Below are 144,179 nucleotides of genomic sequence, written 5' to 3' on the forward strand. Positions count from 1 at the left end.
AACAAACAGTTAACCCTCAGGCTTTCTTTACTTCTGTTCCCGTAACAAACTGGAATCCAAGACTTCATAGATTCCATTTACTGCTGGGACGTCTTGTACCCTCGGAAACTACACATCGTTATGCGTTTGTAGTTTTCAGACCTATTTCTTATAGGTCAAGTGTGCCTGCGCCAGCCTGTCTGTGCCTGTTTAAATAGTTCTGCTGTACTGTGACACTTGATTGCCATTTTTAAGTGTGTTTGATGCTGCTGACTGCTTTGCTTCTATTTCAGCCACGTTTTAGCTCATCAGTTTTAGATTATATTTTACCTGATTTTAATCCTATTTCAATTTACAATGATTCTAGATGTGTTGTTAGCTCTGTTGTAGTACCCATATATGTGATAGATCTATGAATGAATTGTTAATGTTCCCGGGAGGATAGCACAGCGTCAACGTGCTTGCCTTAGAAGCAAGACGATACGAAGCAACACAGGTTGGATCCCCTCGGCGCTTAGAATCCTCTGGGTATTTAAGCTCGTTATGAATACGCAAATAAGACAAACAACTATGCAACTTAAAAACACACAATTCCTGTAACAGCACCTCGATGCCCGCAGGCTGTGTGAACGCTTTCAAAATGCAAATAAAAAGTAAAGCATTGGAACCTAAGACATCTTAGATTTCGTTTACTGCTACGACGTCTTGTACGCTCCAGAACTACAAATCCCAAAGCATCTGTAGTTTCCAGACCTATTTCTTATAGGTAAGGCACGTCTGCTCGAGCTGGTCTGTGCTGTTCCGTCGCGCTCCATGGTGCCTGTGACTGTCTGCCACCTCAGGTAAGTTTCATTTACGGGGAATTACACAGGTACTTGCTGCAAAGTTAGGATCACGCACTAATAGAAATAGTGGTAGCCCTCACATAATGGGTGCCCGCAGGGTGGATATCCTTCAGCGATGCTTGGCAGAAGCCTTGCTAACTGTGACAGGGAGTAGTTCCTTGACCTTTGAAGAATTAGCATGGGAAACGGATATTACCCCCAATGAATTCTAATACGATAGACCTGAATGTACCGATTAGAGGGTTGTATGTGTGTTTGAGGACTGGAGGTGATCACTTTAAGATGGTAGTAGGTTCAGGAGAGCAAAATAGAGGGTTATTATTGGATATTGTGAGTGTCCATAATGTGGAAGTGTGGATATTCTGCAGGGAGGGACGATGGGTAATGAGTGGGGGTCGGCACAGTTGGAAATGCCTGGACCCCTTCATCATGCTAGTAACAATATCGGCACTAAAGTGAACCACTTCCTAGTTTTAAAAATAGTGCTCTTCAACACTAGGACACTGCAAAAAAACACGCCTTAGAGGTAGCTACATATTTACTGAGCAGGATGTGGATATTTGTGCACTCACAGAAACTTTGTGTTATGAGGCAGCAGGGCTGACCCTGGCGTTAGCCATTCCGGCTCGGTACAATATGTTACGTTAAGATAAATTACAGGGTAGATGATGCAGGATTGCTTTTATTTTTAAATGAAATCTGGACATTTGGGAGGTAGATTCCCCAGGTATTGAGGTAAACATGTTAAGATAAACATGCATGTGGAAACCACTCTTAATATGTTTTAGGTGTACAGACCTCCCTCTTCCATGCCAGATTTTACTACACAATTCCCAATCTTTTATTACCCACCCTTAAACCTAACACTATACTTGTGCTGAGAGATTTTAAATACTGGCTGGGGTGCGATAAGGATCCCTCAGCTACTGCCCTCAAAGACTTATTGAATGACTTGGGTTTTGAACACCTTATTAGAACTCTGACTCACATCAAAGGGCATCCATTAGATTGGGCGGCGATACATAATACTAAGACTGCTGACCAAGCAGTCTTACCCTGCCCATGGTCAGATCATTCTTTTGCTCACTTTACTATAGTCCTTGAGGAACCTATAAGGATTAGAGTAAAGGAAAAAAAGAGTATTAGAGTTAGGAATTTAAAAAAGCTTAAGCCAGAAGTCTTGGAGCCATGGTTATGGCCCATGGTGCAGGAGATTGCTAAATTAGAGACAGCTGAAGACATGGATAACACGTATATGCAATCCCTGCAGGAAGCTATGAATACACTAGCGCCTCTTAAAACCAAATTGGTCAATGAGAAAAAGGGCCACAACTCGTTTACACCTGAAAATTAGAAATTACTAAAACTAAATATTTCTAGGCCTGGAGATGATCTCAAGATACTCCGAGCAGAGAAGCATATACGATGCCTGCAAATGGTGTGCGCTGTGTGTTCCATGTGACTCTGTGCTCTGGTCCTGTCTTATTGCAGCCAGTGAATTGCCAGAGTCTCACTTTCATTTCTGTTGCTAGGAGGCAGCCAGGAGGCAGTGCTTAAAACCCCCACTACTTGCGGAGCACGTGGTGTGCGCTGTGTGCTCCATGTTCCCATGGGCACCGAGGCAAGGAGGCGCTGAGGAGATGTTGATGTACAACAGTTCCGGACCTGAAACAAGTTCACCATTTTAGCTGACCTACATCATCATAAGAAGGTATGCTTTCTTTTTGCTGTTTTATCAGGCTGCTAATCTCCCCCTCAATGTGTGTGGTTTGCGCTGGGGGAAATGCTCAGGATCGACCTCTCACTTGAAGGGTTTGCCCGAGGAAGAATCTAATTTACCTCCTCCTCCTTCTAAAATTGCGGGTGCACAGGAGGCTGTGTCTGTCCCCATTAAATCGGAAAAAACCAGTGCAGCTCTTCATCCACAGACAATTCAATCTCCACCTAATGGCTGGAGACATCCATTTTTGTCTGCACCTCAAGGGAAATCTGGTGCACAGAAAGATAACAAAGGATCATGTTCCTTTAACTGTGCAGACCCGGAAGATCTGTGGGATTGTGAAGATTCAATTTTAGCACCTGTAATCTCCTATGAACTGGCAAAAAGGGTCCATCTTTCTCTAGGGGTCCCCATACAGCCTCAACAAGGACATTTTAGCTGCCCCAATCGCAATTTCCTACATGCCAACATTCTGTGACAAAAAATCAGTAGGAATCTTAAAGTTTCAAAAATAGTAATTAGCATCAGGATGACATCATAGGAAATGATGTTACATTAATGTGACCCAATGAAGTGGCAGGGCGTGACATCACAGAAAAAGTCACGTGAACTTTGACCTTATGACATCACAGGAAATGACCTCAAGTGACATATGGCCTTGTAGAGATCATAGGAAAGTTCAACATAATGGTTATGAGGAGATGACCAGCCAGCAGGGAGCTGAAACAGGAAACACCCACTGAAAATCTATAAATCCTTCTATGTCAGCAAGTGTTTGCTATGGAGGAATGGGTGTGAAAAGCGAGGTGATAACACTTTAATACCCCAAGGGAAGTGACGGCTGCAAGGGCTCCTGCAAATTACAATTCTAAGGCAATCCTTAGAACCAAAGTAATATAGAGACACATCTTTAGCTTAAGTCCATAACCCAGATGGAGTACATACTGGGTGATGCGATGTGAAGCAAAAAATTGATCATTGCCTTAACTTGCCGCAAAGTTGTTACACCGAAAACGTGAATGTTTCAAGGTGCTAAATGAGTGCTATAAATATAGGCGGGTCTCTAATGGGATGTCTCTGCCTTTCATATGTTTATGTTATGTTTATGTTTAACATTTATATAGCGCACCAGGTACCCGAGGGCTTAAGGGCGCTTCAAAATGAAACACTCACAAAACAAAAAGACGGACAGGAGAGACAAACCCAGTTAGACACAAAAAGGTTCATCAGCGGGGAGAGTAATCAGGGAGCGAACCCGACCTATGAAAAAAGCGCAGTTTTAAGCCCTTTTTTAAAGATTTCTACCGAGGTGGTATTCCTCAAAGTAACGGACAGTGAATTCCAATGAAGGGGAGCTGCTGAGAAGAAGGCTGAATCTCTGGATTTTTGGAGTGTAGGCGGGTCTCTAATGGGATGTCTATGCCTTTATTATCTCATGTAACTATCCAGAAAGCAGTTTTTCAGGCACATTTCCCCTTGGGCAGATGAGCAGGAGCATAGAACCTAGTGATTGAGTGTAGTGCCCCTAACCACAACTGGCCCTCCTGTATAACATGAGTGCCTGCACTTTGCAAGTTCATATCTAACTCAGCCGTTCGTTAACGCCACTTTATTGCTTTTGAAAACAGCTCTCACCTTCATCCCGAGAAGCAGCCCATGACGGTACCAAACAATTGATTATCACAAGTAGCTTCCTGTACCACATGGCTCAAGGTATTCAATTTGGCCTGTGGTTTAGCCTGGGGAAAGAAAGCCGGAAATGTCCCACAATTTGGAGAAGGGACCCCTATCTTAGCATTTTCCAGACCTTTTACTACCTTCATTATACAAAGATGGAGCCTCTTTAATCCGTAAATTCCTTTACTTCACAGAGCACACAACACTCTTATTGCAGGGTAAAGGCAATTACCAGAACGTATTCAGCACCAATAAAATCTCAATGGTTCCAAACCCTCAGCTGATTTTCCAAAGCGGGACCGTCGGTCCACCACAAACGTGTGTAAAATATCAAAGATAACCTCCAAACATGTGATGCGCGGTAGCAACGACGTGAATGTATTTATTTAGGTTTCTTGTATGTGTAAAGCCAGGCATCTGCCTCCATTCCAGCTATAAGCAGCAGCTCAGTAGATCCCTTCATTTGCTGCCCTTCCCTTGCATAGACAGAGTATATAATGTGACCTGCACATGGGGCTCTAAACAAAATGAAAGGTGATGGGTGGACGATTTCTAATCAATCAGAATCACGCACATTGCTCTGGGTTTGATGCAGAACAATGCCCTGCAGAATACATCAACCACTGCCAGGTCGAAGTGGGCAAGAGGTAGCTCTTCTCTCCTACTAGGTGAATGGGGGATGGGGGCTTGAGGGAAGCGCACGTGTGATGAAAGAGGAAGGGGACCCATGCTGGCTTGGTGGGGTGCCAGGAGGTGGGCGCACTTTTTCAGAGTGTTTATGGCAGAGCTTAATACTGCTGTGTCTGACTGAGGGCTGACTGTTTTTTTTTTATGGAGGGGTGAATCGTAGCCTCACAGTGGCATTTGCCAGACACATGTCAGAATAGACAGCAACCAAAGAATAATAATGTTACCTTTGAATATGGACATGAACCGGCATTACAGCAGAGGCAGAGCTCAGCTCAAATTCCGAAGAATACTACTGCTCACCCTGCGAGTGGATTCAGAAGACATCTGGCTTGGAGCTGAGAGGCGCGGTATTTCACGGGCAGTGCCGTCACCACGCTCTGACACTAAGACTGCCTGCAGCGCGCAGGGCAGAGAGTGTCTGTTTCATGCTGACCTGGCCAGGCACACGCTCACTCTCTGTCATAAATCAAAATAATGACATGATGGGCCATTAACACGCCCCCTGGAGATGCTGCAGTGCTCTGCAGCTCTCTGGGCCTCAGACAGAGACAGCCAGGCCTGTAAATATGTAGTTGTCACATGAAAATCGGTAGGCGGTAGGGCTGCTTAAAACGTGGTATCCTACCACCTAAATCCGTAGGGTTGGCAAGTATGCAATTTGGAGGAGGTTCAGCTGTTTAGATCTGCTCTTCCTTTCATGCCAATTCCTTTTCATAAGGATGCTGACTCTCCCCTGCATTCCCTTAGCTCTTTGAACCGTGCTGATGCACAGAGGTTTTTTCTCCAGCCTGGTCCTGACTTTTCAAACTGTTCTTCTCCTATGTCCCAAAACAGCTTCTTCACATCATCATGATCAGCAAACTTAATCATTATCACAAGCTCTTACCCCGCAGGTTGGGCATGAGGTACCTGCAATTTATGCTTTTTCTTTTCCGGTCTTATCTCGGATCCTGGACTCAATGGACATAGGTCATGATGTAACACAATTTGAATTGTGGGAGGTCCACTCTGTATTAAAGGGCATAGCTGAGAAAGTTAATTGTATTGACAGTTTTGTGACCATGATGGGCATGACTGATTCGATTAGATCAAAATATGATGGAGGCTCTGATCAGAAACCAGTAACCGCTATTACTTGTCAAACATCCTTTATTGAGCGTTATGCTGTGAATGTGATAGAGTGTGATTTAGGATCTTTGACCAATAAAACTGCCCCTAGGATAGTAGTGGGGGATCAACAAAGCTTCATAGATGGAGGCAATTGTCCCCTTGTACTGAACAACTGTGTTGCCCCAACCTACTGAGGTTGATGCAAGTGCTCTTTTGGCCTCAAGAACAGAAAAAGACCCAAAATGCTAAAAAGGTGAATGTATCACATCCTCAAAATAAAAAAAAGTTTCCTGAGATTCTTGCACTTCATTCAAGCACAGACAGAAGTCTTCTATGATTACTGCGATGCTTCAGGGTTATCCGGTGCTGAGACAATCGTCTCTGGTAATACACATGAACAAATCTATGTGATCAGTGCGCCGCCCATAATTCTGCCGATAAAAATGACGATGAGCATTACGGAATTACAGATAGACCACTGTTGCCTGCATCCACCCACTCCACTTATCCCCTTTTCCACTTACCTTAATGGCGGCACACACAGAAGTGTGCCGCCGACTACCCTCGATCCCTGCAGCATCAGTTCCCACCCACTTGCGTGGGTAAAGCACTGGCACAGCAGGGTCCTTTTTTTGTCTCTTTTCTTTACACTTTTGTGTCCCCTGCTTTCCATTTAATAGAAGCAGGGGATGTCCCTGCAACCCCTGCCCCCCTTGGCCTGACTAAGAGGTGTGGGGGACACCCCCCACAACCTCTGCTTCCCTTATTCGCAGTAATGGGGTCAGCATTTTTGTTATACAAAAGGTGCAGTTTTAGGACCAGACGCCCTTATCAGGTCACAGTACTGGTATGATTCCCTCATAAACCAATAAAGGGATCTATTTGCAAGTCCGGGAATGACACTCAGCAGAATGCGCTTGTTGGTCCAGTAAATAGAAGTAACCAATGAATAATATCATATTTAAAACCTAAATAGAAAGTTCCCATGACTGAACCCCTGGACTTAAACTTCATCTCTACCTATTCAGCTGGGTTGAAGGATGATGTGATTGAACCCGCTGATCAGGTAAAAACTGCCCCCTTGGATGTGAAGCTAGCTATGGGTTACGGACATGCGAGAGAGGCAAAGGTCTCCTCAACTTTAGTGCCCCCACCCTCATTCCATCCCACTTAAAATCATCAACCTTAGTGGAGGAATCCCCACATTTTGGTACATTAGAAGATAGGAGGATACTAGCACTTCACCCCCTCCCCACCCAGAGCTAGCTATGGAATTTAACCAACATCGTCCCCCTAAAGGCCTGAATAAGACTTCTATGTTTAAATTACCTCGGAAAGAAGAGCAAAGAAAATTGATCAACTACATGTTATGCCTGAGTGTGGGGTGCACTCAGGGGATGAATTATTGTATTTATGTTTGAAACACACTTTTAGTGTAAAGGACTTTTATCTTTATCCACTTAATCAACAATATGTGTTAGCCTTGTTTAGAGAAATTTCCACCCTTCATGCATTAACATCTAAAGATATTGCCAGAATCTTTTTTCTTGATTTTTGACGGAAGGATATGGTAAAAGGGGGCTTTTATTCCATGTTGACTAAAAATGTTTTGTTATCAGAATCATTGAGTTTGTTAAATTTCTGTTACCAACTGTCTGAATACTGGGTGGATTTATCACCTTTACAGACTTTACAGACTGTAGGCAGAGGTGGTGGGCCCGCGTCTAATCCTCGAGAACCACTGATTATCATTGTAAAATTGGATGCCACAAGTTTAGAGGGAACAAGTTACCCACGTTCTGAGAAACGATCAGTGGCCTATGATTGATCCCATATTATAATCTCTCTTCGGGAACAAAATTGAGTGCAAGGGGTTCAAATTGAACTATTTCCTTCAGGTTCCTATTGTGGAATAGACATGGCTTTAACCACCTCTGTATTAATGACATCATTGGAAAACAGCAGATTTGAAATGTCTGTAGGAAACCTTCATGTTAGATACTACGTTTGTGGATGGTTTTTCAATTGTCCATGAGCCTGCAAGGAAAAGCACAGAGGTAGACCCATTAGGGGTCTTATTAGTTCCTTGTCTGGTCTCCCTAGGGTCCGATGGTGAAAACTTGTTTTTAGCCGTGCTGATATGTTGGGCATTTAAATTTCATGGTGGGATCTGGGCAAAAGCTGTTGATGGTTTTTAATAGTGTTGTACATCAATTTTATAACTGCAGTGACATATTTGGAGGATTTCTTGCTTGTTATTACCAATATGTTCGACTCCCATAGCGTACTTAATTATCTTTCAGAGTAGGCAGACTTTAACTCAGAGTGCTTAGATGGTCACTGGTACGACTGGGGTTCTACCCGTCTGCACTCTATTTCTAGGGCTACAATTTTGGTCTCTCCTGGACGCATTTGATTTGAAACCCCTTAACAATAATGCAAAGGTGATATGCCTCCAAATTACACATGGACAGATGGCCTTAATAGCTCCACTCTGGACTATGGGCCTCATCACGACTTCGGCGGTAACCCCTAAATCCGGCGGTAGCACTATTACCGGAATTAAGGGTCCGCCGAATCAGGGCTTCGGCAGATTTCGCCCCAGCTCTGAGCTGGGGGGAAATCCGCTGAAAATTCACACTATTACCGCCGGCGGGAAATCCGCCGGCGGTATTAGCGCGAAGATTCCCCATTGAGCCCAATGGTGAATGGGGCATTCCCAAAGGGGCTCAGTGGGGACTTACATTACCGCCGAACTCGTGATCCGGCGCTATTAGCGCCGGGGAGTTTGGCGGTAGGGCTAATACCGCCCGCGCTAATAGCGTTACCGTTACCACCCAAGTTGTGATGAGGCCCTATGTATTTTGTTCTAGCACCTCATTTTCTAACTTCGACTTCCTTGAGGCTGTTGCTAATGAGTGTAGTGATCACTCTCAATTGTTCTTCTGTCTGAAAAAGCCTGTGTCTTTGTCTCAGGGACACATGTAGCATTCCCAATTGTGGTGAGACCTAGAGATCATGCTATTATTTGGTTACCTAATACAGCTATACGCTTTAATAATATGGCCAGCCAGGAATTGTCTCATGGTACATTCTCCTTAATGTCGCCCCAGTTCTTTCTCTCCTCTTTAGAGGTTCTCCCCCGAGGGCTCACTTCTGCAAAAAGGTGTCCCTTACTCATAAATACAATATAATGGTCAGTTCAAGTAAGAAGCAGCTAAGAAGAGAGATTAGGAAAGCAAGGTTGTTGAGTAATATTGCAATCCCTTCCATCAGAAGATTAAAACTATCTTAAAGAAATTGAGTGAGTTGTTACAGACACGTACTGTTTCAAAGAGATGCAGAACGTATGCAGTCTGTACTTGCTAATAAAGATTCCTCGTGTTTCTGGAAATCAATAAGAGGGGCCCAGGTTCAAACCTCCCTGCAGTTACAGCCCACCTCTGGCTCCCTGTGGGAGATTTACTTTAGAAATGTGTATGTGGCTCAGACTTTGTCATTCATTAGCCTGGTGCAAAGCAGGATTCAATTTTGGGAGATTCTGGAAATGAATATCGAGGGTATCTTGTTAGCTATTAAAAAGTCAAAGTCCACAAAAGCACCTGGGCCTTAAAATCTGCTCCAAAGCTTTGGCCAGCAGTTCTCTTAGCAGTTCTCTTAGTGCTATTCCAGAAAATCCTTGCTAATCACCAGTTTCCCCAGTCATGGAAGGAGGCAATAGTAGTTGTGATCTTCGAGAAGGGGGATAGGTCGGAACCTGTGAATTACCACTCAATCTCCCTCCTTGATTCCTCCTATAAGATCTTCTCATGATTCATACTGCTGGCCCTTGAACGATGTGCTGGAGAGTCTGCTAGATTTGATTCCAATCAGTCAGGCATCTGCATGGGAACAGGAACATCTTTGAACTTCTTGTTGAACAAGCTTTTGTCAAACCAGGCAGCACAGAATAAACATACTTTGTATCAGCCTTCCTGGACATTACAAAAGCCTTTGATTGTGTTGATCGCTCCAGGTTGTGACCAATGTTGAGGGATTAGGTTTGTCCTGATCCTTTGGATCCATGTCTAGTGGGGTTTATGCAGGGATGTGTGTTGGCACCTTTTTTAATTTAATCTCTATATACTTGGTATAGGGCCAGTGCTAGCACGCATTATGTCCAATCCCACTAGATTGGGTTCCTTGAAGCTGCAATAACTTTAATATGCAGATGACCTCGTCCTGATGGACTGTATCCCAATTGGTCTCTGAAGGTCTCTAAAGACGGTGACTGATTATTTTGTGGATTTGGGCTTGGATATAAACATGCCCAAGTCAAAGATCCTCGTTATGAATTGGCGTAGGACTCCTGCAGGCAGGTTTAATTTTGTATGGTAGATAAATGGTTCCAGAATGCAGGAGGTTTCTGAATTTAAATACCTTGGTTTTGGTCTAAAAGCAAATCAGGCTCTTAAGCTAGAAGCAATTGCAGCATTGTCCAATTTATGAATATTGGTTTGGAAATAGAGGTGTTTCTCCCTCCTACCAGTGGTGAAAATGTACAACCAAATGTTGGTTCCTAAATTGATCTACAGGATTGATCTACAGGACAGAGTTCTAAGAAGCTGGGCTACTCTGGCCTAAGCCTGAGTAGTTCATCTGGAAACGAGTGCTGGCACTCCCCATAGGCACGCCAATGACACCCCAAGATCACATTCTGGGGCTTGTTGCGCTGGAAGTATTTATTACCTGGCATAGAAAGAATCTTATTAGTGAGAAGCATTCTGTTCCCTCCAGTATTTTTGTGCACCTTAATGCTCTCTTTAATGCGGGTCATTGCAGCCCCTCAAATTCTTGGATGACAGTTGTCTTATCTACCCTGGAAGTAAATGGTATACTGTTAGAGGATTTGGAGTACAGACCATCCAGTGTCAAGAAGAAATTATTTGAAAATGCTTGGATTGTAAATAGACTGTGTATTGAGATGTATAAAATCTTTTCTCATTTCTCTTGGGATGTCAAACCATAGAATCAAATACAGAAATGTATGGGAAGATATCCGTCCAAACAATCAAAGGAATGTTGGCTACTTGTAAAGTGAAACTTACTGTCAACTAATGATGTCTTAGGTGCAAGGAACAGATTGCCGAAGGAATAACGGGCATGCCACCTAAGTAAGAATTGTAATTAAACTATAACTCATATAACTATTGAATGTCCTGCACTCGCTGAACAGAGGAGCAACATGTTTCACTTGTATTTTAAATCTAGACCATTGTTTACATGGGAAATGCTATGTTGGAATGTATTTTTAGAGCCAACTGTAAAAGGTATAGTGATCGACTCAGTGAGATTATTTCAACACAATGGCCCTCATTAGGACCCTGGCGGAGTGGGTTTCCGCCAGCGGTAATCGCGGCGGACCCGTCCGCCGTACTACGAGTTCCCTTAGCGCCATGGAGGTTTTCTCCGCCTGGTTTTACCGGGCGGAGAAAACCATGGCGCTAAGGGACCTCGTTGTTAATTACGCCGCCGTACTTTACGGCGGCGTAATTAACTCCTTCCCCACTCCCATTATACCCTATGGGGCAAGAATGGGAATGGTGAAGGGTAAAATGGGGATTGGGGATTTACCGCTCCGCCAAGGTCGGCATGGGGTGGTAAATCCGCCAACCCCCATGGCGCTATCGGCGGCTTTCCGCCATGCTCCGCGGTGCATTTAGCACCGCGGATTCCGCCAGGGTCGTAATGAGGGCCAATGTATTTTGAGGAAATGTATATCTTCGTCTTCTTTTTCTGCTCTATTTTTAAAGAACTATTTTATGTTTTAACTCTCTTTTTGATGTGTGCAAAGTTTCACTTGTTGAAACTATGTCACACAATACATAAATCAATAAATAAGATGGCTGCAAACATTTTTTAAACAGCAGTCATAATAGCTAAAAGAGTAAGTTTAACATAATGTTAGCTAAACCTCAATCAGAGGCTAAAAGCTTTTTAAAATATTGATGGAACTATAAACTCCATATCAGAATAATTCTGATACGCTGGTAAAAGATTCTGCTGGGGTACTCAAGATGTTATGTGGGGGAAGATGAAACAGATAAAAAAGGATATTGAGACAAAGAGGACCAACACTGATCCAGCTGTTAACACTGATGAAGTAGTGTCTCCTATACAAAAACCATTGGATATTCAATTCAACTTCAATGTTGTATCTGAAGTTGATGTGGCAAACATTGTGCATCATCTTAAACCTACTAGCTGGAAAGAGGACCCTTTTCCATGATTATAAATGCCTGTTCTACCACCTTGATTAGTGCTTTGTGTACATTTGTGAATACATCCTTCACAGAAAATCACGTCCCTGCTGGGCTCAAAAGTGTGTGGATCACACTGCTATTAAAAAAGCCTGGACCATGCCCAAGTACTGCAGTTAACTACAGCGCAATCACTAATAGCCCTCTACTTTTAAAAATGTTAGACCGTGTGGCTTACATTCAAATCTCGGCACATATCAATGAACATGTGATTTTAAATAAATGGCAGTCTGGTCACGGGACCAAAACAGCGTTGCTTGACTTGAAATCAAGACTGCTACACTCAATCAATAAAGGTCAAACCACTCTGCTTATACTGTTGGATCTTTACGCAGCTTTTGATCTGATCGACCATACGCTGCTGGTTACCAGGCTGAAAGAGATGGCTCACTTTTCTGACAACGCTGCTCTCTGGATCACCTCTTTTCTGAGAAATAGATGGTGCAGAGTCTGCAGCAAGGACACAGAAGCCCCTCCTGTGCTCCTAGTCTATGGCGTGCCGCAGGGGGCTTGTTTGTCACCTTCTTTATACATTGTTTTCACTGTTCACTTTTTTAATTTATTGGGTAAAAATGGTGTTGCTTTTTACAATTACGCGGATGACACACAATCGGACTGATTCATGGAATTATTTGCACCGAAAAACGGGGATTTGTGTGCCATTCTGCCCGCAAATCTGCATTTGTTAAACAGGGTTTTGCGGGCAGAATGGCGCACAAATCCCGTTTTTCAGCGCAAATAATTCCATGAATCAGCCCCAATGTGTCATCCTGCTATCCGGTATATATATGGAGGATGCAAGAACACTCAATAAAATATATGACCTTATACAAGCATGGATGATGGGTAATGGATTAGCGCTGAATAAAGAAAAAAACGGAGTTGATGGTGGTAGGGATCGAGAATAAAATAAGAAACCTTTGCCCAAACTACAATTGTTTTTCAGTAGCTAGGTGTGATATTGCGACAAAGAAAAAAGTGAAAACGTTAGGAATTGTTTTAGATCAGAACCGGACTATGCAAGCTCAAGTAAGCAACCTGGTTTCATCCTTATATAAAATTGCTAGCTCAACTTAGACCATATATTTTTCAAGCCCATTCTGAGACGATAGTGAGGGCCATTGTTAGGTCAGAAATATACTAGTGTAGGAGACTTTTAGTGGGAATTTCTAAATCAGAATGCAATCGTCTTCAAGCTATTCAGAACAGTTCAGTAAGAATTGTAAGGAAGGAAATGTCTTTTCAGACCCCCTGACATTCCCACATGAAATAGATATCATGTTTGGCATGGCGCCCCCACGTTTGCCACAACTCTAATAATTTAGCCTTAAAGTAAATTACACAAAAGACGATAAACAATGCCATTTGGGGAGACGTACAGACTCCATTTGGTGCTACCCGAAAACGCCATATTTTTCTAGGCCTTGTCATGATTTCGCAAAAAGCCATCTCTCACTCTGTCCAGCGGCGCGCACAGTCTGCCAAGCCAACCCTCTCCTCCTCTTCCTGGCAGCCCTGCTCAGACCCATTTCTCACGGAAGCGCTTGGCTGTGTATTGTTGCAAATACTCAGTATCCTTCTTTCTTCCTCTGAACTCATTGCCCTGTGTGTGACCGAAGCAAGCTCTGGCATGTGTGCCCATCCATCTCCTCAAACCTGTCTGTGCCACCTCAACCCCCACCTTTAGGAGTTACAGCTCACAGACTATTTGCCCACATTCCTCTCTCTCCCTCTTTGAAGTAATTGCTGGATGACCCTTCTCCTCCAGACCTCCCTCAATTTCCCACCATATACCTAATCTAGTGTGACCATATACCGGTCTGCAAAACCATCACCCATCCATCTAATGGTTTGAATCGTGAGGCACCGGGGAGAACAAATCACAAATGAAGATCATGAAGATAATACACCTGGGACAAGGGCAACTATATGTTATTGCGTCACTCTTGATGATTCTCTCTTTCATAATGTGCTGCCCGTGTATCTGTTGGCAATGTGCCCTCAGGGCAGCAGAGTTCTCTGCATGCACAACTTCATTAATATAAACTTTGTTTAACTTGCAATCTATCTCCTGGTCTCATTCCCAACAGGGTGCATCCTTTATTTGGCTTTATTTTTGTATCGTGTTGGGACCAGGTGCCTTCAGAGTCATTACCAGAATTAAGCAGAGGGATCATATCTCAGACGCAAGGCGTACTTTGCATTGGCTTCCAGCTGAGGCAAGGATTCACTATCACTTGTCACTGATCACCCATAAATTTCTCCTGGGATCAATGCACATCTTTCTGAGTGAGGTGCTGACTGGGAAATTTAGTGTAAGGACTCTTAGGTCTAATAACACTAACCAGCTAAAGGTACCGGCATGCAAATCTAGTAAGGTCATGAATTGTGCATTTGCTATAGCTGCAACAAGGGCAGGGAATGCCCTGCCACCAGATCTAAGAGAACTGAGTTCTACACAAATATTTAAAAAAGGGCAGAAAATATTTTTATTCCGAAAACGATTGTCTCCATGCTGGGGCCTTCGTTCTCCATGGTTTCAGATGCCATTTAAAGTGACTTTCAAATGTGTGTTTCAGTCCTGTTTTTGTCATGCATTTTATGTTTTCTTATGCACCCTTAAGCTCAGAGTCCAGGATGTGTGTCTTAAATGCATTAAAGTAAAGTAAAGTTGAGTCAGATTTTTTCTAGCACACCCACTTTCAGCACTGCCTTTCTACTCTCGCTGCTCCATCCATCCTCATTGGTCCACCCACACTTCTTTTTTCCCTTCAATGATGAACTATTCTTAGGTCTTTCCTCAACTCTTTGATGCTACCCTTCCTAACATCAATAATACTCCATCCTCACTGCTAATTTCTACTCCACACTACTACTCCCATCCTCCCTACTGCTCCTCCACTTCTCCACACTACTACAACCCTTTGCAAGCTCCTTCAGGCTACTACTCCTGTATTACACATTACCATTCTTCTCCACCACATAACTACTACTATTCATCACTACTACTGTCCTCATCCACACTACTACTTTCTTCCACTGCACTATGACTCACCTCCTTGCTTCTACAAACCACTCCCCCACATTACTACTTCCCTACCTGCTCCCTTCAGACTAATCAAACACTGTCATTTCACAATATAACACTCTCTTCACACCCACTCCTTAAACTAGCTTGTCTTCACACTCACCACACAAATAGCCACACTCACACTGCAGAACCACTCTATCTACTGCTGGTCTCTTGACTGTTTTCCAGCTCAGACCTCATATAAATATTGGACACTTCCTGCATCAAATTCCTCCCTTATATTTCCTCTCCTCCCTGTGGATTGGTCTCCTTTTCAGGGTCAATGTGGCCTTGTCTTCTCCACCCTGTATGTGTATGTGTATTGAAAAAGTATAAATAATGGGCTAAATCCTGCCCCCACTTTCCTTGCGCTTGGTTGACACAGAGTTGTCATGGAGTCCCAACATAGTAAATGTTCATAGTGGTATCATGGGACTTAATGTCAGGTATTGCCAAGTTAGTCTGGGTAAGGGTGGGTATTTCTCTCCTTTAGTCTCTGTGGGTTTGCTGGGGTTTGATCATGTCACATGGGAATATCATAGTCTCCTGGAGGCCTCAAGATGATTACCTATTGGACACACCTACAGGATGCTCTACCTGGATTCTCTCTCCCTTCAAGCATTATGCTGATGAAGGCAGTGCTGCACGACTGTGGGGGAGCTGCCTTTTTCTGCGTGTCTCATCCTATGGCAGTGTGACGGTTCTCCTCTACACTTCTCACATTTTGGTTCACTCATTATTGATATTGATTATGATATTTTATTTCTATCACGCTCGTACACAAGTGTTTCAGAGAGCGACAAAGCAAGGGAGGGGAACAGGGGAGAACAAAACAGCGATCTTACTAGACCCAGTGACATAGAGAACGCGCAAGTGCATTGGAGAGGGGGAAGGGAAAAGTGCATGGAAGGGGGGAGAAGTGGAAAGTGCGAAGCAGAGGAGAAACAGATAAATAACAATAAATAAATAATAAAGGCAACAAACAGTGGTATTGCAGCCAGCAATTTGCAAGTGCTAGGTCTAAGGCAGCAGACAGGGTAGGTCTGATAAGTGCAGGAAGAAAAGGGGAGCGGCTCCATGGGTACAGATACAGACCCCAGTGGAAGGGGTTGCCCGGGGGCAGTGCGGAAGGGTGGCAGGGTGAGCAGGCCCCTGGGCCCCGAGGTTAGAGGGTGGCCAGGTGCATGGTGCCAAGAGAGAACTGATCAGCAGGGACGAGGGGGAGCGAAGGCAGAAGAAAAGAGGAAGGTCTGAGGTGCTTCCGGAACCGGAGATGGTTCTCCTCAAGTTTTAGAGTGGCAGGGAGGCTGTTCCAGAGGGAAGCCCCAGACAAAGACAGAGATCTACCCCCAGCTTGTTTCTTTGAAAAATGACTGACCCTGAAAGAGTTGGAGGTAGAGGAGCGAAGAGCTCGAGAGGGGAGGTATGTGCGGAGGGATAGCTAAAGGTATTTTGGACCAAGGCCCCAGAAAGCCTTGTGGACAATGCAGAGGGTTTTGAATTTAATCCTTGCATCCACTGGGAGCCAATGGAGAGATTTCAGAGCTGAAGAGATACGATCCCAGTGCTTGAGGCCAAAGACAAGTCTTGCATGGTTTCTCTCCTGGGTTTCTCTGTTTTCCCCATGGACAAAATGTGTTGTCTCTAGAAAAAAAAAAAGAGTGACAAGTATCTGGTTGAGACAAGGCTTGAGAAGACAGTATGTCCTGGGTGTTAGTCTTAGCAGTGCACGGTGGTGGCGAGAGTTATGGTTGCTTAGCTTACCATAACTTGGGAATTTCAGGGGTTTTTCGGTTTTACTTGGAACCATAACGTCACTGAATTTCATAGGCTTTTAGTAGCGCAACTTAACCATAACGTCCCTTTAACAAAGTTTTTTTTACTGAAATTCATATGTTTTTTAATAGCACAACCAAAACCTAATGTCCCTTTAACAAACCTTTTAACTGAATTTCATAGGTTTTTAGTAGCTCAACCTATCCATGACATCCATGACACCCCTGTAACAAAGTTTTCTCACTGAATATAGATATACATAGCATGGATTTGATAGGTATTTACTAGGATTCCCTTAGTTTATATACATGTAACATAAAACATACTGAACCCCCTGCTATTGATTTTGATGTCCGCAGACTGTGTGCATGTCTGCCGACGGATATTGTTAACATCAACACTATCCAAAAACTCTGGGGGTATCTTACATTGTTGTATTAATAAATAAAAACACTGTACAAGTTTAAAAAGCAGCACATGAACACAATTAGGTATAGCACCATTAAGACCTAGATATGCTGGTATTTTTGCATGGTAGGACATTATTTGTCTCCTTAAAACATGTTTATATAATCACTAGTGCAACAAGATCCTCTACCATGAGACCTATTGCAAGTGTCTTCAGTCAAGTTGGAATCTACATGGAGGCTCTTACGAAATATCTTCCCTCTGTTAGTTTTTTTGTGCAGTTTCAATGTTTGTAATTATTGCCTTTTGAAAGAGGGATACCTCTCTTAATAGCTCTGGGCAATAGATCCCCTAGGGTGGGCAGATTTAATGATCAGGGATAATGATTAAGAGGGTGCTTTAGAGGGGGTCATGCCTGAGGATTTGCATCAGATTTTTTTTCTTGTCGTTATGTGATGCCCCACTTTATTAATGTACACAAAGTCATTTCCGAGCAAACACGTATTGAGTGTCAAGCCTGTGCAGGAAGGCCATGCATGTCGCGTGACAAAAATCCTTAGAAGCGTTCCACTGAAGAAAGACTGTACATTGCCTTAGCATATGTACAAATGGCTGAAAGAGAAGAATTCTATTTTTTTGAAAGAATTTTAAATGTGACCATTCAGTAATGACTGTTTCAATATTCCTTCTGTATATCGCATTGAATAAATACCACAGTCACAGGAAATAAGTTGTTCTCCTCTAATGTCACGCTGGCCATGCTTCTCAAAGAATGTAAATATGGACGATTAACGGGTCGATTCATGGAAATAATGTGCACTGAAATTTTCAGCGCAAGCGTGCGAAAGCGCGCGAAAGCGTGCAAATCGCAGTGCCAGTGCGAAAATCGCAGCGAAACCCGTGGCGCAGGCTGGCGCACACGTCTTCAAACCGCGTGTGATAAGCGCACAGCGAAAGCACATATAGCGCGGCACACACAACAAAAGTAGGCGTAACACAGGGTGTGACACGCAGAATGGGGAACAACGCGTGAAAATGTGGGCGTCACAGGGGAAGTACAGGAGGCAAGTGCGCGGAACGCCGACACGCTCGCCTACAACACGTATTCATGGAATCGAATAGGGCAAACCAGCGCACGGGCAAACATGCGCACAGGCCTAAACACGTCCGCCACACGAAGGCAGGTGGTAGCGTCCCTGTGCATGAAAGAAATGTGCGCCAAAATGTGCGCTAACAAAAAGGACGTATATACAGCCATGATGAATGTCCCATACTGTGGCCCTCTAGGACAAATGACGTGCAAAGGGGTACGCGACAAACACTGACACCCGCTGTGTGAAAAAAAGCGTGTGTGTGTATTTCGGGGGTGCACAGGAAGTTTCACACGCGATAGGCCTTGGGCGAGCAGGGTACATGTATTTTAGGGGTTTGCGTGAAGTTTCACAAGCGATAGGCCTTGGTCAAGTGGGGTACGTGTATTTCAGGGGTTCGCGTGAAGTTTCACACACGATTGGCCTTGGGCGAGCGGGGTACGTGTAAATCTGGGGTGCGTGGGAAGTTTCACACGCGATTGGCCTGGGTACGTGTATTTCAGGGGTGCGCGGGAAGTTTCACACGCGATTTTGCTGTCAGAGCGCGGAACGTGCATTCCGGGGGTGCATGGGGAGTCCTACACGTGAATTGGCAGTGTGGGTCCCCCCAGGTGTCCCCTCTACCCCCTCCATGACCCCTGCAGGCAGCCCACACCACAGGGGACTATCCTGCACCCCTGGTCATGTCCCGCAGGCAGCCATCCACCATGGGCATGCCCCCCAGCCAAGGCACATGTCACCTTGCAATATGATCAACAACTCATGTCCCCCTGCACCCCCACCCCCCAGCAGTGCAGGGGCAACTGCCAGCAGGCCCCCACTCATGTCCCACTCATGTCCCCCAGCACCCCACGCCCCAGCAGTCAGGGGCACCTGCCAGCAGGCCCCCACTCATGTCCACCAGCACCCCCACCCCCCAGCAGTCAGGGGCACCTGCCAGCAGGCCCCCACGCATGTCCCCTTGCACCTCCACCCCCCAGTAGTCAGGGGCCCCTGCCAGCAGGCCCCCACTCATGTCCTCTTGCACCCCCACCCCCAGCAGTCAGGGGCCCCTGCCAGCAGGTCCCCACTCATGCCCCACTCATGTCCCCCTGCACCCTACCCCCCAGCAGTCAGGGGCACCTGCCAGCATGCCCCCACTCATGTCCCACTCATGTCCCCCTACACCCCACCCCCCAGCAGTGAAATGGTGATTCCATGACACAAACCAAAAGTCAACTATGTACATCAACACATGTCCGCCACACGAAGGCAGGCAGTAGCGTCCTTGCGCATTAAAAAAAATGTGCGCTATCAAAAAGCACGTATATACAGCTCTGATGAATTTCCCATGCTGTGGCCCTCTAGGACAAAAGACGTGCAAAGGGGTACGCGACAAACACGGACACCCTCTGTGTCAACAATAGCGTGTATTTCGTGGGTGCGCGGGAAGTTTCACATGTGATTGTACCTGGGCGAGCGGGGTACGTGTACTTCAGGGGCTCGCGGGAAGTTGGGCTTGTGGGAAGTTGGACTTGCGTGATGTTTTACACGTGATTGGGCCTGTGCGAGCGGGGTACGTGTAAATCTGGGGTGGACGGGGCAGTACAGGATGCAAATGCACGGAACGCCCACACGAACGCGCCAAAAAAGATGCGCTAATCCGGAAACACGTACGCCAGCAGTAAGCAGGCGTACGTGGACCCGCGCAGCATAAAAGTGCACACAAACAACAAGCAAGCTCAGACGCCAGGATGAACATACCGTTCCTAGCAGCAGTGGTCGTGGGGTACCCAGGAGGAGGAGGAGGAGGATAGTCAGGGCCAGAATTTTCACACCCAGAACCAGCCTTTTTGGCATGCCTGATGACCACGTGTATGGGAGGTACAGGTTTGCACCTCACATAATACTCGACCTGGTCAGTGAGTGGGAGGATGACCTCACATCACCCACCCTCTGCTCCCAAGGACTCAGCCCCCTGGAGAAGGTCCTCAATGTACTGCACTTTTTGGCCACTGGATAATTTCAGCGGACAAGTGCCATAGTGGGGGGGGGGGGCGGGTCACAGGCCACGCAGTCACGCTGCCTACACCAGGTCTTGGCCATCATGACTGCACGCACATCAGTGCGCAAGAACATATACCTGCCCAGAACACCTGCAGAAAGGCAGGCTGTCGTCCAGGATTTCTATGGGGTGGGACAATTCCCCAAAGTCCTAGGTGCCATTGATTGCACCCATGTGGCCCTATGTCCCCCCAGGGCATCAAAGCACATCTATAGAAACCGCAAGCACTGGCATTCCATCAACGTGCAGGTAGTATGTGATGCCAAGGGAATCATCACCTCAGTATATGCCAACTATCCAGGGTCCACCCTCGACAGTTTCATTTACAGAATGTCAACCCTAAACCGGGACCTAGAAGCTGGGCGGCATGGCGATACATGGCTTCTTGGTGAGTATAAATGCCACAGCACATACATGCATGCCAGATACTGAGTAATGTCACAACCCCACTAATGATACCCATCACCACCTCCCCAGGGGACAGTGCCTACCCTCTGAGCACCCACATGATGACGCCAATTTGGAACCCCACCATGCCACCCGAGGTAAGATACAACACAGCCCATATTGCAACCCGGGGCATAGTGGAGCACACATTCGGAGTGCTCAAGTGACGCTTTCGCTCCCTTGACCGTTATGGTGGGCAGCTGTTATACGCTGCCCCAGTAGTGTGCAGGATCATAGTGGCAGCCTGTGTCCTGCACAACGTTGCAACACGCCGGGGCCTGCCGGCGGACATGGTGGTGCCCCCACATTCCCAACCACATGCACGCCCGCTGCGCATGGGAGGGGAAAGGGCACGGGGTGAGGCAGCCCGAACACAGCTGGTAGCTAATTACTTCACTTAGAATCACACCCCTGTGGAGTGCACACAGCCCTGCCACATACCAGCTGACAATCAATGATGATGACATGAGGGACAGTCAACTGTCACAACCATACCATCCTGAGATTGGTCACCTGGAAGTGTCACAATGTGTGCATCCCTACCCACAGAAACACCATCAATGCTGTGTCATCAAAAGACACATATGCTGGTAAATGCATGACCCCCTTGCAAAATACAACATGAGAACATTGCCATGTCACCCAACCCCTCCCCAGTACCGCCACCCAACACACCATGGTATGTCATGCTATGTGAGAGCAAACAAAGCAATCCCAAAAACCTGACACAAGTGTCACAAAGTACAGTATCCCTAATGGAAACTGGCCACACACAATATGCTCCTAGTAATGTTGAACTAACAACACACATGACCAAATACTTACCAACTAAACAATGCATCTAGACAAGTTCAAACATTTCTAAAACATGACAGTACTAAGTTAAAGTAGTCGTAGTCATACAACCTGAATATGCCACCACATCGCCCCCTTCAAACTGTAGTCTTGCAGCCTTCAAAACTGGTCTGTGTACTGCATACAACATGAACTCCATCTCCAAAGTAGACGGCCTTGTGAAGACATGAGGAATGAACCTGCAAATTCTGAGGAAGCAAAATCATACATTAATACACCATGCAGTGTACAATACAACAACAATATACACAAGGAATGTCTACACAGAATTGACTACAGACTGCCCACACAGCTCATGGGAGCCCAACGTCACTGTGTACATCACTGTCACTTGGTCACACCCTTTGCAAGCCCATGGAAATGGGAAGCAGGAGGGGTGTGTGTCTCACAAACCCAAGCATCTAACCCAAACTCAGGACAAGCCTGCATGTGCCCAGGTGGAATACAGTGGATGCCCACGGGAGCCACACAAGGCAACACACTGTCAATTGTTTTTTTAAAAAAAAATCAAAATTCAAAAATCAAAAATCAAAAATGGCCCTGTGGGGGCCGGGTTGGGGGGAGGCCACCCAGGAGGTCCAAGGACAGGGTGAGCACCAACAGCCACCTGTGTGGATGTTGGGAAAAAAAAAACACCTCCATGGGCTCATGGCCTGCACAGCTATGCCAATGTGGGAGAACTGCTGCCGTCACTCTCATGATCCTCTGCTGCTGCATCAGGAGGTGGTGGTGCTATGGGAGGCAGCCCACGCAAAGCCCTAGTATGGTCCTCCATGGCAACAAGCATACGGGTGTGGAAGGTCTCGTTCTGGAGGATTATAGTGCGGAGATCCCCATGCAACACCTGCCATGATGCCCGGATCTCCTCCTGAGTTGCCCGCATCTCAGCTGAGAGAGTACTTGTGAGGTGCTCCTGCCGCTGTTCTGCCCTAAAATTAGAGGAAGTCTCAAGCTCAAGAAGAGTTCTTCACTCAGGGCTTCCCTGTGGGCCTGGGACTCTATTGAGATGGAATGGCACAGAGTCTCCAGTGCCGCCCGTCGGTCCCTGTTGGATGCCAACATGTCTTCCCTGTGTGATTGGCAAATTGAGTCTGTTGCCTGCTGTAGTTACTCCATCTGCCTTTCAGGGGGGATAATGGAAGTGGCCACCCTCTCCATTGGCTGAGCCATCATTTCAACTGATGCTGCCTGTTGGGTTGCCATAGCGTACATGGAGTTCTCCTATAAGCTATTGCCTGGTGGCATACAGCCTCCGCATCGACGGGCACAACACCGGTTTGGGGCAAGGCGATGTGCACCTGCCGTGATGCTCGGATCTCCTCCCGAGTTGCCCGCATCTCAGCTGAGAGTGTACTTGTGAGGTGCTCCTGCCGCTGTTCTGCCCTAAAATTAGAGGAAGTCTCAAGCTCAAGAAGAGTCTGCCTGAGGTTATGGAGTTCTTCACTCAGGGCTTCCCTGTGGGCCTGGGGCTCTATTGAGATGGAATGGCGCAGAGTCTCCAGTGCCGCCCGTCGGTCCCTGTTGGATGCCACCTGTTTGGGGCAAGGCGATGTGCACCTTGCTGTGCTGGCACCGCCTGAGGCTGCAGGACTGCATTCCCCCTCTGATCTGCTGGCACAGGAACAGGATCAGATGCTATGGAGTGTGACCCTGCAACCGTAACCACCAAAGGTGCCTCTACCAACACTGACATCCCCATAGAGGGATCTACCCCTGGTGCAGGTGGCTTGGACAGAACAGAATCCCTGCCAGAAACTTTTACCTGTGACGGCACATAGGTCTCATCATCCGAATCAGCACCTGAATAGAGGTCTGGGGAGGTGTACCCAGAGACACCCCTGGAAAGTATGGTCTGCAGGAGGATTGGGTTCTCACCCACCACCACACCACGTCCCCAGCTCGTGCCTGGGATTCCTCCTGGGTCTGCACCATCTCCTCAACCTCAACAGCATCGAGTGTGTCATCCCCTGCAAAAACATGAAAGAGAAAAAATGGAAACAGGCATTAGCACCATAGCACACAAATAGGCCTGTCAAGCTACAAAACCAGTACATGATTCACACATGTCCCAAATGACTATAACCCTCCCATGGCTGCACTGTCACTGAGTAGTAAGGGGAGGCAAAAGGCAGACACTGATGACACCAATATGGGAGAGCAACACATTTGGCCTGTGAGTGGCATGTCCAATACACATACATGACACATGGCAGAACACAGATGGCATTTAGCATAGCCATGGTACATTTGACAAGTACAGCCATATGTCAGTTATTGAGTACTGTCACCCATCCATGTGAGATGGACATGATGACATGAAAAATGCTGCATACTGTGACTAAGTACACATGTGCCACTCACTGCAACACATGCAAGGTACAAGAATACAGTAATAGTTGTCTGATCTATTTTTCGTCACATTGACATCACAGGAAACATCTGTCATTTTCCACATGCAAACAGGCACTCATCTAAACATTTGTGCTGGCCAATACTCCATCAGCCTGAATGGTCTCATTGTGTACATAACCAGGTAAAGCATTGCCCCAGTTTTAGGCGGAAACCTGTGCAGTTCCCTCTGGGACCACTGCAAAAGATTTAGGACTACAGGTGTTTGGCAGTAAACCCACTTGGTAGCAGTCTGTACCACACAGATTCACTTGGTAGCTGTGGCTGAGCAGTCAGATTTCCCTCAAGAAGAGTTAGGCAGTATGTGGAGTATACACGATAGGGCAATCTACACAGTAGAACAAGCAAACACGGAACAAGGCTTTGGTGTAAAGATATAAAGGTATTTATTTATAACAAGACATCTATAGAAAACACTCTGACACCAATACAGAAAACAACTTCAATCACAATTACTATACGAAGAAATCCCCCTAACAATAGTTCGACAAGTCTAGGTTCACCGGTATCACTTATTTGCAGACAGTGGTGTATGCTTTAACCTAGATGGCACTCTAGTATTTGTTAGGACGGGAGAGAAAAAAATAAGGCAGGTTACGAAATCAACTCAGTACCAATACTTTACGGACAAATTCAAGGCAAGTAAGGCAGGGTCTACTGCAGATCACAAGGTTCAGAGGCCAGGCCCACTCGGAGAGAGGCAAGGCGATATGTCCCAAAAAATGTCTCAGTGGAAATGCGCTTCGAGTCTTTAACGCAAATTGTTATGGAAAGATTGGACCAGTTCAGAACAACACGTTAAAGAAAGTTTGGAGGCGACCCAATGGAAAGGCGAGGATTAAGACACCTCACTCTATCCGGCAGAAAGGGAAGCCAGGCGGCCACAGTACCTTGTTTGTGGAGAGACAGCTCTGGCGGAGGCAGTTGTTCCTGGTGGTGGATGCACGTCGGTTCTTTGCCAAGAGTAGAGATGATCTCGTCGTCGAAGAAAAGTGAAGTCCGGTGCACCACCAGGGAAGAGACCAGCCGCGGAGTGCTCCGTCACAATGCACCCCTTTTGGTCACGGTACAGGGGTAGTGGCTATCCGGTTGCCGAGGTGCTCTGCACGGGCAATTCGACCACTGCGTCCTGGAGCGAAAAAAAAGCAAAGGGGACTGGTTGTTCCCACCAGTCAGGGGAAGAGACTCTCCGGCAGGGAGATCTCCTCTGTCGTCGGGAAGTGGTGAGTCGTTTCTGTAGGGCTCCACCGGACGTGTCGTCGTTGCAGGTCGGCTCAGCTTTACCCTCGTCGGATTCTTAGGTCCTGTGGCGGCTTCTAAAGATCCAGTCCCAAAAGCCCTGCTTTTATGCAGAAAACCCCCATTCATTCAGGCTAGCTTGCAATCAAAACAAGCAAGTGGTGAGCGGGGTGGCTCACCACTTGGGCCAATAACACCAGAGTGCGACCGGAGTTGGCAAGGCAACTCGGTCCAGGGTGCCTAAACCCCCATCCCACACCCCTGTGGTAACCCAGACAGAATGGCACCACTTTGGAGGGTCTCTGTACAGAAGCCCGCCAAAAGTGGAACAAAGGGCTCAATCTTTGGTTTAGGAGTCACAGAGACGAACACAGACGCCATTTTACGAACCGAGTTCTGGCAGAACATACCATCTGATAGACCTATTTAAGATAAGTAAATCGGTGGTATGTTAGAGATTAACGAGAGAAAAAAAGTATCAATCTCCAACAATGGGAAGAATCCCATAGGGTTATATTCGGGGTCGAATATAACAAGTAGTTTCCACTGCCACCAGCCAAAACTCACCGAGGGGGGATGGGACAGTGCCCCCTCGAATAACAGACCCAGGGGTAATCGAATTACCCCTACTAGTACGTCCACAATAGGATGGTTTGTACTAGTTCTGTTAGTAAATTTAGGTCTAGTAAAGCCAATGGTGACTTTACATGCCCGGGGAGACAGTAGTCAGTCCCCGGGTATGGAGTCTATGATGGAGGTCCGCTAGGACGCCCCAGTGCTACGCCACGGAGGGTGTGTTGTAACACACATAGTAAAACATATGAGACCCTATGGAGTAAATGACCCCATAGCCCATAGAACACATGGACATTCAAAGGAATTACACACATTCATGTCCAAGAGTGGGAGAAAAAGAGTCTCACTCTTGGCAGGATGGAAAAAAACAAACTCCAGAAATCCAGCAAAGCTGCTGGGGGACTCACTAGGTTAGGAAATTCAGCCTAAACAGAGAATCCTCCCTAACACCCAGTGTGGCCAGTAAACAATGACCGAAGCATATCACATATGTCACAATATGGTTGATAAATGTCTAGCAAAAAAGGGGAGAGTGGAAAATATTATCCTGAAGGCACACTTAGAAATTCTGACCAATGTAGTTGCAAGATGGCAGTACAAGGTCAACTGCACAATTGTGGACCTAATAGGATACTGTGGGCAGAAGGGATGCAGTCATAGCCAAATACAAGGCACGTGATCCCATGTGAGGAAGGAAATGGGTGACCCATAACACTCTGGAGTACACACTCTCACCTGGCACTCAATCAGAACCCGTCACCCAAAATACATACACATGCACTACACACACACGCATGGGCACTCACCGGACAATGCTTCGTAATCAGGTAGTTCTCCCACACCTCGGATCTGTTCCTCTGTGATGAAGGTCCCAGCAACAGACTCATGTTCAGTGAGTTTGTTGTCCTCTTGTGGAGACCCACCGCCAGTCACCAGAGTAGCGGCATGATTTGAGGCCAGCGTCTTCTTTTCTCTGCGTTTCAGGTCGTTCCACCGCTTGTAGCAATCACCAGCTGAGCGCCTCACAAATCCAGGGCACTTATGCGGTCTGCGATGATCTGCCAATGTGCCTGACGTTGACCAGGTGTGGTCTTGCACCCTGCAGTCAACAGCATTTCGTGGCTATGTGCCGACACATAGGCCACAAGTGCATCAAGTTCCGAATCATTGAAGCAAGGCTTCCTTGAGGTACCGGAGTGTTTAGCCGTGCCTGGGGTCTCAGCCTGTTGTGCCAGAGCACCCTTCTTCCTCTTTTTAGAAGGTGGAGCGGAGCCAGAGTGGCTAACGCTGCTATGGTCAGTAGGGGCAGAAACACCGGTGGACTGGGTAGTTGGAGTGTGCAAATGCACAATGACCATAGGACTTGGTGCAGGCATTGTCTGAAGTGTGATGTTGGCAGGGGGAACATCAGTATGATGGACTAGGACCGACACTGTCCTGGCTGGGAGAGTCAGAGCTGGGGTGGATGGAGCTGCAGCTGCCCCTGCAGCCTACACACCCTGCCTACTTGGGGCAGCAGATGAATAGCTGCCCCAGATCCACGTGGCTTGGTGCCAACAACTTGCACCGCCACACGTGGCTTAGACTTGCTGACCTGGAAGTCAGCCAGGGAGTCATCCTGTGCCAGGTCAGGTGCCACAATGGATGGGGCAACAAGGGCTGAGCTGGGATGTTCTCAGCCACGTTTCCCTCAACCATGGGGGGGGCATGGGTGCCCTGATTGGTCCTCCACACATGGGGTATAGGGGCACCCTACAAATCCCGGCCATGTCCCCTATCGCGCCCACCACGTCCACCTCTTGAAGGTCGGCCACCTTTGCCTCCCTTACCGCTTGTTCGCCTCCCAACCATGGCACTGATGTTGTTGTGCATATGGGAGGAGCAGTAAACTATTGTCCTGGACAATTGGGGGTCAAAGGGGTAGGGTACTAGATGGAATGTGTACCTTAGTGCTCTAACAAGGCTGTCTGTGACCCCTGGGGGAAGATGACGGGTCACGCAACGCACAGGCAGCCCAAAAACAAAAATAAACGTGCACGCAACCCCTCGTAGACCACGTGCGTGGAAAAATGAACCCGCACTACGCTGTGGCACCCAGAAACACAAAAATAAGCGTACGCCTAATACACACAGCCTACAATGACCTCTGAAGGGGAGTGCTTAGCACAGTTGCTAAGTACGTGTGGAACTCACTGTCTGCCTGGAATAAGAACGTGAAAAATACGTGCGTGTGCGCGTTGGCAACACCCCCGCCAAAAGAAGAATTGTACGCTGTCTGAGGAGACAGGACAAACGGAGAGGTGAACACCGTTTGAGGAAACAGGCCCAAAAAAAGTAGAAAAATGAAAGCTGTCAGAGGTAACAGGGAGTACGAACTTGATACGCTGTGAAGTAATCGCGTGTGAACCGACAAGAAGTACAGAATTCACCCACTCGCTCTCCACGAAAAGCACGTACAAGAAAATGGCGTTCTACACGTACCTTTTAAACCGGCACACACTTACACGTCACGTACGCGTGTAGGCGTCCTTTCCTCCAATTACACGCGCTGACACTCGGACGTGCAGCTTTTCCACGTGTGCTCTGTCATCACGTGCTATGAGGGAAACACCCGCGCGTGTCACTTCACAGACACGCGTACGCGCTAAGGGGCTTTGGTCCAATGAAATCGCGTACGTGCGCTAACGCGCTTACGCGCTAAGGGCCTTTCTTCGAATTACACGCTGACGTGCAAGATTTTCACATGCCAAATCGCTCCGTATCAAGCTGGCCACACGTTCACACACGGAAGACCACGCTCCTGCCCAGAAGGCCGAATTACTGCCCCCCAGAGCCCCGAGCACGCTCCCACCTGCCATATGCTGCTGCCTGATTGCCTGCTGTCCGGCGCCTCTTGAAGGCAGCTGATGCTAAGGGGCGCCGGGGCCACCTGTCGGAACATCAGATGAGGGTCCTGGAATGCATATGCCCAGCGCTCCACGTCCAGGTCCTTGAGAGGCAGACCCGTCTGGAGTCGAGCGGTAAGTGTACATGCATACTGATTGGAAGCTGTGCGTGTGGTGGTGTGCCAGTAGTGTGCAGGTTGTACTTGTGGTTTTGTAGGGCCATGTATGGATGTGTATGTAGAGGGCTGTGAGGCTGACACATGCAAGTCCTTTCATGTGTGAGACACATGGATGGTGCATGTGTGGGTAAGCATGCAGGCCAAATGCAGATGTGTGAGCACACATGTTTGGATTACTGTGTATGTAAGTTGGCATGGTTGTGGTGTCACACATGGATGTTGGTTACAGCTGCATGTATCTGCACCGTGTACATATGCATGTGTGTGTATTTGACAAGGGTGCAACAGTGATGCAACATGGATGCATGTGAGACTGATATGTAGAAGACTGATTGCCAGATGTGACATGGATGCCAATCTCATCACTGCGACAGTTGGCGGAGGTGTACACATGCGTGTAAGTGTGGTGGTGTGTGTGCATGTCTAGTGCACTCCCTGTGTTTCATGTGATGTCTGGCTCACCTTTAGCTGCTCATGCTGTTGTATGTGTATGGATGGTGCTGGCTGTTGCGATATGGCTGTGGAATAGCTCATGTGTGTGTGTTGCAATGACATGTGTGTTGGGGATTGTGATGCCATGTCTGAAGTTTGACAATGCCGTCATGTACAACTGTCATGTGTGTATGAGTCCATTGTACAGTGCCCTGATGCCTGTCTCCTATCTCTCCCTGTCTGTAGCGTCAACTGATGAAGAGGGCGTAGAAGGTGCTGTGGAGCACAGCGGCAGGGATCGCACCGCCAGCCGGAGACGCAAGGCCCGGCTCCCCTCCCAGGTTGTCATCTCGTTGGGGAGTGAGGAGGCCGGTGCCGCATCCCAGTTTGCAGCTGCCGAGGGGAGGTCCAAGAGGCGGAGGTTGGAGTTGGACTCCTCGGCAGCTGAAGGGGCAGCTGAGACCCCACAGGGCCCGACGGAGGAAGATGGCACGGAGTCATCCAGGTTGGTGGGGGGTTTGGTGGAGGAGGAGGCCGTGCAAGGGACAGAGACGGGGTCTGGAGGTGGGGATTCCACTGGTGCTAGTGGTACAGTGCAGGGGCAGGGACAGGAGGCAGCACAGGCCGCCGTGGAGGTGCCTGTGTGTAATCCTGTGCCCGATCCTGTGACTGCATCATCTTGCAACAGCAGGGATACCTACGTCCAGACCCGTTCTCAGGGAGGGGATTGGCTTACACCAACTGGCCTTCCTCTCCCTGCAGATGTGGCTATCCAGCACCAGTTTGAGCCTGTCCTGGGTGGGGTGGCGTTGCGTCAACCTGCCATGTGAGCTGACCTGCAGTCTTTTCATGAGGAGACTGCATGTCTTCTCGCATGGCTCGTTGACCGCGTTGACCCACTGGGACAGCTCACCAGGGCCAGATTCCTCCGTTTTCTGGACCTTGTTCCGACCCCCTCCTCAACTGGACCCGCTATGCGCCAGTCGTCCTCTGTGCCATCTTCCCACCCATGTGTCACCTGTGTGCCCTGTGGAGCTGCCTCTGACCCTGCGGCCAGGCTGGTGTTGGACACATCCCTGCCACAGTCCGGAGTCGGATGTCCAGCAGGGGTGGCCACCTCAACAACTGCACCCCAGCTGGAGGAGGATGTGCAGGCAGCAGGAGCCAGGGCACAGGCAGCGGCACAGCAGCAGCAACAACAAGGTGGGAGCTATGATGGCTCCGGGCCTTCATCTTCGGAGGGACATGCATCGCCCGGAGGGCAGGAGGACCCTGGACGGGAAGTGTCTTCCGTGTGGCAGCGGCTGGGCCATGCGATAGATGCGAAGCGGCAGTGGGCAGAAGAGGCACGGCTCACAATGGTCAGGGCGGAGAACTCCATGCGTAGGGCCCTGAGGCGGGCTGAGTCCATTGAGGCCGTTCACAGGGACCTGGAGATCCAGATGTCATTGTCCCTGCGAACCCTCGGGCCATGGAAGAGGACCGCCTCCGGGACATCGAGCAGGAGTTCGATGATGCCCTGGCCTGGGACATCAACAAGTGAGCCGTTGGACTTGCCCGCTGCCCTTGTAAATAGTTAGTTAGTTAGTATTAGGTTTCCTTTCGTTTTTTTCTTTATTTTGGACCGCTTGGACAATGGACCACATTTTTGTATATAGTTTTTTTATTAGGTAGTAGTTTTTGGTAGGTTTCATTTCTTAAGTTGGGCTCATGGACCCTGGATTCTTCAATTGTACATAGTTCTACATTGGATTCATCTTTTTTAATGTTTTTTTTGTGTTCACCATGGAGCAATGGTTTTGACTTTTTATTTTCCCTTGGATTTGATTTTTTGAACTGTGACTTTGGACAACATTTCTTTTTGGATTTCTTTTGCTTATGTTTTCTTGATTTTCATAATTTATCGGACATGGCCCATTTCTTTTGTTATTCCCATTGTTGTGTGTTTAATTTGATTTACGTTCAGGTTATCTTTAATATATATTTTTTATACTTCCATTTGTGGTATCATCTCATTGGTTTCATGCATGTCTTGATATGGGTTTTGACATTCACTTGCACCCATTGTGTGTGTTTGACGGACATGTGTTCATTTACATACTTGCCATTGGGGTTGTATCATGTAATTGGCATTTCTATGTGGGTGGATGCAATACTTGGTTGGGTCTTTGGCATGTGGAGACTGGCCATAAGGGCCAGGGATCTAGATTGTGATGACGTGTTGGCTGGGAGACATGAGTGGGGGCCTGCTGGCAGGTGCCCCTGACTGCTGGGGGGTGGGGGTGCAGGGGGACATGAGTGGGGCCTGCTGGCAGGTGCCCCTGACTGCTGGGTGGTGGGGGTGCTGGGGGACATGAGTGGGGGCCTGCAGGCAGGTGCCCTGCACTGCCGGGGGGTGGGGGTGCTGGGGAACATGAGTGGGGGCCTGATAGCAGGTGCCTTGCACTGCTTGGGGGGTGGGGGTGCAAGGGGACATGAGTGCGGGCCTGCTGGCAGGTGCTCTGCACTGTTTGGGGGGTGCGGGTGCTGGGGGACATGCGTGGGGGCCTGCTGGCAGGTGCCCTGCACTGCTGGGGGGTGGGGGTTCAAGGGGGTAATGCATTGGTGATCACTAGTGCAAGGTGGCATGTGGCTTGGCTGGGGGGGCATGCCCATGGTGGATGGGCTGCTGCGGGACATGACCAGGGGTGCAGGGTAGTCCCCTGTGGTTTGGTATGCCTGCAGGGGCTGTGGAGGGTGTAGAGGGAACACCTGGGAGGACCCACACTGCCAAATCATGTGTAGGACTCCCCTGCACCCCCGAAATACACGTTCCCCACTCGCACAGGGCCTATCGTGTGTGGAACTTCCCGCGCACACCAGAAATACACACACCCTGCTGAAATTGCGTGTTAAACTTCCCCGCACCCCAGAAATACACGTACCCTACTGAAATCGCGTGTTAAACTTCCCCGCACCCCAGAAATACACATACCCTGCTGAAATTGCGTGTGGAACTTCCCGCGCACCCCAGTAATACATGTACCCTGATGTAATTGCGTGTGGAACTTCCCACGCACACCTGTAATACACGTACCCTGCTGTAATCGCGTGTTAAACTTCCCCGCACCCCAGAAATACACGTACCCTGTTGAAATCGCGTGTGGAACTTCCCACGCACCCCAGTAATACACGTACCCTGCTGAAATTGCGTGTTAAACTTCCCTGCACCCCAGAAATACACGTACCCTGCTGAAATCGCATGTGGACTTCCCGCGCACCCCAGTAATACACGTACCCTGCTGTAATCGCATGTTAAACTTCCCCGCACCCCAGAAATACACGTACCCTTCTGAAATTGCGTGTGGAACTTCCCGCGCACCCCTGTTATACACGTACCCTGCTGTAATCGCGTGTTAAACTTCCCCGCACTCCAGAAATACACGTACCCTGCTGAAATCGCGTGTGGCACTTCCCGCGCACCCCAGTAATACACGTTCCCCGCTCGGCGTTTGCTGTTTGGCAGCCCTGTATACTGGTCCAGGGTTAGCGCAGCCCTTTGTGCTGAATTGGGAATTTTAATGGCTTTTCCTTGCGCGAGGGCGTTCTTGGGGGGGTAACTGGCGCTGCTGCAGGGTCGCAGCGCCACTCTGCTCCACGGCTGGTTTTGGAGGCTAAAATCCATGAATACGCTGGGCACAGATATCGATTTTAGCGCACGCGGCTGGCGGTGACATTCGCCCGCGCACACTGTGCGCCAGCCGCATGTGCCACTTTTGTACGAAATTCTATGAATTACCCTGTAAATGGTTTCTCAGATATCTATTTGGAAAATCAGCTTTTTCACGTTTCAGTAAATTGCATTGTAAAAGCTGTAAAACATGGTGATAGGAGGCAAAGTGAAGTTATATTTATATCTCCCTTTATTGCGTATATTGCAATAAAGAATGGGCCAAGGAATGCAATTATTTGTTTCCTGATCACATTCTCTATGCATGCTTCGAATTGAGGAGAAACAGTACGGTCATGTATTCATGTTCAAGGGCTACTAGCAGCAGTTCTGTGTTGGGTATAAATGTGCACTTCATTGCATGAAATGCGTAGCTCCCTGGCCAAAATGCCACGTTCAATATTATTAAAATAGTGTCAGTAATATCACAATGAAACAGGATATTCATCCAATTTAAAAATATGATACGTTTTACTGGTTGCCTTTTTTATTAAAGAGACGGCGCCTATTCCTGCTATGAACAAAAAACAAGCATTGGCAAAACATACACACTTGGCTTTGGTAGAGTCAACATATTTGGTCACCCCATGGGTTTTCCAGCCATCTTTAATACTCTTAATTCAGAGCAAATGCATTATACCTTATACTCACCCAGCGCATGATGGCATCACAATGTATTCAACACAAGTACAACAGAATCACAACCACACTGCACTTACATGAGAAGTTTAGGAATATGGAATATTTTAATGAAAGTGAAAACAGTAGACACATGTTTAGACCACAAGGTCTTCTTCCAGGCTTTACTGTGTTCTTTTCTCCTACTTGTGGGAACTTAAAGTGTACCATTTTCAGTACATTATATTAGCCGCTATAGCGTAGCTCTCAACTCTGATGTCCCTGGCAGCTCGCTGTGCATCCACTCTCAAGGTAATCAATTGTAAATGAAATACATTTTATGGATTTATGTATTCGTTTTTATGATGAATTGCATTGCATATGGTAATGCATTTATATTTGTGTAAAGTTCAACACAAACTGATCACATTAATAATAAAATAAAAAAAAAAAAAAAAAAAAAATATATATATATATATATATATATTACATGGCCACGGTAGTGGCCATGTAGTTATGGTTAAGTTGCTGTTTCCATTGGAAGAGCACTTTTTGGGCGGCTTATAACTTCGCTCTCCCTGGACGGATCCTCACCAGACTTTGCAAAATAAGTAGTTAGGTCACTCTGGATTTGTCTGCAAAGTTTGGTGAGGATTCGTCCAGGGGGGGCAAAGTTATAGAGGGGGTCCCAAAACTTTTTTTTCCCCATAGACTGAATGGGAAAAAACTTTGCGCACGGCTACAGCCCGAACCGCTGGACGGATTTACACCAAATTTGCGGCAGGAGCGGCGGCCTGGTCCCAAAAGCGTGCTTTTGTAAATTTGGTGTAAATCCGTCCAGTAGTTTTTTTAAAAATGACTAAAATGTAAGGCAAAAAAATTAGTGATATCTGCGTTCGCTTCGCGGATGGACTTCCCTGTTCGCTCCGCGGACAGCACCCCGATTGGCCCGTGGGGGGCTTGCGTCATGTCCGCGGACATGCAACGGGTTCGCTGATTGGACTGCGAGGGGCGTGGAGTGTGTCAGATTTTCTGTGGCGCCCGCCATCTTGTATTCGCAGTCGACCGCGTACAGCGCAGTGAAACGTGGCTAGAAAATTGTATTTAGTGCCGTGTGTTGGAGTGTAAGAGTGTTTGGGGAGGGTGGGGGAGTATGAGATAGGTTCAATGCTTTGTTTTTTTATGTGCTAGACGTTTTTGTTGCGTTCGATTTGTCCGCGGAGAACAGGGCTGTTCTGATATTTTGTAAATAAATTAAATGGTGGGGTGTTTAGAGGACGGAGTATGTGTCATTTTTTTTCGCAAGGAAGGTAAAAATGAGCTATGAACACTCGCGGTGTACTTAATTGTTTGTAAATACACAAACTGGGGGTGTCCTCAGGACGCTGTCCGTATTGTAATTTGTCTAGTTGAATGTGTTCTAAGAACACTCGCAGTGTCCCGAAATGGTTGCAATTACACAAAATGGGGGTGTTCTGAGAACGTTGTTTGTATTGTTCGTTGTGAGGGTGAAAGTGTTTTAAGAGCACTCCTTTTGTCCGCTAATAGTACAATTTCCTAGGGGCGTCAACCGACTTTTTGTCCACTAAAGAAACAATAAATCCAGCTGCTGTGCGTCGACATTATGTGATAATCCTATGACTGGCGCTATTGACCTGGCTGACTTGCTTTTGCGACACTAAATCATATCTCCAACCACTAAGCCTGATATTATCAAAGCATTCATATTCCCCGCCTTTCTCCGTGACGTTACAGGGTGCGTAATGAAACGCGCCCAGTCGTCTCCAGTACTACGCGACTTTACACAGAACCCGGAAGACAACACACATTATGTCACAACACAGCGCGCCACAATTCGGAATATGAAACTGTGATTTAAAAGCAAAGAGCAAGATTGTAAATGTTGTAAAGTACATTTATTTGACATCAAATGTTTAGAGAATATTCAGCAATTTGTTTTTGTCTTTGTTGTCGATCCGCAAAAGTTCATGTTGAGACACGCAATGTTCCTTTGCGGTACAGAGCGTGTTAGATCAGGTTACAACTCAGTGCGTCACAATTCGGAATATGAAACTGTGGTTTAAAAGTAAACAGCAGGATTGTACACTTGGTAAAGTACATTTATTTCACATGAAATGTTTAGTGAATATTCAGCGATTTGCTATTGTCTTTGCTGTCGATCAGCAAAAATTTATTTGGAGCCGCGCGTTGTTCCTTTGCGGTAGATAGGCTGTTGGTTTATGATAAAAGCAGTAAATGGTCTCTCTGATAATCGGACGGTTGCTCCAACAACGAGCCATTAGACCACCGTATTGGTTGGTATGTTGTTTGTAGCCGCTAGTACTGCGTAAGGGCATATTGGTCCTTGGCGATTGTCCCATAAAATGGTGAGGGTCATGAAGTTGCATATTTGGACTTGCACCTGGCAGTTGAAGACCCTATCCGCTGGAGTCTGTAAATTGTGACATAGACAAAACGGGGCCACGTACCTGTTTTAAAAAACATAAATTAGTCTCACCAGCCGATCTTCATTAAAAATCATCATTTTATTTATTAGGGCGTGAAACTATTTGCTATCGAAGATAGTGCAACAGAGTATGTTAATAATAAAAAAATAAGATTTTCCCATTCATATAGCGCTAAGAAATGTGAGGTATCTAAGCGGTGCTTATTATTAACCACGGTGTGTGGTGCTCATTTATCGACCACGGAAGGATGAAAGGCTGAGTTTGGGCTTGCCTGGATTCGAACTTGCGTTAGCAAGCTGTGCACGGATGTCAAAGCGAGCGCTGTACTCGCTGTGCCACTTGACAGGCTACAGTAAAGTGGCACAGCGAGTAGAGCGTTTGACCGCCTATAGACCAGTTAAATTATTTCTATTAACCCACTTTGTGTCGTCTGCCTTTTTCAGAGCCCTCTAAACGACAGGGGATCAATTCGGCGGTGATACTACGCAGTAGAAAACATTATGCCACTTTCAACGAACAAGTTCAACTTCAGCGGTCTTTAATGCTACGCTATTGTAATTATATTTGGTATAAAGTAATGTAAAGGGTTACTTACAGTACAATTGCAATTTCCATTGTCTACGAGTGGTGCAGTCCGAAAATACGACTCCGCGTGTGCCAACGATCTTTCACATAGTGATATAATATGTAAAAGTGGTTTCGTTTCAGAAATTTCATCCTTATCTTCTCTTACGTTTTAGCAACACTCCTTCAAGAGAAGTCTTTCATCACAATCTCTGTCTGTCAAGGTCAAAACACAATACAAACTTATAGTCTGCTTCGTGAGCCTCTCCGGGGCCCGAGAAAAAAATGAAGCCTCTGACCTTCACTGTGAACGAGCATAAATTCTTACTTTGCAACATTCTGTGTAAAGCCATCTGTAGAAGTTGGTTTTTGCACGCCACGTTTGTATATTGTTTGAGTGATATTAAAAAAAGTTTGTTTAAAGGACGTTATGGTTCTAAGTACAGCCGAAAGACCCCTGAAAATAGCAAGTTATGGTAAACTATGAAAAATAACTCGCGCCTACATCATGCACTGCTAAGACTAACACCCAGGACATCAAAGATGACATTGCAAATGTCATTGATGAAATCACTGATGACATCACATGTGTATGTACTTTTCATGGAATTTGTGTACTAGGGATTTTCATTATAATGTTCCGAAAAAAGTGTCAAGGATATTGCAATAAATATCATACCGTTATTAGTGCTTTGCACGATGCATTTATATCAATAAATAGCATTGTATTATGGGATTCTATGTAGTATAGTGAGCTACTAATGGAAAAAGATAGCATTGTGTGCAGAGTACAAGATAAAAGTATAATATTTGTAATGTTAATATGTAGAATAATGAAATGATAATTGTCCTGAAATGTTGGAAAATTCACAAAATGGGGGTGTTCTGAGGACGTTATTTGTATTGTGTGATTGCTTAGCTGTATGCAATGAGGGAATGGTACAGAGAGTAAAGTGGACGCCGTCCGCAGACACCGCGGCTGTTTTTGGACAGGGCGTGGTAAATCCGGGTTTTTCCAGGAAATCCAACATGGAAAGAAGACTGTACGGATCAGCCAATCAGATGTCGAGGTTGTGGATTTGTGTTGAAAGAGACTGTGTGTGGTGAAGATGGCAGAAGTGGAGAAAGTCAGGGTGTTGGTGCTCGGAGATATGTTTGTGTATGGTTTACAGCAGTACGCTGAATGCAGGCATGTTGCAAAGAACTTTGATGTCAAAGGAGTGGAGGTGGTGTGGAGCACTGTGCCTGATTGCAATGTACAGAGAATTGTACACGTTTGTGCGGATATGGCCACAATGAACAGTCCGCATGTGGTAGTTTTGCACTATGGTGCTTTCCATTTGGGCAACGTCAGTGCCCCTACTTTGTTGGCTGATTTGGAATGCTTGGTTCAAGCCGTAGTGAAGATCCTTCCAAATGCGAAAGTAATTTTTTCTGGATTACTACCTAGGGCAATATGGGACAATAGTTCAGTTTTTTGTCCTCAGCAAAACATTGCTAGGTGTGTCATCAACCGAGGCATGTGTGCCTTCATGCTTAGAGCTGGTATGTTCTTCTGTAACAATGAGAATATTGATGCCAGTAATGCTGTTAATTTTAAAGAAGATGGCATTTCTTTATCTTTTACCGGAAATGCCTTTTTATTTTGGAATGTAAGGGTTGCTTTGGAGAAGGTTATGTGAAGATTTTAGGAGTAAAGTAAGAAAAAAAAAACAAGAAAAAAAATATAAAATAACAGGTGTCTGTCAAGCATCTGTAAAAAAAAAAACAGCTCTTTTCAGAGCCAACTTCAAAGGGGAAATGGGGCACACTATTTAAAATTACATTCACCACGCTCAGATTTTCGATGTGTCCGCGGACATGGCGGTAGTCCGCGGACATGAAAATCACTACGAGGGGGTTAGTATGTTCTATGTTACATGTCAGGGATATTATGGTTAAGTTGTGTTACTAAAAACCTATGAAATTCAGTGAAAAAACTTTGTTAAAGGGACGTTATGGTTCCAAGTAAAACCGAAAAACCCTTGAAATTCGCCAGTTATGGTAACATAAGCAACCATAACTCGCACCACCGTGCACTGCTAACACTAACACCCAGGACATCGAAGATGACATCACAAATGTCATTGATGACATAACTGATGACATCACATGGCTGGCTTTCCCTTTTTATCCTTTACTGACATATCAAAGCCACATAGTTTTCTGCAGTAACAGTCAGGAAGTAAAAGTTGAAAAGGTACTATATTTGTAGACTTTGGTTCCTGTCACATCATATATGAAACATGTACGTAGCGGAAGACACAGGCTTGAAAGAGAGGAATCCTTTATGTGCATGAAGATAATCATTATGGTATCAGCACTTTGTCATAGTTTTAGTTTTTATTACTCTACCTTCCCTCTATATGCTCATATTTGTATACATTATAGTCACTCTCCATAGAGTGAATGGGAAAAAAATTTTGCTCGCGTCTACAGCCCAAACCGCTGGACGGATTTCCACCAAATCTGGAACAGGATCAGCGGCTTGGTCCCGAAAGCGTGCTTTTGCAAATTTGTTGAAAATTTGTCCAGTAGTTTTTTTTTTAAAATGACCAAAAAGTAGGTTAAAAAAAATTAGTGATATCTGTGTTCGGTTTGCGGATACACTTCCCTGTTCGCTCCGCGGAAAGTGTTCTGATTGGCCAATCGTATTTGCGTGATGTTCGCGGACATGCAAAGTGTTCGCTGATTGGACGGCGTGGAGCGTGAAGCGCGTCAGATTTTTCGGTAGCGCCCGCCATATTGGATTCGCGGACGTCCCGGACAGCGCGGTGAAACTTTGTTCAAAATGTGTATTTTGTAGAGTGTGTTGGTGTGTAGGAGAGTTTGGGGAGGGTGGGAGTGTGTGAGATAGGATGAAAGTTGTGTTTTTTATGTGTTAGACGTTCTTTTTGTGTTCGATTTGTTTGCGGACATCACAGGTGTTCTGAAATTTTCTAAATAAACTGACTAGGGGGTGTTCTAAGGAGTCAAAATGTGTCCGTTTTGTTCGCAAGCAAAGTGAAACTGTTCTAAGAACACTCGCGGTGTCCGGGGAGTGTTCGTAGGTGGTGTACTGAGGACGCTGTCCGTATTGTTCTCTGTCAAGTTGAATGTGTTCTAAGAACACGCGCGGTGTCCTGAAATGTTTGCAAATAAACAAAATGGGGGTGTTATGAAGACGCTTCTAAGAACACTCGCGGTATCCGGGGAGTGTTCGTAGGGGGTGTCCTGAGGAGGCTGTCTGTATTGTTCTCTGTCAAGTTGAGTCTGTCCTAAGAACACTTGCGGTGTCCTGAAATGTTCGCAAATAAAGAAAATGGGGGTGTTCTGAAGATGCATCTAAGAACACTCGCGGTGTATGGGGAGTGTTCGTAGGGGGTGTCCTGAGGACGCTGTCCGTATTGTTCTTTGTCAAGTTGAATGTGTCCTAAGAACACGCGTGGTGTCCTTAAATGTTCGCAAATAAACAAGATGGTGGTGTTCTGAAGACGCTTCTAAGAACACTCCCGGTGTCCGGGGAGTGTTCGTAGGGGGTGTCCTGAGGACGCTGTCTGTATTGTTCTTTGTCAAGTTGAATGTGTCCTAAGAACACTCGCGGTGTCCTGAAATGTTCGCAAATAAACAAGATGGGGGTGTTCTAAAGACGTTTTTGAGAACCCTCCCGGTGTCCTGGAATGTTCGTAGGGGGTGTCCTGAGGACGCTGTCCGTATTGTTCTCTGTCAAGTTGAATGTGTCCTAAGAACACTCGCAGTGTCTTGAATTGTTCGCAAATAAACAAGATGGGGGTGTTCTGAAGACGTTTTTGAGAACACTCCCGGTGTCCTGGAATGTTCGTAGGGGGTGTCCTTAGGACGGTGTCCGTATTGTTCGTTGTTAAGTTGAAAGTGTTCTAAGAACTATCGCGTTGTTCTGAAATGTTCGTAGGGAGTGTCCTGAAAACGGTGTCCGTATAGTTCGCTGGCAATCTCAAAGTGTTCTAAGAACACTCACATTGTTCGCGGACATTAAAAGTTTCCCATAGATCATAGTTGAAATGTTTGACTCTATGGATGTGATATGCTGCGGTGGTTGTTGCCAGGGCATAGAGTCTTGGGTGCATGGCCATTGGCCATGCACCCAAGACTCTATGCCCTGGCAACAACCACCGCAGCATATCACATTCATATTTGTTTATAAGTTTGGGTGAAAAACAAATGTATAAGGAACAAAGGTATTAGATACTATGGATGTGATGTGCTGCTATGGTTGTCCTTATTATTGTATACTTACTGTTTGGTCTAGTAATGGGAGTCAATGTTTTTTTTCTTCATTTCTGTGATAAAAGAAAATAGCATGTTAGTATTAGTATTTTGTAATGACTTATTACATTGTATAAGCAATATACTTTTATTTTTTTCTGACCCTCATATTTAGTAGAGTACAAATCAGAGTACTGTGCAATTTGCTCAGGTTCTGTATTTGCTGCTAAAATCATCTGTGGGAGAAAAAAAAATCCATGTTGGATTTAAAAAAAACCCTTTTTCTGTTATGCTACAGTTTATTTGTTTGTTTGTTTTCAGTGTTCACTTGTTGGTTCTGGCTAATGCTTTATACTTTGCTTTGTTGTATTTCTTTTGGAACAGTAACAGATTCTTCATTTGTTTTGATATTATAAAATTTTGGAGCAGTTAGATACCAATTGGCGTATTCTAACTGTGTATTTTTTGGCCTAATTTAGTGGTATTCATTTATCGGATTAGTTGTTGTAGAATCTTTGAGTGTTAGATAGCTTTTGGAGTATTATAACAGTTTATATTACTTTAACACACATTTATAATTTTGGGACAGTTAGATACCAATTGGCGTATACTAACTGTGTATTTTTTGATCTAATTTAGTGGTATTCATTTATCTGATGAGTTCTTGTAGAATCTTTGAGCAGTTAGATAGGTTTTGGAGTATTGTAACAGTTTATGTTTTTGTAACACAAATATACTGAAAGTTTTAAATACAGTTTATTTATCAAATTTTGGTTTTAAGAACATCAAATAAGCGTTTGTAAGATTTGCTGGTAATCTCTGCTTTAGAGTAATGGTACTATCATTACATTCAAACCATCCACATTTCTTTTTTATGTATGCAGTGTAGTGCCCTGAATTGGTTGTGTCTCCTGCGTGGTAGATTATACCTATTGTTGTGAAGGTTTTCTTACCAAGTGATATTTGACCATGTGTGAATCCAGTCAGCTTGCAGTTGTTTTTGGTACCATCTGCATTGTAACGTAGAAGCATTAGTATTACGTATTTACTATGTGTTTGTATTACTAACGTGGAGTGATTATCTGAATTGCAGGTAGAGCATAATCTACCATGGTTTGCATTTTGTACAAGTTGCTGAAATGGAATGGATTCACAATTTGGTATTGATATATATATGAAGCGTTCCTTGGGGATTTCTTCTTGTGTCACATTGTTGCAGAGAGTGCATGTATGTTTCCACATGTATGAAATCTGAAAGATTTCATTTATAGGTATGTTTTTGTTTTCCAGTACTTGTAGTAAGTACATTAGAAATTCTTGTGGATCTTCCTGTGAGTTTATAGTGAATTTCACCATTCCAGCACAGTAGTCCAATTGTCGTCTTATTCCAAAAACACTATATGTGTTGTCAGGATTTTTTGCTGAATTTCTGTGAAGTACTAACCTTTGCAAACACAATGGGTTTGTACTGTGTGAGTAAATGTTGTCAACAATTGGTGGTCATTGAAATAGAATATTCATTGCTACATTTGCATAGCAACTTACACCAACTATATTTGAGAATTTAAATGGTCCAGCTAGTTCTGTATCTAACTGCTTTTTTTGGAGTTTGTCTTCCTTCTTTAAAGAAGTAGCTGGTTTACTTTCTCTAATTGATTCTTTTTTGTTTGTGGTACTTGATGGAGTATTAGTTTCTTTTACTCTCTTTGGAGGATTTCCAGTGACGTCCTGTTGCATTTCAGTTTGATTTAGTTTTCTTTTACAACGTTTTAGTTTTTGTGGAACAGAATATGTGTTTAGATGGGGAGTGTATAGTGAGCGAAGTCTATTATATTCTAAAATGCAAGGAATATCAGCGTTTACTTTACTTGCATCAAAGTTGATTAGAAATAGACCGTCAAGTGTACATAAGCGTGATAGTGCTACGTAGCTCATGCCTTCTTTAAAGACTGTGTTACCAATATCTATCATTGCTTTGTCTAGGGTAAGACCTTGTGATTTATGAATCGTGACTGCCTATGCAAGAGTTAGAGAAAATTGTTTTCTGCGTACATACATATCTTTGAAGAGAAGGAATCTAGCTTTTGAGCGTCCTATCCGTTTTACTTCTGAAAGTTTGTCAAAGAGTATATTGACAAACTGAATTTTGTTGTCACGTGGGTATGTTTGAAAGCCAACAACTGTACCCAGTGCTCCATTAACTAGTCCTTGGTCCACGTCAAGGTTACGTTTAAGCATTACTCTGCAATTTAAGGATAGTTTTAACATTTTTTCTAAGCCTGCTGTGTTTGAGATTGATTTTTCTAAATTATTTAGTCTTGTTGTGGCTTGGTCACACATGGGTAGTGTCATACCATGTACATCTAGTTTGTCTGTGGCGCTAATTTCAGACCCTCCAGCTTATTGCGATTTTGCGATCCCGCAAAATGCCGCGAAAACGGCCGTTTTGCGCAAAATGCCGCAAAAATGGCCGTTTTGTGCAAAAACAGCATCTTTTAAAAAAAAAAAAAAATTTTTTTTTTTTTTTTTTTTTAAGTAATCTGCAAAAATTACTGTTTTGAAAAAAAGAATCCTCAGGGTGCCAGGTGCTCAACTTTTTTTTTTTGTTTTTATTTACACAAGAAATGAAATCACTTGCGCCCCAAAAATTGCAGCCCAATCCACAAGGGACACATGAATGGGCACATTTTATATGCGCGCCCATTCAGATGGCCTTTTTCACCTCCTTGATCAAATAAAGTGGCGTTTCTGTCAATTTAAAAGCACATCCCTCATTTCCAAGCAAGGTGCACTTTTAAATGTGCAGAAATTGTAGGCAACCCTACGCGCACGGGATGTGGGGCTGCCACTGCATGACAGGGTCTTTCCTGACCCTGTCATGCATTTCTTTTAAGGTATGAACCGCTGCTGAGTCGCTTGCATTTCTGTTCCTCAAACAGGATAAAAATGCATTTTTTGGGTCTCATTTTACAGCGGCAGGCACCTAGAGTGCCTGTCCCTGTGAAAGGCGCTGGGAGCTTGCAGAACACTGTCGGGAGAGCGATTCTATTCAAAGTACTCCCCATTTTGATGACAAAAATCTATCGAATGTTACAATTTGACCAATTACGTGCAGTACTATTCGATCGATTTTTATAAATACTGAACATGTGTTGCGGGGGTGTCACCCGCTCCCCTTGTTTAGTATTTTTGGTCTAGGGTGGTTGCAGAAGTGTTTTCCCCTTTTTCCTCAAAATTGGAGGCGGGGACAGAAAAAAAAGGAAAATAATGAAAAAAGGACCCTGCAGAGTCGGATCCGACCCGCGTTAGAGGGACGGATCCGACCCGCGTTAGAGGGACGGATCTGGCACCGCAGGGTTGCAGGGGAAGCTGCAGCGACCAAGCGGTTAAGTAGGGGAGGGCGTCGGGTGGTGGTGAAAGGTACATTTTGGGTTGTTTGGCTGAAGTGCAAATCAATTTGCAGCAAAATTGACTACGGTCAATTCCGCCGCAAATAATTACACTTCGGTCAAACAACCCAGAACACCATTCAAGGCAGCTGCCAGCGCACAATTTGCGCTACAGCTCAAGCCTGTGGAAATGCGCCGGTCACCTTTGAGAATAAGGTGACCTGCTCATTTCCAAAAATGGGTTGTCTAAAAATAGCATATCCTCCGTTCTTTTTTTAAATGCCCCCTCATTTGAGGAACTGGGACAAAATCTACATTTAAAAAAAAATAATAAAAATGGTTACACTATGAGAGAGAGGGAGAGTGATGGGTGAGATGTGAAGTGATGGGCAAGAAAGCAGAGGAAGAGCAGTGGGTCAGAGAAGGAAGTGCTGCACAAGAGAGCAGAGGAAGCAGTGATGCGGTGGGCCAGAAATCTGAGAGCGAGCAGAGGTACAGAAAGTAGAGGAAGCGGTTGGCCAGAAAGAGGCAGTGAGCTGCAGATTGGGAAAAAGGATGAGGGAAGAATGTGATAGAATGGGAGAAAAGATGCAAGATGCAGAAGCAGCACAAAAGAATGAAGGACTGTATATTGAGGGAGGAATTGTAGAGTGTAAGGTGTGAGTTGGGAGTATGATTTGGAGTGTGGCAGGGGCTGGGCAGTGCAGATTGTGACTTGACAGTGTGACATAGCACGTGAGTATTTGTATGACAGAGTGAGAGGTTAAGGAATGTAAGTTATGATGGAGAGTTGGTGAGATGTTTGTGGGTGTTTGGGGGATTGGAGAACATAGAAGGGGAATATTTTCAGCATTACAATTGATAATGATCAATTTAGTTAATACTATTAAATAGGCATGAACATTAAACCAGAAATGTAGCCAAATCAAACACTGTTCTGCCAAGCCAGAGACATCTGGGACTCTTCCTATTAAATTAATACAAAAGACACATAATAATGATAACCTGGTTCTCTTCTAGCCTTGCACTCTACCTATTTCCTGCAATGTGGCAATCTTACACCCTCCAGTTAATACAAAATGTCCCGCAAAAATGCCGCAATAAATAAAGGTTTGTGCCGCAAAATTTGCCATTTCATGCCGCAAAATTTGCCATTTCATGCCGCAAAATCCTGGAAGGTCTGTAATTTACATTATTGGTTGCATTTCTTTACTTAGCATGATTTCATTGAATTTGAAACAGCTTGCAAGAGTTGGCATTAAGGCCATACAATTGTCATTTTTGTGGGCTAATTGTTCCATAACATCTGTAGCACATGCATTATCGCCATAAAGTGCATTAAGGTGCCAGGTTTTCAATGTTGCTTCTGCTTCTTTAGAAAGTATACCAACTCTCAAACTTTTTAAAATGTTGGCATAAGTGAGATCTGCAGATTGGCGCATGTTTTCTGTTAATTCTCTGTATTGGAAATGTTGCCAAAGGTTGACATTTCCAATGCTGCCAACAGTTTTACGGCAGAGTTTGTGCCCTAATGTTTTAAAAATAGGTTCACCTTTTACTGGTGTTAATTGAAGCAGAACTCCAAACACAATAATGTGTTTTCCTGCAAAGAGCTTTTCATAGTCTGTTTTGAGTACTTCTTGTAATCTGAGGTGAATCAAAGCTAACATCAGGTTGGAGACCATGCTCACTTCATCTATTAGTAGCATTTTCATTTGTTTCAATACTCTGCGTAATTCCATTGCAGCTTCTGCAGAAAGTTTGTAATAGTCTAATTTGTCCTGGTGTTCTACTGGTAATAGTAGTAATCGGTGTAATGTAACACCACCTATGTTGTAGGCAGCTAAACCTGTGGGGGCAGTGACAACAGCTGACAGTTTGTTGTTTGTCAATTGTTGAAGGAACTTACTAATGATTTTGATTAGGAATGTTTTGCCAGAACCAGCTTCACCACTGACGGACAGTAGTATAGGTTTATAATTATGGCAGGAACATTCTTTATTTTCATGTTTTACACCATGTGCAATTTGTTTTGTTACTTCTTGAAAAATGCTACTTTGCTCATTGTTTAGTTTTGATTGTAGTATAGTTAAGTCTTCCTTATCTTCATACTGACACATGGTGTTTTCTACTTCTATCATAGCTAATTCTGCCTCATTTGTTATTAGTGGTTCTCCCAGTGGTTCTTGGCTTCCTGTTACAGAAGGTTGACTACTGTCAGGAGTATCCTTATCTAGTTGGTCTTGGAGTTCTTCTTCGTGTTGCTGTTCATTGTGCAACATTGTTTTGTACTGTGTAAAGTTTACATCAGTTATAGTGCTTTCATTTGCTTTGAAAGCATCCTCATATGAGTCATAGTTATCTAGTAATTGTTCTTCTTTTCTCCATGGTTTGAAGAGTTGTAGCAGGGACATGTAATATACTTATTTATGTTTAGGAGTCTTCAATGACAATTTGATATGATTAATTAAATTTGGTTTAGTGAGTTTAACTAAGCTGCCTTCACAGTTCGTCACTCTATATTTACCTTTTTTTTCATCGGGTTTCATATTATTTTTGTATGTGTAGTTTTGGGCTATTTGGTATAGACACATGTTTTCCAAAGTATTACTTTTGTTTGGGTAGTATGTGTCCAATAAATTGTTTTTTAAAATGTCTTGGCTGTTGGGATCATGGTTGGCTATTGTTTCTATATTTTCATATGATTTTAGAACTCTTTTTCTAGATTTAGCTGGACCAAGACTTAGCCATACTATATTTTCAGATTTACCATACAATGAAGTACCAGTTAAACGATCAGCTGCTTCATAAGATCCACATTCTCTATGGGTGAGCATGTTTATGCCCAAGCTGTATAATTTCTGAGATACTGTTTTATCTGATGACAGGTCATTCCAGAGGTCTTGGAGCTCTGTTTTTTCTGCTTTAGTTAAGTATGCTGTGACATATCGTGCAACTGCAGTAGAATTGTCTGCAATGTACTGCACATCTATGTTTGCATTCCATAAGTGGGCAATGATTGCATTATAATCATTGATATATTTTTCTTCTTCTTTTCTTTTTATGTAATATGTATTTTTAGGTGACTTTCCTTTAACAGTATGTCTAACTGAAGACATGAGGTTGTTTACTTGACCTGTATTTGTAACTGGTCTAGGGAAACCAAATCGGCATTTGGTGTAGCATTTGCCTTTGTTTTTGTATTTGCGACGACAATATTTTCCACATTTGTGTCTTTGAAATTCTAAAATTTGTGCACAAAGATCACTATTTGTGGATTCTGATGGAATTTCACAAGTGACATATTTTTCAATAAACTGTAAAACAGTGGCATCACTGTCTTGACTAAATTTAGGAGCATCTTTAATCCATAAAAGCATGTGGATATGTGGTGCTCCTCTGGCTTGGTATACTTTTCTCCAAAAGAAGTGTTACACTTCTCCAAGGGGAGGCACAGTTTTTTTATAAATAACATGTAGCATAGCAATGAAGCGATGGTGAAACTATCTTGAAACATTAACAGGATCCAAAGAACAAAGTTCTCCAGGTGTTAGAATATCTATGTTTGTTTTGTTTTTATTTGATATGCGTAGGAAATCATGTAAATCTTCCCACGCATATTCTGCACAACTTAATGTAACAAACCAAGTGGGTGGGCCAAGGTTTCTTATCATACAACGTACATCTCCATGACGTCGAAACCAGTACTCTTTAGTACCACGCATATTTGCTAATAGATTAGTAATATTTGATTGTAAAACCTCATCCTTTTGTTGCACTTTCTCTAATAATTGTGTAGCTATCATATTTTGAAAGTGTGATCCTGATTTTAATATGTGTGCAACTCCGTAACATAAAGTTGCTGGTTCACTTTCAAAGAGTAGGTGGAATATGTATTCCACATGTTGTCTAAATCTGGGATCTTCAGAATACATCCGTAATGAGCGGTATTCTGAAGCTGATATTTGAATAGGTCTATCATCATATCTTCCTCCTTTGCCAGTTGGAAAGAGTAGAGGAAAAGCACGTGCTTCTATACTTTTTCCCATATACTGATTGGCGATCCTTTTGTTTCACGCATTTGGTAAGTTTCCAGTACATCTTGTACGGTGTCATTACAGTGCAAAGGATGAATTGTATACTCGTCTAAAGTATTTGACATTGTAGCAGGATCTAGTAGCTGAAATTGACCAGCTTCTTGTGTTTCTTGAATTATTTCAGTTGTATCTTTCAAGTTTTCTTCAATATTATTCTCTTTGAGATATTGGAAGGCTTGTCTAACTTGTTATAAATCAACCAGCTGTTGCCATATTTTTTTGTCTTTTGTAAGTATTCCATTTACTAATATAATTAAAGATTGCTGCATTGGACGTTGCACTCCTAGAGTATGCACCTTTTCTTTTAGATTTAATGGTAAATAAACTACTTTTCCACGAATGCCTTTTACCAATTCAGAGGGCGGTAATTTTGCCGTTTTTGGTTGAAGGCGTATTATTGCTTGAAATGGGTGTACTGTTTGAATTATGATGCTCTCATATAAATTAAGTTGTTGTAGAGGTTTTGGTACTGGGTATAATTCCAAATAGGTCTTTTGCTGTACCATGTAGAAGGATGTTATTTAACTTTGCTAGTGCTAAAGCAGGACTTTTAGCATAGTACAATTTATAGACTAGATTTCTTATAGTTGAATGATGTGTTGATATCCTTTTGATATCATGGAAAGTGGTTTTCCAAGTAGGTCCTGTAATGCAGGCCAATGAATGTCCTTGTAATCCTGTGTACTTGCGCACTGGACAGGTATCTATATTTTGCAGTAATTTAATTTTGATTTTGTCTTTGCTTTTTACATATTTATTGAGGAATTGGTGTAAAGATTTGAAACATTGTTTGGGAATGTTACACATTGACGTGCATGGCCATTTGTACACTAGACGTTCTGATTCAGTTGAATGGAGGGGTAATTCTAAGTTTTCAGGGCATATTTTTGTAAGGAGTACTTCTTGTTCCATTATGTTATTATTCACTTTTTCAAAACCTCGACCACTGCTATTTATGGCAATTGTATTAGTTTGCTTTTGTTTGTACGCTTCTTCATTAAAATATGGTTCTGTGCTCATAGTGTGATTCCATTCACCTCCGCAGATACTTAAGAAGTTCTTTCTGTTGACATTTCGCTTATTGAGAAGTCTTTTTTGTAATTTAGTTATTAGTTTTGTTAGTGGTTTCATTTTGTTAAACAGTAAAATAAATAAATTTCTTTTGAGAAGAATTCCACTGTCCATCAATGCTTCTAAGATTAATTTCCTACAATAGGTTTTAAGCTTTGAACCTGATTTCTCTCCTGTTTTTATAAGATTTTGAAGGACTTTGTGACGGTATATTTTGGCTAAAATACTTTTCTTGGTATGCTTACTTTGCACTATATTAAAATTTGAAGAAGTAGTTTTATCTGTACTGATAGCTGATTTTCTGTTAATTGTTTTTTGGTTTGTTTTACATTTTGATAGAGGAAGCGAAGTTGTTGTACTTGAAACTTCTTGTGTTTCATTAAATGATTGTATTAGCTGTTGTGTTTCAACTTTTTTTTACAAATTCTGCTAGAGATGGATGCTTATGTTGGACTCCTTTATTTTCATTTGCTCTAATTTTGAGTTGCTTTCTACGGAGTTGTCTTTTGGTAGGCATTCTTTAGGGTCTGTTGAAAAAAATAAAGAAGATATGGGTTGGGGTGTTCTGGAATGTATGTGTGCTGTGTGCATGAGTGTTTGAGTAAGATGATAAAAATGTATGTAATGGTGTGTGATTGTGTATTGGGAACTAAAACTAGTAGGGATAGGTATTCTTGAATTTATGTGTCACTAAACTGGGGTTCAGATGACAAAAAAAAGTAAGCTAGTGGTGTGGAAAAGTACAAATAGTAAATCTAATGTATGCAATTAAAACAGTTGTTTGTTCTATAATATGAAAATTGTAGTGGTTCAGTTGGCTAATTTGTGTGTCCAAAAATAGAAATTTGTGGGCCATTCTGGTTGTAAATCGCTGTTTACGACATGGAAATGCTTGGACAAAATGGTACTAAATCTCTATTTTAAGAAACTAAAATAGCTGGTATTAATGTTATAGTATATTCGATTAATAATATAAATATTATGGTGATATTTTACTTACTTTTTTTTTAAAATTAACAGGTAACTTCTTAGTTTTTCTTTCTTCTTCGAATTCGGCTGCTTCTTTTTAGGAAACTGGTCTTCACTGCAACTGTAAAAGCTTCAAATTAGTAACTTTGTTTGTATATAGCACTGTTTTTAATTTAAATATTGATTTTTTAATTGAAATCCTCAGTGCCTTCTGTAAAACTAATTTATTTACATAAGATACATTGCATTAGTTCAGTGTATATGATATGTACTTAATGAACAAATTGTATTGAATGACTAATTGTAGCAAAAATAAAATATCTTTACTATGTCTTGTGAAATTTATAATATATTAGTGAATACCACTATTTCTGTAAGTAAACTGTTCTAGGTAATAGCACCTCAATGTCATGTCTAATTTAAAGTAATTAAGTCAATAAATAAATAAAAACAAAAAATATGAAATTGTATAAGTATTTTTATAAAGGTTTAAACATAGATTGTGTTTGCATGCAATTTTGTTTGAATATATGTAGTCTATATCTTTCATTTAAAAAATGTTAGTTTAACATGATTTGAGTGTGTGTGTTTAAAGAAAGTAAAAAGTATAAAGGTGTATAAGTGGTAGTTGATTTTAGGAAATTGAAAAAAGTACAGTAAATTAATTTAACAGATTTTACAAGGTAAAAGTCTGTTTGAAAATATGTTCATCTACCATAGCTCTCAAGTCACACGCTTTTGGCGGGTGTCACATGCCTTGTAAAGGGCAGACTCACCCGCCAAGCCTCCTGGACGCCCATTCATTCCAATGGGCGTCTCACCCGCTAAAAACAAAATCGGGTGATTTCACCCACCTGTAAAACAAAAATGGTTGAGAGCTATGTCATGTACTATACAGAAAATATGCATACCTGAAGTTTGTGTTCAAGCATATGGATATGCGTGGAGCTGCAAGTAGAAATCTTGAAGACTTGTACAGTATTTCTGGTAGATGCTGCTTGCCAATGATATGACACTTGTACTCAGAGAGATTCAGAGTACATTTGCAGTGCTGATCTATGATGATGCAGTTAGATGTAGAGGTCTTGAATGTGATTGGTGCATGGTCATGTGATTTTTGAGGTACATCCAATGAGGGAATGGCAGAGAGAGTGTAGTGGAAATGGTAGAAGGGCTGTTCATGTTACGATATGTCCGCGGACATGGCGGTAGTTCCAGGACATCGGGATGTCATCAATGACATTTGTGATGTCATCTTTGATGTTCTGGGTGTTAGTCTTAGCAGTGCACAGTGGTGGCGCGAGTTATGGTTGCTTATCTTACCATAACTGCCGAATGTCAAGGGTTTTTCGGTTTTACTTGGAACCATAACGTCCCTTTAACAAAGTTTTTTCACTGAATTTCATAGGTTTTTAGTAGCGCAACTTAACCATAACGTCCCTTTAACAACATTTTTTTCACTGATATATATATATATATATATGTATATATATATATATATATATATATATATATATTAATTCACAAATCACTGACTAGACCAGCGGGAAGACCCATTGTGGCATCAATAGACTCCTTATTTGAAAATACCTAAAAATGTGTTGACAAATTTTTGTTCCCCTTTCCGGAAACCTGGCCTTCATATACAAAGGATACAACAGCTTTTCTGAATCAAATAGCACATATTCTGTGGCAATCTAGCTTTCTTTTAGTTACGTTAGATGTTGTTTCTCTTTACACATGTATCACACATTCAAAGGGCTTACAAGCAGTTAAAAGATTTCTGTCAATAAGATGTTTGAGTTATCGAGAACATTGCCTTATGCTTTTAGATATGCTTACCATCATTCTGACTCACAACACTTTTATGTTTGATTCCAAATATTACAATCAAATATGTGGAACGGCAATGGGCACGGCAGTGGCTCCAACCTTTGCAAATTTGTACATGGGTGCATGGGAAGAAGATCTTTTTTCCAATGATCATTATAAGGAACACATAGAAAAGTAATTATGTGGCAAAGATACATTGATGACTCATTTATCATTTGGAGTGGGAAGACCATTGAATGGATACATTTCTTTCATATTTTGAATCAAAATCAATAAAATCTACAATTCACAGAACATCACAGTAAATCGGAAATAGTCTATTTAGACATAAAGGTGAAAGTTATTGGAAACAACATAACAACAGAGTTGCACAGAAAAGAGACGAGTACTAACACACTACTACATGCCACTAGTGCACATCCTCAATGCCTTAAAGACAGTATTCCATATGGAGAGTTCCTTCAGGTAAAAAGAAACTGCAGTGAGAATGAAGTATGGGAAACAAATGCCAAAGAAACCACGGTTAGATTTTTAAAGCAAGGCTATAAAAAACAATTATAAATCAAGCTTACAACCGCACATGCAACAAAACGCGGCAGACTATTTTGGCTAAATAAAGTATACCCAAGGATCAAACAAAGAATCAATCAAATGAAGATTGTACACCTACGTTTATTACTACATTCAACTCTGGAACCAAAGAAATTAAACAGATTTTGAAAAGACATTGGCGCCTTCTGAAACGAGATCCTGATATTAGTCCACACTTGCCAACAAATGCCAATGTAACATACAGAAAACCACCATCAATACAAAATAAACTATCACCAAGTATGTTCCTGTCACCCAAACAAAGCACTAACACTTGGCTAACTACAAAAATCTCAGGCTTTAACACTTGTGCTAAATGTAAAGCATGTCGTCATGGAATGAACACTAAAGTTTTTTTACATCCTCGAACAAAGAAAGAAGTCAAGATCAAACAAGATCTGAGATGTTCTACACAGTTTGTTATTTCTGTGATTACTTGTGCCTGCAATTTATGGTATGTTGGCAGCACCAAGCTGGAAGCTAGGTTACGAATATTGCAACACCTACGTGCGATCAAGAACCACGACATGTCCTACCCACTTGCAGAACATTTTGAGGAAGTTCATCAAAATGACATTAGATCATTTAAATACTTTATCATTGACTCTGTGGGAATTCACCCAAGAGGAGCGGACAGATTGCGAACTTTGAGACAAATGGAATCTGGATACATAGTAGATTTTAACACCAAGTATCTGGGAGGTCACAATCGTGACGAGGAACTATATGTATTCCTGGGACCTTGAAGTTTGAAGTTTTAAGATTACTATCATTATCATTATTAGAATGTGTTCTATATATATTAAGATATCGTTTTTTCTCTTAAGATTGTGATAATTTTTGAAAGTTTGAATTGTTCCACCTCTCCATATTTGATGTGTAAATATAACAAATTAAGGTTTCTGCTATATTATGTTTGGTTTGGACGCTTGTGCATCAGTTTGCAGTGTTTTTGCACTTAGTTTACTGTTTTTCCTTTACACTTTTAAATCACCATGTGTACACATACTTTTGGAAAATCGGAGAGGATATGTCATAAGCATAGAATTTGAGTATTGCTTTCATTGATATGTAAAACACATTACCATCGAGTTCATGATATGTGATTTTAATATAAGCACTATGCTCCTTAAGAAGTTACAGATTAAAGGGGCCCACAAGGGTAAAGCACTGCCTTTACTGTAATATCAGATCAACATTATGGTTTAAATTTAAATTTAAATCTATATGTCTTATTATGGACATATATTTTTAATATATATTTTTGACTTTCGTGTTCTTATAGGGGTAATTTTGGATGAAACATTTATGATAGAACATACCATATATGCACCCGCAAGGGCTACATACAGCCTTACAGGCTTATGCATGGTTCATATGTGATTTTACAATACGCATCTCTTTTTGAAAGCACATAGCAGCTTACCATTTAACAGCTCATTGATGTTTACATAGCACACATCACTTTAACATATATGAATTACCTGTATTTACAAGCAATTGTTGTAATATGTATTGTACAAGCACTTGACACTTTATTGTAGCACTAGCCATGATATTTTGTTTGCCCACTTGGGTTGAAATAATGTGTTGTAGGTGCAGCAGATAATGTTGAATAATTAATTTTCATATAACTTCTGTAATGATGGAAATTAAAATTGAATATATTTGTCAGTAATAATTTTATGCTAGTTGTCTACCTTTAACCGACTTAAGATAATTGGTATTTGGGACAAGCTTAAGTGGAATTATGAAATTGCACTTTGTACAACATGTTTTAAATACTGGCATCAAACAAGTGTTTATACAGTTTCAACATGGCTGTGCTTTTGTACTTCAATGTCTGTTTCGTTTTAGCATTGAACATTGAAGTAGGACTCAAATACTTTTGTCTATAATACAACAGTCCTCTTTCTCTCTCACATACCAGACGAAGCCCGAGTAGGGTGAAACGCGTCATTCCTTTTTGCATTAAGGCTATTGCTGCCCTCTTTGTCCATTCACCTTTTTTTAATAAATAAAGGACATTTTGGCTATATGGCTATCACTGACTGCGTGAAGGATTTGTCTGTGGCATCCAGCCTTTCATCAAAAATACTGCCGGAGTGCCATTGCGCCTTCGATTGTTTTCCAGTCTTTCTTTTGTTTGTATATATATATATATATATATATATATATATATACATATACATTTAGTGAAAAAACTTTGTTGAAGGGACGTTATGGTTCCAAGTAAAATCGAAAAACTCCTGAAATTCCCAAGTTATGGTCAGCGAAGCAACCATAACTCGTGCCACCACCGTGCACTGCTAAGACTAACACCCAGGACATCAAATATGACATCACATGTGTATTTATTTTTCATGAAAAGTCTGTACAAGGGATTTTTTTTTGTAATGTTGATAAGAAAGTGTCAAGGATCATTGGAATAAATATCATGAGGTACGTAGTGCATTAAGCAATGCATTGATACAAACAGCATTCTATGATTAAGTTTTTTTCCAGTATACTAAGGTACACATGCAGAAACATAGGCATTCTGTGCAGCAGACAGGATGGAGGTGCAATATTAATAATCTTGCCATGTTAAATACTAACATTATAAATGCTTTCATATTATAGTTTTTTATACTGTAAAAATGTAATAAGTACCTAATACAACCCACTTAAAACATAATTGCATTATTGCAAACACATCACAAACAGACAACACCATACACAAATAAGAGCATATAATATAATATATAAATAATACAATATTACCAGACAATCTTCATAACCTAACTGATTATCCTCATGCACAGACATGACTGCTCTGTTTCAAAGCTACTACTTTCCTATGTATAACTATCAAATGAGGTGACTGGACCCTAAGGAAAGTAGTGTGAGTACAAATATGAGCATATCCAGAGAAAGTACAGAAATAAAAAAAAAACAGCAGAACAATAAGAAAGTGTTGATAACCTTACTGATTAACTTCATACACAGAAATCATTGCTACCTTTCAAGTCTGTGTTTCCCCTATGTATATGTTTCATATGCTTTGAGTGAACTACAAGTGAATTAGTGTAAGAACATATTTGAACTATAATTCTATAAATATAGTACTTATTGAATTTTTAGATCCTGACTGTTACTGGCCTAGATATGTCAGTAAAGGAAAAAAGAGGGAGCCAGACATTTGATGTCATCAGTGATGTCATCAATGACATTTGTGATGTTATCTTTGATGTCCTGGGTGTTAGTCTGCACGGTGGTGGCGAGAGTTATGGTTGCTTAGCTTACCATAACCTGTGAATTTCAGGGCTTTTTCGGTTTTATTTGGCACCATAACGTCACTGAATTTCATAGGTTTTTAGTAGCGCAACTTAACCATAATGTCCCTGTAACAAAGTTTTTTTACTGAATTTCATAGGTTTTTAGTAGCACAACCTAACCATAATGTCCCTTTAACAAAGTTTTTAAGCATGTCTGCAGACAGACGCCGTTAACATCAACACTATCCAAAAACTCAGGGGGTATCTTACATTGTTGTATTAATCAATAAAAACACTGAACAAGTTAAAAAAGCAGCACATAATCACATTATGTTTAATAATAAATAAGAAGAGGAAACTGTATATGTAAAACATTAACCGTACATTTAAATAGCATATACACCAGAAAGGAATATACCAAAACAAAATAAATATGCCTCCAAAATTACCTCACAGAAACTGCACAGCAAAAAGCAACATCAGACCTACACAGCAGTAGCAGCAAAACTTACCAAGAAACTAGTAAGTACACTAAATTTATTTCAAATATTTATAAATGTTCTATATTAGGTACACTAAAACTAATATTTTCTTTTTACACAGAAATGTCCATTACTTTGGAATGGCTGGAAGAAAATGTCCCACGGGATGAAATGAGTGAAGACAGTGATACTAATGGTCAACACAACATTTCTCTAAATAAGAAAATTAATAAAAATTACTTTATGTGTACTTAACACATTTCTTTTTTTTAACAGACCATGAAGACACTAAGAATAATATACCAAGAGAGACATTAGAAAATCCTCTGCAGCGAATGGAACTAGAAATGGATATGTTAATGAAAAATGTCATTACTTTAAAACACCTTGTGGAGGACCACATAAAAGAAAACATTGAATATCACTGTCCTACATGTACCTGTTCCCCCTCTCCATGTCCCAGTCAACTATCCCCAAACCCTCCCCAGCAAAAAAGATGAGACTTCCATCCCTTCCTCCCGTCCCATCCATCATCTCCAAACCCCTAAATCTCCTGTATTTGTTTTAGTTTCTGCTTCCCCCTCTCTCTCGTAATTTTTATACTGTTATACAATAATAACATGTTAAGTGTGTTGTTAGTATATCCCCTGTGTCTTATTTTTTTAACATGTTAAGTGTGTTGTTAGTATATCCCCTGTGTCTTATTTTTTTTAAAAAAGGCAGTTAGGGTGTCCTCGGACAGCGCAGGTGTCCGGGATGTCTGCAAATGAGCCAAAATTGGGGTGTTCTAAGGACACTATACCTGTTTGTACTGTTCGCAATCAAAATGGAGGTGTCTTTAGGACACAAAAGATGTCCGCCTGTCAGCAACAAACTGAAACGGGTGTCCTAAGGACACTATACATGTTTGTGCTGTTTGTAGTTAAAAATGGGTGTGTCTGCAGGACAATAACTCGGTCCGCATGTCCGTAACTATTCAAATTAAGGTGTCCTAAGAACATCTCCCCTGTTCGCAATGTCCACAACCAGAAAGAATATTTCCGTAGAACAGATATCGCGTCCAATTGTCTGAAAAGTTCTGATGCACATTAATTTTATTCAGGGACTTGAACACTGTCCGTAGAATACCCGCGCACATGCGCACACACCCTTGGGTCATACGAACATCGCGCTAGTCTGTAACTGTCTGCCACACGTGTGTCGCATTTTTAATTCGTTCAGGGACAGAAACATTGTCCGTAGAACACTGGCACACATGCGCACAACCAACCCTTTGCATTTGCTGTCCTATAGACAGCCGTCCCATTCATGAACGTGTCTGTGACATCATCATGTGGCCGCAACCATGCTGAGCGTGTTTCCTTGTTCATGGACAGTGTCTGGGTCCCCGAACATATAAAAAGTGTTTTTTTTAGCAATCCAAGGTATTGTCCAGTAAAAGTTCACCATTGCAAATGTCCCAGACAATGTCCCTGGCGATCTCCATACTTTTTGGAACTTTGTGAGCCCTTTCTTGCTGTTCAATGTGTCCGCGGACAGAGCAGGTGTCCATGGAGCGCTCACCTGCACCCCTATAAAAGGCCACACCCCAGATATGATCCTCATTGTGCTTCTGGCTACCTGACAGAGCATTGCTCCTGACCTGCATTACCTGCATTCCTGGTGACTTCTGCCTGCTGTTCTCCAGTTGGCAACCATGGATACTTCAGCTTCATCAGCACCCCCAATCCCTCCACCAGCACCACACCCCCAAGGGCCTGCAAAGGGGAATAGGCGTGAGGATGCAGAGCAGGGTGATGAAGAGGATGAAGAGGATGAGGTAGTGGAAGTCCCTACTACTAGCACTCATCGTGAGTCTTGGGTGTGGCAGTTATTTACCACTCTTAATGGAGTGCCAAAAGCTTGTGCGAACAAGGTGATCTGCACTCAGTGCAAGATGGTGCTGAGTCGTGGCAAGCCTGGTTCGTATAGCTATGGTACTATATCAATAGAGTAACGCATAAGGTTGTTCCACGGCGGTGCTATTCATAAGGTTGTACCTTGCGATAAACATAGTAGGTTGCGTTCCCCTGCAGCATCATCTGTTTCTGCTCCTGCCACCACAAGAGACATTCCTGTGGGACAGCGCATCCCTCCAGCTGCCTCGCAGGCCATTCATGATGCTTTTGACCCTTACCTTTCGAGGGTCACAATATTGTGCATGTAGTGTGACGCAGTATCTGCAGGGGGGAGAACCTTTGGAGTGCTTTCGAGACTGCGGTCAAGAAGCACGAGAAAAACTGCCCACTACCTGGATAAGGCCCAATCAACATCTTCCTCTCTCCACCTGCCCTTTCTTATCCCCATGGTTGGTGTCCCTTCCTTACCCTCCTTTCCCCTCCTTTCCTTGTGTGTCATGTTTAAAAAACAAAAAAATATATGAAACAACAAAAAACAAAAAAAGGCTCTTTTCAGAGCAGCCTTTCACAGTCTAAAAATAGAAGTGCCAAATAAATGGTGCAGGGTCCTGTGCATTCTTTTAAAGTCTGTGGACAGTCCGAGGACATTTCAATTTGTGGGGTGCTGCCCTATCAGAACCATTGCTTTTTTCTCTGGGAGGAAGTGGTGGCTCTGAAAAGAGCCTTTTTGTGTTTTTTTGTGTTTCCAAAACTAAAAATGGTCAACACATACTGCAAAATGGAGTGCTATAATTCCAAAAAGGGCCACAATGCATTTTGTATATTTTGCAGAAAAATCTGATTGCCAGCATAAGTAAGATGTACTCCATCTCTGCGAAAAATGTGTGTGCTATGAAACATAATATTTTTATTGTGAAAAGAGGACATGCCAACATCTCTCAAAAAAGCACAAACAGCTTTATTGACATTGTGCCCCACTTTTTTCCATTTGTGGACCAAATGAAGAAGAACGCAGCCACATTAGTCTCTGCGCAATACGAGAACAAATGACTTGGGAATTTGGAAACATGCCATGACCTTCCCAAGTCCTTCTTTCATTGCAAATTGCAAAGAGATTCCAGAAACATGTCCTAAACTGTTCCCTGCACAATGAATATTAATAATGTCTGGATGACACTGTGTAACCAAAGTAGCACAAAGCGGTACTAAATCTAGCCACTTCATTCCACGTACTCCATGCCAGTGCACTTCCGCATGATGAAATCCAAGATGTGCAGCCACTCCACAGCGATCTGCATGCACCTCCAACCAATTTATCCATGAGTCTCCCAAAATCCAGAAAACATGCTTTCTGAAACTCACAGCCATAGCTATCTGCTCTCCTCCTAGGAAAAAGACTTTCTGACAAACTCTCTCCTTACACATCACACCCACTAAACCTTATTGACCAATCCCTTGCCCTGCTCAGTCTCATTTGCATGACTCTCAGCCCCAAAATCCCTGTATGTAATACGCGCCATCTGCGGACAACCGCAGTGCCGGCGGACAAATCAAAAAATCAGAGAGTAGGGAATGAACATTTAAATAGTGTGCCTTATTTCCCCTTTGAGGTTGGCTCTGAAAAGAGACTTTTTTTGTAAGATGCTTCAGAAACACTTTCTCCAAAGCATTCCTTACATTCCAAAACAGCATAGCATTTCCCAAACAATAAAAACACATACCATCTTCTTTAAAATAATCAACATTAGCAGAGTCAATGTTGTCATTATTACAAAAGAACATGCCAGCTCTAAACACAAAAGCAAACATGCTTTGGTTAATTACACACCTAGCAATATGTTGCTCAGGACAAAAAACAGAACTATTATCCCATATTGCCCTAGGTACCAAACCTGAAAAAAATACCTTAGCATTTGGAAGTAATTTAATGAATGTCTCAAACAAGTTTTCTAAATCTTTAAACAAAGACATAGCCCAAATGCCAAGCACCACAGTGCAAAACAACCACATGTGGACTGTTCACCCTGCCCATATCTTCACAAACGTGTACAATTGTCTGTACATTGAAACCAGGCACAGTGCTCCACACCACCTCCACTTCTTTAATATCAAAATTGATTGCCACAGTCCTGCATTTAGCATACTGCTCCAAACCATGCACGAACATATCTCCAACACCCTGACTTTCTCCACCTCTGCCATCTTCCCTACACACAACCTCTTTCAATACAAACCACAACCTCAACACCTGATTGTCTGATCCTTGCAGTCGTATTTCAATGCTAGATATGTTGACAAGTCTCGTATGTGGCACACCTTGTCCGCAGACAGCTGCGGTGTCCGCGGAGCGCGTAACAATGGGGCAGCCCTTCTACCGTTTCCACTTCACTCTCTGCACCATTTCCTCATTGGCTACTGTTAAGCAGTCACACAACCATCCACCAATCACATTCAAGCACTCTACACCTAACTCCATCATCACAGAGCAGCACTTTAGATGTACTATTGATCACTCTCAGTACAGGGCTGTGACTGCAAAGGACCTACAGCAACAACTACTATAAAACTCCCCAAGATTTCTACTTGCAGATTCATCCACATCCACATGCATGAACAGAAACTACAGGTATGAATATGTTCTGCACAGTACATGTACAGCTCTTGTATGAATGCATATAAACAGACTGCCACTTACCCTGCATAACCTGTAAAATAAACCTACTGTTATTTCTCCAATCTGCTGTCACTTGAAAATCTGTCTGCTCTCCAAATTTCTGTTTACACACACAACTATCTAAAAAAGTTTAATTTCATATTAATCGATGAGAGAAATAACAGTATTATCGTGGAAAAATGTGTTGTAGTGTATTATAAAATGACACAAAGCGAGGATGCGTACATGCCTCTTTATTCAATCACACAGATAGACAATATCATTATAAAGGCTCCCAACTGAAACACCAGTGCCTCTACATCAAATCCTTACGCTTTATTTTCCACACCTCCGCAAATGCATACATTGCATGTTTTCTTGTACAATTCCTGCCATTTACCCTGTAAAAATAGCAACAAAAAAATATGATTTCTTCTATCTCCTAACATCCAATAACACAGCCTTAAGAAGCCTAGTGTTCTCTGTACACTTACTGTTATACTCATTTGTAAAGCATGTTCCACTAACAGATTCTAAGTAAAATATACAGGATGCACATAGGGAAAGGAAAGTGCATGTACATAGAATGCTCAGTTTTCAGAAAACACTAATATTGCAAAAACAAAAAAAATCAATTTACAATTAACATTAACAACAGTGCTATAAACACACGTTTCCTAACTTATTTCTTTTACAATTACAGTGAAGAGTACTTTCCTGAAAAGCAGCAGCATCCGAAGTACATACAAGAATTTAGAAGAAACCTCCTCTTTCCATAAAAAAGTAAGTGCAATACTGCCATAACGTTTTAACTGTTACTCAAACACACTAGCATTTTAGTATTGTAGAACAAACAAGTGTATTCACCCTGTACCATTAGATGTAGTATTAGTGCTTCCCCTCACCAGCTGCATACTTTGTATTGTAATCTGAAACCAGTATAGTAACACACAAATATAAGAATAGCCTTCCCAACTTGATGTACCTGCCGATTGCACAATCACACACCTCCACAATCATACTTACCATCATACTCAGACACCCATGCACAAAGCATTCATACACTGCACAACAGCCCAACCCACACTTTCTTTTTTTCTCCAACACACTCCAAATAATGCCTATCAAAAAGCAACTCAGTAGAAAGCAACGCAGAAGTAGAGCAAATCAAAATAAAAGTGTCCAAAATAAGCATCCATCTCTAGCAGAATGTGTACAAAAAGTTCAAACCAAAAAAGCTAATACAGTCATTAAGCGAAACAAAACAAGCTTCCAGTACAGAAACTTTGCCTCCTCTTTCAAAATGTAAAATGAAACAGAAAGCGATTAACAAGACTTGAGCTACCACTACTTCTAACACTGCACCTATAAACCTTGATGTAGTGCCAAGTAAGCATACTGAAAAAAATATTTTACAAAAGATTTTCCGCCAAGGAGTCCTTCAGAACCTTATAAAACAGGAGAGAAATCATGCACAACCCTTAAAACCTACCGTAGAAAATTAATCCTAGAAGCACTCATAGACAGTGCAATCCTTCTCAAAAGGAAGTTATGTATTGTAGTTTTAAACAGAATGAAACCACTAACAAAACTAGATACTAAACTACAAAAAAGACTTCTCAATAAACGAAATATCAACTAAAATAGCTTCTTAAACATCTTTGAAGGTGAATGGAGTCACACCACGAGCACAGAACCATTTTTTAATGAAGAAGCATACAAACAAAAGCAAACAAACCCAATTGCAATACACAGCAGTGGATGAGGGTATGAAAAACATAATAATACCATTATGGAACAAGAAACGCTGCTCACAAAAATATCCCCAGAAAACTCAATATCAGCTCTCCATTCCACTGAACCAAAATGTCCAGTCTACAAATGGCCGTGCACATCAATGTGTAACATTGCCAAAAAATCTTTCAAATCTTTACACCAGTTCCTCAATCAGTATGTAAATAGCAAAGACAAATTCAAAATGAAACTACTATAAAATATGGATGCCTGTCTAGTGCGCAAATACACAGGACTACAAGGACATTCATTACCTGCATTTCAGGACCTATTTGCAAAAGCACCTTCCATCATATCAAAATGATATCAGCACATCATTCAACTATAATAAATCTGGTCCATAAACTCTACTATGCTAAAACTCCTGCTTCAGCACTAGCCATTTTAAATAACAATCTTCTACATGGTCCATCCAAACAACTACTCGAAGAAATAGAGCATATCCAGAGAAAATATTTTGGAAGTGATAGCCACTTACAAATGCAATAGCTCTACAACAAACCAGCAACTACTATACAAATAGCAACCTTCTATTACACACATACACAAAAGAAATAGTAAAGTTTAAAAGTACATCCGCTGAAGTACCAAACCATGTGTGAGTGTTTTGCTGCAGGACTTTTTTTATAAATGTAGCACAAAAACTGTAGAGAAATACAGACAATGAAGATTCCAAATGGTTCCAATCAGCTCTCTACCATATAGCAGAAAACAAATACAAAATGACTGACCCCTTAATACTTTGCAATTACTGCACTGCAAAACTTGACAATAACCAAACACATCTATCACAAATAACTTGGAATTATTCCCACTACCAAAACCCCTGCAACAACTAAATTTATATGAGAGCATCATAATTAAAACAGTGCACCCATTTCGAGCAATAATACGCCTTCAACCAAAAACCGCAAAATTAGCTTCCTCTGAATTAGTGAAAGGCACTTGTGGCAAAGTAGTTTATTTACCATTAGATCTCAAAGAAAATGTACACACGTCCAATAGATCAATCTTTAATTGTCTTAGTATATGGCGTACCTACAAAAGAAATTGGCAACAACCTGTGAATTTACATAAAGTTAGACAAGCCCTGCAATATCTAAAAGACAACAATGAATACTACAAACAAATTAATATTGAAGAAAACCTGAGAGAAACCATTGAAATAATTAAAGAGTCACCAGAAACTGGTCAATTTCAACTTCTAGATCCTGCTACAGAATCCAATATTTTAGACCATTATACAATTCATCCATTACACTATGAAGACACCATAGATTATGCACTGGAAATGTACAAAATGCGAAAAGCCAAATGATCTCCAATCTGCATATGGGAAAAACAGAATAGAAGCACGTGCCTTTCCTCTACTCTTTCCTAGTGGGAACGGAGGAAGGTATGATGATAGATCCACACAAATAACAGCATCAGAATATCGCCCTTTACGATTCAGAATACATATTCCACCTTCTCTTTGAAAGTGAACTAGCGTCTCTATGCTACGGAGTTGCACACACATTAAAATCAGTTACCCATTTTCAAAATATGCAAGCTGCGCAATTACTACAAAAAGTGCAAGAAAAAGATGAAGTTTTACAGTCAAGTATTACAAATCTTTTAGCAAACATGTGTGGTACAAAAGAATACTGGTTCTGATGTCACAGAGATGTACACTATATGATAAGAAACCTTGGCCCAACCACTTGGTTTGTTACATTAAGTCATGCAGAATATGCATGGGAAGATTTACACAATTTCCTATGCATAGCAAACAAAAACAAAACAAACATAGATATAAAAACACCAGGAGAACATGTTTTATCCAATACCAATGACCTAGAAGGGATATCCTATAAAGTGAACAGCACAGGTTGTCATTAGACTGCAGCAGAAATATGCTCCTCTACACATATAAATATCATGTTGATCTAATATAAAAACCTGCCTTTGTAATCTACATTCAAATGCATAGATTATATGCATTAAGAATGTTCAGCCTGTCTATACTGTGTGGTATCTCTTTAAAAGATTGTGAGCATAGGTTCCCCACAGGTATATTGAATATTTCAACAGAAGCATTTTGGAACTTTTGTTCACATATGAGTTATGCACTTCTAACCGATCGAATTTTACCCATGGGAACTGATTTCTTTCATCTCCCTCGAATCTTGTTCACTCGGTTTCCCGAACTCCTAATTCATATAGTAGCGTTACTAGACTGTTGACTTTCTTTCTTATACAACAGACTAGTTGTTACATACCGTATAGTCATGAGATCTTGTTTAGATGTATCTCAATATATGCGTGATGACGTCAGATGTTTACATCTGACGTCATCACGCATACGGTATCTACACGTCATTAGAAATGCAATTTGGATGCTTCCGGCGAACAACCTCACTACGTTGGTTGCTGCTACCTACCTACACCGATCAAAACAGCCTGATTACACAAGTAAGTCTTGCACAGACTGAAGCCCTGTTACCTTTCAGGTCACGTACTTCTGTTGGATTCCTTATCCATTCTTTTTTTTTTAAATGTGTCCAGCACGCAACGCAGTATAGGCGTAATATTGTATTCTTTGGGAAAAGGCAGCTCCTTATCCTTTTCGTTTACCAATAAGTAAAATCATAGTTTCTAGCAATAACAGATTACTGTGTCTTTGGGAATGGCTATCCTTGACGTGCTATAGACACTATTGTTTAATGCTTGCGGCATCTCACGTCCACACACCTTGTTTTTTACCTCTCCTTGGCCAGATTATTATCACATGAAATGATGCCAAACCAGTACCGGGGGGTACCTTGAATCTACCTCAAAGGGATTATGCTTTTAGGAAGCCATACCACATGGGCTTTCTCCATTAATAGAAGCAAGACATGATATCAGCCCGATTAGTAATACTCACAGGCACTTTGCCTTGTCGACACCTAATTCACATTACATTTCCAACGCATATTGGCAGTCATTTCAGGTATTCTCTCCTATGCAATTCCTACCTAATAATAAAATTGATATTTTTTCCACTTTTTACCCACATGGTCTTTCAGCATCAGGTTGACCTAACCTCTAGTCTGGAAGACGTTTCTGGTTTAACTTCTAAGATCCTAAAAAACAACAAAGGACCACAAACTAATCGTCGTGTTGTAACCCGAGACCCCAAGACTTCCAGCACATATTTTCTAAGCTCCACGCTGGTTGGAAAGCTTCCCTTAATCTCTAATGTGTATGGTTTGTGCTTTTAAGTCATAACACACTGTAATAAATTATACCTTACTTTTATTACAGTTACAATACAAGGGAGTCAGACCTCAACCCTGGGGCTTTTGCTAATGGGACTCAAGAACTATGTGTATTGATAAGCAACCTACCATTTTCCATGCATGAACCGACTTCTTTCCTAGAGGTAGGTCCTTGAGTCTCACATGACCACCTTTCTTTTTCCTTGATTCATTGAATATCGCCAGTGTAGTCATTCATGGCTCCAACACAGCTGGCTTAAAGAAAATATTAAAATTATCTTTCAACTGTAGATTAATGTTTAAACGTAGCCTAGACATGGAGCAATGACTAGTTAATCTAGCACTTGGTACAGTTGTTGGCTTTCAAACATACCCACGTGACAACAACATTCAGTTTGTCAATATTCTCTTTGACAAACTATCAGAAGTTAAAAAGATAGGACGCTCAACAGCCTGCGTCCTTCTTTTCAAAGACATGTATCTAGGCAGAGAACAATTTTCACTAACTCTAGCACACGCAGTCAACATTGACAAATCACAAGTTCTTACCCTAGATAAAGCATTGATAGATATTGGTAGCACGGTCTTTAAAGAAGGCATGAACTACATAGCACACTCATGCTTACGTACACTTGACAGACTATTTCTAATCAACTTTGATGCAAGTAAAGTAAATGCTGATATTCCTTGCAATCTAGAATACAATAGACTGTGTTCACTCTACACCCCCATCTAAAAACCTATCCTGTTCCGCAAAAAGCAAAACATTGTAAAAGAAAACTACTTCAGAGTGAAACGATACAAAATCTCCCTGCAATTCCTCCAAAGAAAGTAAAAGAAGCTAATACTTCATCAAGTACCACAACCAAAGAAGAATCTACTGCTCAAAGTAACTCAACTACTTCTTCAAAGAAGCAACACACACTCCAAACAAATGACTTCGAAACATAACTGTCAGGTCCATTCAAATGTTCAAATACAACTGGTGTAAATTGCTACGCAAATGCAGCAATAAATATTCTATTCCAATTGCTACCAATTATTGACACAATTTACTTACACAGTACAGACCAATTGTGTTTGCAAATGTTAGTCCTTCATAGAAATGCAACCAACAATCCTGACAACACTTACAGTGTTTCTGGAATAAGGCAGGAATTGGACTACTTTGCTGGAATGGTTAAATTCACTATAAACTCACAAGAAGATCCACAAAAATGTCTAATGTACTTATTATAAGTATGGGAAAACAAAAACATACCTATAAATGAAATCTTCCAGATTTCATACATGTGGAAATATACATGCACTCTTTGCAGCCAAGTGGCACAGGAACAAGTCCTTAATGAATGCTTCATATATGTATCCATACCTAACTGTAAATCCATTCCATTTCAGCAATTTGTACAAAATGCAAACCATGGCAGATTATGTACTACCTGCAATTCAGATAATCGCTCCACCTTACAAAAACGGACACATAGTAAATTCGTAATAGTAATGCTTTTACGTTACAATGGAGATGGTACCAAAAACAAATGCAAGCTGACTGGATTCACACATGGTCAAGAATCACTTGGTAAGAAAACCTTCAAAACAATAGGAATAATCTACCATGCAGGAGTCACAACCAATGCAGGTCACTACAATGCATATATAAAAAAGAAATGTGGATGGTTTGAATGTAATTATACTACCATTACTCTAAAACAAAGATTACTATCAAATCTTATTAACACTTATTTAATATTCTTAAAACCAAAATTGTAAAATCTGTGCATAAACATTTGCAAAACTTCAATTTCAAATCTATAAACAGTTAGAATACGCCAACAGGTATCTAACTGCCCCAAGATTCTGCAACAAGCAAACAGATACATGAATACCACTGAAATGTATCAAGAAATAAACAGTTAGAGTACACCAATAGGTTTCTAACTGCCCCAAAATTCAGCAACAAGCAAACCAAACCGATAAATAAATACCACTAAAATCAAACAAGAAATATACAGTTAGAATACGCCAACAGGTATCTAACTGGCCCAAAAATCTGCAACAACCCAACATGAAAGAAATATATTTTACCACAACATAGAAAGTTTTTTTTTTAATCCAGCATGGATTGTTTTCCCACATACCCAATGATTTAATAAACAAACACAGGGACTGAGCAAATTGCACAGTACACTGGTTTGAACTACAGTACTTCTAAAGTACTAACTATGAGGGTCGAAAAAATATAGAAATGCCTATTATGCAATGCAAAAACTCAATATGAACTACCCATACTAACATATGATCTTTTTCTTTTATCACAGATAAAAAAAATAATGAAATATGAAAAATAATATCTGCTCCAATTACCCATGTCATGAAAAAACTGCAATGTTTGATAGCATGGGTGTTTTATGCTGCAGTTGTTGTGGCCAGGGCCAAGAGTCTTGGGTGTATGGCACGGAATTTGTACGCAGAACTCTGGCCACAACCACTAACACCCCAAAACCCACATCATACTAAAGGAAAATAGCTAGTAGAGCGCCCAGTATTTAGTATGTCTGCGGAGAGCCGCGGTAACCGCGGACACTGCAAACACATGAAGGGCTAAACAAATACAGCATTTCTTTTTTAAATTTTTTTATTGGTTTAAAACACAAACCTTTAAAATGTTACTCGAAAGACAAATCAACAAATCCCCAAATCACATCACACACGTTCTTTACCACACCACCCCATCTTCTTAGGCCGATTCATTTAAACGATCCTGGTCATCCTATTTACGACTCAGTCTCACTTCCTATTTTTCTTGCCAGGCCTTTAGCTTTTCTTCAATACATGCTAAAAAAGATGTCAAGGGCAATATTAGCTTCGTATCGGTTCCATTCCACATTCGCCCCCACCAGTCGTCCGCATCCAGCACTTGGATGGTCTTCATTCCAGTGTGCCAAGTAGACAGTTTGCTCATCCCTCAATTTTGGGCAAAACAAAACCATATGTTTAAGCGATTCCGATCCGCTCTTACAGAATCTGCACCAGAGATTTATGTCTGCATTACACGCCCAATGACTGGACTGATCCTTGGTTTGTAGAGCGTTTAAACCAAACAACAGAAACAGTCTCCGCGCTCCAGGATTCGGAAATCACTGCTGGTAATTTTGTAGCACAATAAATCCTCTAGACTCAACCGGAGAATTTCGCATAGCTCTGGCGGCAGATCTCTCATTACATGTTACCTCCCAATCTGTTAGCCAAATCTTTGTTTTTGCAGCTAAGGGGTTTGGTTGGAGTGTTTCCACGCTGATATCATATTCCAGCAGTAGATCTTTACAACGTTTTACCCACAAGGAAGCAATATCACTTCCATCGGATGGTACGTTGTGTAATACACGAAATTGCAAAATTCCCTCTTCAGGTCTGGTTTTTCGATATAGTGCCAGTAAATTCCAACTAATCCGTGTGTGCAAGGAGATCAAAGCCAGTTCATATCTTATACATGCAGTTGAAATACCTGGAGGAAGACCTAAGGCTTTGGTCCAGAACACATGTTCTTACGAAGACCAATGGTTAGGTGAACATCCCAACGCATTCTCTGCACCGAATGTTAGTATTGGTGCAACTTTCAGTTCGTAAAAATTTCTCAAAGGTTGCAAGGAGAATTTACCAAACCTTTTATGCAGAATTAGTGCCTGGTTTGCAAGTTGACCGCATTTCCTTTTTGAATCATGCACTCAGGGAGCGACGCAAATGCTGGCATTTAATGTCATACCCAGATACACTATTTGTAATGCGAAGCGACTCCGGACCTAACCTCCATGCGAACTTCAGACCTTTTGCCTTTTGTTTGTTCCTCATGTTGTGCATCACCAGAATTTCGCTCTTAGCTACGTTGATTTTCAGGTTGTTCATAGCCAAATACTCCTGGACTGCTTCCAATTTTCTTTGTAACCCAATCAGGGTTACGTCTAAAATAACTAAGTCATCAGCGTATAGAATCCAACTTATCTTGGAAAGGTGGAGCTTAGGTGGAAAAGACTGCACCGCGTTTATCGACTCGCTGATGTCTGAGATAAATAATCTGAATATTGCTGCAGCCAACGGGCATCCCTGTTTCACCCCCTTATGTGTCAGAATCTGCGACGACAGGGTACCCGTTTGATCCAGACGGATAGAAATTGACGTATCTGTATGTAGCTCTTTGATAGCCTCCAGCAACCCAACAGGGCAGCCCCACAATCTTAACTTATGCCATAGCAACTCTCTATCAATCATGTCAAAAGCGCAAGAGAAGTCCACAAAGGCAAGATAAACTGCAGTGTTTGTTCGTAGCGCTTCCATCTTTAGCAGATTTAAAATAAGTAGGTTCAAGGAACAGCCCACATATTTTACAAAACCTGCTTGTCTTTCATCGATTCTGTTTGCAGAATGGGCCCAGGTAATTAGTTTTTTTATAGGACTGAAGCATAGATCTTGCCTAAAACGTCTAGCAGAACTTTTGGCCGGTAGTTTTTGGGAGATGTTCTGTCGCCTTTTTTTAAAAATTGGGACAATTATCCCTGTTTTCCAAGACGCTGGTGTTTGCTGCTGCAAATTGATTTTCTCAAACAAGTCAAGGCACAAGTCTGCCCAGAGATCTGGGAGTTGTTTAATTGTGAAATTCGTTAACCCGTCGGGTCCAGGAGCCCTAGAGTTTTTTGCTTTCACAATAATTTCACAAATTTCCTCTTTTGAGAAGTGCAACTCCCATGATGAAGACTTCACCACCTTTAAGGGTTCATTAGTCAAGTTTTTGTTATATAGGGTCGTAAAGTGTTTAACCCACTCTACCTCAGAGACCAAGCATCTTTGTAGAGCTTCTTGTGATGTTTCCAATCTGTTAATTTGGCCCCAAAACTCACTGCTGTTCTTGTTCGAGAGGGTTTTCATCATAGCCTCAGCATCATTTTGGTGAAGTTGGTATTTATGACTTTTTAACCAGTTCTTATAGGCTTGCTTGGTAGCTCTATTTTTCGGCTTCCTTTCCATCACCGGGCCTTGGTTATTTCGTCGTATCTCGGCACGCATCAAACGCTTACTTTGCATCACTGATAGATCAAAGTGTTGAATCTTCTGGAACGAAAATTGTTTCAGACCAATGTTTTTGGCCTTAAATTGTTGCAGTAATGAGGCGTATTCTAACTCCTGCAGCAGGCCCTTAAATTGATTATAAAGCGTTAACACCTCATGTTCCTGCAGTCTTAATCTTAGGCAATTTGATTGAGCCAACACCCTGGGTACCCACTTGCAAGCTTGGTCAGTGTCAGCGACTTGAAGTTTTAACTGCAATATATCGTGGTCACTGTTTTTCATGGGGACATTTTGAAAGAGGTTATCCTTGCATGTAGGTCATTAGTTGTAAAAATGTACTTAATAGTTGACGCTTGACCTTCTCGGTGCCACGTTGCTCTCGCCGGGATATCGCCTTGCGTGTTTCCATTCAACATTGTAAAACCTCTTGCATTTAGCTCTTCCAACCAATCTTTCGCAAGTTGGTCTTTCTCCGGGTTGACAGACTTGGTGAAATCAATATTTAAATAGCCACAAACAATGATTCCACCTCTTTTATTCAAGCCCAGCAAGTTGTCGATGATCGTCGTTAGTTGGTCGATGAAGGGGTAGGTTCCCGTACGTTGATGGTTCCAGTACAGATTGATCACTTGAATTACTTCTGTCTCCCTCCCTATGTGGTTCTTTTTGCCAATCTCCGAAACTTGAATATAAGGAGTAAAGTTAGTTGATTTTAACAGGCGGTAACCCGATGACCGTTTAATCATGGTTAACAAGCCGGCCATCGGGCGCCCCTTCACTGCCTTGATTGCTGGATTTAAGGCACATTCGTACTCCGAGGTGACTGGCATCTCACCCGTCCATGTTTCTTGGAGGAAGACCAGATGTAAATCTTGCAGCCAATCAGTGTTTAACAAATGAAGAAAGCCTTGAGTGTTCCATGACGCAAACGTGCACATTTGTGAATTTCCACTCAGTGGACGTTAGCTTTGTGCTTTTTCTTTCAATGATTTGGCCAGCCATTTCCAATCCTGTGTGTTTTGAGATTATCCCGGGACAACTCCTGCACTAGGCACACTTTCATCCAGGCGGCTTCCATTATTAAATGTAATTTGAATTTTGTCGAGGGGCCTCAGTTTGACACTCACTTCTTGATCAGACTCCAATCTCTTGTTAGCCTCGCCACACGGTTGTACCCTCTTGGGACCTAAGTCCATTCTACTATTTTGCACTGACGAGATTGATCTTCTACTCTCTGGTTGCTGCTTCCCCGTTGTTGTGTACTGGAAGTCCTCTTGTGGTATTAACCTGGTTCCTATGGCACCAATGTTTTCGCATTTTTTCTCAAGGACCTTTTCCATTATTTTGTAAATGTCAAAACCCATGGACAGAAGGTCTTCCCCTGCCTCCAAGACTGTGTTGGCGATAATATTGGATTCAATGTGTAGAATCACCTTGTCATGGCACAATTCATCGGGGAATTCCACAATTTTTATGTCCTTAGATCTTACTGAACGTAAACGCGGAATATGATGGAGCAATCTTGCAACGTTGGTACAATTCAAGATTAGTTTATCTCGTGACTCCACTCTCTCCAACATTAATTTAATCGTTAAGGCGTGGGGCGTAGAGCGCACAGCTGCTTGCCCTTTAGTGCAGATCATTCTTTCTTCCAGGACTAATGGCTGAGCTGAGGCACCATTACTCAGACCTCAACTGGCTGCAGACCGAGGGCTTGAATTAGACTTAAAACTGTCCTTTTCCATTGGTGCATTCTTCATTGGAGGGTGAATTTGTAGAACACTAGATAACTTCTCTCTTTTTTCCTGTAAGGTGTAAAACACCGGACTCAGACAGACAGTCTGGTCCTCCTTTATCCCCACCACTTCAGGCAAGATTATAATGCAGCTTCTTCCATGCTCCACTCCAGGTACTTCGCTCGACTGGTCAGGTCTCTCTGATGGATTGCACAAGATTGGATTCATCATAGCCACATCTACGTTCTGTCCCTTCAGCGCCATAATCTGATTACAAGGGACAGTAATCCCACTCAGCGCTGAGCAGCCTACAATGTCTTCGCCATCTTCGTAGACCGACAAATTCATCAACTGGTCCTGGACCACCTTCTCATCTTCAGTCATCTGGCTGACACCTACTTGCGAAGAGTTGGGCATCGATTCTGGGCATACGTTGCTGCCTTGATCCCTATTTGCCACAGGATTCAGGCGAGTGGAAATGGCTTCATCCACTATCTGCAGCACATTAATATTGCAGAGAAATTTGTGGGCACCTCTTTGTTTGTTCAATTTATGACTCAGCATGTTTTTTTGCTTCTTGGCTTGTCGGAGTTTAGCTCTCTTACTTTCCACATTTACTTGAGGGGCAGCATCAGTACTGCCAAAGATGGGAAACAAGGCCGCAGATTTTGGCACCTCGGCAGCATCTGTACACACTTCAGGCACAGGCAGCGGCAAACTTGACCCTGATGCACTTTGGCAGCCTGTTTGACCCATATTTCCGCTTCTTGCTTGTAAGAACGCAAAGTGAAAAGAGGTCACTAGCTTGCTATCAGGTTCGCTACATTCATTGACCTGGGCACCATCTGCCCGTGGCTCAACTACCTCGCTTACCACCTGTTGGTGAATCCCCTTGTCTACTATTTCAGGGGGCTCACTCGCCCACTCGAGTGAATTTTTGTACTTACGATCTTTGTATCCTGGATCAGATCGTGCTGGCTAGTTTGCCTTTCAGATGCTACTAACTCTGCAGCTGAAACACTCTCTTGCGGTAAGTCGAGGGCCACCGACTGCTCAGACCGTGGCATCAGCAGAACTGCACAGCCTCCTGGTGGGTCGCCACCTATTTTGCTATGTGGCTTGTGAAAGAGAGCAAGCGCTTCCCTTGCCACTTCTGCAAATAATTTCTTATCAATCATGTCATTGTGTTTTGCTTCCTTGACTCCAGCGAGGTCAATCAACAGTTTCTGGTTGACTTTTTCTTGCTCATTTCTCTGACCATTATGCAAAGCTTCTAATTGCAATACCTTTGAGTTCATGAGTGCAATTAGTGTTGACAGATCTTTCACATTGTCGTTTATTGCTTCATACAATTTGGTAAACAGCGTTAGTGGTATTGCCATGGCGGCGGTCAGTGATGATAATAACTCGTTAGTGGGCACATGCACACAAGGTGCTGCCTCGCTCCCATTGTCTTTTGACCTTGACTCCTGTGCAGCATACCTTGAGGCATAACGCTTCTGTCGTATTTTAGGAAACGGACGTTCCACAAGAGAAGAGTCTTCTGATGAAGAGTCATCTGTTGAATCCTCACTATGTGATTTATGTGGCCGCTGGTTTGGCCGACTCAACCTTATACCCTGGCCTTCATTGGGAGGGTTAGCTAGCCTTTTCTGGGATTCAGCCACTTTTCCCACAGAAGACTGGGAGGACTCCTCAGATGTCTTAGCCTCTGCTGTTCTAGCACGCTTGTAGAAACCAACACCCCAAGTATCACAGTTTGTGTCCGTTAACTCATGCCACTGTCTCTTCTGAGGTATTTTATGCGCCCCACTTAGTTCCGGAATGTAAGGTGGCATTTGTTTATCAGCACGCGCTTTGTTCAGCTCAATTAGGGTTTGCAGGACAGATGAGACCACCTCTAAGGAGTTCCTTCGCTCAGCATAAGATCCCCCTCCAGAAATCATCTGTACACCTACACCACATGGCTGATCTGAAGTGTACTCTGGCACCACCATTTCAAGAGACACTACTGGTCTATCCTCTGTGCTAACCAGGGTATGCTCTCTACCTGCATTCACCGTGGGCACAGCGGTGAACACCTCATCCTCAACATGCCCGGCGTCGCCTGTCTCATGGAGATCCGGAACTTCCAAAGTTGCTCGCAAATCACTGGAGCTTACCTGGTTTACATGCGTTCACCCATTTACGCATTCTTCATTTGCTGTTTCACTGACCGGCACAGAATGAAGGCCTGCGTGCAGACCCTGCTGGACGGTGGACAACTCCAAGCAGCTGTTGCAGCGCAGTTCCGCCAAGCTCTGCGAGGAGCCCACCTCCTCGACTGGAGCTGCAGCCTCCCCCTTCGGGGACTGCTCCGCCAGGTCATCACGTGGCACCACACAGGTGACTGGCTCTGCCCCCACACTCCCAGGCCGCTCCGACAGCGGGGAGACCAAAGCAGCCGCTCTATCCTCATGCCGCGGCGAACACTCCGGGATAACCTCCCCCACCGGGGAACACCCCTCGGCTCCCACTTCGGCAGTAAATACAATGTTGCAGCTACTGATTTCCAGGTATTCCATACCCCTCGGGAGCGCCGCATCACTCCCATCCCTAACCTACTGCAAATTCACGTGTGCACTCGATCGGACATCGCCGATCGCACATCCCGAGACCTCATCAACAATAACAGCTTGGGGGTCACATGCGCTACACTCCATACTTAAATCCAATACGGAGCTACACGAGGTATAGTGGCTCACCAGAGTTTGTCTTTTACGTTTTGTTTGAGTCTCCTCTTGCTTACCCAAGCCTTTTAATTGCGCTCTTGTCCTTGATGTTTGCTGTGGACCATCCATTTGAATGGATTCCTTTGGGCTGCATTATGGAAATCTGGAAATAGATCAACTAGACCACGTCGCCCACTCGCCAAACAGCCAAACAGTCAGATTACAGCCCTTTGCACCTCAGGGCATAGCGCCACAAGGGCGTGGGAGGCGGCCTTAAGTACCAGGTGTGCAGTCAGGTGACTAGATGACCAGAACAGAAAGTTAAAGGTACAGGCACACGCACCTCCAAGCTCTCAGTCCACTGCCTTTTCTCCTCCAAAAAGATGTTCCTCGTAGGTCAGTTCCCCTCACCACAGGCAAACAGTGAGATTACAGCCCTTTGCACCTCAGGGCTTAGCGCCACAAGGGCGTGGGAGGCGGCCTTAAGTACCAGGTGTGCAGTCAGGTGACTAGATGACCAGCACAGAAAGTTAAAGGTACAGGCACACGCACCTCCAAGCTCTCAGTCCACTGCCTTTTCTCCTCCAAAAAGATGTTCCTCGTAGGTCAGTTCCCCTCACCACAGCCAAACAGTGAGATTACAGCCCTTTGCACCTCAGCATTTCACCCATCTCTTACTCCCCACTCTCCCCAAGCACTCCTACACACCAACACACTCTCCAAAATTGCATTTTTGCTCAGTTCAACGGCGCTCTGTCAGGAGACGTCCGTATAGACAATATGGCAGACACATCGAAACAATGTGACACACTTCACGCCTCATCCCCACCAATCAGAGAACATGTTGCTTGTGCGCTGACATGACGCATGCCGATTAGCCAATCAGAGTCCTATCCGCGGTAAACTTTGGGACCCCCTATAACTTTGCCCCCCGGACCAAAACGCACCAAAATTTGCAAAAATTCAGAGTGGGCCATATACTTTTTTTTCAAAGTTTAGTGAGGATTCGTCAAGGGGGAGCGAAGTTATAAGCTGCCCAAAAATTGTTCTTCCTATGGGATTAGCAACTTAACCATAACTACATGGCCGCTACCGCATATATATATATGTGTGACCCCCGACCACAGGGAACATCCTGCTGTTATGACTACAACTGTTAAGCTGTTAGAACCGTATTGTACAAAAGTACCAATTATAGTATTGGGTGATGTTAATGCAACAATCCCCTCAATTTGGTTATTTCTGATGGGAGAATGTGTGGATCACAACATTTAGTCCTCTCCCTTTGTCTAAAAATTGGACATAAGGTTTTAAGAATGGGCTCACCTTTTGTATTATCACAGTCTCATTAAGATGAACGTGTATCCTAAAAGTGATACTCAAGCACACCACACTCGGACTGCCAGGGAGAGCTCCTCAATTATAGATTATGTTATAGATTATGTATTTATTCATCATTCTTTGATTAATGATGTTGTGGACATGAAGGTGATTCTTAGGGGGGAAAATGATCATTACCCTCTCTTCAATTTCTTGGGCATGGAACTACCTAGGAATAATCACGAAAAGATTGGTAAAATCAACATTAATATGGGTCTAACATTTTGGAATGTGCTGGTGCCACTATAATATAGTTACAGCAATCCTCTTGATTAGTAATATGGAGTGTGATAACCTCTATATTAGTATATTGGGATTGGACAGACAGATATATTAGCCTTGCAAAAATACATATATTATAATATGAAAAGACCACCTCTACTTTGTTGCTGGTATTTTACAGAGTAGTAAGCAGAACAGGTAAAAGGCTGAAGAAAACAAGAACACTGCTAACCACCATTGCTTTGATAAGGAGATCTATATTGCAAATAAATTGCTGCGCTGCGATTTGCACTTTCTCTATCATAATAATTTGGTGGCAAGCAACTTATCCACTGTGCTCTGCGCTAGATAGGCATAATATCAAAAGTGGCATAGGGCACACAAATGGAAAACCGACAGAGAACACTTGGGCATGGAACTACCTAGGAATAATCACAATAAGATAGGCAAAATCAACGTTAATATGGGTATGGCACTGAACCGCTCTGCAAGTCTGCAGGATACTCCTCTTTTTTTGGCAGATAGTCAAAGAGGCTGTGCCATTGAATCACTTAATCAACAAGACATCTATCTATGTTTGGGTCACCTGTATTGTATTTACTGAAATCACTTATTCTAGAAATAACAATTGACATTATACTTGGCAGGTACAACAGATTGTGGACATCATTAAACGTACAAAAGAATCTCTGGCTCCAGGGCCTAACTGAATATGTAATATCTTGCTTAAAAAGCACTGGGTATGGTGTGCCAACATTCCCCACAGACTATTGCAGGTAATCAGTATTATAGGACATCTTCCAAAGCCCTGGACTAATAGCATAACTGTGCTTGTTTACAAAATGGGTAGGAGGGAGGAGCCAAAAAACTACAGGATCCTGGCCATAATGGATGCACCTGCCAATATGTGTGCGTGTGTGCACCTACCTGAGCTTATCAGATAGATCCACAAATCACATTATACCTATGATATGATATGATATGATAGCTTATTTAGACAGCGCCTATACACAATGGGCCTCATTATGAGGGTGGAGGTAGCTATGGCGCTATTAGCGCCATGGCTGCCTCCAAAACCCTTCTGACTCCGGCCTGGTGAATGGAGTAATTACCGGTCCATTCTGAGGTCAGAGGGACCGGTAATTCCACATTCACCAGGGCCATTCCCCATTCCCATTTGAGCCCATAGAGCTCAAAGGGAAGGGGGAAGGCAGCAATAACGGTACCACAAATTGCAGTACCGTCATTGACACCGGTGTCCCTTTGCGGGTCCTGTCCTTAACGCCTGCAAAAAACAGGCGTTAGGGAAGGACCTGCAAAGGGAACTTGTAGTAGGGCGGTAAAGGATTTACCGGCACCGCTGCCCTTACCGGTGCCGGTAATCCCTTACTGCCCACCTCGTAATGAGGCCCAATGTGTTTCAAAGTGTTTCAAGGTAAGGGAGGGAACAAGGGAAAATACAATGACATTCTTAGAGGCCATGAACAGTAAGGATGTGAAATCAACTATCGTACTCGGCCTGACAACATTTCTTACCTAAAACATAGATAAGGAAGGGAGGGGAGAGTGGGAAGGAAATGGAAACAGACAGGCGACTATCGTACTAGGCCTGACAGCATTTGTGGTAGAGGCGGAGAAAACAAAAGGTGAGGGAGAGGGGTGCAGAAAGGGAGGAGAGGAAAAAAACAAGCGACTATCGTACTATGCCTGATGACATTTCAGAAAGCGCTGGAGGGGTTTAAGGGCAAGCAAGGGAAGGAGGGAGCAGACAGACAAGGCTGCTATCATACTAGGTCCAGGGACCATTCTGATAGAGTAAGTGCATAGAAGAAAGTAAGGGGAAGAGATATGACAAGGGAGAAAGGGAGAGGAGGAGAGAACAGAGAGTAAGCAGTAAAAAAGAGTGAAGAAGCAAGAGGGGAGAGCGAATACAATTGCAGACATCAGTAGTAACACATAATGTTGAGGCCTGTGTACAAGATGGAGATGGGAACAGCATGATTCAGGGCCACCATGAGAAAGGGTGAGGCACTGTGAATCAATGATGTCCATAAAAGTCAAATCCAGCATTGGCCACAAGACTGTGATGGTGAAAATCAAATGAACCAAATGGGATTTTCAGAAGATGTCTAGCACTGTTGACAATAATCTGACCCTGGTCAAAGTTGTGCAGACCTCTTGGGGCACTCATCGTCAACCAATACATGTAGCCTTTGCTGATTTTAGCACAGCATTAAAAACAGATGAACCCAACTCCAGAGCTAGAATATGACCCTGGGGCTACTATATATAATAGCGGCTCCATATGAGAACAACACATATGGTGAAGGCTAAATTTAGCTGGTAAAAGAACAGAATGGCTGTCCACCTCTATTGGGCACAGGCACAGATTGGCTATCCATCCCTATTGGTCTCAACAGTGGTGCCTACTGGCAGCCACCTTGTTTAATCTTTATTTATATGATTTACCAGGGGACATCTCTTCTAATAAAGCATTGCCTTCTAAGCTATGGCATACCCACATGCAATGGTTGGGGGACGCTGATGACCTGTCTTGATGGACTGCATTTCTTGGGGACTTCAGATGCAGTGAAATCTTCTCAGCACATATTCTGACAATGAGTATAAGATCAACACCACTAAAACCAAGGCAATGGCTTTCTGTCCTGGGAAACATCATTATGGCAATAGCTATAGGTGGTTACTATACAGAATAAGATGGTAGTGGTCTCACAACATCAATCCTTGGGTGTGGTCATTGACAATAATCCAAACTCGTCTCCCCAACTAACAAGAACAATACATCTAATAAATAAACAACTGGGTCGTCTTCTAGTCTTTTCACTTAAAAACTCTGGCTGAAGGTCATGAGCAGACTACCTACCGGCACCCCTGCAGAATATTTGTATACAGAATTTAATATTAGCTCCATGGCTGCCACCAAACCGGGCTCCTTTACCGGGTTCTCTGAATGAGGAATTACCGGGCCATTCCGAGTTCGGAGGTAATTCCTCCCTCTGGGAACCCAGACCCAGACCTTACCCATTCCCATTTGAGCCCCTATAGGGCTCAATGGGAATGGGAGAGGGAGCTAACAAAGGGCCGATTACGACTGGCCCATTGTTAGCTCCCTCTTCCCCTCGCGGGACCCGGTAACGATGCCTGGTTTTACCAGGCATCCTTACCGGGTCCCACAAGGGGACCTCGTAATCAGGCGGAATGGTGTTAACGGGCCCGCCACCATTAGCAGAGCACGTTAACCCATTCCGCCTGACTTGTAATGAGGACCATTGTCTCTTAGATCACTCATGATGTTTAGAAAAACAGACTCCACTCTATGGCTGAATTTAAGCCATTCTTTATACTGTTCAATTTCTGGATGTATTTTTGTTCCAGTCTCTTAAGTGCCAAATCTCTATCACACACCCTTGCTTTTGCTTTTTACACCACATTTTCATTACATATTTCTTTCCGATAACACTGAAGAAAAGTACCCCCTGTTAGATAGATATACCTATGGACCTACCTATTCCCTTCTGCTTTTTCTTTTTCCTACATCTTATTCTCCAGGGATCTCCTCTATTTGACTTTCCTTGGGCTCCTCAATCAGCTGCAACGTGGGCCTGGGGTAACAACTCTTTAACTGATTAATGTGGACCCATTTCTCTTCTGACAGCTCTCCTTTCGGGATGCGGATTCTGTAGGCGACAAGTGATATTCTGTCTATAATTTCAAAATGACTGTGCCACGAAAGGAGAAATGTCCGCTCATTAGTCTGGTTCCTTTGAAAATTGTACAAGTAGAACCTGTCTCGTACTTTGGTATTCCTTTTTGGTTGTTTTTAATTCATATTGAGTTGTCTTCCCCTCTGCTGGTTTTTCCAGATTCTGCTGAGCGTATGCAAAAGCATGTTGAAGGTGTTTCATGTCTGTCCTTGTGTTCTATAGAGCAGATGCTGAGGTAGCACCATTGTTCATCCAGTCATTAGCTCAAATGGAGGCATTTTGATGGCAGAAGATGGGGTAGATCTGATCGCCATGAAGACAATGGGTAATCGGATGTCCCAACTTGGCCCACAATCTGCCACAAATGTTTTTATAATGCTCATAATTGTTTTATTTTCCTTCTCAACTCCCTCATTAGAGTACCGGTGGTATGCAATATGAAGTTATCTTTTTACCCCGAGTATCTCCCACATCTTTGTCATTACTTTGCTAGTGAAGTGACTTCCTGGGCCTGACTCAATCCTTTGGGGTTAGGCCAAAACGCGGGAAAATGTGGAAGATGTGGTTGCTCATCAGGGCATCTGCTGTTTCTGCCTTGCAATTTGGGGCCGGTAGACATTCCACCCATTTGTTAAACAAGCATGTTACTGTTAACATGTACTTGTTCCCCCTAGAGGAATGAATCACAGCCCAACAAAATCTACTTGTAAATCTGACCAAGATAGTGTCATCCCCCCCCTCTGGAGGGGAGCTTGGTGTGTGAGTGAACGTGGCTGAAATTGTGCACACACAAAACACCCCTTCAAATATTGGTCGAGGTCCTGCCCAATGTGTGGACAGTATGCAACCTCCCACAAGATTTCTAGAGTATTATGAAACCCCCGATGCTCAGCTGTGGCTGCGTCATGGGCGTGACTTAGTATCAGGCTTTGGAATGAGACCACCCACTGGTTTCATCCAGAGATGGATCTCCTTACCAACAAACCATCTAGGATTCTGAACATTTTGGGACACTTCATTAACACCCTGAGGTCCTCTTCCCCAATGTAATAAGTTTCTGTCAGAGGAAAGTTCTCAGGGGCCATAATGTGTTGGTAAAATTTCCCAATAATCAGATTCCCTTTTTGTGCCATGATTAAATCAGCATCTGGGGTCTCCTTACTCCACTGGGCAGTTGAGAGTTCATTGTGAGGATTTGTCTGGGACCTAGTGACAGCACTGACCTGGATGTCCCCCAGCAGGGACTTGATCTCAAGGAGATCACCCTGGATGGCTCCAGGTTTGTCCAGCTGATCAGCCAGGTTGTTTCCAGTTTGGTCTGGCCCCTCTATTCAGGAATGATCCTTTATCTTTTTCCAATAGATGGTCATCCCATTAGAGGTGACCAGATCATCAATATTTTGCATTAGCTTGCCATCTTTAAGTGGTTTGTTATTAGCACACAGCATGCCTCTGGTTTTCCAATTGACCTGGTGCTCCACGAACACGTTCCAGACATAATCTGAATCAGTGATTATGACCAGTTTGTGGATTCGGTGTTGGACGGCAATGAGGATGGCCTGATGAACTGCCATCAACTCTGCCAACTGACTACTTCAAGGACCAATTATGTACCCAGCGGAGAGTTCCGGGGCATCATTAAACCAGGAATCTCCAACACCGGCCACCAGTTCCTTTTTCCCTTGGTTATTAACATGGCAGGCGCACCCATCCACAGAAACTGGGCATCCTCTCACACTTGTCTTCTTCATAGACAAGGGGAATTGCGGGGAATTCAGGTATGCCTCCATGTTGTCCTGGGTTTTGAGACTTTCATCCTCGAGACAGTTTTCTCTGGCACAATCATGCAAGTCAGCCAGACCATGTACGAGGAGACTTTTCTTGTTTTGGCCATATCTGACCTCCACATGAAAGCCTTGCATGGACAGAATCCAGAAGGTAATTCTTGAATTACTTACATTTCCTGCCCGGATTATATCAATTTGGAGGTATTGCAAAGGCTGGTGTGCAGTCTCCACTGTAATGTGCTCCCCCTCGATGAACGGGTGTAATTATTCAATGCCCACACCGTTGACAGGAGTCCCTTCTCACAATCGTTGAATTTTTCCTCCGCAGAGGATAAAGTCTTGCTTGCATAGGAGATGACTTTATTGACCTTGTCATGATCTTTGTATAATACTGCTGTTAAGCATGTATTCGAGAACTCTGTCTCCAAGAAGAACTCCTTGTTTTTGAGAAGGTAAGCTAGGCAAGGTGCTTGGGAGAGACTTCTTTTGAGTGGTTTTACTGCCTTGGCTTGTACTGGATCCCACTCGCACTTGACCCTTCCCTTCGACAGATGGATCACTTGTGACCTTTGCGTTATCCTCAATGAACTTCCTACTGTAATTAGTCAGTCCAAGGAGGCTTCTTAGCTCACGCAGAGTTGTGGGGTCTTTTAGTTTTAGTTATGTTTCCACTTTCTTCTCCTGGGACAGAGACCCTCTGAAGTTATTTCATGTCCAAAGAAGTTGACACAGGTCCTGCACCACTGTGCATTCTGCAAGGACAGTTTTGCTCCGGCAACGCTGAACTGGGTCGGAACATAGTTGAGCTTTTTTATCAGGACATCATCCACATAGGTCACATTACCCCTTTCACCTAAGTCAGGCATGGCCTTGTGTAGGAAGATGTTGAATTCGTAGCTGGAGTTTTTGTAGCTGAAGGGAGTCCGGGTACATGTGTACTGCTGCCCCCGAAGGTAAAGGCCAGCTTGTATTGGTCCTCCCTACTGACGGGAATGGTCCAGTACCCATTTGTCAGGTCAATAGCCGTGTATACCTTTGACCCATGGATCTGTGCCAGCCCTTGGTCAATGTAGGGAAGAGGCCATCCGGACATGTGGACCTGTTTGTTCAACTCCCTAAGGTCTGCACAAAGTCTCCATTGGCCATTTGGTTTTAAAATCCCCAGCACCGGATTAATAAAGGTGCTGTGGACTGGACAAATTATCCCACAGGACTCTAAGAACACCTGTATCAACTTTTGCTTTTGCTCCTCGGTCTCACAGGCATAAGTAAGGTTGACCAACTCTTCATCCATTTTCCTGAAGCCTGGGAAGACTTTGGGTTTTGCTATCTCAGCAGCCTCCTCGAGCTGGGTGGAGAGGTATATGGTTAAAGTACTGACCTGGCTAGATGGTTTCAGGTAGAAGAGGCAGTCATTGTGGACCTAGAAGATCTGATGTCACAGGTCACCTCTTCCTCCCATAATTGCAGGAAGTGTACATCAGGAAACTCCCCCCTTGTCGGGTGACGATCCTGTTTGGTGGTATGTCATTGTCATTGTCACTGTCATTGTCATAGTAGTCATTGGGGATTGGTCCTATCAGTTCATTTCCTAGATCCATGGAAAAATGTTGGTCATCAACCGCCATTCCAATAATGGTGCCTGCACCCAGAGTGATACTACAAGGGTCACGGTTATCCACCAATATTGGAATGGTGTTGTGTTCTACATTGACTAATGGTGTTGGGGTTAACCCCAACCCCTGCTATTGGAGATGGGCATTGAGATGTACATAAGCATAAGGATTTTGCAGTTTCTCTTCTAAGATCATTGGGAATTGTCGGGTCCATCCTGGATGGTGACCTCCTCTCCAATTTGAACTTCCACCGCATATGGCAGCAACTGGGCTGATCAAAATGCTTTTTCAGAATCATCAAAGCCCATGGGATTGCTCCCTAGTCGGGACCAGGCCTTGTAATTTATAAGGTCCAAATGAATTGCAAACTGATTGAGAATGTTACTGCCTAAAGAGAATGCAGCAGGGACATCTGGCACGACCCAATAATTATGTTCTATGCTTTTGTCACCTATAGAAATTTGAAGCATACACCTGCTAGGCAGGAGATGTTTGGAATTGTGATTTTTCAGTCCCATTTCCCACTTATTAATCAAGCAATTCAAATGTGGGAATGGTTGGATCTTTTGGGAGCTTTCTGAACGTGGCTTCTTTCCATTGATTAGGCACACTCTGGCGAGAACAGACTCCTTCCCCTCATTTAAATGAATAGGGCAGAACAGCTGTTCTCTAATTTTCTGAATGTCAGCTTAACTCTGTTTTTTCATCACTTTTGGCTATAGAGTTTGGTTTTTTCAGATTGTGAATTGATATAAAATGTTTAGGGAAGGTTGATTTTCAGGAATGGAGATGGGTCCCCATCACCAGTTTGTTGTCCTACCTCAATTACTGTAATGTCAGGTATTTGATTATTTTCGAAATGAAACTCAATACGATCAGATTTCTGTTCAACCATGTGGCATGTGTCATTTAAACTAACATGGTTGACTTTTTGTTTTAATTTTATTGGCTGGTTAATCTGAGTCCAGAGGATCTTGTTCACAAAGTCTATTGGGGCAACAACCTACAATGGATGTCATTACCCAATAGACAGGGGGTTCCCTCTGGAGTCACAACTGTAACCAGGTGTTTCACCTTGTGTCGACCAATTTCATTCCCATTGAAGTTCTGGAGTTGTCCAGGAAGAGGGGTGAGAGGGATCTGGTGTTTCTCCCCCCTTCCTGAATTTAGCTGCTCAAAGGCCATTTTTGACAGCAGAGTGGCTTGGGATCCAGTGTCCACCCATGCTGAAAATGCACATTGCCCTTGCACTAGGACGGGGGCATATAATCTACCTTCTTTCTCCTCCAAGGAGCAAAGTAATTGGAATTTTGGGCAAGCTGGGCAGTCAATTTCTTTATTTTGGTCTCTGACACTGTGGGATTTTGGGCAGTTTTCTGTGCCATAATCTGGGAATCTGTAACAAAAATTTGGCATCCTGAAATATGTGGGATTTCAGAATCCCCTTTTTCCCTTGGTTCTCTGCTGCCACCCTTTACCTGATAGCAGTCTCTAGAACCAGTTTGTGGGAGGATCCTTCCATTAATATTTTGTTCTCAGGATGACAATTCTGGGGTTCAGGGATGGGTGACTCTGAATCAGTCCCACACCCACCCAGTCTTCATTAAGGTCTCTTGGGACCCATTTTTCTTTGGGAGGAATTCCCCCGTCCCTGAAGGAGAAGATTTTCTTCCCATAATCCTCCAATGATTCTTCCCCTTCAAACTGGAGGACACTGACTTCCTCCACAAAATGGGTCATTTAGATTTCTTTGTTTCTCCTACCCACCCTCTGTTCCCTGGGTTGCAGGTTTTTGGGGGCAAGAGATTTTAGTTCTGGTTCCGGGGTGTCCAGGGGCTTTTCACGGGTGAGGAAGGAAGCTTCCTCTAGGGCTTTACACCCCACTTCCTCCTCTGGAATCGGTGAGTTGTTGGGATTCTCTCCCCGTCCTTGTTCTGGGGTGATAGACCCTTGATTGTAGGGGTTCTGACCCGACATGTTCATCTGAGGGTTTTGTTGAGCCCTCAACATGCGACTCAAATCCTAAGTGATGTTCTTGACCTGGCACTCCAGTTGGGACATCCGCTCAGGCTGGTACGGGGTCTTTGTTCAAACCTAGGTGGTTCAAGGGAAGGGTAACTATCCCTTGGTAACCCTTGGCCTCTCCTCTCTTTCACATTAGGTGATCTGGACCCCTGAAAGCGGGGAAAGAAAGGAGGGTTGTCCTGGAGGTTGCCGTTTGGTAGATACCGGGGAAAGAAACTTAACCCAGGATTTGGGGAATTACTGCCCTCCTGAGGGAAGTTACGAGGGAAGTTTCCTGGGGCAGTACTTAGCTGGTTGGATCCCTGATTCGCCTGGGGGAGTCCAAACATACCCAAAGATAGGTATGTGACCCTTATATCTGGGACTCATGTAATCAGGAGAGTTAGGGGCCCATTGGTGGAATTACCTACCTGACTGCCATCTGCTCCTTATTGATCAGATGGCCTTCTTTACCTCTGATTTGGCTGGTTTTTGGAAGGTTTGTTTTTAGGCTGCCCATTTCTAGGTCTAAAATAGGCACAACCTTCACCTCTGCCACCTTAGCAGCAGCTGAAAAGAGTCCATCATCTGTTCATATAGTGAAAAGGCCTGAGTCTTTTGCTCTGCTATCAGGGATTGGCTTACTTCTATGACCTTTTCTTGAGCTGCAACCTGACTCTGGAGTCCACTCTTCTCACCATAGAGGGTATCATTGAATGTGTGTGCTGCCTGTATGGTCTGGGAATACTGAGAACATTTTTGTTGCAGGAGACCCATCTCCTGATTTTGAGCATTTTTAGCTTGGGGGTTCTTTTCTAGAGCACCTTCCACTTGTCTAGTGTGCCCCAATAACTTTTCATATTCTTCTTGTAGTTCATTCATTTTCTGGAGATCTAACTCTCTTTTCTGTAGATCTGTTTTAGGTTGCTCACTTCCTGATATAGGGCATATTTTTCTTGATACAGGGCACCCCTCTGTTCAGCCAGGTTATCACGCTGTTGTTAGATAGTATATAATGTCTGGCGTACTTGGCTAAATTCTGTCTGGAGGTGGAGTTCTTTACTGATTAATTTCTCATTCTCCTCTTCCAACTCTTTGATCTGATTTTGTAACATGAGTATTTGTGCAGAGCAGGCCCTATTATATTTTAGTTGTTGATTCAGTTTATTTTTCCTGACACTCCACTTTTAATGCATCAAATTGTGCCTCTTGGTCTGAATTATTTTGTTGTTATAGAGCTAAGGCCTCTTTTAGCTGTTTGATGTACTTTTCAAATTCTACCTTAAAATCTTGGCTCTTTTGCAATTTTTCTTCTACTAGATTTAGTTCTGTCTGGGTTTGGTTTAAGCGCTCAGACTGGTTTTGTGCAAGTCTTCTTAATATTTTTCCTTCATAATCATCCTTTGGAGATATAGGTAGGCTGTGAATTGGACCATTTTAATCTGTTCTTCTTTAATGCTCGAAGTCATATACAACTCGGTCAAGGCTTGATGTAATAGGCCACCGTCTTGTCACACATCCAGGTTCATTACAGTTACCTGTTGCATCATTTCTCCTAGCAAGACCTCCTAATCTTGCTGTGCCCATTCCCCCCTGACAAACAATTCGTGCAGAAGGTTTTGCCTATCCATGTTTATCTCTACTGTGGTCATTATGCAGAGTGTTACTTCTTTATTAATTTATTTATTTAAAAGTAAACCTGTATTCTGCTGCTTTTTGTCTAGTTCGGGGTTGATTTTACTTTATTTTTAGCACGAGGCTTGATACTTAGGTTCTACATTTTGGGAAGGCGCTTCTACAGTGTAACACAGTTTTCTAACCACAAAAAATATTACTACCTTTTCTAGGTTAGCCTGCTGTGTTAAATTGTCATGGGTGGAAACACTATTTCAAATCCCAGCAAAGAAGCCCCCAATAAGGATTTCAAAGGTACGGTACACTCCAGACCAGGACTCTTGCTACTGGCCGGGAATGCAGCACACAATCAAAACACTTTTATTTTATTTATTATGAATTTAATTTGAGAAGGCACCCAACCTGTCTCACACCCACCTTTACAAACACCCTGTGTCACAATGGACCATGAAACAGGCTGTTGTATAACAATACAATATTTATTTATTTTTAAATTTCAATGAAAATCACACAAATGTAATATGGGGCAGGAATCACCAGTGTGGTGATAATTACACTGTAAAATGATAGAACACACTTACAGGCCGATTCATGGAATCAACGTGCGCCGAAAAAACGGCGCACGCGTGCGAAAATGTGCGATTCGCAGTGAAATAGCGAAAATCGCAGTGCAAGTGCGATTATCGCAGTGCAAGTGCGATTATCGCACAGAAAACATCGCACATCTATTCATGGAAGTCCGTGCACGCGCAAAATGTGCGATGTGCGCTGAAAAAGTGCAAGGCGCACGCTGGCGCACACTGGCGCACAGGTCATTGAACGCCGTACGATGAGGCCACAGCGAATTCGCACATAGCGCGGCGCACATAACAAAAGTAGGAGTAACACGGGGCGTTACACGCAGAATGGGGAACAACTCGTGAAAATGTGGGCGTCACGGGGGAAGTACAGGAGGCAAGTGCGCAGAACGCCCACACGCTCGCCTACAACACGTATTCATGGAATCGAATAGGGAAAAACAGCGCACGGCCAAAGACGCGCACAGGCCCATACATGCCCGCCACACGAAAGCAGGCGGTAGCGTCCCTGCGCAGGAAAAAAATGTGCGCCAAAGTTCCACACACGCGAGAAGTACCACACGCGATCGGGCCTGGGGGAGCGTGTGCGTGTATTTCAGGGGTGCGCAAGAAGTTCCACACGCGATCGGGCCTGGGGGAGCGTGTGCGTGTATTTCAGGGGTGTGCGAGAAGTTCCACACGCGATCGGGCCTCGGGGAGCGTGTGTGTGTATTTCAGGGATGCGCGAGAAGTCCCACACGCGGTTGGCCTGTGTGCGTGTATTTCAGGGGCTCGCAGGTGTTTTCACACGCGATTGTCCTGGGCGCATGTATTTCAGGGGTGCGCGAGAAGTTCCACACGCGATCGGGCCTGGGAGAGCGTGTGCGTGTATTTCAGGGGTGCGTGATAAGTTTCACACGCGATTGGCCTGGGTGCGTGTATTTCAGGGGCTTGCGGGTGGTTTCACACGCAATTGTCCTGGGCGTGTGTATTTCAGGGGTGCGCGAGAAGTTCCACACACGATCGGGCCTGGGGGAGCGTGTGCGTGTATTTCAGGGGTGCACGAGAAGTTTCACATGCGATTGGCCTGGGTGCGTGTATTTCAGGGGCTCGCGGGTGGTTTCACACGCGATTGCCCTGGGCGTGTGTATTTCAGGGGTGCGCGAGAAGTTCCACACGCGATTGGCCTGTGTACACGATTCCATTGGACCAAAGGCCCTGACAGCGCAGGCGCGTCTGTGACGTAACAAGCGCGGGCGTGTCCCTGTACCCGGGGGAATGTTACAAGACCAAAAACTGCACGTCCGAGTGTCAGCCCGCGTGATTGGAGGATAGTGCCTCAGTGCGTATACGCGGAAGTGACGTTGGACGTGTGGTGCGGTTTAAAAGGTGCACGTAGTACGTCATTTCCTTGTACGTGCTTCCCGTGGAGAGCGAATGGGTGAAATCTGTACTTCTTGTCGGTTCACACGCGATTTACTTCACAGCGTTTCTAGTTCGTTCTCCCTGTTACCTCTGTCAGTATTTTTCTGATTTTCTCTTCGACCTGTTTCCTCAAACAGCGTTGACTTCTCCTTTTGTCCTGTCTCCTCAGACAGTGTACAATTCTTCTTTTGGCGGGGGTGTTGCCAACGCGCACACGCGCGCACTTTTCACGCTCTTTTCCCAGGCAGACGGTGAGTCACGCACGTATTTACCAACTGTGCTAGCCCTGTGATTTGCAGACTCCCCCAAGCCCCCCACGTGTGGAGAACCAGTCAGGGACACACACCCCCCCATGGTTGAGGGAAACGTGGCTGACACCATCCCTGCTCAGCCCTTGTTGGACCGGCCCGTTGTGGCACCTGACCTAGCACAGGGTGACTCCCAGGCTGACTTCCAGGTCGCCAAGTCTAGGCCACGGGTGGTGGCGCAAGCCAGTGTCACCAGGCCACGTGGTACAGGGGCAGCCATGTCATCTGCTGCCCCGAGTAGGCAGGGTGGGGAGGCTGCAGGGGCGGCTGCAGCTCCGTCCACCCCAGATCTGACTGCCCCAGCAAGGACAGTGTTGGTCCCGGTACATCAGACTGAGGTTCCCCCTGCCATCATCACACTTCAGCTAATGCCTGCAGAAAGTCATGTGGTCAGTGTGCCATCGCACACTACTACTACACAGTCCAACGGTGCTCTTGCCTCTAGTGTCCAGAGTGGCGTAGGGCACTCCGGATCCCCACCACCCACAAAAAGAAAGAGGAAGAGTGCTCGTCCAGTACAGGCTGATGACCCCGACACGGCTACACGGTCCGGCACGCCAAGGAAGCCTGGCTTCAATGATGCCGAACTGGATGCACTTGTGCAGTATGTGTCCGAACATGACGCCGAAATGTTGGTCACTTCAGGGTGTAGGATTACACCTGCTCGACATCAGGCACACTGGCAGTCCATCGCGGACAGCATAAGTGCCCTTGGGTTTATGAGGCGCACAGCTGTTGAGTGCTACAAGCGCTGGAACGACCTTGAGCGTAGGGCAAAGAAAAAGCTGGCCTCAAGTCATGCCGCAACTCTGGTGACTGGAGGTGGGTCTCCACAAGAGGACATAGAACTCACTCTACATGAGCATGTTGCTGGGACCTACGTCACAGAGGAGCAGATCCAAGGTGTGGGAGAACTGCCAGATTATGAGGCATTGTCCGGTGAGTGCACATGCATGTGTTTGTGATCCATGTGTATGTAGTTTGTGGGAGGGGATCTGGTTGAGTGCCAGGTCAGGGTGTGTGTGCCTGAGTGTTTTGTCCCACCCATGTGCTTCATCCAATGCATTCTGCGCCCCGGGATTTGGGTATTACAGTATCCCTTCTGGCCACAGTAGGCGTTTTGCACTACATTGTGCCAGTTGCCCTTGAAGTGGCATCTTGCTACCACATTCTTCCGTATTTAGCTGTGTTCATTCAGGCTGATTGTAGGAATTCACCTGGTTCTACTGCGCATCACTCTGCCCCATTGTCACATATATGACATGCCCATGGTACATGCCATCTGTGTGATGGCATGTGTCATGTATGTGTATTGGACATGCCACTCACAGGCCAATGTGTGATGGCACTGCTAGCCAGCATGCAGCTGATGTGGTGCTCTCCCATCTTGGTGTCATCAGTGTCTGACATTTTCCTCCCCTTCCAACTCATGGTAAGTGCATGCATGGGAGGGTTATAGTCATGTGGGACATGTGTAAATCAAGTACTGGTACTGTAGCTTGTCTGGCCTAATAGCGTGCCATGGTGCTAATGCCTGTTTCCATTTTTTGTCTTTCTTGTTTTTGCAGAGGATGACGCACCTGATGCTGTTGAGGGAGAGGAGATGGTGCAGGCCCAGGAGGGATCTGAAGCACGACCAGGCACCAGTGGGGGACGTGGTTTGGTGGTGGGGGAGAACCCTCTCTTGCTGCAGGCCATACTGTCCCGGGGTGTCCCTGGCTGCACCTCCCCAGAACTCTTTTCAGGTGTTGATTCGGATGAGGTCTATGTGGATTCGCAGGTATGTGTTCATGGAAGGGATACTGTTCTGTCCGACCCACCTGCACCAGGGGTAGAGCCCACTATGGGGATGTCAGTGTTGGTAGGTGCGCCTGTGGTGGTTACGGATGCAGGGCCACATTCCGCAACATCTGATCCTGTTCCTGGGCCAGCAGTTCAGAGGGGAAATGCAGTCCTGCAGCCTCAGGCAGTGCCGACACAGCAAGGCGCAGTTCGCCTTGCCCCAGGCAGGTGTGGTGCCCGCCAACGTGGTGGCCGTCCGCCACCAGGCAATACCGCATGGGAGCAATCCATTTACGGTATGGCCAACCAACAGGCAGCATCATCCGAAATGATTGCTCAAGCCATGGAGAGGGTGGCCACTTCCATTGTCCCCCCAGAAAGGCAGATGGAGCTACTACAGCAGGCAACAGACTCCATTTGCCAATCAGTCAGGGAGGACATGTTGGCGTCCAACAGGGACAGACAGGCGGCCATGGACAATCTGAGGGAATCAATTTCTATAGATGCCCAGGGACAGAGGGAAGCCCTGAGGGGAGAGGTCCGGCACCTCAGGCAGACTCTTGTGGACCTTGAGGCTTCCACTGTCACCGGGACGGAACAGCTGCTGGAGCGCGTCACCCATACACTCTCAGGAGAGATGCAGGCAACTCGGGCGGAGGTTCGGGCAACACGTCGGGTGTTGCATGGGGATCTCCGCACCATATCCCTCCAGAACGAGGCCTTCCAGGCCTGCATGCTTGCTGTCATGGAGGACCAAACTAGGGCATTGCGTGGGCTGCCTCCCATGGCACCACCACCTCCTGTGGCAGCAGCAGCAGAGGTTGAGGAGAGCGAATCCAGCAGTGAATCTCCCACTATTTAGTAGCCGTGCAGACCATGAGCCCATGGAGGTGTTTCTTTTTTTCGCAACATTCACGTAGGTGGCTGTTGGTGGGCACCCTGTCCTCGGACCTCCTGGGTGGCCTCCCCCACCCTCCCTGGCCCACACATGGCCATTTTTGATTTTTGATTTTTGATTTTTTTTGCAGTGTGTTGCCTTGTGTGGCTCCCGTGGGCATCCACTGTATTCCGGCTGGGCACATGCAGGCTTGTCCTGAGTTTGGGTTAGATGCTTGGGTCAGTGAGACACACACCCCTCCTGCTTCCCTTTTCCATGGGCTTGCAAAGGGTGTGCCCAAGTGACAGTGAATTACACAGTGACGTTGGACTCCCATGAGCTGTGTGGGCAGTCTGTAGTCAATACTGTGTATACATTCCTAGTGCATATTGTTGTTGTATTGTGCACTGCATGGTGTATTGATGTGTGCTTGTGCATCCATGTCTCCCTCCTGATTTGCAGGTTCATTCCTCATGTCTTCACAAGGCCGTCCACTTTGGAGATGGAGCTCATGTTGTGAGCAGTGGACTTCCAGATGTGCGTGGCAACAAAACTGTACAGTTGGAGGTGGTGGATGTGCTGGCATTCTCATGTTGTAAGACTACGTATCCTTTGCCTTAGTACTGTCATGTTTATGCTATGTTGATTGTATTGTGGTAAGTATTTGGTCATGTGTGTTGTTGTTTCTACATTCATGTGGGCATATTGTGTGTGGCCAGTTTCCATTAGGGACACTGTACTTTGTGACACGTGTCATGTTTGGGGGATGACTTTGTTTGCTCTCACATGGCATGTCATGCCATGGTGTGTTGGGTGGCGGTGCTGGGGAGGGGTTGGGTGACATGGCACTGTTGTCATGTTGTGTCTTGCAAGGGGGTAATGATTTTAGCAGCATAGAAGTGTGTCTTTTGAACACAGCATTGCTGCTGTTCGTGTAGGTTGGGAAGCACACAATGAAACACTTCCAGATGTACAATCTCAGGCTGGTATGGTTGTGACAGTTGACCGTCCATTGACACATCATAATTGTCAGTAACAATCATCATTGATTGTCAGCTGGTATGTGCCAGGGCTGTGTGCACTCCACAGGGGTGTGATTTTATGTGAAGTAATTAGCCACAAGCTGCGTACGGGCTGCCTCACCCCGTGTCCTTTCCCCTCCCATGCGCAGTGGGCATGCATGTGGTTGGGGATGTGGGGCACCACCATGTCCATGGCCAGGCCCCGGCGTGTTGCAACGTTGTGCAGGACACATGCTGCCACTATGATCCTGCACACTACTGGGGGAGCGTATAACAGCTGCCCGCTAGAACGGTCAAGGGAGCGGAAGCGTGACTTGAGCACTCCGAATGTGCGCTCCACGATGCCCCGGGTTGCAATGTGGGCTGTGTTGTATCTTACCAGGGGTGGCGTGGTGGGGTTCCGAATTGGCGTCATCATGTGGGTGCTGAGAGGGTAGGCACTGTGCCCTGGGGAGGTGGTGATGGGTATCATCAGTGGGGTTGTGACATTACTCAGTATCTGACATGCATGCATGCGCAGTGGCATTTATACTCACCGAGCAGCCATGTATCGCCATGCCGCCCAGCTTCTATGTCCCGGTTTAGGGTAGACATTCTGTAGATGAAACTGTCGTGGGTGGAGCCTGGATAGTTGGCATATACTGAGGTGATGATTCCCTTGGCATCACATAGTACCTGGGCGTTGCTGGAATGCCAGTGCTTGCGGTTTCTATAGATGTGCTCAGTTGCCCTGGGGGGACGTAGAGCCACATGGGTGCAATCAATGGCACCTAGCACTTTGGGGAATTGTGCCACCCTGTAGAAGTCCTGGGCAACAGCCTGTCTTTCTGCAGGTGTTCTGGACAGGTATATGTGCCTGCGGACTGATGGGCGTGCAGTGATGATGGCCAAGACTTGGTGTAGGCAGCGTGACTGCGTGGCCTGTGACACCCCCCCCCACTATGGCACTTGTCCGCTGAAATGATCCACTGGCCAGGAAGTGCAGTACATTGAGGACCTTCTCCAGGGGGCTGAGTGCTTGGGAGCACAGGGTGGTTGATGTGAGGTCATCCTCCCACTCACTGACCAGGTCGAGTATTATGTGAGGTGGAAACCTGTACCTCCCATACACATGGTCATCAGGCATCCCAAAAAGGCTGGTTCTGGGTGTAAAAATTCTGGCCCGGACTATCCTCCTCCTCCTCCTGCGGTATCCCACGGCCGCTGCTACTAGGAACGGTATGTTCATCCTGGCGTCTGAGCTTGTTTGTTGTTTGCGTGCACTTTTATGCTGTGCGGGTGGACGTACGCCTACTTCCTGCTGGCGTACGTGTTTCCGGATTGGCCACGTTCGTTTCCATGAATACGTGTTGTAGGCGAGCATGTACAACTTCCCGCGCAGCCCTGGAATACCCGCACCCAGCCCAATCACGTGTGGTACTTCTCACGCACCCCTGAAATACACGTACCCTGCTCCCCCAGACCCGATCACGTGTGAAACCACCCGCGAGCCCCTGAAATACACGCGCCCAGGCCAATCGCGTGTGGAACTTCTCACGCACCCCTGAAATACACGCACACGCTCCCCCATGCCCGATCGTGTGTGAAACCACCCGCAAGCCCCTGAAATACACGCGCCCAAGCCAATCTCGTGTGGAACTTCTCGCGCACCCCTGAAATACACGCACACGTGCCCCCAGGCCCGATCGCGTGTGAAACCACCTGCGAGCCCCTGAAATATACGCACCCAGGTCATTTGCGTGTAATACTTCTCGCGCATCCCTGAAATACACGCACACACTCCCACAGGCCCGATCGCGTGTGAAACCACCCACGAGCCCCTGAAATACACGCGCCCAGGCCAATCCCGTGTGGAACTTCTCGCGCACCCCTGAAATACACGCACCCAGGCCATTCGCGTGTAATACTTCTCGCGCACCCCTGAAATACACGCACACACTCCCCCAGGCCCGATCACGTGTGAAACCACCCGCGAGCCCCTGCAATACACGCGCCCAGGCCAATCGCGTGTGGAACTTCTCGCGCACCCCTGAAATACACGCACACGCTCCCCCAGGCCCGATCGCGTGTGAAACCACCCGCGAGCCCCTGAAATACACGCACCCAGGCCAATCGCGTGTGGAACTTCTCACGCACCCCTGAAATACACGCACACGCTCCCCCAGGCCCGATCGCATGTGAAACCACCCGCGAGCCCCTGAAATACACGCACCCAGGCCACTCGTGTGTGGAACTTCTCGCGCACCCCTGAAATACACGCACCCAGGCCATTCGCGTGTAATACTTCTCGCGCACCCCTGAAATACACGCACACGCTCCCCCAGGCCCGATCGCATGTGAAACCACCCGCGAGCCCCTGAAATACACGCACCCAGGCCAATCGCGTGTGGAACTTCTTGCGCACCCCTGAAATACACGCACCCAGGCCATTCGCGTGTAATACTTCTCGCGCACCCCTGAAATACACGCACACGCTTCCCGAGGCCAGGTCGCGTGTGAAACTTCTCGCGCACGGGTGTTCCCGACACCCGTAATACGCGTTCCCGCTTTGCGTTGCTGTTTGCCAGTCCGGTAAACTGGTACAGGGTTGGCGCAGCCCTTTGCAATGGTTTTGCGATCTTGATGGCTTTTCCTTGCGCGAGGGCGTTCTTGCGGGCGTAACTGGTGCTGCTGCAGGGTCGCTGTGCCACTCTGCGCCACGTCTGCTTTTGGAGGTGGGAATCCATGAATACGCTGTGCACGGAAATTGATTTTATCGCACGCGGCTGGCGCAGACATTCGCAAGGGCACGCTGTGCGCCAGCCGCGTGCGACACTTTTGAGAGGAATTACATGAATCGGCCTGCTGGTTTGACCTTTTAACATCAGATATATAATGCACAATTGAATACGGGTAAAATATTTTTTGGGAGGTGTTCTGATAACACCACAGTTAGCATTTTCCCCCTGCAGCGCTCCCTCATACCCGTTAACCAAATTTTGTGTGGGTAGAAAGGAGTAGCAAGGAGTCAGGTATATTGACAACAAACAGAATGCAAATTCGACCTTCTGCCTCTGAATAGGAGGCAAAATCGGATTGAAAACCTTTGAAAATTGAGCAAAATAGCACTCGGAATTGCTAAATACTTATTTTACATGTGTGGTTAAATGAATGAGGTAGAAATTAGTATAGCAGTATCAGAGATGTAAGAACACAAGCAACCTACAAGGCAATATACTAACAATAGGCATACAGTTCAGAAAATTGGCATGGGAAGGAAAAACACAGTGCAACCAAATCACATGTGGAGAAATTGCATTTGCTTATTTTCACGGGTTTAAAATGTCAAGACAGCTTGAAAAATGGGTTAGACAGACAAAATCGGAATGCGGTTTTGATGCTAAGGGAAAAATGCACATCACAGATATAATATGAAAGTATAAGGGTAACTCTGAAAGGATGACAAGATGAGATTCTTAACGGGAAAGGAAACTCAATTAAAAAAATGAAAGCAGTTGCACAGGGAAAATCATTTTGGAAAAGAAATGTGAAGTTTTACTGAGACTAAATTTTAGTGGCTAGAAAAGAGGAATGCTGCACGTGAAAAGGTTAAGCTGCAGTCTCAACCTCCTCACGCTGTGTGCCTTTTTATGGGGGAATTAATTAGTTTATTCAAAATAGTACTAAGGACTTACCCCAGGACTGAAATTAGTTGAAAAGGATGGCGCAAACACTTGGAGATCTCTAAGGTTTTTCCTAAAAACAAGGTGCACAGAGGATTCTAACAGTTGAAGGATTAACAAAGCAGGGGATGCAGTTTGTGGTTCCTCAGGAAGGGAAATACTCACAACAAGCACTTGAATGGGTAGCTTGGACAGCGGATCGGGTTTCTGGACAGCGAGGCAAGGTCTGGTCATTGCAAACAGCGAGGGGGTCTCCTAGAAGGGGATGGCTGGGCCAATTCTGGTCACTGGACAGCGAGGTGGATCAGGTGGGCAAGCAGGAAGCTGGGCAAAAAAACGGTCTGGTCTAAGGATACTCCCAAAAGGGTACCACAGCTTTTCCCCCTTTCTCCCTGAATTTTTGGGATTTTAGTAGGGTTTGTCTGGATCAGTGGTTCTGCCTGGATAGGGTCAGCTAGCTCTGGCATGGCAGTGGAATCTGGAATCCTGCAGGGTGAATCTGGAATGTCTGGAATACTGGATGCGCAGGGGCTGGAAAAGTCATAAGAGAGGCCTCCCCTTTGTATAATAAATTATATATAAGGAGCATGGCATCATTTTACTATGGGGCTGACTCAAGCGAGACACATCTCATAACATTTGATAGGTCAACCTATGAATGTCACCTCCTCCCTGGAAGTAGATTGGACTGAAGGAGGTGACTTAGTTTTATGGTGGGTGTTATTACAATGTGCTTTGTTCTATCAAAGTTACTTTTGCCAAAATCAGTTATGGAACAAAACACTGATATTTACAAATGTCATCATCAGGAAACTTATATGGGCAGACTACATATTTTACAAGACACATGCTGATCCTAATTTGAAGACGGTACAATGCTGTTTAGTCATTCTGGTAATCTTTCACTATTTCTGTGGAAAATATTTCACCAAAAATTCTACAGTTTTATATATGGATACACATTCTCACTGGCCGAGTTATGATTAATTTTCAAAGTTGTACCATGTATGTTTTCTCCAGAATTCACATTTTCCTGGGGTTTGCTTCTCCAACATGCTAGAAAAACCTACAACGTCTTATTTTAATGGCACAAAAATGACATTTAAATGGTCATAATTTCACAATAATATGCCTTTTGGTTACTGGAATACATGACATAAGCTGCATAGTCTCTGAAATCAACTGAGCTGGCTTTGTGTTCCAAATTTGGGCATTTCTTTCCAGGCCACAGCTAAATGTCAGGCTTGGGTCAGTTTAGGCCAGTTTTGTCATGGATTCACCTTTGAAGCCCTTCAGCTTGAGTTGAGGCCAGGTGTCACCAGGAATTCACACCTATGTGTCCTGGCAGTCCATTGTTTCATGCAGGAGCAGTGCCACTTCATCTAACGAGGGTGTGAGATGCTCCCCCTTGGCTCATGCATAGTTACCAGGGGTCTGGTCCATTTGGGAGAAGATGATCCTGTTCCCAGGAAAGGCAGGGTCTTTTGAAGCCAGAACATGTCAAACCTGTTCTGCTGGTTTCACAGTAATTGTATTTATTTATTTAGTTTTCTTTCCCTTGACCAAAAATGTAAGTTGGTTATTTCTTCTGGGATGTCACTTTCACAAATGTGGTATTCTCTCGCATCTAGATTCTGAACATTATTTATAGCCCTAGTCAATTTCTACTACACAGGAATCTGTCCAAGGGAAGGGTCCATTGAAACTGACAAAAGCAAAGAGAGAGAGGGCTTCTTATGAAGGGTTTGTCTGGGTTATTTTGTTGCAAAAAGTAAAACATTTTCCGTACGGCTTGGAGTGCAGTTCTGTGCTCTTTCACAGATTTTGCCTGACACAACATGCCATTCAGTGAGGAATTCCCCCATTTGCTGGTGTACACCCTGAATATGGGTATACATGAATGTGTCTTACTGGAACCAAACTGTTGAAAAGATGAAAAGGGCATCAGTGCGCAGTCATTTTAAATGCGGAAACATTTTCAGTGGGAAATGTTGAGCTGGCAGCATAGCAGGTCTGTCTTTGAATTCTTTTCTTAGGTGCACAAGAAGAATTCACTGGCAGCCATTCTTGTGGTGTCCCATGTTCCATCTCACCCCATATGTGCTTGGTAAAAACAGCACAGCCATTATTTTGGTGACTGCAAAATGCAGTTTTGGTGCAGGGCAATGGTGCTCAACAGAGCCAGCGCAGCCATTCTCATGGTAACTGCTGAAATGCAGTTTGGCTATGTAGGGGAGTTCTGCTGGGCTGATACATGTACCCCACAGATAGTGGAAGAAAGCCTCCATATATATATTTATGTAGGTGTTTTAAAAAACCTACCTGTTCTATGACTTGTTAGATGTAGATATTGTTAAATCTGCAAATAGATATTTAGGAGAGTTTCACAGTAGGTTTTGATGCAGGAAGCTGTGAATGATAGGAGACATGTTCTCTGAGACTTGAAATGTACATCAGAAGTGTTGAACTTATGTGACAGGTGTACGTGTAGAGTTTTTGGATGTGATTGGTGGATGGATGTGTGATTGTTTGAAAGTTGCCAATGAGGGAGTGTTGAAATATAAAAGTAAAATTGGTAGAAGGGCTGCCCTGTTCTACGGCATGCGCAGACATGCGCAATAGTCTGCGGACCTGCACGTGCCATCCAGGTATTTTAAGGATGCCTGGCCTGGAAATAGGACTGCAGAGACCACAGACAGTTGTGGACATCCAATGACATCAGGGGCTTAGCCAATCAGGCTGCATGGTTGTGGAGGAGGAGTTGAATTGTACAGGAACACAGGGTAGCAAGTGTGTTCTTTCTTGTGTGAAGTGAAAATGGCTATTGCTATGAAGAAGCAAATGGTGTGAATAGTGTGAGATTCATGGATCTATTGGTTAAAGGTTTACACCGAGCAGTGTCGAATTTCACCCAATGGATAAAGTCACCTTCAGCTGCCAACAGGAGCACTTTAACTCAGCAGCTAAGATCTACAAACAGGCTATTCTCCAAGTCAAAAGTTTGACCTTTAATGAGTGAATACAAAAGTCCAACTCCATTGTTAGAGAACTCTTTGCCATCCTGCACGAACTTGAATCCCCAGTCTCACCCCCATTTAGCTGCCTCGAGGACACCACCTGGTGATCCAACATCCAAAAGGCACTTCTAGGCAGAATCACAGCAAAAAAAAGACACAATGCTACTAACAGAGACAACTATGAACGAGGCACCCAAACCGCCACGGTCCATTCAATTATTTGAGTTTACCCCAGTCACTATCCAAGAAGTCACATAAATCATCAGAGGCTTGAAGCCATCTAGATGCCAAGCAGACATCTGCCCAGCTTGTGTCACTCATCAACAATTCCCTCACCTCTGGCCTATATATCAACTAATTGAAAAGACACTTGGGTCTTCCCACTCCTCAAAATATGAGACAGAGCAGAATACCTGCAAATCCCATACTGTCTCAAAACTAACAATCTCCATGGGCTATGCCAATCTGGCTTCCACCCTGTTTTTAGAACAGAGTCAGCTCTCCTGGACTAGAGCAATCTGGCCATCCTCCTCCTGCTTGACCTCTCAGTGGCTTTCGACTTAGTAGACCACACAATCTTATGCCAACATCTATCCTCAGCTGCATTCTTCTCCTGCCTGGGTAGAAGCTATCCTGTCCAATCGAGCTATGAGGTTTTCTCCACAACTGCCAGTGCCCCACTAGCTCCAATCACATGCATATTTCCCCAAGGCTGCTCTATTTCGCCAACGCTCAATAATGTATTTACCAAGCAGCTAGTTACCTCTTGGATGATCTGGACATCTCTTAAAATAACTATGTGGATGATACCAAGATCCTCCTTCCTATAACAGGTGATTACAATACTGACTCTAATGCACTGACCAAAATCTTTCCAACCATCCAGGCTTGGATGTCACAAAATGCCTTACGCCTAAATGCGAGAAAAGCGAGCTGCTCCTCATTGGAACACAATCTCGTTTAAGAATACTTAACAGAGACTATATTTCCTTTGTCATCGACGGTAACATCATCCCAGTCTTTAAAAAAGTAAAAATGCTGAGGATTTCCGTGGACTCCTCGCTCTCCCTAACAAGACAGGTAAACACCATTGCCTCTGGGGCAGCGTACACTTGCAAACTTATCAATGCCATCAGACCTTTTCTTAACCCTGAAAGCAGCATCACGATTGCCAGAGCTCTTATTCTTTCCAGAATAGACTACTGAAATGCCATTTTTGAAGCCTCTACCACTCAGAACATCACAAAAAATTACAGATCATTAAAAATGAAGCGCTAAGAGCAGCATTAAATTTTGCAAAAAAAGAGAATATCTCTCCTGCAAGACAAAATGCCCACTGGCTGCTGGTTTGTGAACGTATTCTGTTCAAAACACTCTCACTAACACACAAATGCTTGTCAAACACTGCCCCGAATACTTATCCAGAAAATTCACACAACTGCAAACCAACGAACTAACCTGGGCCAACCACTTGCACCTCCTCTTTATTCCCAGATTAAAGTTGCAAAAAGCAGGGGGCTGCAGCTTCCCCGTGGTGGCTGCTAAAAATTGGAACACCCTCCTGCTTGCTCTGAGATCAGAAACCTCATTCTGGTCCTTCCACAAAGTTCTCAAAACATGTCTGTTCATGCAAGACCTTTAACCAGCCTTACCTCAATGCTCTATTATGATTTTTAAAATCCTGTGATTAAGCAACTACACTCTCTGTCTGTACCTTTCCTTCTGTAACCAGCACCCAGATTCCTCTGAGTTTGGTGTGCTCTACAAATGTCTAAATAAATAAACAGCCTTGGATTAGAAGAATTCAACATTTTTTGGCATGGACTATAAGGTTTGATGTGGGCTGAATTGTTACCGTTGTGCAAGAATATGGTTAAGTTTAAACATCCAGACATCATATAGTACAATGTGGAGGCAACAGTTTGTGCTATGTGACTAGAATATCCTTACAGTTTGTCATGAAGGATACATTTACCAAGTTAATGGAATTGTTTCCAGCTTAGAAGATAATTTTTTTACAAATAACTATACGACATGGGTGGAAAAGTTCTAAATTGTTTTGTCAACAAATTGAAAAAGCCAGGGGAATGTAAATATACTTGCATGTGTTTTTTACAGGATGTAGGAATGGCATATTTCCACAATGAAAATGTAAAATTTTGAGTGAATATTCTTTAAAGAGATGGAGTACATTTAGCTGATGTTGCAAATGAGATTTTTCTTTCTAACATTCAGAATACGTTGAAACAGTTTTTGTGAAAATAATTAAAGCAGAACAATATGTAGTGAAACATGTATTAGTAACTGTAGTACATAAAAAGCAAAAACTGAAAAAAGTCTGAAGCAGTGTTTGTAAAAGTTTTTAAAAAAACAACTGAGTAAAGTAGAGCATTTGTAAAACCCCCAAACATTAAACGGAAAAATAGGTTCTTTTAAGAGCCACCATTGTGGAATCAAAAAAAGTTTAATTGAGTTTAAATCCCTCTGTGCCCCTCCTGTGATTCTCTGGTTGGTCCACAGACTATTAGACCATTCGCCAACTAAATAGGCTACAAAAGGTGCTTAGGAAACTATGGTACTTATTGTATTCCAGAGAAAAATATATGGGACAGAAAGATAATCCTAAGAAGTTTCAAAACTTCCAAGCAAATCACTCTCTGCACACTATGGGCAGAACAACTGTTCCAACGCACTGTTCCAAAGGTGAATGCCAGCCCGCCTAGAAGGCCTGAGACTAGGGCCCTGTTTTTTCCTGTAGCCGGTACTTTCTTCAACCTCCAGACCCTTCAGGGTCTCTCTCCCCCTGCACCTTGTGGCCTGGAGGCCCTGGGTCCCTGCACTAACATTAAAGGTAAGCCCTTGGGCTTTTGTGGACTGCATGGTGTGCACTGAGTGCTACCTTGGAAAAATCGAACTTCAACATCAAAATATGTATTTTACAAACTTTGACATTGCCATCATGTTGTTTAACAGGACGTCTGCCTGCATAAGCATTTTCGTTTGTATTGTACATGCTGGGCTCTTTGCTCAGGCCTTTCCAAGATGGCCGTCCTCTTCTTTGTTAGTTTTGAGCTGGCCTCTACACACCAGCCCTGCCTACCCTGATTGGATGACTCTCTCTTCAGCTGAACCAATCGGGAAAGCAGGCAGGTGAATGCTGGCCCGCCTCCAAGGCCCGAGGCTAAGGCCCTGTTTGTTTCCTGTTTGTTGCATTGTTGTAAGGTAAGCCCCCTCCCCTTAACCTGCGTTGTTCCCTGATGTCCCCCTCCCCTCCTCTTTGACTTGCGTTGCTTGGGTGTCCTCCCACCTCCTCCATTGACCCTTGTGGCTCTCTCTTGCCTCCCCCTTCTGCTCTGTTTCCTCTGATCTTACGTTTTCCCCCCTTATGCCCTCTCACCCTCTACCTCTCCTGTGTTTTCTGTTTTTCCCCATCTCCTTTTGCCTTCCCTTGTGGTGATTCCTGCTGCTTGTCTCTGCCCCCGTCTTTTTATCTTTCTTTGTCCATCCCCCTGTTCTACCCCCTGCCCCCTCCTTTGCTCCCTTCCTCCTTAGCACTTATGTTTTTCAAAACATGGCATTTCATGTCCTATTCTGAAAGACACTTGTCCTGTCTTCCTATCCCCCTTGTCCTTCCCCTTAGCCCCCCAGCACTATCTGAATCATCATCAGACCAAGTAAAACAGTTGCCTCATTCTGTTCTCCTCTTTTTCCCTCTTTCCAATCCCCCTGGCCCACCCTCCTCCTATTTTCATTCCGGCACTACCTCAATTGCCGTTAGGCATAATAATGTAGCTGCTTGACTGTCTCACTCTCCTGCCCACCCCACCTCCCAATCACTGTTCATTTTGCTCTTACTCTTCAGATATGTCCCCCAGACATGCAGCTTGTTTGTTCTCCCCTCCCTTTATGTTCCCCCCTTAGCCCCTCCAGCACCATCTGAATTGTCGTCTGACATAGTAAAATTGTCGCTCGTTTTGTTCCTCTTCCTCTCCCTCCTTCCAATCTCCCCACCCCACCTTTGAAACTCATTGTGTATAGGTGCTATACAAATAAACAATCAATCAATCAATCACTCAATGCACGTTAGTTAAATGCAGGTATCCTTGATTTTGCACTTAATAGACTTGTTTGCTTAGCATTTGTAGAACCTGAAAGATATCTAGTAAGACTATACAGGTAACCAGTCTAATGTGCTTAGAGTACACCTTATCCTGCTTTCTATGGTAGACTATCAGTACCTATCTATCTCTCTATGTTTATATGTATATAGTGCTGTTCACCTAAAGGCCTCAGAGCGCTCAGAAGCTGTTCTAGGAGAACCAATCCATTTCACTAGGTAGACTTCAGCGTAGCCTGTCCACAGTGCCTTGTAAAGTACATGAAGGCAGCAGGCTTTTTCTTCCCCACAAAAAATCGAATGGCACAGTGATCTAAAAGATAAGCTCCATCTGAGCTTAAGGTATTTAAAGCTGCATCACTTCGGTGGACATCTGCCGCAGGCATGGATATCCATCCACACACTTTAGAATGCAGCTAAGACTATGACAAATGTGGTCTAGCTGGACACATAACTGTTCCACACTGAAACACCAGACCTGCCTCAACACCTCTGCCATTAGAATACAGCGACAACCTATGACAAATTTCTGACTAGCAGTGTACATATATTCAGTCTTCTGCACTAGTGCTCTGTCTTGACCTCCTTAGCACCCGTCGCATGCCTGACATCTTGGGATGCTTACTCGAGCCTCGGCAGCCCTCCTAAGTCCTAATCTTGGCCAAATACACACACGCATCTTAAACCTCCTGTGAGAACTATCCCATACCTGGATATTGGTCCCCAAGAGCGTTCCTACCACAAAGTGCATTGAGGCCATGAAAATGGGAAAAGGCGCTATATTAATGACTACTACAATACAATGTCACATATCGCACTCTGCCTTCCCTCAACTGATTCTCGCTCTTATGGCAGACAACATCAATAGCAAAATGTGCAGGATACCTACACTGGATACTGCCTTCAAGATAAACATTTCAAAAATGTTCTCTCCACAACTCAACTAGAACAACATATGTCTGATGAATAATGTGTGAGGGCTTAGCCTTCCAAATATGTAAGGAATAAACCAATGGCAACACGTTTGGCTGTGTCAAAGCTTGTTAAAACAGTCGTTGTACATACGGGAGAGTCTGGTTAAACATCTCTGAATTCCCTTACTCAAAATGTACATTGAGAAAAATATTTGTAAACCTTAACAATTACATTTTAATCCGATTTTAGTTTTGCATGTTCTTTTGAAGTCGTTGATTGACTGATTGGCACATGTTAAATGATGATTGCGCTGTATGTATTAGGGATTCGTATTTTTGTTCATGCTTTTATTCATTGAAGTGGCAGGGTAGGAAAGAAAAAAGGTGCATAACTCTGCAGCTATTCTATTGACAAGAAAAAAAGATGGCCTGGCAAAGGTTTAAAAATACATGCTACATTGTTGTTAACTTATTATCTTGATTTGGTTCTATGAATACCAATCCATTCAGGCACACGATGAATTATACTGGAGACGACTAGTAAAAAGCAGAGCACTGCGAAATATTGCTTTGAACCCACAGCCAATAGACAGACTTCATTATGCAAAGTCACACTGCTGCATAAATCTTTTCTTGGAATGTCTTCCCTATTCAAAGTGCAATGCCATTATCAGCATCTAATCAAGAGCTCCTTGCTGCAACCTTTCGCAGCCTGGCATTTATTTGCGGGGTGTATTATACATTTTTAGCAGCCATTTGTTTGATGGCTCAACTGAGTGCCTGATAATTTCGTGTTAAGATATTTGTATGAACCAAGTGCCTTGGTCTCATAAAATAAATCAGCGGCTGGTATGATAATAATGTGTGGTAAAATGCCTCTGGCGATGGAATGGACGCATCGTTCATCGTACGACATGCTCATCTTGATAATTCATCAATTGCGGGCAACAGCCCTAAAAGGAAGAGCAGCACGTGTGCAGGTATTTCATTACTTTAATATACATCCGAGAGTATACTTTGAGAATACAATGTCACAATCTTAAACATATAACCACCGTTTCCGATTATATTTGATATTCACCTGAGGCTGATTGTCAAACAGTCATCAATATACAAGGGCACCGATTTTTGTTTTAAATTATGTCTGTGTAAGAATTGTACAGGCCCGAACATTCACAAAGGTAACTTGTGCATTTCTGGGGGGGGGGGGGGGGGGGGTGTTACAGCATATACAGTCCCCTTGCATATATTAGTATAATGTATGATACGCTTCTGGCTCGCACGCGGGGCATCGGATTGTATTTCATCGTGTTGGGCCCTTTAAGGGTTTGTCATGCTGAAATGTATTACACATTAAAAAACTAATTTCTATTTGAAGGTGAGGGGTAGACATGCTGCTGAGACAACAGTGGGCTGTGCCATTGCTGTCTCGCTCTAAAAATGCATGAAACGGTAGGAATGACCTGCTCATACATTGCACACTCCTGAAGGTCTGCACCAAACGGACACAGTGTTCATGGTGTGGTTTGGCAAAGCAATGATATGCCCCATTATATCACCCTGCATTCTGAAACTGTGCACCGGGAAGTACAGGGACATTTGAAAGTGTGCATTTTTGCTACCCTAGTATAACATGGCTACGCTGTGCCCTGTTTTCAAAATACTGTGCTTTATTAGGTTCTGTATAGTACACAGTGTTATGTCATCCTAAGCCATGTTGTTATACAGCTGCAGGAACATTTTGTACACCTTCCTTTTTGCTTTTGGGGCGTGTTGCCCCCAAACGACTCATCCCTGACCCCAGTTTGGATTTCCAATTGCCCCCTACCTCAATGTATACCTAACACCACACCATACATGCATTTTCCCTTCTTAATCTCTTAATCATGGCTTCCATTTTGAGAGCTCGCAGCTGAATTGCATTTTTGATTTGAAGGGAGTTTTGCTTTTTGTTTTTTAATAGATTTAATTAATTACTTAATTATGTTATAATGTATTCCCTTCTCATTTTGTTTTTGGGACATGATGGCAGATTTTATTTAGCTGGTTATGTTGTGTTATGTTCTGTTGTCATGATCGGTTATGTTGTATGATATGAACGTCATGTTGATCTGCACAATGCCAAGAAGCACATTGAAGCAGACATAAAGAAAGAGGCAGCACTCCAAAAAACATGAAAATAAATAAATTATATACATATGTGGTACTCAGTTCATGAAAAGGCAATAGCTCTCGAAGTTGATCAGTAAATTAAGCTCATGAGGGAAGTGCACGTCCTTGATGGAACTAAGATCTCCATGCAGCCCTCTTTCAAGAGGACAATGTAACTGCAGCCCATCTTGATAACGATAGAAAATAAAAAGGAGGATTATGTAAATGAACTCTCAGCCCAAGAGGAATCCTTTCACTCACATCACTATAGCAATCCCCCAAAAAATACATAGAAGGCCTCAAGAACACCCAGGTAGCTCAGTCCAGGGCATAGTTCCCAAAAGGTGACACAATGCAAATCCAGCTGACAATTAAAAATTAATCTTGTTCCTCCCAGGTTTCCTTTATATAGAAACTGACTTTGGCCATTCCTGGCCTAGAGAAGTAAATAGAAGGGCTTTATTTGCATGTTTCATTGTGCATGGCTTGAACATTCTCCAGTCCACTGTAGAAGAGGATCCAAATGCCCCTGCCAGAAGCTCTGCCCCCATGTTGCCCATGTGTTGGGAACCGGAAATTGTGACACGTGAAGTATAAGTGAGGATGCCTGTAACACAAAGAATTCTTGAAACAAGTTATCCATTGAGAAAACTCTATGTGCATTATTGAAGAAATGATGGTCTTCTGGACAAAGTTCCAGAAGAAGTGTGAACATGGATGAGAAAAAGGACTGGTGACATCATGTGGAGCAGAACTGACGCACCATGGAGAGATACAGAGGAGGAAAGAATATTTAACATTCTATAAGATCTGAAGAGGAGGTGTCAAAGATAAGCAAAATATTGGGATCAAAATGAAGATGCTCGTGAGAAGAAACGCTGAAGAAAATGCAAAGTCATTTTACAGATGCTGTAACGCAAGTAGACAAAGTGATCCTAAGTGAATCCTAGCTATGTAGTGAACAGAATGTGGCAATGCACCAATGCATTTACACAGGACTATATAGAATCTGGATGTTCCACGATGCACTTTAGTAAGCTTAAAACTTAAAGAATATAAACATTCTATAAGATCTGAAGAGGAGGTGTCAAAGATAAGCAAAATATTGGGATCGAAATGAAGATGCTTGTGAGAAGAAACGCTGAAGAAAATGCAGTCATTTTACAGATGCTGTAACGCAAGTAGACGAAGTGATCCTAAGTGAATCCTGGCTACGTAGTGAATAGATTGCGGTGATGCACCAATGTATTTACACAGGACTATATAAAATCTGGATGTTCCATGATGCACTTTAGTAAGCTTAAAACCCTGTGAATAGAAAGGGCTTGAGTGTGGCACCTTGAGTGTGGCACAGTGGGAAAATGGCTGAGGGCGAAGAAAAATCCAAGAAAGGCTGGCTGGCCCAGCATCAAGAGTCAAGGCCACCGTGAGCCTGGGTGTCTGTCAAAGAAGCTACATGAACGTGAGAAAGAAACAAACTTCTGTCTCAGGTGGGATGAAAAAACACTGAAGGAGTCAAGAGTTCATCATTTAATAGTATTATATGCAACAAAGAGCTCAAAAATGGGGTCTCCAGTCATAAGGTCAGATCGAAAATTGCTTTGGGTCGAGCTACACCGAAACCAGAAGATAAGACAATGACATACTCCCTTTTATTCTCAGGCACAGAGAGCTTCTGCAAGGTCAAGTTCAAAGCCTTAATTGAATGGCAGACCGCAGGAGTGATGGTAGTTGTTGGGCTAATTGGGTGGGGAGGCATGACTAGGCCGACCCTCCCAGCACCTGGGGTAACCGGCTTGCATGCTGATAGCAACTGGAAGATTCTAGAAGGGTACAAGCGTGTCAACCAATTGTAGGGGGCCACGTATCAGAGAGCCAATTAATCGTTGTGTATTTTGTGACAATGAAGATGACTTTCACTAGAGGAGGGTTAGTTGTCCACCTGATGTTAGAAACCCAATAGCAACCCCGTCAGTATGGAACATATAATTAGATGTTCCCTGTAGGCCTATCTCATCGGCAAGAAGGTTTTTGTAGTTGGCCACGTAGAGTGACCTCAGTAGTGAAACGTTTGCTATAAAAGTAATGTTTTTATGAGATGCATTGAGATCATGCTGTGCAACATCCGTTGATGTCTGATGTAACTCCCTGTTTTAGATAATTGCAAATGAAACAGTACTAAGTTTTGCCAACTTCCTGAGTCAGTTTGATTATTGATGTATGAGCAAGTTCTGCACCCTCATCATCTCTAAGTATTGCTATCTCATCTTAAAGGGCCCCAGTTCCCGGGGTTCACCACAATGTCCCTTTGGCAATATGGGAGGAATACAACCACAAGCACTGATGAAAGAAAGGTGTGCTCATGAGGCTACAACAGGATAGATTTGGTGCAGTATAAAACGTTTTTAATGTAACATAATTAACTTTGAACTTGTTTTAAAAAATGTATGCTTGCCCTTCCTCAGCACATTTGTTTTCCTTATTTACACATGCTAAGTACGTCTGTTTAGGCCATAAGCATACACATCCTTTGTGCCATGGCTCCGTTTTTGGCTTGTAGTATTGCTTGTTTTTGAACCATTATGAAAAATGTATGATTTCATAACTGGAAGAGACGGGGGAATGTAGCAGAGACTTGTTTGTCTCAAAATTCACAGGAGCATTGCCTTACTGGGCCAACCATTTCCACCACATATCTTTTCTTCGGTCATTTTCCTGATTATTCCCCAAACTATGGAACTTTTCCCTACATAGTTGTTGCCTGACATGCACAAATCCCCCCTTCCTATTATGTCTACTTTCCAGAAATATATGCCTTTCTTTCTTCCCATTCAGCTTTCCTACCCTTCTCTTCCATTCCGTCCACGCATGTCCTATTGTAAAAAAAGGGCAACATCGCCTACCTCTCACAATAAGGGTAGTAACCATATCGAAATATGTTTTTTTGGTTTGCACTCAACCTGTTCTTCAAAGCCTGGAAAATCGTGAATTCAGCACAGCAAACCATTTGTTCCTAGCACTTACAAGGAAAAAAAACACAGGCTTCTTTGTACATCATTTTATTGGCGTTTTCTGGAGAAAAAACGAATGTTCTCCCTTTTTAGTTATTTTCTTTCACCCCCCTACAGCAAACTAGGATTCCTTGGTGGCATTATGACATGTGGGAAAAAAGGGGCCACATTTGGCCAAGATATCTCATGTAACAAAACAGTTACCAGCGATTGAATAGCAACATACCAAAATCACCAAAAAATGCCTTGGCACTGGGGGGGCATGGCAGTTAAGGGGTTAAACAGTACTAGTGTTTCTACCTGTTTGATTGTTTTCTACCCATTTTCTCCAAGTTTACTTAACCTTACCCATCCTCTGTCCTGCAACCACACAGTATAACATCCTTTGTTTATTGCCACCCAGTTTATATATCCCTGTTTGTTTATTGTTGTGGTCATTTTTATATATTTTTTATATTATTGTAGTTCTTTTATCCAAGTTGAATATTCTTCCCAATAACCCAATGATTATGTGCAAAGAGAACAACAGTGTTGTATGATCAAATGTTGTATCTTATAAAGTACATGTGATGCAATGCATCCAAGATATGAGAGTCATAAAAACATGTGCATTAAAGGAATAGTGCACTCAAAAATGTTATTGTCCTGAGTGTTTCAGGCATGTGGTTTTAAGCAAACTGGGATCAATCCTAAAAACCTTTCCTATGCACCTTACCTTAGTTTTCCGCACTTTTACACATGTGAAATCAATAAGGGGGGGTGGCCATCTTGTGCTAATCTGATCCATGGATTGATCACCCTAAGATCAAGTGCCCCTGCGGCACTAAATCATATCACCCGCCCTTGAACCTGACATCACTAGATGGGTACGGCCCATTTCACAATGCAAATGAATGTCACATGTCAACGTTCTCTGTGCAGCACCTAGGATGCCTCTTTCCTCAATAAGTATAAACAGACAGCTTCTCATCAGACAACGTGAGAGTTGCTTTTTCAATCGTTTCACAGTTTTTTTTGTATAGCCTGTGACTCGTTTCTGCTCTGTTCAGCTATCTTCGTTGCTCGGAGCCCGTGCGAACAGAGACTTGTACTAGCATTACGGAAATGATGGTGCATTGGGCGACAGTTGGGAAGATGAATCTCTGGATCCAGAGACAGAGCCTTGTCGCATGGATGACGTTTCCACCTGATGTATCTGCAATCGATGCAAGGTCATGCCAACCGAGGAGGAGAATTGCTGCTGTAGAGAAAACTCTGGATGCTTGGCCTACATATCACAAAGAAGACACACCACCGCTATACGTTATCGAGCTGCATGACTTCAGGGCAGCCTGCCTCACAAGGTCCGTGTTGAGGATTATGATGGTGCTTATGCAAAAACTTCGCGCAACAGTTCACCCTCGCAATCCAAGTAACGAATAAGTGTACTATAGATTTGATGAAACTTTGGCCACTGAGGCCACTAACATTTCTTGATTGTCTCCTATACTGTCGTAACATTGATCTATCACTGCCAAATGCATGTAGTCTTGCAATTCAATACATCTCTCACGCTTAGGGGAAATCATAGTTGTCATCTTATGTGTCTTTAAATTTCAACTAAGAAACAATATTTCTCTGTGCCCCAAACATTATGGTTTACCTGGGTGTTCACTTTTGTAATGTGTCTACACTTTAAAGCAAAAGCTGATTGATGCATGAAGTAACATTTGTACGGGCAACTATGCCATAGGATACAGGATGCATTTTCAACTATGGTTTGTACACTTGTCAGGTTCATTTAAATACAGTATGTATATTTCTCTTCCACAGGTGGTACAGGCTGGTGGCCTATCGTTTGTTTACATGGTGGCTTTATGGGAGGCTTGGATACCGTGTAATACCCGCCTTTGTCGTTGGAGCCATTTGTGCCAAATTCCCCAGTGACAGCAGACAGTACAGGAGATTTTCCCACACTGAGCTGCAACCCTAAGTATAGAATGTGTAGTATATTTGTGTCATCAACATCAGCAACAAAATAAAATACAAAAGAGCTTTTATGAATAGTTGTTTAACATTTTCAGTGAATCAAGGACATGCTCATTTGTCTATGAGGAACAAATAATGGTTGGTGCCCTTTTACGCTCATGTCCTCTGCAACAATTCATCCCCCCTCCATTATAAACGGCCAAGGTGCCAAACACCATGTACACTTCAAAGGTATCTTCAGCACAGGGGCCATTTTTCACATGGACCCCCCAGACCCAGTTTCTCCAGGCTCCCCTGAAGCAGACACCACTCCTGCAATCCACATAAGTGTGTCTCCCTTCAGCAGTGTGCTGGCCCTTTTATGCACACCTCTTGCCCATCCATCCCCCATCCACTATCAATGGCAGTTCGCACCTGTGGCCATGCACTCCCAAAGGGGGCTGCAGGGTGGGAACTGCCAAGGTGCCAAACACCATGTACACTTCAAAGGTATCTTCTGCACAGGGGCCATTGTACACACAGCCTCCCCAGACCCCTTGTCTCCATGCTCCCCTCTTACAGGCCCTGCCCCTACAATCCACATAAGTGTGTCTCCCTTCAGCAGTGTTCTGGCCCTTTTCTGCATGCCTCTTGCCCATCCATCCCCCCGCCACTATCAATGGCAGTTCACATCTTTGGCTGTGCCCTCATAAAGGGGGCTGGCAGGGTGGGAACGGCCAAGTTGCCAAACCCCATGTACACTTCAAAGGTATCTTCCGCACAGGGGCCATTGTACACACAGCCTCCCCAGACGCCGTGTCTCCAGTCTCCCCTCTAGCAGACCCTGTCCCTGCAATCCACATAAGTTTGTCTCCCTTCAGCAGTGTTCTGGCCATTTTCTGCATGCCTCATGCCCATCCATCCACCCTCCACTATCAATGGCAGTTCGCATCTTTGGCTGTGCCCTCCCAAGGGGGCTGGCAGGGTGGGAACAGCCAAGGTGCCAAATACCACGTACACTTCAAAGGCATCTTTCGCACAGGGGCCATTGTACACATGTCCTCCACATACCCTGTGTCTCCAGGCTCCCCTGAAGCAGACTGTGCCAGTAACATGTCACACATTCACATACACATGCACTTTTCTAATCCTTTATAAACCCCTTGATATTTATCCGGAGAACATCTCTGAGCACTGGAAGTCAACTCTTGATTGTGCTACCTGTGAACATCTGTGAGCACTGGAGGTCAGCTCTTGAACGTGCTGCCTGATCTGTGAGTACTGGAAGTCAACTCTTGATCGTGCTACTTGTTCTCCTGCTACTACCTCCCCTGCTTGCTGAATCTAATTGTTTGTTAGTCAAGGTAAGGGCAGGTCACCTTTTAACTTCACTATCTTCATCTCTTTCTGATCTCAACATTTCTATCTATTTTGAACGAATGTACCCAGCAGTCTAATGTTCATTAATCTCAATGACGTTACCATTGTCTAATGTTTCAAGTGTTCTGATCTTGATACATAGTACATTTTATCATTGTCAATTGTAATAGAATCGCATCTTTCTTGGACCATGTCTATATGCAAGTTTCCTTTCGATGCATGAAAGTACATTCAGCGGACAAATAACACGTTATGATTAGCGTCATATCAATCAATTCTGTATGTATGTCAATTCTGTATGTATGTAGTGTTCGACTACGCTACACAGGTTTTGCTTCTTTGAACAAAACAAACGTGGAAGAGAAGACGGTCATATAAATCCATCAATCTCATGCATTCAGTACAATTTTTTTTATTGTTTATACTTTTTTTATACAGATCTTATCGATTTTTCAAGAAGGCCTGCTAGTATGGTTTTGGGTTGTAGTTCTAGGAGCCATGTCAAAAGACAGGGCAGAATCCTGAATACATTTCCGAAGGATATTCATTTAATAAGAAGATGGGTTTGACATTGTGGTTTTGCGGTGGATGAGATTGGAAGAAAAGCCCAGGCTGTCTTTAGCCAGGATAAGTATGACCAATCAACAAACACAAAAAGGGTCGACCCAGAATGTTTCGTAAATTGCTTCCAAATGCAATTCTAACTCTACTGATTCACACGCTGCCTCTGGTGAGTCCCGGATGATGAATTGGCTGTAGGCGGTGGGGTACTGAACAGGTAACCCCCATGAACGGATTGGTGCTTTCGGTGTAAATGTGTCTTACTAAAGATTGCATATTTACCAGATTGTATTACATTGTAACTATACCACATTTTACTACACGTCTATCCCTGGTTTATGGAGCCTCAAATGAAGTAATTATGACCATGGAAAACAATGCCATAGTGCCCTTCCCAAGAATCATAATGTTTTCGTAATCAGTTGCTTGACATGTCAATTTTTTTAGGAAAGCATACTGATGGAAGCACTGACCTTGAAAGTGATGAAACCACTGACACTCTCACTATACCAATGGTGAGCCCTACAGACTTTTAGACAGAAGTTTATATTCTCGACAGTTGCAATTTACCTACATATCTAATGCAAATCTTATGTTCCCTTTTACCACTTCATGACAATGCACTGAAAATGAAGGAGCAAGATTCTGCACCCATTTATTTTCACGAGCCAAGTATTATGCTTGGAATTTCCAATAATATGAAAACATGCATGTATACTGTCAGTTGTTTACACTGGGTGTTATTTATGGGTTTCTCTTTATATGTACCATTGTCTGCATCGCATTGTCTCTGTTCCATTTTGCTGTTTTCATCCATACTAAAATAAGTACTGTGTTACAGGGGGATGCTGGTACTTCGACTAGAATTACATCGTCCTTTACAGCTGGTCCAGAGTATGATATATGTGTACTAACAGTTACATTGAATGAAATAAATTAAATCCTACATAGGATAATATTAGGCAGTGACATACATATAAACGTGCAGTGTTTCAAACTTTTCTCATTTCAGTTCTAATGTTACACTTCCTCCCACAATGTTGTGAAGGGGATACTCCAAGAAAAGTATGTCACGCTGAAGGATGGGTCATAAAGTTTTATTCAAGTAACACGGTAAAACAACCCCCAGCTTGACATCCAAGCCCCAACCACTCTCTTGGGCTTCACATCTCCAACCCCTCACCATTCCACATTCCAGATCACAAAATGTTTACATAGCAACAGTAGTTGGGTCCTAATATTCTTAGAATGCTAAGCTCAAGAGAGAAACTTAATAACAATCATAATGAAATAACTATGTACAGCATTTACATGGATAGATCCAAGTTGTCCAGTTCCTCTCCTAACACTCCCTAATGCAGAATACATTGCCAAATGTTTGAGGGCAACATTACAATCAGTATGTTTTGCATGGTGATTTCGGATCAAGTACACTTGCCATCAATCAGTTGAAATTCGAAATGTTTATTTTGATGAAATGACGTGCACTGTTTGCGAGGTTATGTGTGTAAGCAATGTGTGCGATGAAAGATTGTAATTTCCAATACGATTGACTTTTGTTTTTTTAATGAATATTCTATTCAAGGAATGTACACTTGGTGTGGAATTACAAGAGGAAGCACATCGATCAGAGGTTGTGTATCTGCTTGCTCGTGCGTCGTTACAGAGAAGACCATGGTTTCACAGAAAATCAAGAAAACAAGGGTAACTAGCAAAACATTTTTTCTAGAAGTGTTTTGGGCTGGTGTTTTCATCATACATTTTTTGTATTTAAAGTGCTATCTACTGTATGTGTGCTATTCCTTGAGCATATTTTTACAACACATTTCCAAGAGGCCCAGAAGGAAAAGAAGTACAAAGACACAGACAACAAATGAAACCAAAGATGTTGCTTTACCATGGAGCAACTACTGTTAAGGCGCAATGTGGTCCATTCAATAAGCATACTCATGATGCTTATGCCCAATGTCCTGAAACGGAATACAATGTGACTGGCAAAACCACCAAAGTGTTCTTGGACCTTTGCTACAATGTGAGAACTATACAAGATGAAACTGAATATAATGAAGATGCTTTGGAATTCATTGTAGACCACTTGACACAATCTACACCCACAAAAAAGGTCCAACCAATAAACAATCAATGTTGATGGTTTCTCCAATTCGTGTGCAAATAACACAAGCTTAACTAACAGAGACTGAAGCTTCTACGCAATTGACCGAGGAGCTCCACCAAAGTTCTCAACTACAGTTTGTCTAATTTGGCCAATTTGTCCACCACAGTTGAGTCACAAACTACAATCATGCAGGACGATTGGCTAATAAAGGAGCAGAAATACATTATATTTGACAGCTGCCTGGTAGAGATTATACCGATGCTGAAATGTGTCCATACATTGAGGGGGAAAATATGCGGGCAGCCATCGGTGCACGAGTCTCGTGTATTACAAGGCACTAACCTGAAAATCTAACCCAGCTGTGTCCACCTCCAAGATACATATTCATGGTCCGCTTAGCCGATGCTGGGCAAAATGCCAGCTGTAAATCTACTGTGTTTAGCAGCTTTAATTTTTAGTGGATTGACTTTTAGTAAGTTGTCCAGTTTCTGTCAGCTTGTGGGAGTTCAGTTTCTTGCTAAAACGCAGTACTACAAATATCAAAGAGAATTCTTATTCCTCGCTATTAGTCAAGCTGTAAAATTGTACAAATGTCAATTGAAAGCACATCTGCAGTGTGACAGCCCCGGATTTTCAACAAAGTACTGCACGTACCACTTTCAAGACATAGAAACAAAAAAAAATGGTGAGTTTGGAGACTGAGCAGGTGTCCCAATGTAAACCCTCTGTGGCCATGGAGAAACATGCTTTCATAAAATCCCTGGAACATCTTCAATCGAGGGGAATGCAAATGTACCTCATAGCAACTGAGAGACATGTTTCTATAGCCAAGGCCATGCGAGAGCAGTTTCCAAACATTTGTCATTAATTTGATGTACGGCACGTTGCCAAATCAGTCAATAAAAAAAATGACAGCTGCTGATAAAAAGAAGGGTTCAGAAAATATTTTACAGTGGTGTCAGTCTTTCAGCAACCATCTTTGGTGGAGCTCCAAAACTTGTGATGGGTGTGTGGAAATTCTACTTGAAAAATGACGCTCATTAATGCACCACTGGTCCAACATTCACTCATGGACAGAAAGCCAACATTTTCACCAATGTGCACATGCACCTTTATCGGAGGAGCAGCAACGCAAGAAGAAGTGGTTGGTTCCATCTTCACCTCCACACAAAGCTCTTGAGAAAATCGTGCTTGAAAAAACTCTTTCAAGAGACCTAGAGGGACTCACAGAATTTTGTCAGAATTCTGTCACACTGGAGATTTGGAGGTGTTCCACAATATGTGCCTAAAGTACAGACCCACAAGGTTGCATTTCGGCATAGACGGCATGCAAGCTCAGACATTACTAGCTTTTTTGTGAAAGATCTCATTTTGACTGTGTTGGACATGCATACTCATGGAATCGATCCTGATTTTGTTCATAGGACACATACATTGCCACAAAACATTGCAAACAAGCCCTGTCCACCTAAAGCGGATCTCGTTGAACAGTTGACTTCCCGGTAAAAATGATTTGTGGCAGTGTTCGTACATGAACAATGCAATGCTTTTAAACTCGAATTTCAAAGCTATTAAAAGTATTAAGAAGTTTTTAATTATGCACATTTAATCCAGTTTATGATTCATTCATTTATATCTTGAACAATAACATGCATGTCTGCGGTTTCTTGGTGTCTGTAAAGCTCGACATAGGTGGCCAAAGCGTCCAAATTGCCTTTTCAAATGTATCCTCTTTGTCAACTTTTCTTTACAAGAAGTTACTTTTGAAGGATGCCATACGGTGTAACTCTGTGTTTTGCCCCCTCACGCTTTCGCCCAGCTCTTGTGGGTCCTTGACTGATCAGGGCTCGGGGGGGTCAGATTAGAAAATGGTTTTCACTTTATCTGTTTTACTTACCCTAACTGTGACTGTTTTCCCAAAAAAATGAAATCACTAGCACTGTTGATGATTACAAAAGTATTCACAATAGCGCAACATTGTTGGATGCCCGCAAACAATTTGTTTATTTTTGGAACATATTTCAAATGCCACGGCAGGCTAATCGCTCCCATGGAGTGAAGGTCACTTCGTTTGATGTAGCTTGTGGGGAGTTCACACCGACGCGTCTTGTACAACATGTTTTTGATTTGTGGCTTTCCTTCACAAAAATGAAAGTTACCAGCCATACACACAGAAAATAAGTTTCAATTGTTGTTCGACCTTGGAAGAAAGGGAGGATTCGCTATGGATTGAAGGACGCAAGTTGTGGAACACCCGAAAAAATGATAAGGTTCACTATTTTAAAACTTGATATTGGAACATTTATTTTAATTCTATGAAAAGTGTTGTTCTGAGCGGACACTCTGCATTATAATAATAACAATTTGGCATTTATATAACGCTACAAACCCTTGGGTATCTGAGCGCTGCTTATTATTACCCATGGTGTGTGGTGCTCATTTATTGACCTCAGAAGGATGAAAGGCTGTGTTTGGCCTTGCCGGGATTCAAACCTGCGTTAGCAAGCTCTGCACGGATGTCAAAGCGAGTGCTCTACTCACTGTGCCACTTGACCGGCTAGAGAATGCATTACGCCAAGAGAATGGAAATACCAAATTTCATGTAAGTTTGACTGAAGATGAGTTTATATATAAACAAATGATTAAAAGTTTAATTTTCTGACTGGTATTGCTAACTTACATTGTTATGGGTTGTTGGTTGGGCATATTGTGACGTCACGAAAAAACAACCTAGGCTAGTGATATCTGAACCACTTTGTCCCATTTCATATCAGTGTGTGCTATCAACGCTGTATTATTGGGTAGCAGAAGCCCCTCTCTAGAAAGAACATGGCATTATAACCTGTTATGTGTTTTTTTGACACGTTGAGTGTCTGCAGCCATTGCCTTTACCTCAATGTACCTTTCACAGATGGGAAATATCGATTTGCATATTTGTCTTTATCCCAGGCAGATGGGCAGTCCAGCACCAAAATGGTATGGCAAGTCCCTTCTCAGCGAGAGTACCCACAGCAACTCCATACACGTGTTTCAGTCTTGTTGTGCCTCATCAGTGAGGTGGAGCCCTGCCTCTCTGAGCATAGTGTGCATGGAGTCCACATCTGGGTTCCTCCAAGTTCCAACAACCGCAAGTTTGTTGCTAATAATCCGTTATAATGCCGTCTATGTGTTGTTTGAATTTTTCTGTTAGCTTTCGCATCCCATTGGGTGTTAAACATACAGCGATAACCTCTCAAGCACATCATAGACTCCAACTTTTCCCTGTCGTTCCATTGTTTGTGCTTTGTGTTGGTTATTAGGTTTCACCTGGTGCAGAATAAAAGAGTAAATGGATGAATTTGAATAAAGAACAGCTACTGAAATATATTTTTATTCTGTTTTCTACACAGCTACATTCTTCTTTTCTGCAAATGTCATCTTTTCCAGATATCGAGTGATGGTTTCTTCAACCAGCAAGGGCAGATATGCCTAAAAGTACGGATATCGATTACGCTGATGTGGGACGATCGTCCGGGAGCGATATGCCCTTTGGTGGTACCAGCTACAAGGAGCAACCTGTCATTGTTTACAACGGTCTAGCAAGAAGCTGATGCCGAAGCCTTGCAAATCAAGGTGCGTTGAATGCGCATATTCTCCTGAAAGGAACACTATGTGCCTCATGATAAAATGTTGATGCTGTAACCCAAGGACATTCAAAAATTGGCGTTAAATGGAAATCTGCGGATGTTCTCGGAGCGTTTTTTGTAAAATAAAAGAACATTGTAAATCGCAGAGGATTCATTTTTCTTTTAAAAATAGTGTTTTCTATTCTGATTTGGGACATGCCGTGCTGTGAGAGGATGTGATTGTTGAATTTCCGGGTTCTGCGTCAACTGATGTTAAAGACGTCAGTGATGAATGGCCGTGTTTGGCTACGCTGCCCACTAATTTCATGAAAGTAGGTGGAGAATATTGCTAGGACTAGTGATGTCAGCTTCAGGGGCAGGTGATATGATTTAGTGCCGCAGGGGCACTTGAGCTTAGGGCGATCAATCCACGGATAAGATTAGCAAAAGATGGCCACACCCCACTCGTTGATTTCACATGTGTAAAAGTGCAGAAAACTAAGGTAAGGTGCATAGGAAATGTTTTTACGATCGATCACAGTTTGCTTAAAACCACATGCCTGAACGCTTGGGACAATTACATTTTTGAGCGCACTATTCCTTTAAATTGTGTTTCCTAAAGTGTGTGTGTTCTTTAACTAATTATGTTTTCATTTTAACATATGGAAGGATATTTATTTTTCTTAAACATAGAAGAATAACCGTGGCTACTGTATAGCCCAATGGGGTGTTGAATTTCTGGGGGAGGGTCCAAGCTGACATGTGCAAAAATGTAAGCTGTTTAGATCTGAAAGAGTCCTTTCTGAGAAATACTTACCATGTGTATATGCATAAAAATCTATGTGACTTACCCCCCAAAGTTTCAAACTGCGACTAGAAAAAAATCAATAAACTCTAGCCGTGGCTATGAGTGATGAGTTATTTTAGGAAAAGTTGTTTTAATTTGGATATTATTTCATTGTATTTATATATTTATTTTTGATAAGTAGTCTTTAAAGGACTGTTTTGGAGTACACTGAGTGTAGTATTTTAGCACATTTTGCATGCTTTCTTTATTATCATGTACATTACATATCTCATCCAGTCATTCCATGTAGTTTTCCATTGTATTGTGATATAAAAAAATACTGCTTGTCACCTCAGATATTAATATTAGACATTGAGGAAGATTACACGAGGAAAGAGGTTGGAATTTCTTGTATTCACATTCTGATAGGATATGAAGTACCTCACATTATGTTGAACGGTTCAACCTATCAGAGAATGTACTTTTTAGAGTGATGTTTATACGTACAAATAAAAGTTTAGATTATATTGTATCATTATATTAAGAGTGTTTCTGTATCATACATCTGTATTGCTTGAGAGAGAGGTTTAATTTTAGGAGATTGCGCTATCTTTGTGGTATATTTATTGTTTCTATGGATGTTTGAAACATGGAGCGCATTTCAGAAGGAGAGGAATTTCATTGTTCAGAAGACTGTGGAGAATGTCAGAACTTTAAGCATGGGGTTCATAGTGATGTTGAGGACATATGTGATGTGTTGTCAAAGCATTGGCTTACAACTTTTGTTCTATAATATTATTTTAGATGGAGTGTTTGAAATTACAGGTTTATGCTGCAATTGGGGAGAAGAAAATTAATGAATCATGTAAAGAAAAAACACAGAGTAATGTTCCAGGATTTTTTGAATTGCAATAGAGGTGATGGATATTTTTCCCATTAAAAATATATTTTTTGGTTACAGATAGGTAAAATAACCCAAAGGCTGTTTTAAGAGAAATACAGAGAACCTTTTTAAGTAGATTGGAAATAGAAAATACCTTTGATGCCTTTTTTTTAAAATAGCTACAGTTATGATAGCGGCCATTGACATGTTGCTCCTTGTCATAGGGGTTATATCCGCGGGTACAACTGAGACAATGGGGCTTTATGTATTTTTGGTGGTTGCAGCCCTGGCTATATCTTTTGCTTTAGCCGCGGGTACAGATATGCCAATTATTGTGCATTGGTCATGATATTTCATGGATTTTACAGTACACAATTTTACGTGTGTTTGACTATATCCCCTCATATGTACCATTGTGTTGTTTGAATGTTCACACCTTGTTATGTCTTTTTGAATCTTCGAAAATGTTACATGTAACTGCAGCTACTGGAGGTTGACAAGACCCATGGCTTTCTATGCTCCAATCGGATATCCTACTTTATGGCAGGCTTTGGTAGCCACGGGTATGAACCCGCTAGTCAAACCCATGGATATAGATGTTTGCATTTTGGTGCATTGATCGTATTATTTTATGGATGTTTTAACACAGATTTTTAAATGTCTTTCTGTTTGGATGCTCTAACCTCAAGGCATATGTGATTTAAATGTGAAGCCTTTGAATATCTGAGGAGGGTGCTCTCAGTGTATTCACAGCTATGTAATTTGTCAAATTAGAAAGAAAATGGTTTTATTTAATTGTTTTTCTACATGTTCTACAAAGTATTGTTTAGAAAGATTGTGTTGGAGTTTATTGACTGTTAAAGGTTGTCCTAAAAATGTGTTGGGCATTTTACGTGTTTGCTTTGTGCAGTTGTCTTTTTGTGCTATTGATTTCTGAAAGCTACGAAAGGGATGATTTTGTAATTTTTTGGCATTCTGAAAGTAGGTTTTTCCATATTTTACTTCAGTGTTTTCAGTGTTTTCAGGAGACTGATAAAGCAGTAACACATATTATGCTATGGTTATGTGTGAGAAAATATATTTCCAATTACAGGTTATTTCTCACTGTTTTCTTGAAGTATTTATTTGATAATTTGCTGATAATGTGGCTTTGTTTTTCTTTTTTCTTTTTCTGTATTTCTGTAAATCTCTAACAAGTTATCTGTTAGGGAGGAACATGGATTTTACTTTGACAATATAGGGTGTTTTTTCTGAGTTTTGTTGCATTATGCACCTAGATTTCCGCAGTTTCCTCGGTATGAATATATGTCAAATTGAGTGTGGCGATTCTGTCACAGATTTTAAAGTACATTGTATGACTGCATTGCATCAAGAACACACTTGGTACTATAATTTACAGTACCATTTCCATGCAGATGAATTCAATGTGTGTACTAGTCAGAATAAAATGTTGATAGTACTTCATAAACAATAAACAGAAACCATATTTGGTATGTTCACAATCTACTTGTAAATGGTGTACTTTGGGAGGACAGGGACCCTTTTGGGTAATATGCTATGTGATAACATGTACTGTTATATAATGCACAGACATTGGAAGATGTGAAACTAATTGGGGTGCATAAGAAACCCTAGCGTCAACCAAGCATCATAACTCTACCCTTGACAAATATTGCAGCTATGTATATGCTTTGTGGTAGGATATCAAGCTGTTTCATTGGCCCTATATTAGTGACTTTGTACTGTTAGAGTAGTGGAAGCGTTTGAATGTGGCTTTCAATTTGAGAAGTCTTACGAGGCAGTGCACCTGATGAATGCTAACTTGGCTATGGTGTTCACCATTGTTCTTTTGCTTATTTGTGGAGAGGTCTGGATTCTGCCAGCTTACTGGGAAAGTTAATTTCAAATGGTAAGTTTGCAGTGAACATTTGTTCTCTTGAGAAGTGGTTTGGGAATTGTACTCTGAAGTTATGGCTACAGAATGGCAAGTATGACTAAATTTGTTTGGCGTTTCAGGCAAAATACACCAGGAAAATGGATTCTGATACATTATGAAGGACAGTGAAGAAGGTAAATTCATAGGGCCTGATTCATGGAAGTGTTTTATAATGGCGCAATCCATAGGAAAACATTCCATGAATCAGGTCCATAGTTTGCATTTTAGCTTTTCTGCCGTAATCCATAAAATGTGCATGCCTCTTTTTATATAGGTATGACATTGCAAGTCACATGGTTTATGCATATTTTTCTCTTACTATATGCATGCTTTATCATGAATTGTTACATTATGAAAGAAATGGTGACTGTGGCGTGTAAGATTATCTCACTTTTCATGCAGGTTTATCATCAAAAAATGTACTGTGCCAACCACAGATATATCACAACCCCACAAACACAGCGCCCACCTAGTGAAACTCTACTTTGCTCATCTTGTGTGAGCTGCTCAATACCATCCACATTACTCCAGCACTAAGAGCAGAGCTCTACACAGTGCAATTATTTTATGCTACAGCACGTCCACTCTAATATAATTGTTGCATTATGTAGCTCAGCTGTGTACAGTTTCCTCACCAACAATAAATCTGGAATTTAAATGTTTCATTTCGGTCACAGATTTGAAAGTAGATTCCATCACTCCATTGTATGTCGAACGGTATGGGTACTATAATGTTTAGCACTGGTGCATGCACATGAGTCTAACCTGTGTGGTAGACAAAACTAAATGTTGGCAGTAATTTATAAATAATAAACAGCAACCATATCTGGCACTTTCACAATTTGTTTAGAAATGGTTTGCTTTGGTAGGGCAGAAACCAACTTATGGTCCATTCTATGTGATCACATATATTGTTACACAATGCAGGGACATAGGACGATGGAAAATTAATGGGGTGCATAGTAATTCCTATCATTAAACAAGCAGTTTACCACTTCCCTTGATAATTATATTTATATTAGTAACACCATTTGTGTCAGAATTGTGGATGTGTTTGAATGTGTCTTTAAATATGACACGTGTTATGATGGAAAATGCTAACTCGGTTAGATTGTTAGCAAATGTTGTTTTCTTTATTTGTGGGAATTCAAGGATTCTGCCATGTTACAAGAAAAGTTCATTTGAATTGTTAAGTTTCCAGTGAACATTTCTTGTTTTGAGAAGTGTTTTGCGAATTGTACTCTGTAATTATGCCTACAGTATGACAGGTCATGTTATCAGCCTACTGAATGTTGTCTGCCTGTGGCTGAGCTACAGCCCTTAAGTAGAAGCTTGCAAGGTGTGAAAACTGGAGCTGGGTGGCGCAACTGAGTGGCAGTGATTACCTTCCAGCTCTCCTTCCTCATCACCTTCCTCATGAATTGAGGACACGCCAGAGATTAATGAATGACAGGTTGCTACATCAAACCAAAGATATGTAACAGACTATTGTGTAACACTTTTATGCATGTGAATTAACAAGCTATGCTAATGTATGCCATGTTTACTGTGCTCAGGACTACAATTATCACTTTGCACCGTGAGTTTATAGTGATCAATATATGAAGAGGGACAAGACCAGGTGCCTTTCATTCAAATTTCTGGATAAGGAATGCATTTTGCCTAATAGCCTGACATACCTCATGTAGATTAGCCTCATATGATATGATATGATATGATATGATATGGCATTTATAACGCGCCTATACACAGGTGTTTCAAGGCGCGACGAGGCAGGGAGCGGAGGAACAAGGGGAGACAGACAACGATCCTACTAGGCCAGGTGTCATTCAGATCGCGCAAGTGCAGGGGTGGGGGAGGGGGAAAAGTGCAAGGGGAAGGGGAGGGGGGAAGTGCAGTACCAGGTAAGCGGCGTAAAGTAATACATAAATAGGGCCAGCTGGTGGCAAGTGCAAGATAAGTGCAGAACAAGTGCTGGAAAGGGGGGGGCTGTAGGGATACAGAGACAGTCCAGCAGTGCAGAGGGGATTCCAGGGCGTCAGTGCAAGTGGAGAGTGGCTGGGCCCAGGACCGAGGCCGTTAAGAATGGTCCAGTTGCAGAATCAGTGCAGTTTCAGTGAAGAATATTAGCTGTTCAGCAGGGGAGAGGGAGAGAGAAAGCAGAAGCAAAGAGGAAGGTTTTGAGGTGCTTCCGGAACCGGAGATGGTTCTCCTCAAGTTTCAGGGAGGCAAGAAGGCTGTTCCAGAGGGAGGCCCCTGCCGTGGAGAGAGATCTACCCCCAGCTCGTTGCTTCGAGAAGCGGCTGACCCTGAGGGAGTTGGAGGCGGATGAGCGAAGGGCTCGGGAAGGAAGATATTTGGGAAGAGAGAGTTGAAGGTATTTAGGACCAAGGCCCCAGAAGGCCTTGTGGACAATGCAGAGGGTTTTGAACTTTATCCTCGCAGCCACTGGGAGCCAGTGTAGAGATTTCAGTCCTGGAGGGATACGGTCCCTGGGCTTGAGGCCAAGGACAAGTCTCACAGTTCTGTTCTGGATGAGTTGCAGCGGGCGGAGAGTGGAGGCAGGCAGATTAAGATAGAGGCTGTTACAGTAATCCAGCTTCGAGAGAACCAGGGCTCGGGAGACAGTGAGCTTCTGGGGGAAGGAGAGGAAGGGAAGAATACCTCTGAGGAGGTGCAGCTGGTAGTGTGACTTCATAGCGACGTCAGAAATATGAGGAGAGAAGGAGAGTGTGGAGTCGAAGATGACCCCAAGGTTTTTTGCATTGCAGGTAGGAGCAGGGAGGGGGCCAAGGGAGGCAGGCCAGAGAGCTGCAGGGAAGGAGGGAGTGGGTGTACCGATGAGTAGAATCTCAGTCTTAATGGCATTACATATGATTGGAGAATGAGTGAAGGATTGCATGTAGCTAAATGAGATGAGCAAAGTAGAGTGTTAATGGGTGGCAACTGAGTTTCTTAGTTTGTGAAGCATTTGTGGCTGGCATAGTACATTGTCAATTGTCCCGCAGGATAGCTCACTGGCAACGTGCTGCCTTGGAAGCAATACAACGTGAAGCAACACAGGCTTGATCCTGGGTCCGCGCTTAGAAACCTCTGGTTATTTAAGCGCGTTATAAATATGCAACTAAAACAACAACAAAAACAAAGATTCTGTAACAGCGCCTCAATGCCCCCGGGCTCTCTGAGAGCTTTATCAATGCAAATAAATAAAATAAAATGCTAAGTCTGAATGAAACCTGAGCGAATTGGATAGATCACAGTAACCATTTGTTTAACAGCCTAACAATTCGTGATAAGGGATGCACATATGAATTGAAAGATTTGCACCAACTTTGGGATTTGCCAGGGCATACCTATAGAAAAAGAAGCAAGGTCATTTGAAATGGCAAATCTATTTTTCTCACACATAACCATAGCATTACATGTACTACTGCTTGAACACTCTTCAGAAAACACTGAAATAAAATATGGAAACCCCTACTTTCCAAGTATTACCTATAACTTGTAATACATTACAAACCTAAATATACTGAATACATTTTATATACACAACAATTCATATTATATATTCAAATTATTAAAAAACACAATCACTGACATTCACCATTCCACTTTTTTTTGTTTACAGCTTTTTTCTAAGATGCCATCAAGCAAGCAACAACAACGTGCCAGAAAGAAGAATCATATGCGGGGAAGTAAACTTTTACAATAAGATATTTTTAAAAGTAGTGTTCTCAAATCTGTACATACAATGTATGTATGTATTTATTGGTCACTTGCTAGGCGCTTATGCAACTAGCAACAACTGTTTCAAAGCACCACATGGCATCAGGGTGGGGACAGGGGAAGGCAGACAATGAATTACAACACAGAAAAATAATTGAATTAATAGTAAACAAATAATGAGAATAACAGGGAGGAGAGACAAACTTACTATGCCTTGTGAGTTTTCAGGACATGCAAGTGCAGAGGGGAGGGGATATGTGCTGTGGTGCTCATGGAGAAGAGAATAATAAGAGAAGCACATAAGTGCAACCTCCCGTGGGGAGGGTGCACATAGGTAAGTGCAGTAAAAAAGACAGCGGCTGGATGAGAGATGTGGGGAGGTCAGGGCCGGTACATATGTGCCCTGCACATCAGTCATGCTACTGTATAAATAGCAGGGAAGAGAGGAAGAGAAGGAATAGGTAAAGAGAAAGGACATGAGGCTTTTTTTCGGGAACTTAAGCAGGTCCTGATCAAGATGCACAGGGAGAGGGAGGTTATTCCACAGGAGGGAGCCAGCAACGATAGTGATTGACTACCCGCTCTCTGTTTAGCAAACCACTTCACATGCAGGGATTTGGTGCCAGAGGAATGCAGTAGTCTAGAAGGGGAGTATTTGGTCAGGAAACATTGAAAATAGAGTAATCCCTGGCCCCAGATAACCTGGTGGATGATACAGAGGGATTTTGATTTAATCCGTGCTGAGACAGGGATCCAGTGAAGGCTTTGCAGGAGAGATGCGGTCCCAAGGATAAGTCTTGCTGCCCTTTTCTGGGTTATCTGGAGGGTTGCAGGGTGGAAGAAGGATGATTAAGGAAGAGGTTATTGAATACGGGTACTGTAGATAATACAATAATAGCTGTTATCAATAATACTTTTGAAAATCTGCAATGTCTAATAGGATATTCATTCATAATTTGATATTAAAAAAAATGTTTGTACAGTATTGAAACATATCTTCATTGCTGTGAAATGCCTTTTGTAGGTTCACAAACTATTGACATTGTGGGCTATTCTATTCAGAATTTGCTGATGCAAAACCAAGTTCACAGTTACCTAAATGGTTAGTGTAGTTGAGGTAATCATCACTATCTCTATGAAACGGTTATTATTTTACAATTTATTTTGACATAATGTTAATTTATACAATTGTTAACATTTTGTATCTACCCCATTCCTTTCTTCTTGATGATGTGGATGTTGAGTATTGGAAATTACTTTGTTCCTGATGATGTGGATGATGTGTATTGAAAATTGCATGAGATGGTCAGGACCATACTGGGCTGCAGCCTTTTTTGCTTATATGTGGTATTATATCTTCACTGTAATCGGTGGTTGTGCACAATCAACCTCCACCCATTAAAGGTGCTGTTAGCAACATCCATAGTCTTCAAACACTGGTAGCACTGGAGCACTCTATTTGAAGAGTTATTACAAATGCTAGAAAGGTTCAGAGAGTAGGCTTTTCATGAAGAGTCTACTGATGTGTTGCTCCTATCGCCAGCAGTACAACTTCCCAGGATCTTTTATTTCTGATGCAATGGATCTGCTGGAACTCTTTACCCACTTAATTCTGGGTTACTAAAAGTGTCGTTATTCTGTTGAAGACACTCCGTCATTTTGCAACTGAAAAAAGAAAAATGTCCACCATGGAATGGGATATGAAGTCCATTCACCCTTTCGATGGTGGCTATTTAAAACAGTAAAAAAAAGAAAAAAACTAAACAATGAGGATGGCCACCATGGAACGGGAGAAGGGACTAGATACAGGGCCTCATTACGACCCTGGCGCTAAGGGGTTAACGGCGCCGTAAAAGGCTGCGGAGCCGTTAACCCCTTAGCGCCTAATTACGAGGTCCCTTTGTGGCTCCCGACCTTAACGGCTGGTCTGGACCAGCCGTTAAAGTAGGGACCCGCAAAGGGACCTTGAAGGTAATTACGGTACCGCAATTTGCGGTACCATAATTACTGCCTTCCCCATTCCCATTGAGCCCTATGGGGAAAAAATGGGAATGGGGAAGGGCCAATGGTGTGAAGTGGGAGAATGGGAGAAAAAGCTCCCCCCAATCTCCTTGCGACCATGGCCCAGAGGATCGCGGCCCAGACACCCACCACAAGATGAATTTGTCTATCTACCAGACGACCAAATACCCTGGTTCAAGAACATAAGGATATGCCCACCAGCCTGCCCTACTCAAGCCGATACCTGCGGCATGGATGAACTCGACTAAGACCTCAACAACAAGCACCCACATCGTTAGAGATGCCATGACGACCTAGCCAACTGCCAAGAACACACGTGCCACCATGCACACTGGACACTCACGCACCAACCCACACAAAGAATATATTCAGTGCTATGATGTAGGTGATGGATACACCCACTGACGCGCATCGTTATTATTTTTCACATAGGTTTTCCGTAATGCAGAAACGAAAGACGCATAAAGCACTCACGTATAAGCATGCTGACGCTTCTCCCACCCCTTGCATCGTGATGAGAATATAACGAGGACGTAATACTGCCTATGAAGCCATGTCGCACTGCAACACAGGTGCCGTGCATTACACGTCCCCACCTATGAACCAGGCCCAAGTAGGCCGCAAACAAGAGCCGCCATGAACACTGAATGAGCGAAAGTACAAGTGCTGATCCCGCAGAACGAGCCCAGTGAGAGCTCACAGCCAAGGGGGCGATGTTGCAACTTGTATGCTACCAGCTGGCACCAAGGTCGCACCTGTAAGCAAAGCCAAGCACACAGAAGCAAAATACAACTTTAAATGTGCAGAATTCTGCCCCAGCCACGGTCTCTCCACACGTGACCAAGCCAACCTGACAGGGTGCCAGACCCACGAGGGAGAAGTCGCCTGGGTCCCACGTCTAGGACACAGTTTGCAACAATGAAATGACCTGATGGACACCTACAGAGATGGGAATGGTCTGCTCTCAAGCCTATGAGCAAATCCGCACATTGTCTGCACGAACACATAGTTACATATTGTTGCTAGTGACAGGTACACCGCGAGCTGGGAACAACGATGGTCCCAGACTGGGGGGCTCGCGGGTGGACCAATCAGAACATGGGGGCACTCATCACTGATGCCACTAACATTAGCCAATCATTAGGGGTCTTCGTGTAACAATTTTCAAGTATCTAATAGAAGGGACAACCCAAGTATACCACCTAACTCATCCTCAACCACAAATACTGTTCTCTATATGTATGCTATACTAACCCTACCACTCGAGGAACCAATCCAGAGTGGCGATAGGTTTTTCGCTAACTTTCCCAGGTGACGCAAGTAGCGCGTCATACTGAGGCAAAAAGGGCCTGCGAGCCCCACGAATTTTGAGAGTCTGGACGGACGCATACGATCCTAGACACATCCCTGCCATTGTTTTAATAAACAGCAGAACCACCTTGCTTCTTGTGTGTGTCTCATACTCATTTTTGGGAACATTGGAGGAGTTGGGGCCTCACAGCCCGGAGGTCCGCGGGCGGCCCAGCCGACCCCGGGAGAATCACCCCGACAAGTTGAAGGCACTGCTGAGATCTGTTTATGATCTACGTTTTTATTTTTTTCCAAGCCTCTCGTTGCGAGGAGGCCCGGCGGTGCGGCCCCCTCTGCCGCTGCCCCCTCTTTTCAGGACTACAGGACCATCGCGTAACTGCTAGAAGACCGGACAGCGGAATCCGGATATTGGCCCTCACGAGCCGGTTGAGAATAATCCCGCCCGTGGTTTGTGAGTGTCCAGACATGGTCCAGACGAGGGGAGGTGGCGAGCCCCTTGTAGGGGTGCACTCAGTCGAGCGGCCCGCATCAAGAGAACTTGGGGAGTATGTCACACCCAACAAGCAATGTGAAACTGTGAGGGAGGGGGAGGAGTGCATAAGGGCGGTGGGAGGTATTACTAAGGTGTGCAGCGAAGATTTCATCAATTAGTGTTAACGGTAAAGTGAATGGTAGCAGGACAGGGGCGAGAGGGCACATGTAAGGGGGGTGTGTGTGTGTGGCTTCCTACGAATTGACGGTTATGGATCAATGAGTAGATGAGGATCCCTATTGATCGAGCAGTGAAACTCGATAGATAGATGACGTTTTCCTGTAGGTGGTAGCTAACTGGTTGCCTAGTACGAAAGATAATTGGCTGGTTAAGCCCTCCCGTTGAGGGGCGTATCACACGCAAGGCGATGCACATGCAGTCCGATTATATTTCTGGTTACCTTGTTCCAGGCGTAACAAGAGGACAGCTTTGGGGTTAACAGGGACAAACAGCAAAAAACTTATTGCAAGCTTTCTGAAGTGTAAAAGATCTTACCGGTAGTTTTGGAAGAGGTTGGTGACGTCACCCGTATGGCTTTCATAGGATACCTTGACCACACAGCATTGTTGAGGGGTGGTGGGGAAGTGAATAGTGGACAGGGGTTGCGCACGAAGGTTGTCGGCCATCCCAAATACGGGACAGGTGGAGAGGGGGAAGTGACCGTGCACGGAGAACGCCGGTCACGCCGAGCGAGGTAGGAGGAGGAGGGGAGGAGAAAAGAGAAGAAAAAAAAAGGGGGTGGGACGGCTGTATAAGCACATCGCACAGGGCACGCATCCACAGGGGGCTTTGTGCGCCGTGGCCGCAGGGGGCCATAACGGTATTAAGGAAGAAAAACAAATACAGGATATTTACAATTGTTATATTTGACTGTTTTCCCTTTTAGCGGACGGTCGCAAGACCCCAAACTACGGGGCCAGGTAACATATCTGCAATTGTCATATTTGACTGGTTTTCTTTTAGCGGACGGTCGCAAGTCCCCAAACTACGGGGCCAGGTAATGACAATTATACTGAAGGGAGCTAACAACACAGTGTAACCATGTCATACGGGTCAGGATCGGGAGGGTGGGGGAATACCCTCACTACCCCGCTGCAGCATATGTGTAAAACACTATCGCCCCATAGGGAAAAACTGATCAAATACAGCATAGAATGGACACAAGGAACAGACAACAAAATGACGACACCCTGGCCGCCTAACGGCAGTTTCGACCCGTACGTCCAACACTCACTACTGACACATATACATAGCACATACAAGGGGAAGAAGTTGGCGCATCACGTGGAGATGTTTAACTTATGGAGGATGTTCCAGGGGTCCCGACCAGGACCAACCGGGATTTTCACTGTGGAGGAAAGGAAGGAGGGGAAGAAGATTAAGGAGGAAGAGGGAAATGGGGAAAAGGAGGTTGACAGCGCACAGTGCGCGGGAAGAGACAGAGGGGGGAAGAAAAGCTTAGCATCGCAAATGAAATAGAAATAAAAAAGGAAAGGACCAACGACATGCCTTTAGCGAAAGTAGTGAAAAAGGAGGAAGGGGGATTATATCCTGTAACGGAACTATGAGAAGCGGTAAGGCAACAACTAACGGCAGCTGGGGGTATTCGAACCCAGCGTACAGCCCACCACCATATACAGCTACAGGTGGCTACACAGGGGGGGTAACAAGTACGGTAGGCCCAACTTATACGAAGATGCACGCAAGGGAAGGGAAGAATAGTGAAGAACCAATCCAACCATAGGACACGACGAGTGGGTAGCCGCGCAGGTGCTGCTAAAATTGCGAGGGACATTAACGGGAGAAGAAAAGGAGGTAGTACGGAAAATGAACGAGGACGATGAGGGTAGCAGTGAAATAAGAGGGGAGGAAGGTAAAAGGAAAGAAGGGGAGCTGTTACGACCAAAGGAGGAGATGTTGGAGGAACGATTGGCAGAATTAAGGAATGAGCAAAACGCCCTGATCAAACAGCTTGAGAAAGAGGAACGAGAGAGAAGGAGGGAAAGGAAGGAAAATAAGGATGAGTTAGAAAAAATGAGGGAACGAACTGAAGAACGGAAGAGGGAAGCTGAAAGGATGAAGGCGATAGCAGAAAGGGTATCTTGAGCAGCTCAGCGTGACAGGAAAAGAGAGGTAGAAGAGAAAGAAAACGAAATGGAAATATGGAAGAGGAAAATACTATCAGAAACCACCAAGAAATACGAGGAAGGAAAAGTAATATAAAGCATATTAGAAAGGGAGAGAGAGAGATGGGAAAGGACTAGAGAGGAAGAAAGGATATTAGAGAAGGTGAGTAGTGAGGTGATGGAGGAATTAAAAAAGAAATAGGTGGTGAAATAGTAGAGAAGAGGGAAGGGGAAAGAAGAGATAGGAAAGGGGAGAGTGGGGTAAGGAAATATGTACGCAGGGATGCAGAAGTAGCCACAACATCAGCACAAAGGGGAGCAATTGGTAAAGAAGAAGTGGAAGGAACGTATTTAATAGACTTAAAAACAGTGACGATTAGGGGAAAAAGACAGATTGGGGTTGTCGCTGCTGGATGACTTTTGCAGCGAAGAAGAAGAAGGAATGGGGGAGAAGGAAGAAGCGGCGATAGGGAAAGCTTGGACAAATTGTACATCACCCGCACGAACAGGGAATCACCATGGGCATGCAGAAGGAAGGAAGAACTGGGGGGAAGTGAGGAGAAAGAACGAGAAGTGGCAGGAAGACAAACACGTGCAGCTACACCCACATCATCCCGTCCAACATGTCCGCCCACACCCGCTCCTGAACACACCCCCTACGCCGGCAGGCTTAGAGATCTTCCCGGACGTAGGCAGGAAGAACGAACACACACACCCACATCAAATAAAGAAAATAATAAGAGAAGGGGAAGAGATGAAGGGGAAGCTGCAGCGAGCGGCGGTAATATGGACATGACAGATGATCTAGACGACGCAGAAGAAGAGGAGGGGTATGCGGACACCACACTGCGACAACTGGGGGGACAGATGGGACACAATCTAATGCCACTATTGGAGAGGGGGGGTTAGACCACAATACGTCCCTTGGAAGCATGCCGATAAGGAAAATATAAAGTGTAGGCTCCCATCACTAAGTGGAGGAGCGGGAAAATGGATATACGAGATGGAAAAACACACTGCAGGACAGAAACTAGCAGTAGGAGACGTGAAGGGCCTATTAATATCAATATTAGGGGATGCGGCAGATGACATCTGGAAGAGAGCGGGTTTCCCCGGGGTCACAATAACGAACACATCACATGACGGGGCGCCATTTGCGAATTGCAGGCATGCATTATGGCAAGCTCTGAGGATACAATACCCAGACACCTCAGACATAGGAGCAATTACGTCACGCAAGATGCGTGAGAACGAAGATCCTGTTGATTATTTCCAGGAGATTCAGGAGAAGTGGCGTATGGAAACTAGAGAGCAATGGGACAAGACACCAGCAATATTTTACCACATACTAATACAAGGGCTCCCGGAGGCAGTACAAAATCTATTGAAGAAAGTAGTGGGGATGGAGGCCAAGGCTTGGCCGGAAATACAACTGACAATAGTACACCATTGTAGGACGTGGCAAGAAAAGATGAAACAAAAGGAAGAAGATAGAACAGCGGAAGAGGCTAAATTAGTGCAGAAAAAATGGACTAAATACACCATGGAAGGTGCACTAATAACTACACCAACAACAATGACACCAAACCCCACGCAAGTAGTTGCCGCACAGGATCCCTCACAACTACAAATACCACCACTACCACAATCACCACTACTTATAACACAACAGCTGCCACCACCCCCACCATACACGGCTAACATGGGAGGAGGGTACATGGCACAAGGAAATTGATATTATAATAACATCAGGGGAAGGGGAGGAATGATGAGGGGGAGGGGATATGGCCAACCTGCACAACAGCAAGGGGGAGGATTCCGAAGCTTCTACCCCACTGGGCAACCAGTGTACCAAGATAATGCAGCAAGTTTCCCATGGCAGACCAGGGAACCACCTGTATGTTGGGTTTGTGGGATGTTAGTACACATGTCACGTACGTGTAGAATGAGACCCTCCACACCAGCATGGGGGGAACAAGGACAGCAAGGGCCTATGAGGGAGCAGCAGGGTTACCAACAACCACAGGGGCTACCACAGAGCAGCACACAGCAACAATTAGCAACACAACAACAGCCGCAGACATATTCACTACCGCAACAACAGGTAGCAATAACACAACAACACCAAGTGCAGCCAGTGCATCAGCCCACTCAAATACAGGACCGTAAGGTAACCTCCACCGGTACACAGCTACAACAAACACAATTGGGAAGGGTGACTGTCCTGGGACACAACCCTTACACAGGAAGTGGTCAGTTATTATACCCACAATAGGACAACCCACAGACGTCCTTGGTGTGTCCCATCCTGTCGATAACACCTAATAGTGCGGAGGAACCACGCATTGAGGTAACGATAGGTGACAAAAAATTATCATTCCTTGTTGACACTGGGGCAACCCGGTCTTGCATAAGGGAGGGTAGATTTAAAATGTCAGGTGAGGCCATGAACACCCAAGGATTCTCTGGGGCTAGGGGGTTGGTTCCCTTTACTGATAACATCTCCTTATCTATTGGAGATTATAACATGTCTGTCCCGCTCCTGTATTCAAGGGAGTCACCAGTGAACTTACTTGGGAGGGACATAATGAGCAGGATAAATATGACAATCTCCTTCACGGAGGATGGCATAATTTGCTCCACTCCAGGAATAAACATGCTTACTGCACGACAAATACTGCAAGCATACTGTGGCCAGACAGTAGCTCGGGTTGAGCCAGTGGATGGCGAACTGTTCCAGTACGGAACAGACATGGCATTCGCCTGGATGCCAGGAATAGAAGGAAAGATCTGGAGGAGGCCAGCAGCATATTTGTTCAGGCCTCAGACACCAGCCAATGAACCAGAATGGAAAATGTTTTTTCGGTGAGCATCGAGAGTATTATAGCAACTGCTGATTATATCGCAGTACATGCCCAAGACCGGGAAGGGAGAGCATGGAGGGCAGTGATAGCCCTGGCTGAGGGGTGCAGGCTCACCCAGGTGTCCGATGAAGAACTCTTTTCAGAAGACAAGGAGGAAGGTGAGATGGTATTTATGATGAGTGTAGATATATGGCTAAGAGTGACATATAAGCAAGTGGCACAGAAAATGGTCATGGCACTTGAAGCACCCGCATCTACCCCAGTTCCCTTCTACGAGGAAGATATGGCAAAAGTTCCAGCATCACTGTGGACCACAAGTCCCTATGACGTGGGCTGCATAAAGTGTATCGGGGGAGTAAGGATAAAGCTGAAAAAGGGTGCAATACTACCTAGAGTGAAACAATAACCACGATCAAAAGAGGCAAATGAGGGCATATACGAAACCATAACGGCCCTAATAAATAATCGCATATTGGTACCATCAGAATCACCATGTAACACGGCCGTGTACCCAGTGCGCAAAGCTAAAGGAGGGTCTTGGCGTTTTATCCAGGACCTCAGACCCTTGAACAACATTGTAGAAGCAGAATACCCCATAGCAGCAAACCCGGCCACAATATTATGTGGAATTCCGGCAGAGGCCTCACGGTTCACAGTGATTGACCTCAAAAATGCCTTTTTCTCAATACCCCTGCACCCAGATTCACAAGACTTGACAAGCTTTACATACAGAAACACAAAATGGAAGCACACCAGGTTACCACAAGGGTACTGCGAGTCACCCTCAAGTTTCAACAGAATAATACAGATGGACTTGGGAAACATTGAATTGGAAAGTACGGTGCTGCAATATGTTGACGATATAATAATTTGCAGCACAAGCAAGAAGAGGTGCAGGGAGGACTCATTGAAAATACTGACAGTGTTTGCTGAAAAGGGTTACAAGGTAGACAAAGAAAAGTTACAGTACTGTCAGGAACAGGTACTATACATTGGTCAACTAATATCCCAACACGGAAGAAAGATTGCACCACAAAGAGCACAAGCTATATCCAACACGCCATTACCACAAACGGTGAGGGAGCTGCAGCAGTTTCTGGGATTATGCAACTACTGTAGAGCATGGGTTTTTGACTACAGCTCATACATAGGACCCCTACTTGAGGCATTGAGGGAAGCACACAAAGGGGACAAAACATTGGGGTGGACAAGGGAAATGAAGGAGGCATTTGACGAGTTCAAGCACACCATATCCACTGCTCCGGTACTAGCCACCCCAGATTATGAACGGCAGTTCTTTATCTTTTCGCATTGCGACTCAGCAGTAATTAAAGCAGTATTGACTCAGAAAACCAGCATGGGACACAAGCCGATAGCGTTCTACAGCGGTCACTTGGACCCTGTTATGTTAGGACATTTCCCTTGCGAACAGAGTCTCGCCGCGGCTGCATTGCGGTAGAGAAATCATCGATTATAATGGGGTGCCCAACCACACTATTTGTGGAGCATGCGCTGTTTGCAATATTGAATAAGCCTAAGTCAACGCTAACCACGCAGAGGGCATCAGGTTATGAAATCATCTTGTCTAGACCTGAACTGTCAATTGTCAGATGCAGTACAGTTAACCCAGCCAGATTTATAGCGGAAGTTATTGAGGAAGGTGATTATGCTCACGATTTTACACAGAAACATACTCATGCACTAGAAAAGTTGAAGAAGATGCACTCAAGGGTGGAGAGATTTTGTACATTGATGGGTCATCAACAATAGACCAAAGTGACGGGATAAGGAGAACTGGGGCAGCAGTTGTAAAAATGACAGAAGATTTTATGTATGTCCCGGTGAAATGTGTGCAGTTACCACAGCATTATTCGGCTCAAGCAGCGGAATTGGTTGCACTGATCTTGGCATTGAAGGAAAGCGTTGACAAAAGAGTTACTATATATTCTGATAGCGCATATGTCACATCAACTGTCCACTCGGGGTTGATAAAATGGCAGAGAAGGGGGTTTAGGAGAGCTGATGGCACCCCAGTGCAACATGCTCTCTTGTTAGCAGAATTAATTGAAGTAATTAATGATCCTCAAGAGATAGCTTTGGTTAAATGCCCGGCACACACTAATGGAGATGACCATATCTCGCAAGGGAATGAAACAGCAGACGCACATGCCAAACATGCGCCATACTTTGGTGAAATATGGAACCTCCCAGAGTCAGAGAGAGGGAGAGGGAGGGGGATGACAAAACAGATGTTGATGAAAGAAGGGCACACCCATTTCCCCGCCACACAGATAATGGAATTACAGACAGCCGCACCAATGGCAGAAAAGGAACTATGGGTAAAAAGAGGATGTACGATGTCCCCAACTGACGCACTGTGGCGTCAAAATAACACTGGAAAGGTGCTCATGCCGTTGGCACTGATGAACATTGCCCTGGCCCAGCTCCATCACCCAGCTCATACAGGAAAGGAAGTAATTGCAGCACGAATTAGGGAAGACTGGTTCTGCCCTGAGTTAAATTCTCATGTAACAAATTTCATCAGCAATTGCCTCACATGCCAACAGTTTACGGCCGGTCACACGCTGCAAGTGATAAAAGGTACAATACCCCGGCCAGAGGGACCCTTCCTGCACATTCATATTGACTACGTTGATATGATCAATGTATGTCAAGGAAATAGGTATCTGATTGTAGTGGTGTGCCCATTCTCCAGGTGGATCGAGGCCGGACCCTGCTCACATGCAGATGCGTTCAGAGCAGCTAAATTTCTAGTGAGAGAGGTTTTCTCCAGGTGTGGTGTGTGCGAAGTGCTGCGGTCAGATAACGGCCCACACTTTGCTAATGAAATGTTTCAGCACATCACGTCCTTGCTGGGTATTAAGCATAAATTTGCATGTGCATATCACCCCCATGCCAAAGGTATATGTGAACGCCTGAATGGCCTATTGAAAGAAGAAATAGCAACGATACAGCAAACAACCAAGAAGAGCTGGTTGTACTGTCTTCCGCTAGCTCTATTTGAGCTAAGGAATAGGCCAGGGTCTGATCACCACCTCACTTCTCACGAGGTGGTGACAGGACGTCAAATGCGCCTTCCTCTAACGCCTACACCAAGAGCATTCACAGACTATGAAAACACTGCAACTGTTCTTGGTGACGAAATGTATCAATATGTGTCTTCTTTGATAACTAGTGTAGCGTTTGTATCTCAACAGCTCGAGCGCACGCGGGGCTGGTCGAAGAGTTCTCAACAAGAAGACACCAACAAGGAACTGGAAAAGGAAGGATTATGCAAAATTGCTAAAGATGACCATGTGCTACTCCACAACCTCAATAGGAAGTGGAACAGCCCACGCTTTACTGGTCCTCATTTGATAGAGGAGGTAGCTACCAGAGCGGTGAAATTGCAGGATAAGCGTGCCTGGAATCACCTACACGACGTGAAGATCTACAAACTCCAGACCCGCCCTAGCGTTAACGACAGGGCCATTGGAAAAGCAATGACAGCAACAGCATCGGCTACAGAGAAGGAGACGTCGACCACAGCTCATGACAGTGGTGTCACTACACCTGATCACCCCCCAGATTCCCCAGAGGCAACTATTGAAATAGACACTGGACCTTGGAATGGGGTGGTAATTTCCCATTGCACGATGGCGGACTTGTTAAAATACCGGCAGCAACCATGGTGCTAATGGCCCCTTTGGTTACCGCCGTTGTGGTAATGAGAGCCACAGTCTCTTTTCCCTTTCCATGATGTCCAGTAAAAAGATAGAAGAAAAAAAAATAAAGGAAATAACTGCTATGGAAAGGGACAAGGTAGTACATGTAGTCCCTTTTTCTTTCCATGGCAGACACTTGCAGAACAAACACCAAGGGATGTAGTGGATACCAGTGCCTTGTCTGGATGTTAAGGACCTGGTGGGGGCCAATCAGATTGCTTGTACCAATACGTTTATCCTTCGTTGGGAACTAATTGTACTTTAAACTGTCTACTTGGATAACATTAGAAAAATAAACATATTCAAGATATAGTGGAAATGCAAAACTGTTACATGATTCAATTACCTGTTACAAACAGGTACAAATCCACGGTGCTGTGTCAATGCAGCTTTTAAAGTGATTAGACCTTTTCTTGAAGTGGCTACGGCTACGTGCAGGCATGTCTTTTCATTGATTTAGGCGATTGGTCAATAATTTAGGTGCCAACACATCATCGTGTTTGGGCGTATCCCTGCGTACGGAAAACACATTCTGGTTCACTATATCACGTAACCACGGTTTACCCCTCTTCCAAGCACCTTGTTCCAGTTTTCTATCATTGCTTTTTATCTCTTGGTGGGTGAACTTCTTTGTAGGCCTTCAGGAACTTTTGAAAGCAGTACCTTCATTTATCCATATCTATAAGATATATTGATTGTTGTCTTTGTACACAGTTACAGTAACACTTTAATAACTTTCTTTTCATCAACATTACATATAAAAGTAAACAGGTTAAAATGTTAGGCACATATGGGGGAATGTGGTTGCATAATTCCATTTTATTTTATTTTGTAGACAAAATATATCCATTTCATTAGCCCAATGATGTCAATTATGTATGGATTAACAAAACCCTTGAAATACAAGGAAAATACTTTAGCTGCAGGGATGTTAAAGTGAGCAATACATTGTAACGAGACCTTTGAAATTCAAGGACAAAACTTTAGTGGAGGGGCATTAAGCTGAGAACTTAATGCAACAAAACCCCTGAAATTCCGCTAAAGCCACAGCCTATGACCACAATATGACATCACAGATCACATCACTGATGGCATGACTAATTACATTACGATGTTAACTAGCATTAAGCACGGCCTTCAGCCATGGTCAGTGAGCATGGCCAAATATAGTTATTAGTCATGCCCTTAAATTATAGACATTTGTCACAACCTTCACCCATGTGCACTGAATATTTTAAAACACTAATAGTCTACCAACCATATATTTTGGGCTTTACCAGTGGATAAAGCTTCCAACGGTGTCCACTGTATTTTATATACAAGGAACACTAGCCATGGACCTTAGCACAATACTGGCCAGTGTTCACAATATTTGCCTGTGCCCACTCTATATTCCAACATATAAATGTGCCACTAGCCCTGGCCTTTCACCTTGAGCAGTGTGTACATCTTTTGGCCATATCCACTGTATATTCTAAAATAATAAAATTCAATAAGCGATGGCCTTTGGACGTGCCCACTGTGTAATATTCAACTCTAACCAGCCAATAGCTATGGCCTTCAGCTGTGCCTACTCTGTATTATATATACTAACCAGCCACTAGCCATGGTCTTCAAAACAATACTAGGCAGTGGCCACAGACTTTGGCTGTGCTGACTCTATATTCTAACATATTAATGGGCACTAGCTATGGCTTTTAGCCATGGCCAATGACTACAGCTTTCAACATTGCCCAATGTATATTTTAAAACAGTGATCGGCTACTAGGCAAGGCTTTTAACCATGCACATTGGTATTGTTGAACTGTAACCAACCACTAGCTACGGCCTTTGGTGCTGGCCAGTGCCCCAGTCTTTGTCATGGCCAAACCTATGGCCTAAATTGTTAATAAGGTAATCAAAGTTTTCATGAGCTAACTTATAAATGATGTTATGTCTAATTCCATTATTGATGTAATCAGTTATATACAGTGTATTTAGTGGTGTCACCAATGATGGCATCAGTGATGTGATTTGTAATATCATGAGTGTTCTCATACAACATGTAATTAGTGATGTCATCAATGATGTGATCTGTGATGTCATCATTGTGGTCATAAGCTGCGCAACGGGGGGTGTCAAGTTAAGGTGGCTTTAGCTGAATTTCAGGTTTTTTTTGGGTCATGTTCTCACCTTAAGGTCCCTGCAACTAAAGTGTTTTCCTGGCATATATATGTATCTATATATATATTCAGTTAAAAAAAACTTTGTTAAAGGGACGCTATGGTTAAGTTGCGCTACTAAAAATCTATGAAATTCAGTAAAAAAAAATTTGTTAAAGGAACGTTTTGGTTCCAAGTAAAACCGAAAAACCTTTGAAATTCGCCAGTTATGGTAAACTCAGCAACCACCGTGCACTGCTAAAACTAACACTCAGGACATCAAAGATGACATCACAAATGTCATTCATGACATCAATGATGAAAACACATGCCAGGCTCCCTCTTCTTTCCTTTACTGACATATCTAGGCCAGTAACAGTCAGGAACTACAAATTCATATACTCATAATTCATATTGAAGTACTATATTTGTAGAGATATACTTCAAATATGTTCTTACAGTAATTCACTTGGGGTTCACTCACAGCATATGAAACATATACATAGGGGAAAACACAGATTTGGAAAACAGTAATGCTTTGTGTGCATAAAGATAATCAGTAAGGTTATCAACACTTTCTTATAGTTCTGCATTGTTTTTATTACTTAACTTTCCTGGATATGCTCATATTTATATACATTGTATGCACACAACTCTCCTTGAAGTCCAGTCACAATGTTTGATAGTTATACTTAACTTATAACGTTAATCAGTTGGGGTATGATGATTGGTTGGTAATACTGTTGTTTAGTTCATTTGCCCTGTATATGCTCATATTTCTATGTGCTGTTATTTGTGTTTTGTTTCAAATAATGCAATTATTTAGTAAGTGGGTTTAATTAGCCAGTTATTAAATGTTGCACAGTAGACAAAACTGTAATAAAAAGCATGTATTATTTTCCTATTCAACATGGTAAGATTAATAATATTGTACATCCATCATGTATGTTGCACACAATGCCTATGTTTCTACATGAGTAGCTTAGTATACTGGAAAGAACTTGATAATAGAATGGTATTTGTATCAATGCATTACTTAATGCACTAAATACCTCATGATATTTATTCCAATAATCCTTCACACTATTTTATCAACATTACTATAAGAATCCCTTGTACAGACTTTTCATGAAAAGTAAATGCATATGCAATGTCATCAGTGATGTCA

Source organism: Ambystoma mexicanum, chromosome 5p (assembly GCF_040938575.1).
Source record: "Ambystoma mexicanum isolate Mex_15411 chromosome 5p, UKY_AmexF1_1, whole genome shotgun sequence".
Classification (NCBI taxonomy): domain Eukaryota; kingdom Metazoa; phylum Chordata; class Amphibia; order Caudata; family Ambystomatidae; genus Ambystoma; species Ambystoma mexicanum.